General features: G+C 34.8%; 11 protein-coding genes across 11 annotated transcripts; 4 read left to right on the top strand and 7 right to left on the bottom strand.

The window, feature by feature from the left end:
• Positions 1 to 14,159: 14,159 nt before the first annotated feature.
• On the bottom strand, positions 14,160 to 15,611 carry LOC140882758 (protein JINGUBANG). Its single transcript, XM_073288943.1, has one exon. It carries the CDS (start codon positions 15,549 to 15,551, stop codon positions 14,298 to 14,300), a length of 1,254 nt encoding a protein of 417 aa, XP_073145044.1. The 5' UTR covers positions 15,552 to 15,611; the 3' UTR covers positions 14,160 to 14,297.
• A 42,819-nt stretch (positions 15,612 to 58,430) lies between these two features.
• On the bottom strand, positions 58,431 to 59,429 carry LOC140879036 (outer envelope pore protein 16-3, chloroplastic/mitochondrial-like). The gene is made up of 2 exons (XM_073282670.1): positions 59,132 to 59,429; positions 58,431 to 58,543 (listed from the first exon to the last, which is right to left on the bottom strand). The coding sequence occupies exons 1-2, from the start codon at positions 59,427 to 59,429 to the stop codon at positions 58,431 to 58,433; spliced, it is 411 nt and encodes a 136-aa protein (XP_073138771.1).
• Positions 59,430 to 64,180: 4,751 nt separating this feature from the next.
• Positions 64,181 to 65,935, bottom strand: LOC140879035 (uncharacterized). The gene has a single exon (XM_073282669.1). It carries the CDS (start codon positions 65,933 to 65,935, stop codon positions 64,181 to 64,183), a length of 1,755 nt encoding a protein of 584 aa, XP_073138770.1.
• Positions 65,936 to 67,154: 1,219 nt separating this feature from the next.
• LOC140879034 (putative late blight resistance protein homolog R1A-10) lies at positions 67,155 to 67,943 on the top strand. The gene has a single exon (XM_073282667.1). The coding sequence runs from the start codon at positions 67,155 to 67,157 to the stop codon at positions 67,941 to 67,943; it is 789 nt and encodes a 262-aa protein (XP_073138768.1).
• Positions 67,944 to 89,130: 21,187 nt separating this feature from the next.
• LOC140879033 (putative multidrug resistance protein) lies at positions 89,131 to 93,459 on the bottom strand. Its single transcript, XM_073282666.1, has 7 exons — positions 93,277 to 93,459; positions 93,126 to 93,180; positions 92,869 to 93,053; positions 92,299 to 92,756; positions 91,665 to 92,205; positions 89,592 to 91,546; positions 89,131 to 89,509 (listed from the first exon to the last, which is right to left on the bottom strand). The coding sequence occupies exons 1-7, from the start codon at positions 93,457 to 93,459 to the stop codon at positions 89,131 to 89,133; spliced, it is 3,756 nt and encodes a 1,251-aa protein (XP_073138767.1).
• Positions 93,460 to 95,575: 2,116 nt separating this feature from the next.
• On the top strand, positions 95,576 to 96,589 carry LOC140884759 (uncharacterized). The gene is made up of 2 exons (XM_073291605.1): positions 95,576 to 95,824; positions 96,331 to 96,589. The coding sequence occupies exons 1-2, from the start codon at positions 95,720 to 95,722 to the stop codon at positions 96,427 to 96,429; spliced, it is 204 nt and encodes a 67-aa protein (XP_073147706.1). The 5' UTR covers positions 95,576 to 95,719; the 3' UTR covers positions 96,430 to 96,589.
• Positions 96,590 to 100,196: 3,607 nt separating this feature from the next.
• On the top strand, positions 100,197 to 105,490 carry LOC140880915 (uncharacterized). The gene is made up of 16 exons (XM_073285781.1): positions 100,197 to 100,328; positions 100,644 to 101,050; positions 101,474 to 101,650; positions 101,738 to 101,862; positions 101,956 to 102,094; positions 102,372 to 102,521; positions 102,600 to 102,653; positions 102,765 to 102,860; positions 102,984 to 103,043; positions 103,184 to 103,258; positions 103,326 to 103,379; positions 103,477 to 103,578; positions 103,657 to 104,316; positions 104,456 to 104,554; positions 104,698 to 104,805; positions 105,091 to 105,490. The coding sequence occupies exons 2-16, from the start codon at positions 100,646 to 100,648 to the stop codon at positions 105,238 to 105,240; spliced, it is 2,454 nt and encodes an 817-aa protein (XP_073141882.1). The 5' UTR covers positions 100,197 to 100,328; positions 100,644 to 100,645; the 3' UTR covers positions 105,241 to 105,490.
• Positions 105,491 to 106,152: 662 nt separating this feature from the next.
• Positions 106,153 to 111,620, bottom strand: LOC140879383 (oxysterol-binding protein-related protein 1D). The gene is made up of 8 exons (XM_073283071.1): positions 110,626 to 111,620; positions 109,719 to 110,075; positions 109,344 to 109,431; positions 108,751 to 109,214; positions 108,109 to 108,264; positions 107,501 to 107,809; positions 106,804 to 107,148; positions 106,153 to 106,642 (listed from the first exon to the last, which is right to left on the bottom strand). The coding sequence occupies exons 1-8, from the start codon at positions 111,163 to 111,165 to the stop codon at positions 106,469 to 106,471; spliced, it is 2,433 nt and encodes an 810-aa protein (XP_073139172.1). The 5' UTR covers positions 111,166 to 111,620; the 3' UTR covers positions 106,153 to 106,468.
• Positions 111,621 to 123,836: 12,216 nt separating this feature from the next.
• Positions 123,837 to 124,571, top strand: LOC140883753 (photosystem II reaction center proteins PsbY, chloroplastic). Its single transcript, XM_073290339.1, has one exon. It carries the CDS (start codon positions 123,906 to 123,908, stop codon positions 124,482 to 124,484), a length of 579 nt encoding a protein of 192 aa, XP_073146440.1. The 5' UTR covers positions 123,837 to 123,905; the 3' UTR covers positions 124,485 to 124,571.
• Positions 124,572 to 125,544: 973 nt separating this feature from the next.
• Positions 125,545 to 129,031, bottom strand: LOC140879031 (E3 ubiquitin-protein ligase AIRP2-like). The gene is made up of 5 exons (XM_073282665.1): positions 128,381 to 129,031; positions 126,390 to 126,552; positions 126,163 to 126,229; positions 125,839 to 126,073; positions 125,545 to 125,755 (listed from the first exon to the last, which is right to left on the bottom strand). The coding sequence occupies exons 1-5, from the start codon at positions 128,467 to 128,469 to the stop codon at positions 125,545 to 125,547; spliced, it is 765 nt and encodes a 254-aa protein (XP_073138766.1). The 5' UTR covers positions 128,470 to 129,031.
• Positions 129,032 to 136,106: 7,075 nt separating this feature from the next.
• Positions 136,107 to 137,120, bottom strand: LOC140879030 (transcription factor MYB20-like). Its single transcript, XM_073282664.1, has 3 exons — positions 136,988 to 137,120; positions 136,618 to 136,747; positions 136,107 to 136,521 (listed from the first exon to the last, which is right to left on the bottom strand). The coding sequence occupies exons 1-3, from the start codon at positions 137,118 to 137,120 to the stop codon at positions 136,107 to 136,109; spliced, it is 678 nt and encodes a 225-aa protein (XP_073138765.1).
• Between the last annotated feature and the right edge of the window lie 7,059 nt (positions 137,121 to 144,179).

The following is a 144,179-nucleotide window of genomic DNA, read 5'->3' as shown; positions in this document are numbered from 1 at the left end:
CAAGAAAGACAAAAGATATTAAATAAATTCTTTTCAAATAGGATGATTTTAAGGAATAAAATATTCCTTTCAAAATCGATGGACATGATCTGGCCGACCGGACGAGATCGACGGGCATTGATGCTGGCAGTCTGGCTTTAGTCATATGGCGACATCGATTAAGAGAGGTTCAGTCTATGCTACACCATATGTGTTACATTCTTTGTGATTTTATGAAAATCAATTTGGAACATCGATTGATGTTCTTGTATAAAATCATATATAGAATATAACACACTCGTCGTGGCACATAGACTGAGCCACTAGGAGGTGCTAGTCCCCTTTGTTCTTGATCGGATTAATTTAATATCTTGATGAGTTGGTCTTTTACAAGCTACTCTTAGGCATGCTAGGTCCTATTTGATATTTTTTAGGCTCGAGGTGAATTGAAAAACAAGAGGTCTCTCAACGAATAACATATTATCAACTTTTTTTATTAATGATTTTTTTTTTCTAAAACAGTGCATGTTGATGAAAATATAAATTAAAATATCAAATAACATAAAATGTTGACTAAACTTTTTAAATGAAACCGATTAAGCAACAGGGTAATCTAATCTTCATTGGACACAATTTACAAACAAAGGGAAAAATTAATATATACTATACTATCAAATCAAGCAACAAAAAGATTATATTTTGAAAAAATTACAAGACTAAAACACAAGTTAAAAACAAACTTTTCTGAAGACAAAAAACTGATCAAAGAAAGCAAATCTCAATTCTCTGCCAAAATTAAATAAAACTTGCGATAGATACTTCTCAAGTCTTCAATATCAATACAATGAAGGAGACGTGATGGGAAATAGTTGAAGCAGATTGATGTATTTTACACATATATATATATATGTGTTTGTATTGTTGAAAATATATATAAATATATATTATTATTTATTGTTGAATGTTGAAGGTTGAAAGTTGAAAATTGAGTTGTAAAATATTGAAAATTAGTGTGTGATGATGTAATTAATGATGTATTAATTTTTGACTAATCTCCAATTGAGATCTATAAATAGGTCTCTCCATTTGTGTAGAAAAACACAATTGTGAAGAGAGAAAAATTTTATAAAGTGTAGAATTTGATAAATTTTGAGTTTTTGAGTTTTTACTTTTTACCGTAAATTTTTACTTTTTCACAACACGTTATCAGCACGATCGCTCGAAGGTTCTCTATATTTTCCGACGCTCCAAAATACAAGAAGAAGTCAAAAATATTCAACAAGTAAGAATTTTTATTTTACTGTTTATATATTTTTATTGTGTATATATTAATATATAATATCATGTTATGAAAAAAATAAGTTTTTTTCAAAACTTGTTATAAATCCTGGGAGGATGTTAAGACGACATCCCACACTCCCGGTAAGGGATACGACAAGTATAAAAGCCTCTAAGGTTTTTAAACAATAACGTGATATATATTTATTATGTATATATATTAACTATATTAATATATAATTTCATGTTATTATATAAAAGGTTGTCTATGACACTGACCTTATAATAACGTGATATGATATATATTATTGTGTATTTATATACTAACCATATTTGTATAATCTCATGTTATTATATAAAAGGTTGTCTACGACACCGATCTTATAATAATGTGATATGATATACTATACCTGACTTTATACTAACTATATTGGTATAATTTCACAACATTATATAAAAGGCTGTCTACGACACCGATCTTATAATAATGTGATATGATATACTATATCTGACTTTATACTAACTATATTGGTATAATTTCACAACATTATATAAAAGGCTGTCTACGACACTGACCTTACAATAATGTGATATGATATACATAATTATTTAATTATGATTATCATTATATGCATTACATGATTATCACGAATTTTTATTCAACACATACTCAATTTTTTCTTTACCCCCAACGGTCACAAACGGTAACAAAACGGCTAGTTTTTGCCCTATAAATATGTTCACTCAAACTCATTTTCAATCACACCAAATTCATTCTTTCTCTCAAAATATTTTATCCTCGGTTTTTTTTTCGAAGATGGAGATGATGACATTTATAAGGATATTTTTCATAACGACTATGATCATCATGCTCACGAGTCTTTTACTCACCAGCGATTTTCCAACACATATTTTTTCTCTATTTGTATACGCACTTGTAATTTACGTTCTTCCATTATTTTGTATTGTCATATTTATGGAAATTAACTAATAAAATGCATTGTTATTTTCTAGTACCACCATGTCGAACTTGGCGAAACTCGAATTCATTGCACTTGATATAACCGAAAAGAATTATATGCCATGGACCCTCGATGTAGAAATGCATCTCGAGTCATTGGGTCTTAACGAAACTATCAAAGAAAATAACATATCATCCTCACAAGATAAAGCAAAAGCGATGATATTTTTACGCAGACATCTTGATGAGGGGTTGAAATGTGAATATTTGACCGAAAAAGACCCAATGATTTTGTGGAAAGGGTTAAAAGAACGTTTTGAGCATATACGGGAAGTTATACTTCCGACCGCACGAGATGAATGGAATACTTTAAGATTCCAAGATTTTAAAAAGGTGAGTGATTATAATTCTGCGATGTATCGAATTGTCTCACAGCTGAAATTTTGTGGGCATAATATTACTGAGATGGAAATGCTTGAAAAGACATTTTCCACATTCCACGCATCAAATATAACTCTACAACAGCAATATAGAGTGCGTGGATTTTCAAGATACTCAGAACTCATCGCATGTTTACTCGTGGCGGAAAAGAATAATGAATTGCTCATGAGAAATCATCAGTCCAGACCTACTGGTTCAACGGCATTTCCTGAAGCAAATGTCGTAAGTAAAAATGAAAACCAAAATCAAAGATATAGACAAGATTTTGGTCGAGGTCGTGGACGAGGACGTGGGCGTGGACGTGGGCGTAGAAATGATCGCGGTCGTGGTCGAGGCCGTGGATTTGAAAATAAAAGAGATAGTTATTTCAATAACTCATCTCAAAGGAACGTCACGAACCACCCACAAAAGAGGCATCATGATAATACGGGTGAAAATGAAAATCATCCAAAAAGAACTGAGAGTGTTTGTTATAGATGTGGCACTCCAGGACATTGGTCAAGAACTTGTCGAGCCCCTGAGCATCTGTGTAAGCTCTATAAAGATTCAATAAAGGGGAAAGAAAAAGAGACCAATTTTACTGAAAACATTGACCATGCAAGTGGTTCAATGAATTTAGATGCTGCCTACTTTTTGAATGATTTCGAAGATATTGATTAAATATACTGGTGGGAAAAGAATGTAACAATGTAATTTTTATTTTATAAAACATATTATATTTTGCATGTATTATTTGCATGTATCTTTCTTAATTCATTTTATTGCATATTGTTTTTGAAGATCATTATGGAAAATGCTATGATCAAAGATGGAAATAATGCACTGGAAGTTTGCATACCAGATAGTGGTACAACGCACACTATCCTCAGAAATGAAAAATATTTCTTGGAATTAAAACCAACAAAAACAATGGTGAATACAATATCAGGTCCTGTAGACTTGATTGAAGGATGTGGCAAAGCACAATTTTTGTTACCTAATGGTACAAAATTTTTGATAAATAGTGCTTTATATTCACCACGATCACAAAGAAATTTGTTGAGTTTTAATGATATATATTCTCATGGTTATGATACGGAAACAATAACCGAAGGAAATGAGAAATATATGTGTCTTACTACATATAAATCAGGAAAGAAATATGTAGTTGAGAAATTATCAATGCTCCCTACTGGATTGCATTATACACATATAAGTCCAATCGAATCAAATATGGTTATTGGAAATTCTTCAATACTAACAAATTGGCATGATCGATTGGGACATCCTGGTTCAATAATGATGCGAAGGATTATAGAAAATACAAGTGGTCATCCACTGAAAGACCAGAAGATCTTTCAGAATAATAAGTTTCAGTGTAAAGCATGTTCTCTGGGGAAACTTATTATAAGACCATCACCAGCTAAAATCCAAAAGGAATCACCCATATTTCTTGAACGTATTCAAGGTGATATTTGTGGGCCAATTCATCCACCATGTGGACCATTTCGATACTTTATGGTATTGATCGATGCCTCTAGCAGATGGTCACATGTATGTTTATTGTCCACTCGGAATGTGGCATTTGCAAAATTGATGGCTCAAATAATAAAATTGCGGAATCAATTTCCCGAATATACGATCAAGAAAATAAGACTTGATAATGCTGGAGAATTTACTTCCCAGACTTTTAACGACTATTGTATGTCGATGGGAATTACTGTTGAACATCCTGTAGCTCATGTTCATACACAAAATGGATTAGCTGAATCATTGATTAAACGTCTGCAGTTGATTGCTAGACCAATGATTATGAGAACGAAACTCCCTATTTCTATATGGGGACATGCAATTTTACATGCTGCTGCATTGATTCGCATCAGGCCAAGTGCATATCATAAACACTCCCTATTGCAGCTTGTATTTGGCAAAGAACCAGATATTTCTCATTTGAGAATTTTTGGATGTATGGTGTATGTGCCTATTGCACCACCTCAAAGAACAAAAATGGGACCTCAAAGAAAGAATGGTATTTATATCGGCTATGATAGTCCATCAATCATTAGATATCTTGAGGCTCAGACAGGCGATGTGTTTACAGCACGGTTTGCTGATTGTCATTTTGATGAAAATAACTTCCCAATGTTAGGGGGAGAAAAGAAACACATCGAAAAAGAAATCACATGGTATGTACCATCATTATTACATTTGGATCCTAGAACTAAACAATGTGATAAAGATGTACAGCAAATTGTGCATTTGCAAAGAATAGCAAATCAAATGCCAGATGCATTTGCAGACACAAAAGGGGTAACAAAATCATATATACCTGCTGTAAATGCCCCTGCTCGAGTTGAAATTCCAAAGAAACAAAATGAAGACATTCATGATGTCATAAAACGCCTGAAGCGTGGAAGGCCAATCGGTTCAAAGGATAAAAATCCTCGGAAAAGAAAATACATAGAGAAAAATGATGATCAGAAAATAGAAAATGGTGTTCCAGAAGAAACACACGATGATGAAAATATTTTGTCAGAACCACAAACTGACGAGAATCATGAAATCTCTATCAATTATATTAATACTGGAAAAATATGGAACCGAAAGAATGTACAAGATATTGATGAGATATTTTCGTACAATGTGGCATGTGACATCGTAAATGAAGATAATGAACCAAAATCTTTTGGTGAATGCAAAACTCGAAAGGATTGGTCAAAATGGAAAGATGCCATCCAGGTTGAATTAAATTCGCTAAATAAACGTAGTGTTTTTGGACCTATAGTCCTTACACCTAAAGGTGTTAAACCTGTTGGGTACAAATGGGTTTTTATTCGAAAGAGAAATGAGAAAAATGAAATAGTGAGATATAAAGCTCGACTTGTTGCACAAGGTTTTTCTCAAAGACCTGGAATTGATTATGAAGAAACATATTCTCCTGTTATGGATGCAATTACGTTTCGGTATTTGATCAGTTTAGCAGTGTCTGAAAACTTGGACATGCGTCTAATGGATGTTGTTACAGCTTATTTATACGGATCACTTGATAGTGATATATACATGAAAATCCCTGAAGGATTTAAGATGCCTGAAGCACAAAGTTCAAAACCAGAGAATTTTATTCTGTAAAATTGCAAAGATCATTATATGGGTTAAAGCAATCTGGCCGAATGTGGTATAATCGGCTAAGTGAGCACTTGATGAAAAAGGGATATGTAAATGATCCAATATGCCCTTGTGTTTTCATCAAAAAAAACAACATCCGGATGTGTAATTATTGCTGTATATGTTGATGATTTAAACATCATTGGAACGAATAAAGAAATTCAAGAAGTTATGATGTACTTGAAGGAAGAATTTGAAATGAAAGACCTTGGAAAAACCAAGTATTGTCTTGGTTTACAAATTGAACAAAAAGAATGTGGAATTTTTGTTCACCAGTCTAATTATACAGAGAAGGTCCTTAAACGTTTCAATATGGATCAATCAAATCCTTTAAGTACTCCAATGGCTGTCAGATCATTGAATATAGAAAAGGATCCATTTCGTCCATGTGAAGATGATGAAGTTGTTCTTGGTCCTGAAGTACCATATCTAAGTGCCATTGGTGCCCTTATGTATCTTGCAAATTGCACTAGACCAGACATATCTTTTGCAGTAAATTTATTGGCAAGATTCAGTTCATGTCCAACGAAGAGGCACTGGAACGGAATTAAACATATATTCCGTTATTTACGAGGAACGACGGATTTGGGACTTTTGTATCCAAAAGATACAAATCAGAGAATAATTGGTTATGCTGATGCTGGATACTTATCTGATCCACATAAGGCACGTTCCCAAACCGGATATGTATTTACTCGTGGAGGCACTGCAATCTCTTGGCGATCACAGAAACAAACACTTGTTACAACTTCATCAAATCATGCCGAGATTATTGCACTACATGAAGCAAGCCGTGAATGTGTCTGGCTTAAATCAATGACTCGGCATATCCAAACTTCTTGCGGATTATCAGTGGACAAGAATCCAATCACACTGTATGAAGATAATGCCGCATGTATTGCCCAAATGAAAGAAGGATACATCAAAAGTGACAGAACTAAACATATTCCTCCTAAATTCTTTGCATACACTCAAGAGCTGGAGAAGAATAAAGATATTGATATCTGTTACATTCAATCAAGTGAGAACTCATCCGATCTCTTCACAAAGGCACTTCCCACGGCGATATTCAGAAAACACATTTATAATATTGGGATGCGCAATCTACGAAATATGTGAAGAATCATTCATGTTGACATCAGGGGGAGTTTACGTGGCTGCACTCTTTTTTCCTTACTATGGTTTTTGTCCCAATGAGTTTTTCCTAGTAAGGTTTTTAACGAGGCAGTATACAACACGTAATGGAGATAGTCATTCTATCATGATCATCATCACAAGGGGGAGTGTTGAAAATATATATAAATATATATTATTATTTATTGTTGAATGTTGAAGGTTGAAAGTTGAAAATTGAGTTGTAAAATATTGAAAATTAGTGTGTGATGATGTAATTAATGATGTATTAATTTTTGACTAATCTCCAATTGAGATCTATAAATAGGTCTCTCCATTTGTGTAGAAAAACACAATTGTGAAGAGAGAAAAATTTTATAAAGTGTAGAATTTGATAAATTTTGAGTTTTTGAGTTTTTACTTTTTACCGTAAATTTTTACTTTTTCACAACATGTATTACATTATTTTTTAACATATTTTTCATTTTTCCTACATATTTGATTTAAAACTGATTTTGGGCATGATAACCATTTGGGCCTGATGTGGAGGTAGGTCTCAGATCCTCTTGGACTCATCATAGGTGCGGCTATTTTCCTAGCCTCCTAGCTGCGAGCTGTCAAAATGAGTTGGTGTTCTCGGGTCGACTGTCGACCTACCTCATCACACAAAATAAACGGATTGAGTTAATCAATTCCCACCCCGCCTTATCCCTCCAAATAGGTAGGTCGGGATGTCAATTTCTCAACCTGCTCAAATGACAGACAGCTGCCCTCCCTCACCCATAAAATGACGGGTTTTGCAGGTTGCGGGTTGCGAACCAATCCGTCTCGCTGACTTATTTTGACAGCTCTACCAACAGGCAGCAGCAACCCATATATATCTGATAATTAATTTCTTGCAACATAATAGCATGGGCAACAAACACAAACAAGCATTATCCCTTTCATCATTTAATATCATGTTTGATACAAAAGCAAAGGAAAATGACCATTCCCACTTGTTATCTAGTTGATTGGTCGTGTATTACAAGAGAGAGTTTCTTGGTTATTATTGTGAAACACGAGCAGCGAGCTACTCGTATCTCAGATTTCATTTGGGCAAGTACTTTATAATTTTTTATTATTATTTTATAAGTAAAAAAATATATGTTTGGATAAAAAAAATTTAATTAGTTTTTGAAATTTTTTTAAAATATTTTTAAAAAAATGTTCTCAAAATATAGTTTTAAAATAATAATTGAAAGATTTTTTATGGTTTTAGAATTAAAAAAATACGATTTAAACCCAAATTAAAAGATTTTTATTGAATACTTTTCCAAAAACTTTCTTATTTTTTAACTCTAGAATTATTTTTTTAAAAAAATAGATATCCGAACATATTTTCAAATTTAAAAACTCTTTTATAGAACAGTTGTTCACACACATATTTATTTTTCAAACAACTTTTAAATATTTTATAAAAATTTCGTAAAAACAATTTTATAAAATATTTTATAAATGATTATCCAAATGGAGCATCGATCTTGATCGTCCGTCCAGAATATTACTTTATTCCCAAACTTTTTAATTTCTTTATAGAAAAGTTAAATGTCATTCAATTCCGTTAAAAAATCCGAGCAATAAATTAATATATCGGTAGAGGCAGAATAAAATTAGATCTTGAAAAGTGGTGCAACAAATTATATCCAATTCTATTAATTGGTATTTGACTAAATTTCTGGTGTAGAACTTTCATCAAGCTGTTCTCCACAATTTGGCAAAGGATATATATAACTATTCACTCCCCTTTTTCAGTTTTGTTTCTTTTTGGCAACTTGAGGTATTCATTGAAGTTTCCTGCTAAGAAGATTCAAGAAGTCAAAAGAAGATAACAAATAAATATGAAATGGATATGCTTGCTTCATAACTAGGTATATAAATAAAAAGCATACTTGCATATACTTAAATTTAGGGATATAAAAGGATTTTTTTTTTAAAAAAAAAATAGTTTTGTAAGTTGTAACTTGCTAAAATTTTATTTCATTTAGTAACTTAACAACAAGCTTTTTTCAGAAAGTTTTAAAACATTGCGGGTTGTTTTGTTTAATTTTTGTTGAAATAGATTTTAGTGTGTGTAAATTGTAATATAAGTTTCATGAGTCACATAGAAGAATGTTTATGTGAAATAAGATATATTCGATGTGTTAAATGATTTTAAATGGAAAAAAAAAAGCCAAAAAAAAAAATACAAGTTACCAAATGAAAACCAGATTTGACAAATTATAGGTCTAAAGTCTAAAACAAAATATTCCCATAAAGTCGGTATGAGTTCGTGGAGTAGGTAAATATTTGATCTATCAGAATTTCGACTCTCCCTACAGTACTTTTGTGACGCCTGAAGCTGATAAGAGGGTGTGGAGTGATCGTCGATACCGAGACAATGAACGACTCTTGGCAGGATTCTAGGCGAAAGAAGACATGAATGAACCGATTCTATATCAGAATGAGAGAGATTATAAGACTGTGTAGGTATGAGACTGCACTGTTGAGAAGACCTTAAAAGATTATATAGGTACTACTCATATCAAGAAGGTGCATCTTCTTTTCGATCGGAAGCTCATCACACAAGAATTTCAAAGTTAAACAAGCTTGAATTGGGATAATTATTGGATGGGTGACCCCTCCTGATAAGTTTTTCAATGTGCTTGTGGCGAGTTTTTCACACAAAATTTGTTTAGTGTGATTTAGCTAGGTAGCTTGATTTACAAACTATATATTGTGTTCTTGATTTGCAAACCATATAGTGTGTTAGCCAAAAGATTTACCCGCATCGAGGGTAACGGCTAGGTTTTATTCCATAAAAAAAATCCAAAACAATATATATATATTAAAAATCAGTATATATAATTTATCAAAAAAAAAATCAGTATATATAAAAAAATGTGGCTCGAGAAAGTTCTAATTGAGAAACAAAATAAAATAACTCAAATATCCGAAACCGTGCATGCGGGCCAGATATCGTACACTTTCCCAGCCATTGCTTTAATTTTATATTTTGAAGAAAAAAAATAAAATATTTCGAATTTGATATTATTTTTCTAAAAAAAAGATCTAACCAATGGGTGGCTACTGAACACCAACTTTAAAATAAAATATCGCATTTTGTACTTCAACTTGCCAATGCAAGTTGAACTAAAAGAAACATGCGGCTCTTCGTTTCCATGCAATGAGGTTTTGGTCCTTTACAGCTTTTCTCCACCAAATTTGGCACTTGTCATCTTTTGTGGCATACCACATCATTAATTAGCCGGGCTCTTGCATCCTACCATTTCCCTATAGCGATAATTTCATCTATAAAAATATTATCGTTAATTACAAAAAACATTTATTTATAAATAAAGGGTAAAGTTGATAATTCATAATAGAAAACATACACATCACATGTATGTGTTTGTGTGTCAGTGTGTATACATGCATATGATAGACGTTGCGGTGGTGGTGGTTCTAAATCTATAGGGATTATGGCCGAGGGTGTTGATATTGTATATTTGTATTAAAATTCTTATTTTTGTCCTCTTTTTTTATGTAACTATTTCATAAATTAAAATTTTGATTTTTTTATTTTAATAATACTTTCAAGAATAATTAAAATAATAATTAAAAATAAAACGAAAGCACCAAACAAATTAAATCAGATCAATTTTAACCCAATTATCTCCTATCTTTATTTTCCGAATTCTCAAATCTCAAATCAGAGCCAAGTTAAGATTATGCACCTCTGACTCAACTCGATTATGAACTTACACCTAAAACCTCAAAAATTAGTTCAAGGGGATGATTGTCCACACATATATTATATATATATATATATATATATATATATATATATATATATATATATATCTCCCAAGAATGAAAAAAATTATATCATGATATTAGATATCAAACGACTAGAACGTGATGAAATTAACATGTGACTCAACGAAGTACTCACATGAATGAAATGAACTTTATACAATCGATGTAAAACATTCATCAACACTTCGCTTTTCTCCAAGACAATATATATCTTAATTCATTAATTTAATCATTTGTTCCAATTTTTAAGGTGAAAATGTTTTTCAAAAAATTTCAATATCTTACCTGACCTATTATTGAGATAATTAGTCCTTTGAATAAATATTTAGCTTTATACTAAATAAATAATGAGAAAGATATTGCTTAAACTTTCAATACATTTAACTAACAATGATTATTATTTTATACATACATGTTAATTTCTGTATTAATTTTTATAATTATTTGTTTTGAAACATTATTTTGGCTTTTAATGGAAATTTCTGACTCCGTCTCAACGAACTACATTACAAAGGAATCTCATTCAAGTTGTGTTTGTGCAGGGAATATTTGGGACGGGAGCACAAAATCAACCCCAATATGGTTCACATCATGGACGTTTCTATCTAGAATATTAATCAGTTTTGTTTCCTAGTGGCGTGGCTAGACTCGGAATTTTAATAAATTATTATTTTTAAAATATTAAAGTGTGAGAATTCTGTTTTTGTTTTATCGTAATTTTGGTTATTTACGTTATCAAATTATAATCTTAATTTTGTTTTTTTTTCATGATTTTGATTATTTATGTTATTAAATTTCAGTATTAACCTCGTATTTTTTTTTATTTTTTTAAAACATTTTTAGTCATTTTTCATCGAGAGTGTTAATGTGACACTACACAATCCAGTACTGCATTTAGTATTACATCGACGCTACGTCGAGAAAATGACTAGAACTATCAGAAAATAAACGATGGCCGGTTAAAATTGAAATTGAAGCATAATTTTAAAAACAAATATACAGAACCAAATTTACAACTATAATTTTTAAAATTTATAGAAGTCTAATTTTTTATTAAAAAAAACCGAAAAAGGTCGAACACAAGAATATAAGTGTTAGAATAAAACCAAGAATACGTTTATTTAAAAATAATAATAAAATTAGCGAGGTAAAGTACAAGTAATTGAATGTGATTGACAAAGCTCTGATTTGTCCTTGTATTATTTTTAAATCGATTTTTCTTCGATAATCATCCATTTTTCAGGGTCAAAAAAGGTGCAACACGACATTAATTATCTGATAATTAATTGCACATTATCACATGATAATGACTCGTGCTTTGGAATTTAACGTTGTCTCGTAGGTAATTAACAGCCGATTGACAACGAAATCCACGTTAATTGGATTGTCCTATTGATTAAATCAATTGTAATTTAGTGACAATTTTTTATTCTTTGACATATATAAGTTTGCCGTTTTCAATCTCCATCTTATTAGTTTATAGTTAGGTTTGTGGTTTTTTAAATAGGTTAGTCACAAGCGTTGTTTAGACAAAACATAAATAATAAGTATTCTAGCATCATATTATGCGAATAACAATAGCAAACTCTTTTATATAACTTATTAATTTGATTTTGGAAAAAACGGAAACTTCACTCGATAGTTAAAAAAAAAGAAAATATTTTTTGATCCGTTTTTTTTTTGTCTATTAAATTTTCAAAGAATTATATAAATAATAATATTGTAATTTTAATTTAAAGATTTGATTAACTTGAGATAAATTATCTAATCACATAGTAAGATACACGAATTGTTACCTGTTTTAATTTGATTGGATTACTAATGCCAACCAAACATAACCTATAAGAAAAATAAGATACAACCAACAACTAACAATCTCATATATCAATGTTTATATCTATGCTATACTATATTATCAAAAGCTTCATATGTTAACTTGTGTTGGTTTGGTCCAATTATTTTTCCTAATACCACAAATAACCTTATCTTATCTAATGTTAATTAATTATGAAAAAAACTATGTCTTTGTAAATTCATTTGCACACAAAACTATCGAAATTTTATTCAAGTTTTAAATAACCATATAATTGTCATCGAAAAAATTATTATAAAAGTAATAAAACATCGTGAATTTTTATCGAAAATCTTAGAATATATAATTTTACGTAGTTTTCAATTTTAATATAATTTCTGTTTTTTGTAAAAACAAAGAATTAATAAATTTGTATGCTTCATGTGCGCGCATTTGACACAAGATGTTCAACATCAGAATTGAGGGAAAAAAAAGTATGGTTGAGCATCATACTGTTAATTTATTTTATACGAGTTGTTCTAAACATCTTATATAATAATATATGGAAATAGCATTTCTAATGTAACATAGAATGGAGCGTGTGTCGACAAGCATTGATATAATATAAAATAGGAAAAAAGAACAAGATATAACATTGGGAAAAGATAACAATACTTTATTAAAAGAAAAAAAAAAAGGAAGATAAAAAAGAAAGAAAGATGGATTAAAAAAAAAAAAGAAGAAAGAAAGAAAGAAAGATTGTGCTTGAAACAAATGGGACATGTCTCTTGATTTTCCCGTCGGCTAGTTTTTGACAGGCTTTGACCGGCATCCATTCGTTTTTTATGCGCTCAACTTGTATTATTTTTACCCTACTCACAAAAATAAAACCACATATTAACATTATATTGTATATAACAAATTGTAATTTTTAAAATAAATAATTGTCAACAAATCAGTTAAGATAATAATAATAAAGGAAATAAAATTAGATTTCAAATTTTTTATATAACTCATTGATTTGATCCTTATCATGTAGATTAGAAATAGTAGATTATAAGTTACTTAAAAAAAAAAAGGAAATAGACAAATAGCAGATAATAAATGATTTTGATTAGAAAAAAATTTCTAGAATGATCATTAAGTTATACCTTTTTTTTTTTGACAGATTAAGTTATACCTATTTTGAGTTTCTGTTTACTGTGACAAATTTGGATTTCAATCTTGTAAAAAAAATTTGTTTTTGGTATTATTTCAAGGAAGTGTAAACGTGGCGTTGAACGCATTAATATTTTTTGATGTCATATTAATATATTTTTTTATATAACATCAATATTTTTAATCGTGTCATTGTTCCAACAAAACAGGAAACTTTTATGTTGCAAAACCAAACATTGACTACTTTAAATACCAAAACACAATTATAGACACACTTTGTAACGAATTGATTATATAATAGCAACAATTATAAATGATTTTTACATGACAAAATTTAAAACACCTCTGATATGGAAAAAAAAAAAAAAAAAACTTCAATCCTCATAACTTAATATATTGCAATAATTTTTTTTTTGAAAAGTTAATATTTAATCTGCCAATATTATAATTATAAAATTGAAAATTAGTGTATGATATTGAACCATAATTTTATAATTTCCACAATAAATCGAAAATAACTTTGCTTCAATCAACAATATAAAAATTAATATATTCAAGGGATTTATAAAAATTCACATCCCATAATTTCATTGATTAACTATTTACATTCGACACTTCAACTTGCCACACTTTAATCTCCCCATCGAAGCTTCCGCTGAACACCTTCACCGCCCCCGCCCCCGCCGCCACCGCCGACAGAGACCTCACCGGAGTCTGGTGTCCTTCCAGAACCGCCAAACAGCAGTACTTCCCGTCGTAACCCCGCCGCCATATCCTCACCGTCCGATCAGCGGAGCCACTCAACAGCAAATCCCGAACATTCATCAGACACAGTATGGCCTTCCGATGACCCCTCAGAGCTCCGGTCACCGCCATGTGATCGGCGCTGTGCTCTCTTTCCCACACCAAAATGGACCTGTCGCACGACCCGGAGAAAAGAACCGACCCGTCGAGGCTCAACGCCAATGCATTCACGGCGGATTTGTGCTTCTCCAAAGTAGCTATCAGCCCATGTTTCTTCTCCCCCGTCGCCTTTCCCCATACTTTTATCCGCTTATCCGCCGAACCCGTGTAGATCAAACCTTCGTTCGATACAGCGACGGCGTTAATGGCGTCGTCGTGGGCTTTGTTGATCGATTCCAGGCATCGGAAGTTGTGGGGTTGCCAGATTTTCAAGCTTTTATCCCAAGAAATGGATAAAACTTTGTTTGCATTTTCCGCCAACCCCGATACGGCGTCGTGGTGTTCGATCCAGAGGCATTTCTTGTGCCGCCGCACTTTGAGATGATTCCGCGGCAGGATGAAGCTCCGGAGACGATCTTCCACCGTCGGAAGAGTCGCGATAAGCTTGTGCTGTTTGTGCATATTCATCTTCCAGACTCGGATTCTGCAGTCTTGGTGGGCGGTGAACACTTTCCCGTTCGAAAAGGCGATGGATTTCACGGCACCGGACGAGTTCTTTTCGCCGTTGAAAGTATCCACGAGTGTGTTGTTTAAGATTTCGAAGACGTTAATCTCGTTCCCCGAGGCGGCGTAGAGGAGATTATTGTGGAGCGTTATGAAATTGATGTGTGCGCGGCTGGGCTGCAGCGAGAACAGGAAGCGGGCGGCGGCGGAGGGAGGTGAGTCCTCCGGCGAGAGGCCGAGTATTTGCAGGGATGGAACGGAGGGGAGTGTTAGCAGGGAGAGGTTGCTCTGAAGGCTGGTGGCTGATGAGAAAGAGGACTGTGTTAGAACATCGGAACAGCTAGTACTGCTTGCTGTATTGTCGGAGAATGGAGTCCTCGGCGGCGCAGGGGCGGTGGAGGTGGCGGAGGAGCATGACGACAGCCATGATCGGAGCTTCATGCCGCCGGCCGGAGGGAGAAAGAGAGAATTTTAAAAAAACGAGTGGGTACAGAAGAAGGTGTGGAAAGAATGGGTCGCTTTATATAGAAGAAGACTGTTTATGGAATATTTTTCAGATTGAAAGGGGTTTTTTTATTTTATTATTTTTTTTTTTTTCATGCTTCATTGGAGCAAGTTGCTATATATTAATATGTTTCTTGATGCGCTATTAATGTTTAGCCCATACCCTTTTCAAAATTAGTAAAAAAAAATGGACTATAATAAATTAATTGTTGAGGAATTCATCTAGATAAGTATTTGGGAGAGCTTATACGCATTTATCAGCGTTTTTTTAACAAAATTTTGTTAAGAAAAATTGAAAAATATTTTCTAAAAGCTCTCTTAAACACTGTCATATACTTATTTTTTGAGTGCGTATTTAATTTGGTAATATATCTACTAGTATGTAAATCAAATCAGATAATGATGCATGCAGACTCGAGTAAAAAAAACTTAATTTGCTCAAATTCAAATGTGAGATTTTGACCTAACTCATGAATGTCGATCTATCTTGTATCATCATAGTTTTTACGTCCATGTATCTTGATGAAAATGGAAATTATAACACCTATGTATTCTTTTTTTCCTAGTTATTTTTTTTTCTTATAATGCAAATAATTAAAGTGACAAAAGTGAAAAAGAAATTAAATGAATATAGCTATTAAGGAAGATTTATATTTGCATGAGCGTTAGTTATGTGTCTCAATTTGCATGTTTGATAATATCGATTTCGGACAAATACGGAATCAAGATAGATATATGTACAAAGACAAAGAGACCCTTGTATTAATACATTATTTAGAAGTGAAGAAAACTAGAATTTCGAGTGAAGGCTGGTGGAGGTTAATAACGTAATTTCGTGCTTAGCGCTTGCAAGTATTTTCCTTTTCCTTTTCTTTTTTTGACCATCGGAATTTGTGTGTGTGCATGGGACCAATCGCCCGAGTCGAAACAAGATACCCAGTTGGTTCTTACTAAGCTACTAGCATTCATCGTTTCTTACCAGTCATATACGCGTTTTCGCCATAAAGTAGTTTTCGTGTTGAATATTTAACAATTGGTTCGTATATGCATCGAATAACAATATTTTTGACATTTTTTTTATGGATTGAGTTGAGTCAGATATCTATCTCACTAAATTAATTCGTGTGATATATTGTTTCACAAGAGTTTTTGCGATAAATAAATTAAATACAAGTTTCTTCTTAAAAGAAATTTCGACACCTACTAGAATGGACGAGTCAGGGCGTGAGGCATCGCATCTGCTCAGAGAAGGATGCAGAAATTAGAGTTAGGATGAGCTTGAACTTAATCAATAAATTAAATTATATGTTATAACAAAAAAGTCTTTACATTTGAAAGGATAATTGATATCCCTTACAACATTGTACTACTCACAAGAAATAAAAAAATTGTATTTTTGGTCATATATGTTTGTTTTAAAATCTTGATCCTCTATATTGTCAGAATTTCAATTTTAGTCCGTTATTTTTGTTTTTTTTGCAGTGTTCTAAAAACCTCGCTTTGTTTGGATGACCAAATAAGTGCTTAAAAAGCACTTTTAAAATAAAAAAGAGCTTTTTCAAAAGCAAAAAATTATAGCTTAAAAAAGCACTTATTTTAAAAAAATCTCTACAAAATCCAAACGTACTCTTAATACGCTTAAGCTCGATTAAACAACCACTTTTTAGAACGGAAGATTTCATTTATTTTTTAAAATGAAAGCATTTTTATAAATATGTATATTTATAGTTTAGATCTTGAATTATCTATTCAATCATATATTTATGGTTAATCTAACATTTTAGAATTTTGTTTTTTTTGGCAACTTTGATATTTTTTCCGATTTGGCGTAGTGGTGTCAAATGGGTTAGGCCTGTCGGGCTGGCCCGCCCCCATCATAAAAAATAGGTGAGTTGGGTTGGGTTGGTAATTTCTCAACTCGCCTAAAAGGTGGCCACCCTGCACCGCCTAATGGTGAGTTGTGGTGCGTGTGGGTTGACCCGCCAAATTACACATAAATTCGTCGAATTGGCCCGCCATACCGCCTAAAATAAGTGGGTTGAGTTGGTGTTTGTCCAATCCTCCTAAAAGGTGGGTCGCCCTGCCTAATGATGAGTTGCGTCGGGTTGTGGCTGGCCCGTCCTGCTAGCCTGTTTTTACACCTCTAGTTTTGACATCGAAACAATACAGACTAGAATTACCAAAAAAATTGCACGACTAAAACTAAAATTTGATAACATAGATAACAAATTAAAATCATAAAATGACAAATTTACAAGACCAAAAAATGCAGTTTTCCTCCCAAAAATGAAATTGTGCGCTAGAGTTATGAAGATGGGTTGGGCTTCGGGTGTGAAAAAGGTAAGCTTTATTGGACTAAGTAAAAAAACTTACACATATAATTAAAAAAATTGGGGTGGACTATAACCTAGGACTGATTTAAGTTAGATCCGTCCTTATAAGTTATATCTACTGAAGATCAGTTTACGAGTGACGTGTATTGATTTTCATTTTGAATGGTGGAGATCGGATTTAGATCTTTTTATCATATTAAAAATAGATTTTTGACCATAGCTGCTCCGTAATTCATGCTTGCGGCTCTTCTCTTGCTTCAAAAATTATGATCTTTTCAATATTTCTACAAAAATCAACCCGGAGAGTGAAATGCATATGCATGAGATAAATTATAAATAAAATATATAAAAACACACATGAAACCACAACGAGATAATATGAAAGCATGCCAAATAAACCTAAAAATAATACAAAATAATGCACACAAAATGTACTTATCAATACCCCATACTTAAACTTTGCTCGCCCTCGAGCAAGACATATGCCAAACAACCACAAAACACAAACAAAAGTAGGAACGATTCATGGCAAGTAACAACCTCCGAGAAGTTCTATGTCAACTTAAAAACACGAATTCTCTCAATCGTTCATAATACACCTTCGGTTTAGCGTGAACGTGTGTGTGTGTGTGCGATGTCATTCCAGTTACATGCAACTTAGACAGAATCTGTTTCAAGACTGTTTAGCGAACTATAACATATCAGTGCAGGTTTCACTCTCGAGTATACATTTCTTCCAATTACCTCTAACAAACACACCTTCCTTGAGATTATTTTTACGCACCGCCACGCCAGATTTTACACCCAGTTTTCTTAAGCCCAATAATTACCCGCAAACTTAGCTATAACTGTGATAGGATTAGAATTTCAATCCCCTCGTCTATAACCCAGATGGAGCTTCAATCTCATTTCATCCGCGGACTTAGCCTTGGATGTGGTAATTAGGATTTCAATTCCTTCGTCCATGACTCAGATGGAATTGAGTTTTTCAAAACTAAAATTTTTTTATCAATTTTTTTTTTCAAAAATTTTGGTGCGCCCAAGATCATAAGTGCAAAGTTAGAGACTCATCAAATTTCACAAGACACAGTTAAGCTCCACAAAACACCTATTGCCGTGCAATGATCAAACAGACAGAAACTTCATATCGCTACAATTTACTGATCTAACATAAGTGCTTAAAAATATTCACGGGTCAACCTACAGTTTCTCATGTCAAGTCAAGAGTAAAAACAAAAAAAATTTTTTACAAAAATAATGACTTCATATTATCATCGGCTCTCATTCATTATCCCACTTACACCCATGCAAAAAATTAATGAAACGAACCAAATGCAAATAAACTAAACGATTACGAATGCAACACAAACATGACAAACTATGAAATAAACTAGTCTACCAAAAATAAAAAGAAGAAAAAAAATAAAAATAATAAGAAAAAAGATGAAATAAAAATTAAAAAAAAATTAAAAGAAAAAATTTAAAAAAAAAACTTTTTTTTCTCTTTTTTTTTTTAAATCCTACAATCAATAATTTGAAGAAAGATCTAAAATTCCAAATAAACATCCAAATATTCAACATAACATTTTTTGGCCTAATAACATGTTCTTGGTTGAAGAAAAACTAATCAAATAACGAAAATATAATTCAAACAAAAGAAAAAGAAGAAAGAAAAGAAGAACTAAAATGGAGCGTTCTTCAAATCTTCAATCTCCGATGCCCTAGCCGCCTCTGTCTTTGTGTGCGATTCCAACCCCTTCTCACATCTGTTAATCTTCTATTTATATGTCTTTGAAAGCCCATAAAATAAAACCCGGCAAGTTAAGAATTTTAATTTCCAAAAATTTTATTTTTTCTAATTATGCGACATGCACGGACCCTGGTCATGGGTCCGTTCCTAGATCCATGCATTACACTGGAATGCAGATTTGTTTTTACAAAGATGCACAGACCCTTATCAAGACCCATACACGGGGTTCGTGCATACCTCCCTGCCAGCGCGCAACATTTTTTAAAAATTTATATCCCTAGTTTTAGCCGTCGGATCAAGCTACAATTATGACAGCAGCTTCAAAACATCTTGATCTTTATTTTGAACGGTAGAGATCAGATTTGGATCTCTCTATCATTAAAAATAGATTTTTGACCATAGCTGCTTCGTAATTCATGCTTGCGGATCTTCTCTTGCTTCAAAAATCATGATTTCTTCAATATTTCTACAAAATCAACCTGGAGAGTGAAATGCACATGCATGAGATAAATTATAAATAAAATATATAAAAAACACACATGAAACCACAACGAGATCACAATATGAAAGCATGCCAAATAAACCTAAAAATAACACAAAATAATGTACACAAAATGTACTTATCATGTATATATAGACAATTATTTTAGATGCAAATTATAGATTTCAAGACAATATATGATTGATTTTGATAATAAAAAAAAACAAATTTATTGGTCTCTACTTAGTTCGTGGCTAAATATTTTGGAGGTGAGAGCAATGTCTTGAATCTTGATACTAATAATTCTTAAAGAGTTGGAAATGATTTTAGTTCTTGTTTGATTATATCCAATTAAATTTTATAGTAAAAGTGGTAAGACAAATTGACAATTGACGGTGAATACAACCGGATTGGTTAGGGTTTCGATAAAAAAATAAAAAAAGAAAAAAAAGTCGAACCGAATCAACTTTTTAATTGACAATTTATAATAATAACGTTCAAACCAAACAACCCATAGTTAAAAAACAAAATATAAAACCTAATTAAAATTTTATTTTGGATTTGGATAGTCCATCGATTTTAATCTTTGATTTTGTTCGAATGAAATATTTGGAATATTTGGAATATTTTAAAACTAACTATTATAAATAGACAATTTTTTATATATACACAAATATTCAAGCATTTAACAATGTGATATATATATTCTAAAAAGATATTATATATGATATAACATCGTAAATTAAACACCATAAATACAAATCCTAAAAATGAACTATTTCACACCCGCTGAAAAAAAACTAATTGGCTATCATCCGCTATCACTTGAATTTACAAACGAATGAATAGATTTAAGAAGTAAATAAAATCACAACAAATGTATTGCTAAAACGCAAATAAAATATTTCTATAATAAAAAAATTATATATTTGCAAAATCGAATATTCTTCGCACCATATTAAAAAAAATAAAAATAAAAATCACATTGATTGGTAAATCTTGTCGTAAATAATCAAGATTAGATACATACAAGGCAACATCTCCCACCATTTCTATGCCGTCCCTCTACGTCGTCTTCTATGGCCAAATTCTCTGCACGTACATAAAATTTACTTTAAAATATTCAACATAATTTTATAATTTCAAATATAATACGTAACCATCTGCAACTTTCATTGTTTTACATGCAACAATTTTCAATATATATATATTCGGAAACAAGAAAATGCATACGCAAGCTGATATCCTCCCATGGCCGGTAACTACGCAGCACTTCTGCCCCTTGCTCGAACACTACACGAGATTCTTGAACTTGAGCGATGTATCGATCTTCTTACCAAAGAAAAAATTGCTTCCCTCCATGAAAAGGTTGGTTCAATCATCACTTTCCTCGAAGATAATTTGAACATTAAGCATCGTGCCCGGGAACAGCTTGCTCGTGAGAGAGAGGAAATCACAGAAGCTGCAAATCAAGTGCAAGATTTCATGGATTCGTATCTGAATTCGGTGTTAAGAACCAAATATGACTCAACTTCTTTAGAGGCTAAATATTGGGACAAGGTGATGTTAGAATATTGTTACCTCGAGAAAATATTTCAACCCGAGCCCGTTTATAATTGGTTTACCCGATATGACCCAACATGTCAAGGTCCAACCTAGTTTGGACTATGTTGGACTTTGACCAGGGCTGGTCATTATGGGCCGATCTAGGCTGTTTCTAATGGGCCGCAAGTATTCTTTTCGAGTTCAAGTAGGACTCTGATATATATGAGATAAGCCTGGATCTTTTCAAATATTCACGAGATAGAGATAAGCTTACAAAGGGACCAATGGATGAAGAGTCCTAGTCCAAGACATGTTATAATTTTACGAGGTAACTTATTATTCTTTCCCTATAAATACAGGTATTGTTATGGTTGCACTATTCATTATTCATTACTTACTCTTCATTATTCATCACACATTCATTCTCACTTTTACTTTCACGCACTCATATCTCCCAGTTTTCGCATTAATCATACCCTCTGTCTTCAAGACATTGACTTAGGCATCGGAGGGGTCACGCCGAAAACACTTTCGGCGTCCCTTTGACCTTGCTGTTGCTTGTGCAGTTTCGCCATACCCGACCCGACCTACTTTCTAAAGGATTTGGAGGATCCATTCTACCAGACCGAACCCGAGGTAAAAAATCGACCGCATCAATTGGCGCCGTCTGTGGGAATTTGAAAACAAAGGGTTAAGATGGTGAGTACAAGAGAAGAAACAAATTTCGGATTCTCGCATGGCTTGCACATCAGAAACATGCGAAAATCATTGAAATTAATTGAACCGTCGGATCGGGTTCAAATTTTGTATGCATATTCATGAATATGTTTTCTAAGATCTGAACGGTGAAGATCGTGATTGGTGGCTTTAGAATCAGATCTGGACCCCCGAACAGATTCCGCTCTCTCGCACAGCTTCTATGTGTTCTTCGCGGGGTTTGCATATCAGAATCTTGCAAAAATCACAAGAATTAATTGAACCATTGGATCAAGTTCAAATTTTATATACATATTCATGAATATGTTTTCAAAGATTGGAACGGTGGAGATTGTTATTGGTGGCTTTTATAATCAGATCTGGACCGCCGAATAGATTCCGCTCTCTTGCACAGCTTCTATGTGTTCTTCGTGGGGCTTGCATATCAGCATCTTGAAAAAATCACATGAATTAATTGAACCGTCGGATCGAGTTCAAATTTTATATACATATTCACGAATATGTTTTTTAAGATCTGAACGGTGAAGATTGTGATTGGTGGCCTTTAGAATCAGATCTGGACCGCCGAACAGATTCCGCTCTCTTGCACAGCTGCTATGTGTTTTTTGTGGGGCTTGCATATGAGCATCTTGCAAAAATCACATGAATTAATTGAACCGTCGGATCGAGTTCAAATTTTATATACATATTCACGAATATGTTTTCTAAGATCTGAACAGTGGAGATTGTGATTGGTGGCCTTTAGAATCAGATCTGGACCACCGAACAGATTCCGCTCTCTTGCACAGCTGCTATGTGTTCTTCGTGGGGCTTGCATATCAACATCTTGAAAAAATCACATGAATTAATTGAACCGTCGGATCGAGTTCAAATTTTACATACATATTCATGAATATGTTTTCTAAGATCTGAACGGTGGAGATTGTGATTGGTGCCTTTTAGAATTAGATCTGGACCGCCAAACAGATTCCGCTCTCTTGCACAGCTTCTATGTGTTCTTCGTGGGGATTGCATATCAGCATCTTGCAAAAATCACATGAATTAATTTAACCATCGGATCAAGTTCAAATTTTATATAAATATTTACAAATATGTTTTCTAAGATCTGAACGGTGGAGATTGTGATTGGTGGCTTTTAGAATCAGATCTGGACCGCCGAAGAGATTCTGCTCTCTCGCACAGCTTCTATGTGTTCTTCGCGGGGCTTGCATATCAAAATCTTGAAAAAATCACAAGAATTAATTTAACCATCGGATCAAGTTCAAATTTTATATACATATTCAGTAATATGTTTTCTAAGATCTGAACGGTGAAGATTATGATTGGTGGCTTTATAATCAGATCTGGACCGCCGCACAGATGCCGCTCCCTCGCACAAATTCTATGTGTTCTATCAGAATCTTGTAAAAATCATAAGAATTAATTGAACCGTCGGATCGATTTAAAAGTTGAACATCTTGATACTGATTTTGGATGGTGGGGATCAATTTTCGTTGCTACATCAAGTCGGTTCTTTGATCAAAGAATATAAGATTTTATCTTACAATCCAAAGTAATGTCATCGACAACGCATGAATGAGATTTGTTGGACTTCTCTTCCCTTGTATTATTTTATGATATCGGGCGTGCAATCTCGCAGTAAGGCCCAATTATATCATATCGGGCATGCAATCTCACAGTAAGGCCCAATTATATCATATCGGGCATGCAATCTCGCAGTAAGGCCCAATTATATCATATCGAGCATGCTATCTCGCAGTAAGGCCCAATTATATCATATCGGGCATGCCATCTCGCTATAAGGCCCAATTATATCACATCGAGCATGCCATCTCGCTATAAGGCCCAATTATATCACATCGGGCATGTCATCTCGCTATAAAGCCCAATTATATCACATCGGGCATGCCATCTCGCTATAAGACCCAATTATATCACATCGGGCATGCAATCTCGCTATGAGGCCCTATTTTACATCCATGGGCAGACAATCTTGCAGTACGACCCTATTCTACTATATTGGGCTTGCAATCTCGTTGTAAGGCCCAATCTAGGGTTCAACATTTTAAAAAGCCCAGGCAGGTCTGGCATTCAAGGACCACATCAGTGGAACTAAAAAGCCCAGGCAGGTCTGGCATTCAAGGACCACATCAGTGGAACTAAAAAGCACAGGCAGGTCTGGCATTCAAGGACCACATCAGTGGAACTAAAAGCCCAGGCAGGTCTGGCATTCAAGGACCACGTCAGTGGAACTGAAAAGTCCAGGCAGGTCTGGCATTCAAGGACCACATCAGTGGAACTAAAAAGCCCAGACAGGTCTGGCATTCAAGGACCACATCAGTGGAACTAAAAAGCCCAGGCAGGTCTGGCATTCAAGGACCACATCAGTGGAACTAAAAAGCCCAGGCAGGTCTGGCATTCAAGGACCACATCAGTGGAACTAAAAGCCCAGGCAGGTCTGGCATTCAAGGACCACATCAGTGAAACTAAATGGCATTCAAGGACCACATCAGTGAAACTAAAAACCCAGGCAGGTCTGGCACTCAAAGCCCACATCAGTGGCATTAAAAAGTCCACATCAGTGGCATCATAAATCCATGTCAGTGGTATTTCTCCAAAGCTCGACCAAGCTCGGCATCATGTAATCCCACGCAACTCGTGGTTATCTTAAAATCCCGATCCGCTCGGCAACATCAATTGTTATATACAGCTCTTTATTTGAGCTCGGGGTCCGGTCTACAATCTTGGTCTAAACTCATTCTTTTTTTAGACCAGTTAGGGAGGTACTATTGTTACCCCGAGAAAATATTTCAACCCGAGCCCGTTTATAATTGGTTTACCCGATATGACCCAACATGTCAAGGTCCAACCTAGTTTGGACTATGTTGGACTTTGACCAGGGCTGGTCATTATGGGCCGATTAGGCTGTTTCTAATGGGCCGCAAGTATTCTTTTCGAGTTCAAGTAGGACTCTGATATATATGAGATAAGCCTGGATCTTTTCAAATATTCACGAGATAGAGATAAGCTTACAAAGGGACCAATGGATGAAGAGTCATAGTCCAAGACATGTTATAATTCTACTAGGTAACTTATTATTCTTTCCCTATAAATACAGGTATTGTTATGGTTGCACTATTCATTATTCATTACTTATTCTTCATTATTCATCACACATTCATTCTCACTTTTACTTTCACGCACTCATATCTCCCAGTTTTCGCATTAATCATATCCTCTGTCTTCAAGACATTGACTTAGGCATCGGAGGGGTCACGCCGAAAACACTTTCGGCGTCCCTTTGACCTAGCTGTTGCTTGTGCAGTTCCGCCATACCCGACCCGACCTACTTTCTAAAGGATTTGGAGGATCCATTCTACCAGACCGAACCCGAGGTAAAAAATCGACCGCATCAACCATAATATTATTACGTTATCACTTTTTATATTATTGCCAATCAAATCTTGTTGATGTAGCAAGCACTCTTAGTTTAGTTCTTCTTGAACGATCGTAATTGTTTGCACTGACAATAAAAAATCCGAAGTCAACTTTACATTTCTATCTATCTATATATCTATCTGTCTATCTATCTATATACAAACAAAGTTTTTTCCAAAAATAATATTTTCCCATCAAAACATAGTAATAAAAAAAGGAAATAATGATTATTAATCTATATATATATAATAACTGAGTTTTTGCCAAATATAGTAAAATCCCGCCAAAAATTTTTAGCTAAAAAAGGAAAAAAACACTACTTATTTCTATTTATATTTTAAATGCAAAGAAACATATTTCAAATCTTTTCATACCACACACACACACACACACACACATATATATATATATATATATATATATATATGTATATAAAATACATAAAAATATTTCACATATATAATTGACTCAAATTTACATAGTTTATAATATTTTTATTTGCTAAAAAATTTGCACATTAAAAAGTGGATAAATAAATACAAGTATAATAATAAATAAATTATCATTTTAAAATTTGCTTAATCACTCTATACAAATTTATTAATTTTATGAATCTGTATTTATCAAATAAATGCTTTAATATATAAAATATTTAAAATTTTTGTCGATGAATTTTTAAAATGAATTACAATAGAAGATTTAATATACGAAATGAAATAATTACCTAATTTACTTTTAACATTTTAAAAGTCTTTCAATTTTGGAGATTGAATTTTCTTAAATAGAATACAATATTATAATTAATAATATGAAAGATTGAGATCGGATTGAAATAGAGCATTATTAACAGAAATTTTTATTCCTTTGCATATTTACCACATTTATTAGGTTCAAATTTGATTCATTATATATATATATATATATATATATATATATATATATATATATATATACATATATATTTTGATTCATTTTAAATGTTAAAAGTAAATTATGATAAAAAAATGTACAAAATAACTAAATCTTTCGGCCGGAAATTAAAAATAATAAAATAACCAAAATAAATAATATTTCCAATTTTGTTTGATCCCAATTATCTTCTATATTATATATAAAGCTAAGTTTTTGCCATTTTTAATAAAATCTCGCCAAAACTAAATTTGTAAAAATGTCAATTGTTTTGCTAAAAACGGAAATAAGGTATGTTTTGTGGCCATATTTGCATAGCCGAAATTATTGCTTCAATTATTAATCAATTATATCATATTGGCATCACCAAAATTATTGCCGAAATTAAAAGATTTATTTAACATGATGTAACGGAAGTTTTGTGGCCACAAACAGAAATAAAATTTCCTTTAAGAAAATTTATATTTATTCAATTACTGAAATCAATTACTTAATATTTGGATCGTTGAAATTATTTTCGAAATTATAATATTTAAAAATCACCATAATTTTACTCCACTCTTAAAAATCATTTTTTAATATTCGTAAAAAAATCACGATTAGCTATATATATGTGTGTAATATTTGCATATATTAATAGTTAATATATACATATAGATCATTCCGTAATACTCGATAAATGTTACATATACATGATTTGCTTTCCAAAAAATATAAAAATCATCCTTTATTCAATTAACGTAAGTGCACCTTTAAAATTAAAAACATAAATTAATAAACATTCAAAATACCCGATAAATGTTAAATATACATATATATATATATATATATATATTATATATTACAGAATATTGCTAATTTACCATATATGTATGCCTATATTTATATACAATATGTATCATATTTGGATTACCAAGATTAGAATATTTAGCACGATATTTAAAGATATTATATAACTATTTAAATTTAGACCGGAACATTTATAGACAACTCCATGATTTTATCATTTCATCCATGATTTGCTTTCCAAAAAATTTAAGAATCATCCTTTATCCAAAAAATATCACGCTTAAGATACGAGAAATGTTAAATATAATTGTATATATATATAATTTCGGCAAATTTGCAAAAATTTATATACGTATATATCATTTTATAATACGTGCTTTTCAAAAAATTGAAAATTTCACCACTATTCAAAAAACAATGGTGATTTTCCTGCACAATTAAAAATTCTAATTCTAAAACTTAACAAACACACAAAACATTTCCTATATTGATTTTAAAAAGGTACCGTTTGTTTTGACATATTATTAATTTATGTATAACTTATGTTATCTCATCTCACGTTCTTTTTGTCATATTATATATCCATATATCCATTAATTATATATCTTATATCAATCAAATCATTAATTATTTATTCTACATCAATCAAATCATTAAATTTAAATTACTACATTACCCTTTATAAATAATAATATTCATATTTTATTTATTATTAAAAGTCAAAATGGTAATTTACTATTTTTATATAAAATTTAATCAATCAAATCAAACATACTAAAGTCTATCAATCAAATCAAATATTATATTAACTATCATTTCTTATTTACTTTTTATTACAATATATTACTTATCTTTACATTATTTATCTCATCATTAACTTTAAACGGTACCGATGTATAAATAAGGTTCAACATTGTTGCATAACTTTCGAACTAACAGACGACAGATCAACTAAAGGCAAGGGCATGAGTTCAAATATATATTTATTTTAGTATGTAAACTGTAAAGATTTGGAGGTTTAAGATATATATACAAAATCTTATAAAATCTTTGTCATATTAGCGTACGTAACTATACATAAATATATCCATAGATTGGTTACATCTATACAAAAATCTTTTTTCGGCATAGAGATTTTTGTGTGCGCACGTAAACAGGTTATGTAATTGTATTGAAATTTGTTGATGGGTTCTTGAATAATGTAGTTCTTTCTTCATGTTAATAATGTAGTTTTTTATTCATGTTGTTGGCGGAATTTCTTTACTATGGGTTAAGATAATGCTAAAAGTACAAAAAATATCGTGTACAACGATATGTACAACAATTATATCATGAAATTTTATTTTTTATTTTATCGCGAGATTTTGCATTCAATGTAAAGTGAGATTTTGATATATTTAATTTTTGCATTGTGTTGTAAGATTTGTTGTACAAAATTCGTTATACATGTAGCATTGCTCTTAATATTATAGGGTTGACATGATAAATCATGGGTTGTTAGATCTTCTATTATGGTAATACCCTTAAGGTATGTTGAAATAAACCGCAACTGTGAGCTTTCTTAGCGTTTCCTTCCCTAGATCTCTGCACAAATTTTTCATCTTGCCATTTGTTGAACAATCAATGCTTGAAAAAATGTCTAAGAACAGATTGATGGAGCAGGATTTGAGAACCGCAAGATGAAATTTCTTAGGCACGTTTCTTTCGTCGATTGCCCGATAACGTTTTGTGTGGCTATTATTTGAAATATGATATGTTTTTCTGTGTTATCAATTTGTGAACAATTTTTTAAAGATTTCAAGCATGTTTATATTCGCAAAAAATTTGTTATGTTCTGGTGATGCCTCAGGGACATGATATTCTCATGGCTAAGATGATTAAAGGTGGGGCGATTATGTAAAATTTTTATAAATCTATAAATGATGATATATCAATTTTCAGCTCAAAATTTAAAATTTGTTCGAATGTTATCATTTTTGTTTAATTTCACTAAATTTTTGTGTGTTCATATATATATGTATTATAATATTATTTTTTGCAAACATAACCGATATTATGGCTTGACTTACTAAAAATATAAACTATAATTAAATATCTATGTTAATTATATTATTTTATTTAATTTTGATCATAATTTTGTGTTTTTGTATTGTTTTTTTATATTTAGTCATTACTATTTATTATATTAAATAAATATAATTGTTTTTATATAATATTACGTTTTTTTAACTTTTTAAAGAGTATCGTTGTAAATATTTGGTGTACTTAGGGGTGAGCATTCGGTTAATTCGGTCAAAAACCGAACCGAATTAACCGAATTGTGTTTTGGTTAACCAAATCGAATTTATACTAAAACTAATTTAACCGATCGAATTAACCTATTTTTTTAAAAAAAAATTAAATAATTAAAATTTTTATAAAATTAATAATTTAGATATGATATTTTTATCATTATGAAAATATATTAAGATTAAAAAATTAAAATAAGAAAAACTAAGTAAAATATTAAATATAAACACATTAAAAATATATTATAAATTATATATAAGGCATAATAAAAAATTCAAAATTTAATTATTTATAATTCGGTTAACCGAATTGAACAATTTTTTTTTTAAGAAAACCAAAAAACGAACCGATTTAACCAAAATTTTCTAACATAAAAATCGAATTTCTGAATTAACCGAACCAAGTTTCTAAATTCATTCGGTTCAGTCGGTTAATTCGGTGTAACCGAAATTTTGCTCACCCATAGGTGTACTGACATTTCATAAATCGTTGTTATATATATCTTCAATATTATAACCTTGATATATATTTATTTAACATATTCTAAAAATAATAAATATTTTTAATTAAATTTATTCATCGACAATGACAAAAAAAATTGAATTTTTTGAAAACTATTAATTTTTGATAATGTTGATATAAATAAAATAATATATATATTTTTATAGATATTTTTTTGTATTATATTTAAGTAAGAGTTCCATACAATTACGATAAAGAAGTCAATCTATCCACACAAGATTGATATCTCAATTTAAGAATTATCTCAAATGAGACAAATATTTTTGATATAACAATTTTTACAATAATATTTAAAATTTAAATATATTCATTATATCAAATCAATAATTTTATAAATTTTCAAACACAAATTTCCGTGCATCGCACGGGTGAAATACTAGTATTATATATAATAATGATGATGATAATGATGTTTTTTTAATTCAAATTTGAAATTTTATTGGATATTATTACTATTTTTGAACTTCAATTAAATTTTTTTATGCCTAAAAAAATATCCATGAATGCAATATATGATAGTTTTACAAATTTTCAGTTAAAAAATGAAATTTTATTATATTTTATTATTACTTTTTAATTTCAGTTATATTTTTAATCTTAAAAAAATTTAGTTAATTTTATTTATTATCATATATACGTGAAAATATCCATAATTATATATATATATATATATATATATATAATATTTTATCAAATTTCAGTTTAAAATTTTAAATTTGCTCGGATTGTTATCATCATTTTAAATTTCTGTTAATTTTTTGTGTCCAAACATATATGAAAGTTATCATAAATGTTATATACCTATATATATGATAATATTTTAATTTTTAATTTAAAATTTGAAAATAAAACGGATGTTATCACTATTTTTTAATTTTAATTTTTTTAATATTCATACATATATGAAGTTTATTTTCATAAACATGAAAAATAAATTTATATATTGTAATGTACCTCTTTCTATTAAAATTTGAAATTTGGTAGCATGACATTATTACTATTTTGTTCTATATATGTAAAAAGTTTCATAAACATTAAAAATAAATGTTTATGTTCATTTACTAATTTTCAATTCAAAATTTGAAATTTAATTGGATTTCATCACTACTTTTTAATTTTAAGTAATTTTTTATCATCATATATATGTGAAAATATTCATAAATGATATAGATAATAATGTATCAAATTTCGTTTTAAAATTTGAAATTTTATATGCAAATATCACTATTTTTTTTTATTTCAGTCACTTGGCATGGGTTCACATTTATGTGAAATTTTCATAAATTTATTATAAAATAATGTATTAAATTTTGGTTTAAAATTTAAATTTTGATCAGATATCATTACTAAATTTTCAATTCAATTACTTTTTGTGTTTATGTATATGTGAAAATTTTCATAAATTCTATATATGTTAATTTAACTTCAGTTTCAAATTTGAAATTTGATCCGATGCATCATTATTTTTTCATTTGAATTATTTTTTTGTGTACACACAATTGTGAAAATTTCTATAAACATATGAAAGAAAAACTATATATATATATATATATATATTATAATGTATCTATTTCCAGTTAAAAATTGTAAATATTATATATGATCATGTACCAAACTTCAACATAATAATATAATAAAAAGGAAATAGGAAAATATCGACTCTACACGTTTTTTATGAAGCAATAAACGCTTGAAAGTTTGATTCTGTTCAATATTTTTTAGATTTATGATGTTTTTTACTTTTTTTATTTAAAATTTAAAATTTAATCGGATATTATCAATATTTTGAATTTCAATTAGTTTTTTATATAAAAATATCCATAAATACTATATATGATAATATATCAATTTTTTTAGTTCAAAATTTTATAAAATTTTTCCAAATAGGGGCGGATCCATGAATTTTTTCGAGGGAGAACAAAAAATCAAAGATAAAAAATGGTTCATATGTTTAAATTATATAGACTTTTTTTTTCAAACTCACAAATTTAGAAAATTAATTGGAAAAAAAAATTACGCACAAAATTCATATTTTATCCTTACTCGATTAATTCTAAAACGATTACACTTTTTTCAGAACTTATTTAATAGGAGTATATTAGTAAAAGAGTAGAAACAAGATTACTAAATATACTGTATAAGCCTATATATTTGAGGAAAAAAAATATGACCTATATAATTGAGACGCAAATGAACTAAGAAATATCTTTGTCAATACACGTAATTGAACTATCATTCAGATATTCATATCCCATTGGATTGATTCTTAAATGACATGCGGATTGGTAAATTTTGACTTCTATACATTGACTTAATTTTATGTGCATAATTTTAATTTTAAAATCTAAAGACATACTAGTACATTGATATCAAAACTCAAGGAGGGGCATATGCCCTCCCTTGCCCCTTAATATATCCGCCCAAGTATCCAAATATATGTGGAAAATAAATTTTATATACATAATATTGTCTCAAATTTCAGTTAATTTTTTTACATCCTTAGTTAAAATTTTCATAAATACAATCTATTAATATATAAAAAGCACAGTTTTTGTAAAATATGAAAAATTTCGGCCCAAATTATTGGCTAAAAAGGAAATAATTGTTGCTATTACCGGATAATAAATTATCATCAATTTAAATAAAGCAATTGTATACTATGTACATTAAATTATCATCAATTTAAACAAAGCTATCGTATATTGTGTACAAATTGTGTACACTGTTTTAAGTCTCTTGAGTTACCTTCTTAATTTTTCTTAAAATTTAAATTAGTTTTTTGGGTTGTATTATTATTTGAATTCAATTAAAGAAGTCGAACATATTGAAATTTAATGATATAACCGAGAAAGAGCTATAAATAATTCAACAATGCACCAATTCGTTACTACACATAAATTAGAAAATGCCTCCACAGTTCACACTAGAACTGCTATTTTCTTTCTTTGGGATCGAGAGTGTGTGTGACTTATAGTGAAGACATAATTGGATTTGAGGGTTGATGAAGAGGATTTTGAAATTATATATATATATATATATATATATATATATATATATATATATATATAAAGTACAAGTACGATCGAACCAGATTCATGGATTTTTTGGCACATATACTATAATGAAATTACGTAAAAATCTTAAAAGACAATCATATTTGGAAAATTTAAAATTAAGTTTTTTCACAACACAATAATTAAATTTTATTTAGAGGTAATGAAATTACGTAAAAATCTTAAAAGACAATCATATTTGGAAAATATAAAATTAAGTTTATTCACAACACAATAATTAAATTTTATTTAGAGTTTTAATACATTGAAGATGCAAAGAATAAACACAATCCAACGTCTATCAGATTTACACAACCCAAACATATTTGCACAACTCAAGTATCAAATATCAATCTTTATCTCAGGTTGGACTTTTTTTGAAAAAAAATCTATTTTTAAGTTATTGTTAGTTTTATGTCGCTGTATCCAAAGTTATAAATCCTAAAGGTTTAAAATTTTTATATGTGATAGTGATAGTAACAAGAAAAATATATTCGACGACATTTGTTGTATTTAAAGAGGTTTTTCAGAATATGTGAAATAAAAAATTTTGTTTGTTGATTAATTGCATGATTTATAATGTTTTTATTTGTATTTTAAATATCTATAAAATTGTTCATATTAATTATTTTTTAATAATATCATCTCGTGCATCGTACATGTTAAATACGAGTTGTTTTAATAAACGAGTTTAACTCCCTCCAAAATTTTATTGTTTTAATTAAAATATTTTCAAATTTAAATTAAATACTACTACATGTATTTTTTAAATTTAAATTATATACGTAATCCAAATCAAAAGGGCAAGAAAATATCATTATCAAAATTAGTACTATCGAACTTGTGAAATTAGATTCTGCTTCAGCCAAATTTAAACCAAGAACGTCATTAAATTTGAAGATATATGAACCTTAAAAGGAAGGAAAATAGTTTAAAGACGTATGCTTGCTTGAAGTCGGACAATCCCTTAAAGTTTAAAAAGATTTATTAAAATCTTTTGCTTTTTTTAGACTAAAAGTTTTGATTTGATTTATTTTCTTATTTAAGTAGATATGAGATAATTGTGCATCTATCATAATATTTTCTTATCTCATAATTTTCAAAACATTTTATAAAAAACTTTAAAAAATACATTTTATAAAAAAAATAATATAAGTAAATATAAAAATGAATCTTAAATTTATTAATACGAACGAAAGCACGCTCGAGCATCTTTCGCCTCTTCCACTGATCCACTGACGAAGAACACACCCAAAACAAACAAATAATGATAATTAAGAATAACAATGGAAAAGCTAATAAATCCTCATTTGGCTTCTTGTTCCTTCACGATTTCTTAACCGTTTGTTAAAGTTTTTCATTTTGAATCTCCCTAATTAATCTCTATATATTAATTAATCTTCTTATATATATCTGCTCTTTTCAAGCAATCCACAAGAATCTGAATCAACTACTTCTGATTCTTCCTCCAATTTGCCTTATAACATTTTTACGAAATCTTGCCACATCATAGTGGATTAATATATATAATGCTTTATGCTGATTCGAACAAAGAATTTATAATATCATGCAAGTTGCAGGTAATTAATGAATTTAAAGAAATTTATAAAATAATTATTTTTAACATCTATACATGTAGAACTCATATATACCAAACGTACACTGCATGATGTAATAAAGAACTGTACGTGTGGGTTTAATTTGAGAAGTAATTTGTTGAAGTATGCTTCTATCAGTTTGAATGGGTATAGAAAAAAGATCGGATCGAATAGTACGGATCAGATGAGCTCGGTGTTCAGATGAGTTCATGGCCCAGATCGTATACTGGGATCAGATCGATGTGATGGTCAGATGAGTCTTCGGATGAGTTCATGCAGATAGATTGCTCGAGTATTGTGACTTGGTTAGAAGTCAGATGAAGTGTCCGAGAAGTTGGAAGCTTGTAGGCAGATCGATGCAGATCGAAATACGAGGGCAGATCAGACTGATGAATGAAGGCTAATCGGGCTGGACCAGGTTGACTTTATATTTGGTCGTAAGTTACTGTTGACCTAAAGCCCAAGATGAAAGTCGGTCTAATTCTCTATATAAGCAGATGGAAGCTGGCCGCAACGAGAATAACAGAAAATCAAAATTTTTCAGAATATATTGAGAGAGAAGAAGGAGAGATTTCGAAGGAGAAAACTAAGCGTAGATTGTGACGAGAAGATTCAAGTATCAATAGCTTGAATCATGTCTGTATCTAGCTTGATAGTTTGTCTGAGTCCATCTCTGTAATAAGCTTTGTTCTTGAGCTTGGGTTGTTCTGTTGGTGATTAATAAAAGTGTTGTGTTGCTCTCCCGTGGACGTAGGCAAATTCATTGCCGAACCATGTAAATACTTGCGTCGTTTAATCGCTTTCGCGTGAGTTGGTTGATTGATCTGTGTGCGTTGGTTTTATCTGCTTTCTGGGATTATTGTTCTTATCTGTGTGTTTCGTTTGCTTGGTGAATTCTCGATAACCAAATTTCGGATTGATTCCTAACAAGTGGAGCCGTCTATGGGAAACTAAGCAAAGATGGTGGGATCAATGAAGTTTGATATTGAGAAGTTTACGGGCAAGAACGATTTATCGCTCTGGAGAATTAAGATGCGTGCAATCCTGATACAACAAGGATTGGTGGAAGCTCTTAAAAAGAAGGAGGAGATGTCCGATGAGATAAAGAACAAGGATGAATTGCTCGAGAAAGCACACAGTGCAATTATTCTCTGTCTGGGTGATAGACCTCTTCGGGAGGTGGCCAGAGAAGAATCTGCAGCGGCGGTGTGGCTTAAACTCGAAAATTTATACATGACGAAATCCCTGGCTAATCGTCTGTACATGAAACAGAGATTGTATTCCTTTGTGATTAAGGATAAGAAGAACCTTGAAGACCAGATCGAAGAATTCACCAAGATATTGGATGACTTGGAGAATATTGAAGTAAAGCTTGAGGATGAAGATCGGGCTTTGATACTTCTGAATGCTCTTATAAAGCATATGAAAATTTCAGGGATGCTTTGCTATATGGAAGAGAACAGACGATAACATTGGAAGAAGTTATGTCTGCTATTCAATCCAAGGAACTTCAGAGAAAATCGAACACAAACACTGAATCACATGGAGAAGGTCTTACGGCGAGGGGCAGAAGTGATAAGAGGACATCCAGTGGGAAATACATGCCAAAGTCCAGATCGAAGAGTCAAGGAAGATACCAGAACAGAAACTTGGGTAATATGAAGTGCTATGCCTGTCAGAAGGTTGGACATCTGCGAAGAGATTGTCCTGAAAGGAAAGGGAAGCAACAGGAAAAACCCAAGGATGATGGTACTCTGGCCGTAGCTACAGATGGATATGACTCAGCAGAAGTATTGGTGGTTTCTAAAGGTGATCAAAACCACGAGTGGATACTGGATTCAGGATGCTCCTTTCACATGTGTCCTATAAGATCTTGGTTTGAAAAATTGGAGGAATCAGATCAAGGCATGGTGCTGTTGGGGAATAATCAATCATGCAGAATAAAGGGCTCTGGAAATATCAGAATAAGGATGCATGATGGGATTGACAGAGTACTCACCAAGGTGAGGTATGTGCCCGAGTTGAAGAGAAACTTGATATCATTGGGAATGCTTGATGCTCAGGGATATTCATTCAAATCAGGAGCAGGCAGTATCTCAGTGTCAAAAGGATCTCTTGTTGTTATGAAAGCTGTCAAGAGGAACCTCCTGTATGTACTACGAGGTGAAACGATTATTGGAAGTACAACAAGTATTCAGGAACAGCAAGACAGGACCAAGCTATGGCATATGAGGCTTGGACATGTAAGTGAGAAGGGATTACATGAGCTGTCTATACAGGGTCTGTTAGGTGGAGATAAGATCGAATCACTTGAGCTGTGTGATAGTTGTGCTCTTGGAAAATCAAAAAGAATATCGTTTGGTCAAGGAAGTCACACAACTAAGCAACCATTGTCCTACATTCATTCAGATCTATGGGGTCCTTCTCGGACAGAAACTCATGGTAGAGGCTAGGGGTGTAAACGAGTCGAGCTACTCGTGAGCAACTCGCGAGTAGCTCGGTCAAAGCTCGACTCGAGCTCGATTTGACCGAGCTCGAGCTCAAGCTCGAGTAGCTCGAGCATACAATCGAGCTCGAGTCGAGCTTTGAAACTATGTGATCGAGTAGCTCGCGAGCTACTCGATAAGCCACATATATATATATTAAAAAATAATATAAATATAATATATATAATATTATATTATATTTATATATTAATTTATTTATAATATTTATATATTTATTTATAATATTTAATTAATTTTATTATATTTATTATATTTATATATTTATTTATTTTATGATATATATAATATAATATTATATTTATTTATTTATTAATATATTTTTAATTTTTATATATATATAATATAAAAGCTCGAGCTCGAGTACTCGAACTACAACCGAGCTCGAGTCGGCTCGATAACACCTCTAGTGGAGGCAGATACTTCATGTCTTTGATAGATGATTACTCAAGGAGAGTATGGATATTCATCTTAAAGACCAAGGATGAAGCATATGATAAGTTCAGAGAATGACTGCTGGCAGTTGAGAACAAGAGTGATCGAAGAGTTAAACACCTGAGAACAGATAATGGGCTGAAATACTTATCAAATAAGTTTGTCAAGCTATGTAAGGAGAAAGGCACTAATAGACACAGAACAGTGGCAGAAACGCCAAAGCAAAATGGTCTGGCAGAGAGAATGAACAGAAATGTAGTAGCCCGTAACCAAAATTAGTAATTAAGGAATTAATCATAATTACTTGGGTAGAGTTCGGAAGCTCCGAAGGTGAGTTTGGAAGCTCCGATCAGGATCGGAAGCTCCGATCGATATTACGTCAGGCATGACGTGTGGCAAGATCGGAAGCTCCGATCAGGACCGGAAGCTCCGATTACCCCTATCCGGAGTCAACAAGTGATATTTTGACATGTGGCCGATCAGGATCTTCGGAAACTCCGATGGCAGGATCGGACGTTCCGATCGAGGTTCGGACGTTCCGATCAAGGATCGGAAGTTCCGATCGTTGTCTATAAATAGAAGGGCGAGACTTCACTTTCATTTGCCAATTCCGAGTTCTCCTTTCCATTCTAGTCCTTTTGGAGCCATTCTAGTCTTCTTAGGCTCGGTCCGGAGGTCGGCAAGGCGTTCGGTAGTCGTAGCGGAGTTGTGCCCAAGTTCTGGAGGCATCGATATCAAAGGGCTAACGACGGACGAAGGTATAGCTTTTGCTTCCTATAAATATTTAGGAGTATGCAATAGCTTAGTTAAGGCTTTTAGAGCACTTTAATGATAGTAGTATCATTTTGCAGTGTAGAGCAGACTATAGGTGTGGACCTAGAGTTGGTAGAGTTTGCACTGTTTTGAGGTACGAAAGTACTGTTCGAGATATCCTGACTGAGTATGCATGTATTATGTGACTGCATGATTTATATGCCATGATATTATGCTGCATTCATTTGCATCTTGCTGTATCTCTTTCGAGATGTCTGTTAGTAGGGTTGTACCCTATCCTGTTAGTGGATGGACTTCCATCGATTTGGGTCCGGCGTATCCACGGTTATCTCGGTATGGGAGCCACCTCCTGAAGCGACGGCACATCGTGCTATATACCAGGGCCCGGTCTGTCTCTGTTATCCGATCCTTGACCTCGAGTCTATAGGGAGTTCACTTTGCATGCATGTATACTCATACTCTCGTACTGAGCGTTTTATGCTCACGTCTCGTACTCTGTATTTTCTGGACACCCTATTCCATGGGACAGGTTTGCGATTGGACGAGGAGAGTGGATCTAGGAGGGGCTAGTCAGTGGTTGACCAGCTGGAGCTTCGTCTAGGTTTTATTACTGTTGTATGGGTTTATACAGCTATTCGATTTGGTTGTATATTATTGGATAAATTACAGATTCCTTTTCTTGGGATTGTTTATTGTTTATGGTTTCCGCAGTTTTATTCTGATATCTGTTTAACTTAAGTTAATTGCATGCCTAAGTTCTGTTTAGTAGGTGATCCGGGTTAGGGTCACTACATTTATGGTATCAGAGCATGCAAAAGAATTCTTGGGATTTAGTCTCATCACGAGGTATTTTTGTAGATGTCAAATCGTGACGACCGGAGTTCTCATGGCAGTGTTGGTGGGCGTTGGGGTGATGCCGACTGGGAGCCTCGTAGAGAACGGCGTCATCGTCATCATGACGACGAGCGTTTCACTGTGCATCGATTCTTAGCTATGGGTCCTAAGCCCTTAGTTGGAGGTGAGTCTCCGGAGGATGCGGAGAACTGGTTAGACCGCATGGAGACGACTTTTCAGACTTTCCAATGCACCGAGGAGCAGAAGCTGGAGACCCTTGGCTATCTTCTGGATGGGCGTGCGCGCAGGTGGTGGAGGTTTACTTCTGCACCTTTTGTTGCGGCGAGAGGAGTGGCCACCTGGGCCGAGTTCCGCACAGCTTTCCAAAAGCGGTATTTTCCTCCTGCACTCCGTCAGTCAAAGGCAGGCGAGCTACTTAGTCTGCGACAGGGAGTCATGTCTATCGATAAGTATCAGCAGAGGTTCTTTGATCTGCTATCCTATTGCCCCGAGATTGCTGATAGCTCAGAGATGAAGTATAATCTGTTTCTTCAGGGCCTTAACCCTGAGATCCATGACCGTGTGGCGGTTGGCGACGACATGTCCTACGAGGGTTTGGTGAGCCATTGTCACCAGGCAGAGGACAGCATTCGGCGGAACAGATCTTTCCCTCAGTCGAGGCCTGCTAGTTCTTTGGGTCCCCGTGCCCAAACTTTCAAGAAGTCTGGATCTTCTTCTTCCTCTGGTTCTGGAGGTGTTGTTCGTTACGGTAAGAAGGACAAGTGTGATCACTGTGGGAAGAACCATCCATCCGACAAGTGCCGTAGAGCTTCTGGAGCTTGTTTCCGTTGTGGAGAGACTGGTCATATCTGGAGGGATTGTCCACTGTCTGGGGGAGGCGGTTCTGGATCTGGTTCAGGATCGGGTTCTCAGGCCACCGTACAGCAGAGGTCGCAGGGACAGTCTGCTTGGAGTTCTCATTTGAGGCCACGAGCTTCTGGCCAGGTGTTTGCCTTGAGACATGATCAGGCTGTGGAGGAGAATGAGAAAGTCATCGCAGGTACATTTCTGCTTTATGGTATACCTGCTCTTGTACTTATTGACACTGGTGCATCTCATTCCTTCATTTCTGCACGTTTTGTTAAGAGGCATAAGTTACCATGCATTGCACTAGACGTAGTGATGTCTGTTTCTACTCCGACGGGCCAATCTGCTTTGGCTAAACGTCTAGTGATGGGTTGCCCCTTAGAGTTTGAGAGTAACATTTTGATTGCGAATCTCATGGTCCTGGCGATGGACGACTTTGATTGCATTATGGGAATAGATATGTTGACTACCTATCGAGCTTCAGTGGACTGCTATCAGAGATTAGTACGCTTTCATCCGGAGGGAAGTGAGAGCTGGTTTTTCTATGGTGAGGGAGCGCGACCCCCGATGCCTTTGGTATCAGCTTTAAGAGCCTGTCGAGCTCTAGAGTCTGGCGGGGAAGGCTACCTTATCTATGCAGTTGATTTGTCCGCTGAGAGTATTGGGTTAGAGAGCATTCTTGTTGTGGATGAATTTCCAGATGTATTTCCTGATGAGATTCCGGGTTTTCCTCCTGCTAGGGAAGTCGAGTTTGGCATAGAGTTGATGCCGGGTACTTCGCCTATTTCTAGAGCACCGTATCGTCTGGTCCCATCAGAGATGCGTGAGTTGAAGAATCAACTACAGGATCTTTTGGACAAGGGGTACATTCGTCCTAGTGTATCTCCTTGGGGAGCTCCTGTTCTCTTCGTGAAGAAGAAGGATGGGTCGATGCGGCTGTGCATTGACTATCGACAGCTGAACCGAGTCACTGTGAAGAACAAGTATCCGTTGCCTCGTATTGATGACTTGTTTGATCAGCTGCAGGGCACGTCAGTTTACTCCAAGATTGACTTGAGATCTGGGTATCATCAGTTGAGAGTCCGTGATCAGGACGTAGCCAAGACTGCATTTCGTACTCGCTATGGGCATTACGAGTTCCTAGTGATGCCATTTGGTTTGACTAATGCGCCGGCTATATTCATGGATCTGATGAACCGTGTCTTCAGGGAGTATTTGGACAAGTTTGTCGTGGTCTTCATTGACGACATCTTGTTGTATTCACGTAATACGGAAGAGCATGTTTCTCACTTGCGGTTGGTACTGCAGACTCTTCGGGATGAGAAGTTGTACGCCAAGCTGAGCAAGTGTGAGTTCTGGATGGATAGAGTGGTCTTTCTTGGCCATATCATATCCAGGGAAGGGATTTCTGTTGATCCAAGCAAGATTGAAGCGGTACTTAATTGGTCGCGTCCGACGACAGTTGCTGAGATCCGTAGTTTTCTGGGTCTAGCAGGATATTATCGTCGCTTCATTCTGAACTTCTCTCAGTTAGCTCGACCGTTGACGCAACTTACCCGCAAGGGTGTGGATTTCGAGTGGTCCTCCGAGTGTGAGGAGAATTTCTGTGAGCTTCGACGGCGGTTGACTTCTACGCCGGTGTTGGCATTACCGTCAGGATCTGGAGGGTATGTGGTATACACTGATGCTTTTCTTCAGGGGTTAGGTTGTGTTCTGACTCAGAATGGGCATGTGATCGCATACGCTTCTAGACAGCTGAAGCTTCACGAGGACAACTACCCAGTCCATGATTTGGTGTTAGCAGCCATTGTGTTCGCTTTGAAGATCTGGCGTCATTATCTATATGGCGAGAAATTTGAGATCTTCACCGACCATAAGAGTCTCAAGTATTTGTTCACTCAGGCGGAGTTGAACATGAGGCAGAGACGTTGGATGGACTTGCTTAAGGACTATGATTGCGAGATTAAGTATCATCCGGAAACTGCTAATCTCACCGCTGATGCTTTGAGTCTCAAGGTGCGACTATCCGCACTTCAGACTAGTTCGATGTCTAGTGCGATCAGTGACTGTTGTACTTCAGGTTATACCTTCAAGCATAAGAAAGGTATGCAGAGTATCCAAATGTTTGCGATATTATCTGAGCCAGCCTTGTATTCGCGGATCCGAGATGCTCAGATGTCTGATTCGAAGACCCAGCGTTTAGCTCGTCTAGCTAACGAGGGTAGCTCGTCTGGATTTTATTATCAGTCAGATGGCTTTCTGTGTTTGTCTGATAGGCTTGTGATTCTGCAGGATGAAGAGTTGCGAGAAGAGATTTTGTCTCAGGCGCATCGCACTAAGTTGAGTATTCATCCTGGAAGCAACAAGATGTACAAGGACCTCCGTACTCGTTTCTGGTGGAAGGGAATGAAACGCAGTGTTTATCAGTTTGTTTCGAGATGTTTGGTGTGTCAACAGGTCAAGGCAGAGCACCGACGACCTGGAGGATTGCTTCACAGTCTGCCTATTCCTGAATGGAAATGGGAGTTTATCACTATGGACTTTGTGACCCATTTGCCGGTATCCCCGAGGAACTGTGATGCTATCTGGGTTGTGGTGGACCGACTCACCAAGTCAGCGCATTTCTTTGCCTATAGCGGAGAGTACTCTGTGGATCGTATGGCACGGATGTACATTCAGGAGATCGTTCGACTTCATGGAGTGCCTGTGAGCATTGTCAGCGATCGGGACCCCAGGTTTACTTCTAGATTCTGGGAGAGTGTTCAGCGTGCGATGAGTACTACTCTCAGTTTGAGTACAGCCTATCATCCAGAGACTGATGGTCAGTCAGAGCGCACTATCCGTACGTTAGAGGATATGCTTAGAGCGTGCGTCATGGATTTTGGTTCAGCCTGGCAAGATCATTTGCCGTTGATCGAGTTCGCGTACAACAATAGCCATCATACTAGTATTGGGATGGCACCTTTTGAAGCGTTGTACGGGCGACGTTGTCGTACTCCACTCTTCTGGGAAGAAGTGGGGGAGAGACAGGCTGAGGGACCGGAGTTTATCCAGCATGCGATAGACATTGTTGATCAAATCAAGAAACGGATTAAGACTGCATAGGATCGTCAGGCCAGCTATGCTAATATCAAGCGTAGGCCCTTGCAGTTCGAGGTCAGGGAGAAAGTGTTTCTGAGAGTGTCACCTTTCCGCAAGATTCTCAAATTTGGCCTTAAGGGCAAGTTGTCTCCCAGATTTATCGGTCCGTTTGAGATCTTGGAGAGCATTGACGATTTGGCTTATCGACTAGCTTTGCCACCGCATCTATCCAGTATTCACGACGTGTTCCACGTATCTCTGTTGCGACGGTATGTGGCAGATGAATCTCATATTCTGCAGTGGTCTGAGGTTCAGGTAGACAAGAATTTGACTTATGTTGAGAAACCTCTTTGTATCCTGGATTATAAGGATAAGGTTTTACGGAACAAAGTCATTCCTTTGGTTTTAGTTCAGTGGCAGCGCCGAGGCACTGAGGAAGCTACTTGGGAGCTTGAGGACAGGATGCGTAAAGACCATCCTGAGTTGTTTTGATTTCATTTTTTTTAAGTTGTATTCAGTTGCAAACTCTGTAAACGTTTGATTTGAATAAAGAATGTTTCCGATTTCTGTATTTGCATTCGGTACTTAAGATCTGATTTCGAGGACGAAATATCTTAAGTGGGGGAGAATGTAGTAGCCCGTAACCAAAATCAGTAATTAAGAAATTAATCATAATTACTTGGGTAGAGTTCGGAAGCTTCGAAGGTGAGTTCGGAAGCTCCGATCAGGATCGGAAGCTCCGAACAGGATCGGAAGCTCCGATCGATATTACGTCAGGCATGACGTGTGGCAAGATCGGAAGCTCCGATCAGGACCGGAAGCTCCGATTACCCCTATCCGGAGTCAACAAGTGATATTTTGACACGTGGCCGATCAGGATCTTCGGAAACTCCGATGGCAGGATCGGACGTTCCGATCAAGGATCGGAAGTTCCGATCGTTGTCTATAAATAGAAGGGCGAGACTTCACTTTCATTTGCCAATTCCGAGTTCTCCTTTCCATTCTAGTCCTTTTGGAGCCGTTCTAGTCTTCTTAGGCTCGGTCCGGAGGTCGGCAAGGCGTTCGGTAGTCGTAGCGGAGTTGTGCCCAAGTTCTGGAGGCATCGACATCAAAGGGCTAACGACGGACGAAGGTATAGCTTTTGCTTCCTATAAATATTTAGGAGTATGCAATAGCTTAGTTAAGGCTTTTAGAGCACTTTAATGATAGTAGTATCATTTGGCAGTGTAGAGCAGACTATAGGCGTGGACCTAGAGTTGGTAGAGCTTGCACTGTTTTGAGGTACGAAATTACTGTTCGAGATATCCTGACTGAGTATGCATGTATTATGTGACTGCATGATTTATATGCCATGATATTATGCTGCATTCATTTGCATCTTGCTGTATCTCTTTCGAGATGTCTGTTAGTAGGGTTGTACCCTATCCTGTTAGTGGATGGACTTCCATCGATTTGGGTCCGGCGTATCCACGGTTATCTCGGTATGGGAGCCACCTCCTGAAGTGACGGCACATCGTGCTACATACCAGGGCCCGGTCTGTCTCTGTTATCCGATCCTTGACCTCGAGTCTATAGGGAGTTCACTTTGCATGCATGTATACTCATACTCTCGTACTGAGCGTTTTATGCTCACGTCTCGTACTCTGTATTTTCTGGACACCCTATTCCATGGGGCAGGTTTGCGATTGGACGAGGAGGGTGGATCCAGGAGGGGCTAGTCAGTGGTTGACCAGCTGGAGCTTCGTCTAGGTTTTATTACTGTTGTATGGGTTTATACAGCTATTCGATTTGGTTGTATATTATTGGATAAATTACAGATTCCTTTTCTTGGGATTGTTTATTGTTTATGGTTTCCGCAATTTTATTCTGATATCTGTTTAACTTAAGTTAATTGCATGCCTAAGTTCTGTTTAGTAGGTGATCCGGGTTAGGGTCACTACAAGAACTCTTCTGGAAAGGGTCAGATGTATGTTGGTCAATGCTTCTCTTCCTAAGTCCTTCTGGGGAGAAGCATTATCTACTGCGTGCTATTTGGTCAATAGGTGTCCATCCAGTGCGATTGGTTTCAAGACACCAATGGAGAAGTGGAGTGGAACACCTGCAGACTACTCAAACTTGAGGGTATTCGGATGTCTTGCATATGCTCATCTGAAACAGGACAAGTTGGAAGCAAGGACAGTCAGATGTATATTCATTGGGTATCCGGATGGTGTGAAGGGTTATAAAGTTTGGAACTTGGAGTCAAGAGGTCCAAAGTTCTTCAACACCAGAGATGTGAAGTTTGATGAATCCAAACTGAGATATAAAATGAATACAGATGGAAATGACAGTCAGATCAGTGATAAACTACCGATTGAGGTGGAGTCTTCTGTGCCAGATGAAGGGTCAGAAGAGATGCAAGATGAGAATGTGACAGCAAGAGATCAAACAGTGGATTTGAGCACTTACAATCTTACAAGGGACAGAACCAAAAGGGAGATCAGAGCTCCTAAGAGGTTTGGTGAAGCTGATCTGGCTTGGTATGCACTTACAGTAGCTGAGGAGGTGGAGTATTCAGAGCCAAATACTTATGATGAAGCTATGGCGAGTAAACAGTAAAATAAGTGGATTGAAGCTATGAATGAAGAGATGAACTCACTCGAGAAGAATCAAACCTGGAAGCTAGTAGACAGACCGAAGCATCAAAAGACATTGGGATGCAAGTGGATCTATAAACAGAAGGAAGGAACTCTTGGTACAGATCAGATCAAGTATAAAGCAAGATTGGTTGCAAATAGTTTTGGTCAAGTAGAAGAGATAGATTTTAACGAGGTCTATTCTCCAGTGGTCAAACATTGTCATCCAGATTATGTTAGCACTGGTGAACCAGCTCAACTTGGAGCTTGAGCAGATGGATGTGAAAACTGTGTTTCTACACGGTGACCTGGAAGAAACCATTTACATGGAACAACCAAAGGGCTTCATACATCAGAAAACCCAGAACAAAGTCTGCTTACTGAGAAAATCATTGTATGGGCTGAAGCAGAGTCCGAGGCAGTGGAACAAAAGGTTTGATGAGTTCTTGATTGATATTGGTTTGTGAGAAGCCAATATGACAGATGTGTCTATCTGAAGAAGGATGAAAGATAGGTTATCTTTACCTACTGATTTACGTTGATGATATATTGATTGCAAGTAAAAGTAGGACAGAGATATCATCCTTGAAACAACAGCTTAACACAGAGTTTGAGATAAAAGATCTGGGTGAAGCGAAGAGAATTCTGGGCATGGATATAGTAAGAAACAGGAAAAGATAGGAGATTCATCTGAGTCAGAAGAACTACTTGAAGAAGGTTGTTCTGAGGCATAACATGAATCAAGCAAAATCTGTCTTGATCCCTCTGGGACAGCATTTGAAGCTATCTGCGAATCAGTCACCTGAAAGTGAGGAAGACAAGATGAAGATGGCTGGTATTCCATATGGTAGTGGAGTGGAGAGTCTCATATATGAAATGGTGTGTAGTAGGCCTGATCTAGCATATGCAATCAGTGTAGTGTCAAGATTTATGGCTAATCCGGGAACATATCATTGGGAAGCACTTAAGTGGATTCTCCGATATCTCATAAACACAACTGGGTTGGGATTGAAGTTTGAGAAACAGCAAGATGGAATTGATCCGGTAGTTGGATATGTGGATTCGGATTTTGCTGGGAACTTAGACACGAGAAAGTCATTGACTGGTTATGTGTTCACCTTTTATGGCACAGCGATCACCTGGAAGTCAAATTTACAGTCAGTGGTTGCTCTTTCTACCACTGAGACAGAATTCATAGCTGTTACTGAGGCCATAAAATAAGGATTATGGTTAAAAGGAATGATAGCGAAGTTGGGTGTAAAACAAGATCAAGTTGTAGTACACTGTGACAATCAAAGTGCAATACACTTGACGAAACTCCAAGTCTATCATGAACAATCGAAACATATAGATGTGAAGATGCATTTCGTGAGAGATGTGATTGAAAAAGGAGATGTGATCCTTGTGAAGATAGCATCAGAAAAAAACCATACAGATGCTATGACTAAGTCACTGCCGTATGCTAAGTTCAAGAAATGTTTGGAATTAGTTAATGCGGTGATTAAAAATTAGCCAAGACGGCTAGGATGGAGAGCAACATTCAACCTGAAAGAATCAAGGTGGAGATTGTTGAAGTATACTTCTATCAGTTTGAATGGGTATAGAGAAGAGATCGGATCGAATAGTACAGATCAGATGAGCTCGGTGTTCAGATGAGTTCATGGCCCAGGTCGTATACTGGGATCAGATCGATGTGATGGTCAGATGATTCTTCGGATGAGTTCATGCAGATAGATTGCTCGAGTATTGTGACTTGGTTAGAAGTTAGATGAAGTGTCCGAGAAGCTGGAAGCTTGCAGGCAGATCGATGCAGATCGAAACACGAGGGCAGATCAGACTGATGAATGAAGACTTATCGGGCTGGACCAGGTTGACTTTATATTTGGATCGTAAGTTACTGTTGACCTAAAGCCCAAGATGAAAGTCGGTCTAATTCTCTATATAAGCAGATGAAAGCTGGCCGCAACGAGAATAACAGAAAATCAAAATTCTTCAGAATATATTGAGAGAGAAGAATGAGAGATTTCGGAGGAGAAAACTAAGCGTAGATTGTGACGGGAAGATTCAAGTATCAATAGCTTGAATCGTGTCTGTATCTAGCTTGATAGTTTGTCTGAGTCCATCTCTGTAATAAGCTTTGTTCTTGAGCTTGGGTTGTTCTGTTGGTGATTAATAAAAGTGTTGTGTTGCTCTCCCGTGGACGTAGGCAAATTCATTGCCGAACCACGTAAATACTTGTGTCGTTTAATCGCTTTCGCGTGAGTTGGTTGATTGATCTGTGTGCGTTGATTTTATCTGCTTTCTGGGATTATTGTTCTTATCTGTGTGTTTCATTTGCTTGGTGAATTCTCGATAACCAAATTTCGGATTGATTCCTAACATAATTATTTGAATAAACACACATAAACACGTACAATTATCAGTTCTCCAAAAGTTCAAATTGTTGTTCAAACATAGAATCTTGAAAACAGAACTTTACGGAGGAAGGCAAATTACAAGTTTTGGCGCAGTCAAGAAAATGATTATTTCCTATAAAAAAATGATTATTAGTTTGTTTTTTTAAAAAAAAATTATAAAAGAAAAATAAATTGGTTATAATTACGTATCCAGCAAATTTGTGATGTCAAATAAGCATAATTATCATTATCTTGACAAATTCAATATATGATTATAATTAGGCATCTTCTTTTCATCAACCTTGCTGACATGTAAAAAGTACTCAATTTTTGTTCAGAATGATTAAAACATTTGTATATTATGGATCATATAAATTTTTTCCTAATCAACAAACCAATTAATTCAGCAACAAAATCCAAGTAACATTTGCACTTGCTAGCTAGTAAGAGTATTCCAAAATACAAAAAAAAAATTTGCAGACAAACCAACAAAACGAACGTGTCCATGCAATCAAAAATTCTAGCCAACCGAATTATTAAACAAAAAAAGTAGAGTTGAACAATAAAGTTTTCGACAAAATTGAAGAAATTGGCATCTTGCGCTGGAAGTTATGAACTTCGGAGTTTTCATCAGAGGTGTAGGGGTAAAATTTATCAAGAGTCCCTACTCTTTTGGTTTTTAAAATATGTTGAAAAACGAACAAATAGGAGGCATCATTGCAAAAAGAGTTCCCCCAACGATTGCCATTGGAATGCTCCTCCCTAAAGAGTACAATGTCATATATATCAGCCGATCGAAATATATACAAATTCAGCACCACTTTTAAATAAATCAAAGGAAAAAAAAAATAAGAAAGAAGGGAATTAATGAAGATGAAGTCCGGGCATTGATATTAATCAAGAAATCCTTTGTTGAAAGTACATTTATCGGTAATTAACTATAAATTTGTTCCACATCCTCGCAACACAATCCTTCAAATACTAAATTAACCCCCCGGACATTACTCCTTACGATTATTTTGCCACACACACATTGCACAAATATTGTTGATTTGGAGATTAATTAGCATATAAACGTACACAAGAAATCAAACAATGAACCACATAAATGAACATAGTGATGAGTATTAATTATTATGCGCATGAAAAATAACAAAATAGGCATAAAACACCACATGAAGAAGGAGAGTTAACTAACATTACATGAATGAATGAATCATGCACCATGTCTAATATCTGTCTATACACGTACGTACACAAAGCCTTGATTAGATTAGATTAGATGAGCTAATTAATCAAGCAATATTTATTTAAACGTACTACACTGGAAGACATGCACACACAAGGTCAAAGATATATTATAATAAAATAATGAATCATCAAATAATTATTAAGATAAATCAATAAAAACAAATTAAATTAAGCATCACCTATGCAACCGAAACCTACAGCACCAGCCACAAAACTACCAACTGTGTGATTAATCAGGTCTTCTTTCTTGCGGTATTTCTCGAGCGAAAAATTGACCGCAGCGTAGGTTGCAAAAACTGAAGCACTTGTGAGCCCACAATATAATGTCCAATCAACTTTGCTGAGTGAATCGCATAACTACCAATTCGGGTAGAGTGATCAAAGCAAATGCGGAACCAATATATATCCCTGTAGTTAGACAAGAGGCCCCCCTCTCCATTGTTTTCTTCAAAATACGCCCATCATGACTTCCCATTTAATTGCCGGTTGAATTTTTCTACATATATAAAACATGTATATAAACAACACAACACATTCCTCAAATTCAATTAAAATTAAACTTGGATCGAACATGACAATTAATGTCGTAACAAGCAAAACTACGTGCACATAAAAAATATATATATGTATATTATGTTCAATCGATCGCAAAATTAATTAAAGCAACGTCTATAAGTCCAAAAATTCTGGAAAGCTGAAGCTGTGATTCCATCGACTAGCTACATATCAAAATATGTAATTCGACCCATAAAACTAAAATTTCAAGCAAATACGTACGTACAACAAATCAAATAATTATAGCATTATCAATCAGTATCCAACTTAATTAAAGGAAAATTAGATTCTGCTTCACCCAAATTTAAACCAAAAACGTCATTAAATTTGAAGACGAACCTTAACAGGAAGGAAAATTAGTTGAAATATTACGTACGCTTGCAATGCATGGACTCAAGACTTTCTTCTCTATTTATTTTGAGAGACGTCTGCTTGAAAAACAAGAAAGGGACGTCTGCTTGGAAAATAAAAAAACTTTTTCGTATTACAGGTATTGTTTGCAACTTTTAAAAACAAAAGATTATGAAAATTTTATTAACAATTTAATTTTGATTATGTTAATAAAATCTGAATAATTTTTAAAAGCTACAAACACTACCTTATAAGCTTTTTATTGAGTATATAAACTATTATTATTCACGTTTTATTAATTATAACTATATAATAACTAATATAGGGATAAACAATTTTAGTAATTATTGTATAATTATCATATAATACGATTAAGTTGTTGCCATTTTTTATACTATATCTACAATGTCCCTTTAACGCAATATATTTAATTTATACTTGTATAAATGAACACTAGCTTGTTTTTCCTTTATGAAATTATTTTTTTGGTTTTTTAATATCAAATAATTTTTAAGAAATATGATTTTTTATGATCTTTTTTTTTAAAAAAAAATAATAATAATAAACATAATTTATATCGAAATAATTTAAATTATAAGTATTTTAGGTTGATGTCATATATAATATTCGTTATTAGACACAGCCAGTACTTATAATAATTCTATTATTATATAAAATTTTGATTTTTAAATAATGGTCAAATATCTAATATTAGATGTATATTATTAAAAAAATCAAATCTTATTTGAATTTCTATAGAATCACATGACCATATCCAATTCTAATATTGAAATTATTTGACTTTCAAATAATTATCAAATATCTCAAAATTGTCTAAAATAGTTATGATATCGATCTCTTTCCAAAATAAATTATATTTGTAATCAAATTACAAATATAAAATATACTTTCTTTATTAATTTTTTTTATTATTTAATCAATTTGTGAGAATTAATAATTAATCTATATATTAATTATTTAAGAGTATCAATCTTGATTGCGTGAAGATCGTTTGGGATTTGGATCCTCTGCTCTTCAAGGAAAATAGCACCTCGTGTTGTCTTGTTTTTTTGTTTTTAATTGAGATGTTCGCGTGAACATCTCACAAGATGCTCGCGCGAACATCTCAATTGAAAAAAATAAAAAATAAAGATTGCAATGAAACGACGTCGTTTCACTCCACAGCATGGGATGCTGTTATTTTTTAACAGCAGAGGATCCTGGCCCGATGATTTGGGGACCATGGACTCATAATCTCAAGTTCAAATAAATTTAGACAAAATTAATTAAATATTTTTAATAAATTATCTAATTTATTACACCACTAAAATTGTGGGCTTTAACTTCATCAATATTTACTTCAACATTTATTAATTACGAAGTAATATGTAACAATCAACTTTCGTTATTAATAATATTGGCAAAGTAAACGTGCACATTTTACTTCAGAGTTTACAAAACTCGGGCTTCACTATTAATTTAGTTACTTCTGTATATTATATATTTGATGAAGTAAAAAGATGAACAGTACTAATCTCCCTTTCACCCTTCATTTCTTTCTAACTTTTTATCTGTAAAAAAATCCAGTTCTCTCGTGCCGACATCTTGTGGTCGGATGCCAGGATTTTTCGGAAACGGAAGTCGGCATTCGTCAGTGGAGTCGGAGTTTGATGCCAAGGTGTTCCGCCACAATTACTTGACTAGGAGCAAGAGATTTCGCATTGATTCCTGCTTTTGGAGTATCATTTCACGCGACACCATAAAAAAAATTTAAAGAACAATGTTACTGTGAAGCTTGCTTACGCCTATGGATTTTGCTGGCATGGGGAGTTGAGCGAGCTGTACAGATTGCATATGAAGCTAGAACGAGAATTAATAATGAAATGTAACTATCAATGCTTGAATAGTTTTATATATATATTCGGAGTCCGTTGTTAATTTGATTTGCTTGGTCTCAAGTATGTTTTATATATATATGCGAGCATGATTTTCTTTTTGTGTCGCATAATTACTTGTCCCGTTGTCCTTTACTTGACGTACAAATATTAAGAGAATTAATACGTTCTTTCGTGCGTACTACAATCAATGTGACCATAATGAACTCTATATGATCAATGAGGATAAAAATGGTCATGTTTCTAGCATTTATATATATTATGACCAAGGATGTGGTAGATTATTGGGATCTTATGATGACATGTATGTTCAATATATATCAAGATTAATTGTTTCTCTTACATTTTTATTCCACTTCTGCTGCAACATTGATGCAAAATTAAAGGCCTTTTTCTTCTTTTTTATATTTTATTTGTTATTTTTTATATCTAGATATCATGTGCCGATTATATTGATTTTTTATTATTTGCTTCTTTTTTTTTCAACAGGATTGGTTGCATTTTACTTTCTGTAGGACATGATAAATTTCAAGGAGAAGCATTTCATACTTTGAACTATGTTGTAAACCAGTCAGAGTACACTTAAAATGTTTTTGTCAATGGAAAAAACTGTCAGCAGAGCCCAGATTTTCCTTCTTCAAGATGTCAAGGATGATGATATCGACACCAGTAAATTAATGTGGACTTAAACAGTGAGGCAGATCCTATGTCGGGTGATTCTATGCTATACCGGGTGAGATACACTCTTTTTATGTTTTTTATTAAGATGTTCGCGTGAATATCTTGCTGAAAAAAATCATGTGGATCCCGCCTGTAATTTTTTTGTCATTTAGCATGATATTTTTTTTCATTTAGGGAGATGTTCGCACAAACATCTCAAAAAAATTAGGGGGTGTTTCACCCGATGTAGCATAGAATCACCCATGTGGCGGACAAATTTCATCTTTAACCAGTGAAATCAAATGTTTGTGTGCGAAATTTGCTGGATTACAGAATAGCATTGCAGTAACTTTTTACAAAAATAGTCACTCTTGGAGTGAAATGTCTACTGGTTCTTTAAAAGACGAAAGGTTGACACATTTTCATCATTAGAAATTTATTTTTTAACAGCTTTCCTGGTCCTTTCATGTCTTGAAATTTTTTTTATCACTACAAAATAATTTTGTGTAAATCGAATAAAGGATCTAGTTTAATTACAATAACTTCACAAGTTCTTTTATAACTAAAGATGCAAAATAAACTTGCCTTTTAATCAGGACTTGCCCAATTTGGTTTTAAGGACTAAAAATCTAATATGGAAATTAGAATCAATATCAAAATTCTTTGGACGATTGAATTCTTGTATGCAATCTACTCCTCCGGAATTAAGGTTGCGCTTGGATAGAAATATTTCAAATCAATGGATTGAGATTATTATTTTATTGTTAACAATGAAATATAAAAAAATCTTAAATTCACAACTTAATTATTTACACATTACTTAGGGAGTGTTTGCAATCACTAAAAAAAAGTGATTGTTAGCTTTTGACTTAAAAAAATCATTTTTGTGTGTTTCTTAAACCTAGATTATGTGTTAGCTTATGCTTAACTTAATTGAAATCCAAAAGCTAGTCATGTGGTGATTATGATTCTCCAAAAGTAATTTTAATAAGAAGGTCATTGTTAAAATAACTCTAATCATTTATTTATCAAAAACTACCAAACTTTGATTTTTAGCTTTTCACATTTGTTTCCAAACACCATCAACTTTTGATTTTTCTTAACTTTTTTATAATCTATAAATTAATCACTTCTACAAAATCATAATCTATTGCAAACACTCCCTTAGATTGATTAAAATGGATTTCAAATTACCACTTTATTGGATGAACTTAAAATACATCATAACTATCAAGAATAATCAAACAAACATGAAAGAAGTGAATTTGATGTTTATGGTGTTCCTTCTCTAAACAACAAAATTGCATTTCAAATTCATGGATTTGAAATATTTCAATCCAAGCGCAACCTAGTTCCACGATATTTCTCACCAATCTTTGAATCAATCGACACACAAAAATGTGGGCTACCTTTTTTTAATTTTCTCACAAAATTCTTTACTAAAAGTTTTCACAAAAATTCAAATCTGACAAGAGAGAATGAGACGTGAATGTGTGATAACAAAAAAAAAACATTTTTTTTCTCCGAAAAATTGGATTGATCGAAAAATTTCTAATTTGACTAGAGGGAATGAGCCGTGCATGTGTGAAAAACAATTTTTTTCTCTGAAAAATTTGACCGATCGATTTGCAAGGGAAAAGACCGTATTTATATATCAAATCTTTCAATATTTGAAAAAATGTTTTTTTAAAAAAAAAACAAAAAAAGAAATCCCAACTGATTGTGGATTTATGTGACTTTGAATTTCAAATTTTGTAACCAAATTTAAAAACCCAAAAATGGTTCTCGAGAATCTAGAAACAAAAACTAATTGAAAATTTTTTTTTTTTTTTGGAGAGAAAACTAATTGAAATTTTTTATTTTTAAATAATGGTCAAATATCTAATATTTGACGTATATTATTAAAAAAAATCAAATCTTGTTTGAAGTTCTATATAATCAGATAACCCTATCCAATTTTAATATTGAAATTATTTGACTTTCAATGATAAGATATCTCAAAAGTATCTAAAATAATTATTTTATCTATTTCCAAAATAAACTATATTTTTAATAATCACATTACTAATATAAAATATACAATCTTTATTAAATAATACACAATTTTATTATTTAATCAATTTGTGAGAATTAATAATTAATCATATTAATTATTTAAGAATATCCATCGTGATTGCGCGAAGTTGGTTTGGAGACCATGGACCCATAATCTCAAGCTCCAATAAATTTAGAGAAAATGAATTAAAGCTCTTTAATTAATTATCTAATTTTTTAGTTCCAAGGTTACTCTACTAAAAATTCGAAACTTCACTCTTGAGAAATTTGTAACGTGATTACCCAAAAGATTTAAATAATCCATCGATATAATCATTACATGTTAATCAATCCTTCGTTTATGGTTTACAAATAAATCTGGGTGAAATTATCATTTTACACATCTGTTTGTATCTAAACTTCAAGTATCATTGTTCCACTCGTGAACTGTAAATCCATAATCTAATTATGAATTAGCGCGCTCAAACTGTTCATTGCTAGAATCAATATTCAAGGGAACCCTTTTAGCATCTTTTTGAAAGTTACGAATTCCGTGTCTGTAAATTATATTCACAGCTGAATGTGTTAATGAGTCTCCAAAATGTAATTATTAAGTCTTTTACTAAAATAGATTTTAACGAACAAATCAAGAGACTCCGTTAACACAAACAAGAAGTCTATATTACTCAAGATTTAGATTGATCTACATAAGAGCATCTTAATGATGTTGATTAATGTCTTTATAACAGTACTTAAACAAACTCTAAAATCACATCTGGTTGTTGTCATATATAATCAAATCATATAAAATCATCTGCTTAATGTCATCACACTGACAGTCCGGATAAAACTTTCATATTCAAAATTAATATCAGTGGACTGCATTAATGATTGTCAATTAAACATCCATACTTTAATCAATCATGGACATTTTAAATTTGCTATCTATGATTTTAATCCTCATGTATATAACAATTTTATATACTAAAATCATAGTAACTATAATATATTATGAATTTTATATAGATATATATTTTTAAGCAAAATAGCATAAACAATCAAACAAATAATTCTTTTATTTAAAACTAGTAAAAAATACACACACTTTGTGTGTGTATAAGAGAATTTTTTTTTAAAGCAAATCATGGAGTTAGTGAGAAGTTTTTAGTGAAATATTGGGTAAAAAAGGGTAATTTTGGAATAACTTATTTTGGTGTCCTCAAGGTAGTTTAACATACTCATCTTTTATAATATAGAATAGATTAATTAACAACAAATATATGTTTAATGAGCACATTTTCAACAATATGTTATATATATATATATATATATATATATATATATATATATATATTTGTTTCCCTCCACACTAGTGTGCTGGAAAACCATGGGCGCCGGCTTGATGTTCGCGCGAACATCACGCTCGGGTTTAGTTTTTTAAAAAAATAATAATTTGAGATGTTCGCGTGAAATATCTTTTATATATATATATATATATATATATATATATATATATATATATATATATATATATATATATATATATATATATATAATTTTGATAGAGTGCAGGAAAACTGTGTGCGACCACTAAAACCCGGTGGTAGATTTTAGTGGTGCAAAAAAAAAAACAAAAACCACTAAAACCCACTACCGGGTTTTAGTGGTCGCACTAAAATTTCCAGCACCCAGGGAATCGGATCTGTATATATATATATATATATATATATATATATATATATATATATATATATACCCTATATTTGTTTTTGTCCGTGTCATTTACAATAATTGCCACATCATATGGTTTCATCGTGGATTAATGGTTTATCCTGATTCGAACAAAATCTTCGTGACCTGCTGCAATAAAGAATTTATAATATCATGCAAGTTGGTAATGAATTGAAAGATATTTATAAAATAATTACTTTTGATTTGATTGATAGATTATAGTTGATTTGATATGATTGATTAAATTTTATATAAAAATTATAAATTACTATTTTATCTCTTTAAAAAATAAATAATATTATTTATAGGGTGTAATATAGTAATTTAAATTGAATGATTTGATTGGTGTATGATAAATAAATAATGATTTGATTGATGTAAAATTATAATTAATAGATGGATAAATAATATGATAAATAGAACGTAGGATTAGAAAGGATAAATTTGTACATGGATTATTAATAAGGCTACCAAACATAGCCATAGAACTCAAACCAAACACTGGATGGAATAAAGAACTGTGTGGGATTAATTTGTGAAGTAATTAAGTTCATTATTTGAATAAACACACATAAACACGTACAATGAGCAGTTCTACCAAAGTTCAAATTGTTGTTCAAATATAGAATCTTGAAAACAGAACTTTACGGAGGAAGGCCAATCACAAGTTTTGGCACAGTCAAGAAAATGATTATTAGTTTGTTTTTTAAAAAAAATAAAAAAGAAAAAGAAAAATATAGGTTATAATTACGTATCCAGCAAATTTGTAATGCCAAGAAGCATAATTATCATTATATTGACAAATTCAATATATGATTATAATTAGGCATCTTCTGTTCATCAACATTGCGGATATGTAAAAGGTACTCCCTTTTTGTTAAGATAAAATAAAGTAAACCTTAACTTAATTATAAGGACATTTGTTCATTAACATAAAATAAAGTATTAATAAAATTCTTCACAATTCTTAAAAAGGTTAAAGTCTCATTTCACTTGTATGCTAGCAATTTTAGCACGAATTATGTATAGCTAATGTATTTAGTTATTATAATTAGAAGTATTAAATATTTGTATATTATGGATCAGATAAATTAACTTTTTCCTAATCAACGAACTTGTTAATTCAGCAACAAAATCCAAGGCACATTAATTTGCACTTGCTAGTAAGTGCATTCCAAAATACAAAAGAAAATTTGCAGTTTTCCGTGCATTTTTCCGACTTCAAACCAACAAAACGAACATGTCCATGTAATCAACAATTCTAGCTAACCGAATTAAACAAAAAAGTAGAGATGAACAATCAAGTTTTCGACAAAATTGAAGAAATTTGCATCTTGCGCTGGAACTAATGAACATTGGAGTTTTCGTCGGAGGTGTAGGGATAAAATTTATCCAAAGTGTCTACTCTTTTAGTTTTTGATATTGAAGTACGAATAAATAGGAGGCATCATTGCGTAAAGAGTTCCCCCAGCAATTAACATTGGAATGCTCCTCCCAGCGATTGCCTTTGGAATGATATTCGCTACAGAGTACAATGTTACATATATCAGCCGAAATAAATACAAATTCAGCATCACTTTTAAATAAATCAAAGGAAAAAAAAGAAAAAGAAAAAAGAAAAGAATTAATGAAGATAAAGTCCGGGCATCGATATTCAAGAAATCCTTTGTTGAAGTACATTCGTCGATAAATATAAATTTGTTCCACATCCTCGCAAACAAAGCCTTAAAATTAATACTAAATTGACCCCGGACATTACTCCTTACAAATTACCACCCACACACATACACATTGCACAAATATTGTTGATTTGAAGCTATAGCCATACCCCCTAATTCCTTGCACACTACAATGAACCATATACATAAATGAACATGGAGGACTGGTCACCAGCTAGAAGATCAGTATTAATTATTATTCACATGAAGAAGGAGAGTTAACTAACATGAATGAATGAATGAATCACCATGTCTATACATACACGTACACGAATCCAATATTTATTTAAGCACTCGAATTAAGAATCTCACACACAATTCATTCATATATACAATTAATCATCAACTAATTATTAAGATAAATCAATAAAAACAAATAATTAAAGCATCACCTGCGTAACCGAAACATGCAGCACCAGTCACAAATCCACCAACTGCGGGATTAATCAAGTCATTTTTCTTGCGGTATTTCTCGAGTGACAGACTAACCCCAGCGAAGATTGCAGTTACTGCAGCACCTATCAACCCAAAACGTCCCATCAACTTTGCTGAGTGAATCGCACAACGACCAATTCCTCCCTCAACAAGGGGCAGAGTCATCAAAGCAAATCCGGAACCACAAAATATCCCATTAGCTAGACCCGGGGTCGCCAGCTCCATCGTTGTCTTCAAAATAGGCCGATATTCCATAACCGCAATTTCTACATAAAAACATATAATATAACTACACAACCCACTCCTCAAATTCAATTAAAACTTGGATATATCGATCGAACATGACATATATTAATGTCGTAACAAGCAAACTACCACATCGAAAATATATATGTATATGTGTTCAATCGATCGCAAAATTAATTAAAGCAAAACGTCTATAAGTCAAAAAATACTGGAAAACTGAAGTTGTGATAAACTTTAATTACTACATATCAAAATAATTAATTCGAGCCATAAAACTAAAATTTGAAGCAGATACGTACACCAAATAAAATAGCATTATCAATCAGTATCCAATGGGAAATTAGATTCTGCTTCACCCAAATTTAAACCTAATCAAAGTGTCATTAAATTTGAAGACGAACCTTAAAAAAAAAGGAAGGAAAGTAGTTGAAAGGCGCTTGCTTGGACTCCTGAGACTTTCTTCTCCTTTTATTTGAGGGACTTGCTTGGAAAACAAGAAAGGTTTTCCGCCGCCCACTTACAAGCTTTTCTTGTTTTCAATTGGAAGCTTTTATTGATTATTAAACTAATATTATTTATTAATTATTATTAGAACTATATAATTAGTGGTAGATAATTTTAGTAAATATTGTATGATTATCATAATACGATTATGTTGTTATCACTTTTTATATTATCTTTACGATATTATAATATATCTACGATACCCCTTTAACGCAATATATTTAATTTACTTCTATAAATGAACACTTGTTTTTCATTTATGAAATTATTGTTTTGGTTTTTTAATATCAAATAATTTTTTAGAAAAATGATTTTTTTATGTTCCTTTTTTTTAAAATAATAATAATAAACATAATTTATATCGAAATAATTTAAAATATAAGTATTTTAGGTTGATGTCATATATAATATTCGTGTATGTTATTAGACACAGCCAGTACTAATAAGATTATATAAAATTTTGATTTTTAAAGAGACATTTTTTTTAAAAGGCCTCTCATAAAATGCCATAATCAATTTTTCTCTTACCTCTACTTATTTTATCAAACTAGGCTTTTAATTGTGTTAAGTTTCAAATACATCCTTAATTTATTTTCCCATCACTCTTTTCTTATTAGATTTTCTCACAATCTTATAGGATTTCCCTCTCAAAGTATTTTTCTTTTCTGCCTTGTTTTTTTTAAAAAAAATTCAGTTCTCCCACATTTTCTCATTCCTTTTTTTTTTTCCGAAATTTTCTTCTTTTAAATTAAACTTGTTCTTCTTCTTTTACGTTAATTATATATATATATAGATATATATATATATATATATATATATATATATATATATGTCTCTATATGTATATGCATATATTGTAAATATTTATATTCCAGAAAAATAAAGAAAACAAACGTATAGATAGAGATGTAATTTTATAAATAAATGTTTAATCACATATATTATATAAACTTATTATAGATATTAAATAAACCGAAAATTAAATGTTATATAAAATATAATTATACACTAATTCATATTAAATTCTGATTATCTTATTAAAATTTTATTAATAATTTAAATAGGTATTATTAAAATAAATTAATGTATTATCAGTTTAATAAAAAAATATTATTTAGGGAAAATTAGTATTACTCACACTCCGAAGATATAAAGTTGTAAAAATAATCTCAGTGAAAATTTTGTGATTTTATTATAATCATTTATCAATTTTTACGAGTGTTATAAAAAAAATTTACAAGTCGAACAAAAAAAATATAATTGAGATTTCTGTCAAAAAAAAATATAATTGAGATTGATAAAGGGTATTTTAGTCTTTTAAAATTATCAAAGGCTATATTTTAAAATGTCAAAGAGAGAAGGCTAGTTTTAAAAATATGCTTTAGAAATGGGTTAGAGAAATTAATTTATAATTTTTTTTAAATAATGATCAAATATCTAATATTTGATGTCTATTATTAAAAAATCAAATCTTATTTGAATTTATATAGAATCAGATAACCATATCCAATTATAATATTGAAATTATTTGACTTTCAAATAATTATCAAATATCACAAAATTATCTAAAATAATTATTCTCTCTTTTCAAAATAAATTATATTTGTAATCAAATTACAAATATAAAATATAATTTCTTTATTAAAAATTAAACAATTTTATTATTTAATCAATTTGTGATAATTAATAATTAATCATATATATTAATTATTTAAGAGTATCCATCGTGATTGTGTGAATATGGTTTGGGGACCATAGACCCATATTCTTAAACTCCAATAAAATTAGACAAAATTAATTAAAGTTCTTTAATAAATTATTTAATTTATTGCACTAGTAGAATTGTGGGCTTTTACTTCGTCAATATTTACTTCGGTATTTTTATTAATTATGAAGTAATATATAACAATCAACTTCGGTAATAATGATGGGTTGTGGTAGGTTGCGAGTTAGGTCGGCGATTTAGGTGAGTTAGGTCGACGATTTTCCAACTCGTCGAAAAAATGAGCCGGCCCGCACCGCTCTACCTAATGGTGGGTTGTGATAGGTTGTGGGTAGGCCCGCAAAAATCCGCCAAATTACACGTAAGCCGGTCAGATTGGCCCGTTCCGTCACATAAAATAGGTGGGTTGGGTTAGTGTTTTTCTAACCCGCCTTAAAGGTTGACAATTTATTTGCTCGGCATAGGACGCTTCATTTCAGTACGGGTTGTCATTTCAGAATTTCTCATTTGGCGTATGCGGATGATCTTATTATTTTTGCTAATGACTCTATTTCAGGGATCAAGATACTTCAGAACTTTTTATTTCATTATGAACAGTGTTTTGGTCAGCTCATTAGTAACGCGAAGAGCGTGGTACTCACTGCCATTAATTGTACACCTCAGAAGAAGGGGAAATATCTTGAGATCACTGTCTTTGGAGAGGGTTCTCTTCCTATTAAATATTTAGGTGCTCCTCTCTTTATCGGCCCGAAAAAGAGTTCTTACTTTTCGCATGTTACTGCTAGCGCTACTAAGAAACTAAAAGGATGAGATACGCAGCTTTTGTCCTTTGGTAGTAGGTTGGTTCTTATCAAAAGTGTCCTTTGCTCCATACCTATATATCTTTTCCAGGTTATGCAGCCTCCGGGGACTATTTTGCATAGATTCGAGATGTTGTGTGCAAAGTTCTTATGGGGAGCTAAGGAGGGAAATAGGAAAATACATTGGGTTGCTTGGAAGAATATTTGTCTTCCAGTTTCTGAAGGGGGTTTAGGTATTCGGAGACTAAAGGACTCCTTGACAGCCTTTTTTTTTAAACTATAGTTTCGGTTCAGGTCTGTCGATTCTTTGTGGAGTAAATTCTTGGTGGCTAGATACTGTAAATTTGATCCTCCGGCAGCTGTTCAGACTAAGCCAAATATCTCTCCAACATGGCATCGGATGTTGAAAATTAAGGACAGAGACGAACAGAAGATTGGTTGGAGGATTGGAGAGGGTCTGCTTAGCTTCTGGTTTGACTCTTGATTTCCGAAGGGCCCTATTTCTTCTCTGACTATTATTCAATGGAACTCTTCCATGCTTGTTGAATGATTTTTGGAAGATATCACAAATGGAATTTGGCTCGCTTGCTATTGGTGGTTCCTCCTCATATTGCATATCGGATTATGGATGTACCCATTCATCCTATTTCAAAAGATGTTGCAGTTTGGAAGCCAACTCTTAATGGTAGATTTTTTGCTAAATCTGCTTGAGTTTTGGGCTTAGATTGGACTCGGGTCATCAAATTTTATTGAGTATCAGATATGATGATTATGTGAAATTGAAAAAAGGTGTTATACTTCAATAACGATGAAAAATTGAATAAAAGCGAAAAAGATTTAATTAAAAACGTAATATGTTTTTAAATTTAAAAAAAACATGTAATATGAAATTTTGCCACCATATTAAAAATTAGTTATTCTACGGGATTAACTTTATTTAAATACGCATAGATAAAATCAGTAATTCTATATTTTTATATATATGAGGGAGAACTCATAGCTATTCATGAAGGGGTGTGATTTGCTCATTCAAGGCTACTACGAGGTTTTTAGGTTATTTCTGATTCATTAATCGTCGTGCAAGCAGTCACGGGGATTGATGAGTATCTTCAATGTTCTGGACCACGTATTCGTTTGATTAAAAATATTATGGTTGATGCTCAAGTTCGAGATCTTAAACATGTTCGACGTTCATTTAATTTTGTGGCACATATTATTTCTCGTTTTGCTTCTTTTTTCTCTTCTCCCCTTGTTTGGGAAAGTGGGAATTTTCCTGTTTGGTTGGAAATATTGTAATTCATCGTTTCTAATTAATAAAAATTACAATTTTCCTTTCAATATATATATATATACTTAGGTCTGTGTTTGAATTTGAATGTACTTACTGCTTACTACCGTAAGAGCTTCTCCAATCAGACACCAATTTGGCGTAATACGCCAAATTGGTGCTTGAATTGGAGCTCCAACCCAGCGCTATTTTTGGCGTTGGGTTGGCGTATTGCTACAGTATTGCACCAAATTTGGTGCAACGCTGTAGCTACGCTATCCCTCCCTTTTTTTTTGTTTTTTCTTTCTATTTTTTATTATTATTATTATAATTAAAATACGCATTTCAATGAGATCAGCCCTTGACTTTGCATTGTCTTTCGTACGCCCAGGAACATTCATGACTGTGTTGAAAACATTGTCAAAAACATTCTTCTCGACATGCATCACGTCCAAATTGTGTCTGATCATATTTGTACGCAGTACGGTAACTCCCATAGAATACTACGCCTTCTCCAATCACATTTTGCAAACTTACATATATCTCTGTTTCTATTCTCTGCATCGACATCGTAGGACGGTAGAAAACCATAATTATCTAACTCATTAATCAATTCAGTACTTGTCCTAATGGCAGGAGCTGGATGGTAAACCGTTCTTCCACGTATGAACATGTTTTTCTTGCGCCTTAGTGGGTGATGATCGGGAAAAAACTTCTTGTGGTTGTCAAACCATGAAGTCTTTCCACTGTGAACTAGTGTAAATGCTTCCGACTCAGACATGCAATGAGGACATGCTTGTTTCCCAGCTGTGCTCCATCCTGAAAGCATCGCGTACGCTGGGAAATCACTTACGGTCCATATCAAAGCTGCTCTCAACGTGAAGTTAGACTGCGAGTGTATGTCGTATGTGGCAGCACCATCGTACCAAAGTTTTCGAAGCTCGGCGATCAATGGTTGCAAGAAAACATCAAGCTTATCCTTCGGGTTACTCGGTCCAGGTGCGATGACAAAAAGAAACATTACCTCGTCTTTCATACACATCCAGGGTGGCAGATTATATGGGGTGACAATGATAGGCCACGTTGAGTATTGTTGTCCGGTTTGACCAAATGGTTGGAACCCATCAGTTGAAATTCCTAACCTGACATTCCGGATTTCATCCGCAAACCCTGGGTGGGTTTCATCAAAATGACACCATGCCGGAGAATCTGATGGGTGTGTCATTGTGTCCCCATCGAAATGGTGGTCGTGATGCCATCGCATATGTGAAGCAGTCGCGGTAGATGCATATAACCGTTGGAGACGAGGAGTGATAGGAAAATAGTACATCCTCTTGTATGGAGTTTGTTTACTACGATTATGGTTTTCCCGCCGGCGAGACGGTTTGTAACGAGGATGTTCACATATCTTACATTCAGTTAGGTCGGAATCTGTACCCCAGTAAATCATGCAATTATTTTTACATGAATCAATTTTCTCGACGGGGAGACATAGATCTTTGATAAACTTCTTCGTCGAATTGAAACTGGAAGGCATGTGGTTTTTAGCAGGACATAACTCTGACATTAGTTTGCACATGTCGTCGAAGTTTCGTTCGGACATATTGTGCTCTTGCTTCATCTTTAATAACCTTGCAAGTACGGACAGCAAAGAGTGGCCGTGTGGATTCCCTTCCCAGATTGCTTTCTCCGATGATTTTATGAGGTCATATAGACCTTTGATGTAGGTGTTTGGTGTTTCTACATGTGCGCTATTGGGGTTTACATATTGCGGACCTTCTCCATGATAATGTAATGGTATTTCAAAACCAAAATCATTGGGAGTATTGAAGAAATTTGCTTGATCGTAAATATTAAAATTGTTAGTCAAATGTATGTGCTCTGTGCCCGTACTCCGGTTAGGAGCCCTCGAAGAAGATGGAACATCTTGATTTGTATTTGGAAAATTTGGACGAATATAAACTTCTCCGTGTAGATGCCAATTGTAATAGTTCGGTACAAAACCATTTCGACCTAAGTGAACTTTCACTATGACCGGATCTAAGAACACCTTGTTCTGGCACTTTTTGTCGTTACAAGGACACCGTATTTTACCCGATGATAAACATTCAGCATGTGTAAGAGCAAAGACAATAAAATCTTCTACACCATTAATATAATCATCAGTAACATATCCGTTCTCAAATCTACGATACATCCACCGTCTGTCAGTGTTATCCATGTTCTCCTACAAAATTAAATGAAGGAGTAATTAAATACTTGAAGGATTATTTATATTTAATATTTTGCATATATATGCTCTATATGAAAATATGTATAGAAATATATTTTAATTTGTAGCAATACACGGTTAAAGCAGTTATCATTTAGAATATTTATATATGACATATTTCATATAGATATATTTCAATATATCATTAGATCGGCCCATGAAAAGGTTGGTTCAATCATCACTTTCCTCGAAGATAATTCGAACATTAAGCATCGTGCCCGGGAACAGCTTGCTCGTGAGAGAGAGGAAATCACAGAAGCTGCAAATCAAGTGCAAGATTTCATGGATTCGTATCTGAATTCGGTGTTAAGAACCAAATATGACTCAACTTCTTTAGAGGCTAAATATTGGGACAAGGTGATGTTAGAATATATTTTTTGAATTCATCTAATATTTTTTCACAGAAATTTTGTTGCCCATGTCAGAAATTCTTCAGAAACTTTGTGTCCGTACGTTACAAGTCGACGTCTTGGTTCATAAACAAATGCATGTCAATTCAGAAAAGATACAACTGTTCTGAATCGTCTTTTAATTTGTATATACGTACATGTCGTATCATCAGATTCAAAGCAGTGTCTTTTCCGGTTGTTTTGTCCATTGTATCCTAGCTAGAGACATTTTCTTATAATCCAGAAACATCTATTAAAAGATAACGTTATAAAACGTGCCTTGGAGTTCACTAAAATCTTTTATATTATTTTCGAAATTCTTCAACAGGTGATGTTTGATCGTTGCTTGAACATGAAATTTGATAGGATTCATTTCATCTGGGAAAAGGCGATGAAGTTCATGAAGATCAATATTATTAGGGACACATGCAGCAAAAGATATCCAATCCAGACCATCTGATTCATCGTCGCCAGTCAAAGTCCTTGTGAGTAACATGTTTGTGGGATTTGAAGATGAATTGAACACAATCAAAGAACGCATATACGAAGATTCGCCGAGCCTTCAAATCATCTCCATTGTTGGGATGGGAGGAATCGGAAAGACGACTCTAGCTAAAAAAGCTTTCGACGATTCACTGATTGCTCATTACTTCGACATCTGCGCATGGATCACAGTGTCTCAAGTGTATCAAAGGAAAGAGATTCTTTCTCAGTTGCTTCTTCAATGATTCAATAACATACAAGTACTTTTTGAAGAGAACGAAGCCCAACTGGCTAAAATGGTTTACCAAAACCTCATCCGCAGGAGATACTTAATTGTGATTGATGATATATGGAGTAACGAGGCTTGGGATGATTTGAAGATGATATTTCCTGACGATGGTAACCGAAGTCGGATCTTAATAACTACAAGGTTATCTGATGTTGTTATTCACTCTGGATCTACTTGCGCTAATTCACTTCACCAAATGAAGTTCTTGAATGAAGATCAAAGTTGGAAATTACTCAGAGAGAGGGTTTTCGGACCGAAATCTTGCCCGCCCCAACTGATGAAGATTGGGAAGAAGATTGCGAGAAACTGCGGGGGACTACCACTCACCATTGTGGTCATCGCAGGACTTCTTCTTTCGACAAAAGAAGAATCATGGGAGGCTGTTTCTGAAAACATAAGTTTAGCAGAACCCGCAATCGCAATGCATTGCGCAAAAATACTATATATGAGTTATGATTGGTTACCTCTTCGACTAAAACCATGTTTCCTCTACATCTCAGCTTTTCCGGAGGATTCAAAGATCGATGTTTGCAAGCTGATTAAGTTGTGGATTGCGGAGGGATTTCTTAGTAAACCCGATAATGATCGGTCATCTAAGTGCTTGGAAGATGTGGGGGAGATGTATTTGGAGGAATTTGTGAAAAGACACTTGATCACGATGGGCGAGAAAGGGTTAGATGGGAAGCTAAAAATTGTTGGAGTACATGATTTGTTGAGAGAGATTTGCATAACAAAAGCTGAAGAAGAGAGGTTTCTTCGTCCTATATATATATCCGAAATGAACGTCCAAAAATAAACCTTTGAAAACTCGAGCTCAAATCGTCGCCTCAGTATTCATTGTGATGATCTGTATTTTCAAGAATTGCCTTCACTAGATTCAACCGTACGTTCGGCGTTATTTTTCCCTAAGGTGTTGGAAAAAACTGGCGTTCAGATCAATCACGATTGATACCCGGTGCAGCGGAAGTTTAAAAATTTTATTATGGAACAATTCCATAGTGTGGGTATCAACCGTTCAACGATTAAATTATATGTGTGTGTAAAATTAAATAACAATTATTAAATTTTACCTTCAATCTCGAAGCGAGATTATTGGACACCACACAGATTTCTCTGCGCTTCTTGTATCTCCCAGGAACTGATGAACTCCTTCTATCAGGTCCACGAATAGAGGTTTAATCCCTCTGATAGATTGCACTAGAAAATCTATCAGAAGTTTTCTGCGAAGAGAATAACGAATTTGATTCGCTAATCCTGTCTGCAATTCAAAAATCACAGACCGGAAAATCTCTGACAGAGAGGGAGGGGCGGCCGAATACTGAGAGAGGGAGGCTAGGGTTTTCGATTTTTTTTCTCTCAAAATTATGACCTGTTGTGTGTAATTTCTGTACTGCAATAACTTATTTATAATGCAGGCCACTAACACCTTAGGGCCCATTAGTCATAAGTTGAGGCCCGACAGGCAAAGCCCGCATGTTCAGAAATTAATATAAAATTCATCGTGACTCTGATTGATGAACCGATTTCACCAATGTGCACAGAAACCATTTCTGCATATTTTAAAGTCAAGATAAATTTTCCTGAATCCGAATTCAGTGATTTCCAAAAATGTCCATCCCTATGTCATTTTAGGAAATCCTACTCCCTTACTCTTATTTAAGAAGTCCAACTTCTTTATTCATTAAATTTAACTCTTTAAATTTAACTATCTCAACGGGGATTAAAACTCCATTACACTGTGTGACCCTCAATGGTTCAGGGATACAGCTAGCCGTGGGCTCACAACTCCTTGTGACTCGGAACAACGATTTCCGACTTGCCCAACGAATCATGGTAAAGCGCCTAGCAACATCGCCCCATGATTCCCTAGGTATCACTGATAGTGCCTACAAGAACCAGTAGATTTTGGTTAGCGTACAGTACGGTCCCTTCATCCATATATCCCGATCGAATCAACAACCATTGGTATATCGAGAGTCGCTCAAGATTCGATAACTATGCAATACATCTTGAAGATCAAATTAGTGACATCGCATGTGCTACTAAGAAACCATTTCTTAAATCACATCAAGTACTCTGGCCAGAGATTCGTCACACTAATATCTCCTCAGATCGCATAGGATATCCACACTCGCAAGTATGTGGTGAATCCTTGACAACAATACATCGACTCCTATATGTGTTGTAACTGTACCCAATCCCGACACCTGATGACCCCCATAGAGTCGGTAAACGAGTCAAAGCACAGTACTAGCATATAGAGTCTCCATGATGTTTCAAGTAGTAAGGACTAATGGTGTACAACCAAAACCGCGGACTTTATCCACTCGATAAGTGATAACCACTTGAAAAGTCCGGACAGGGTAGTTCGATTATTCATCCTATGAATATCCATTTGCATGCTTCGAACATCTCCATGTTCCCTACCAATGAAACGTGGTACTCCGCATCGCAAATGCTAGTCTCAAACTCGAGCGATCCTTATCCTTATTCTCGGACGGCTCAATCGACTAGGAACGGTTTTAGAATATACAGTGACTATAAGACATGTTTCATGATAGACATCTCCATGTTCTACCACATCTTACATACACTATAGTACATTCAAGGTCTTTATCAAAACAACAATAGTATATCACAATATAACAATATGAAGAAAGATAAAGTCATTGCCATTAATAAAAGTGTAAATAATATTAAACAAAAGATTGTTTGTACAAAGAGTCATCAAAGCCCATAGCCACAAGTTGGCTCACTGGGCACCCACTCTTTCAATCTCCCACTTGCCCTATAGCCAACTAGTCATACTACGTAGACCCATTGCTTCGCGATGTTTGTCAAACAATGGTCCTGGCAAGGGCTTAGTAAGCGGATCAGCGATATTGTCTGCAGAGGCCACTCGTTCGACAGTGATGTCTCCTCTTTCCACAATCTCCCGGATGATGTGGTATTTCCTCAGTACGTGTTTGGATCTTTGATGAGACCTTGGTTCCTTTGCTTGAGCAACGGCACCCGTGTTGTCACAGTACACCGGGACTGGACCAACAAATTCAGGAATGACGCCCAACTCTTGGACGAACTTCCTCATCCAAACGGCCTCTTTAGCAGCAGCTGATGCTGCAATGTATTCAGCCTCAGTGGTGGAATCCGCTGTGGTGTCCTGCTTGGAACTTTTCCAAGAGACAGCACCGCCATTGAGCATGAACACAAATCCAGAGGTTGACTTCGAGTCATCCAAGTCACTTTGGAAGCTAGAGTCGGTATAGCCTTCCAATTTCAGATCTCGTCCTCCATATACCATGAACATATTCTTAGTCCTTCGTAAGTACTTAAGAATGTCCTTCACGGCTTTCCAATGCATTTGACCAGGATTAGACTGATATCTGCTCGTGACACTCAGAGCAAATGCTACATCCGGTCTGGTAGATATCATCCCATACATGATACTACCTATAGCTGACGCATATGGTACATGTGTCATATTCTCTATCTCTGCATCAGTCTTGGGACACATAGACTTGGATAGAGAAACTCCATGACACATGGGTAGATGTCCTCTCTTGGACCCATCCATTGAAAACCGTTTCAATATGGTATCGATGTAGGTTGATTGTGTGAGTCCTATCATTCTCTTAGATCTATCCCTATAGATCTGTATCCCAAGAATGTAGGATGCCTCACCCAAATCCTTCATCGAGAATCTACCTGATAACCATATCTTTGTTGACTGCAACATCCCTACGTCATTCCCAATGAGTAGGATGTCATCAACATAAAGTATTAAGAATGTCACAGCATCCTTAACTACTTTCTTGTACATGCATGGTTCCTCCGGGTTCTTGATGAAACCAAAATCTTTTATTGTTTCATCAAATTTCTGGTTCCAACTTCTTGATGCTTGTTTTAGACCATAAATTGATCTCTGAAGCTTGCATACCTTATGCTCGCTTCCCATGGATGTGAACCCCTCAGGCTGCTTCATATAGATTTCTTCCTTAATATCTCCATTAAGAAAGGCAGTCTTCACATCCATTTGCCATATCTCATAGTCATACCATGCAGCTATGGCAATAAGGATTCTTATGGACTTGAACATTGCAACTGGTGAAAAGGTTTCATCATAGTCAACTCCTTGTCTTTGAGTATAACCTTTTGTCACCAATCGTGCCTTGTAGGTCAATACCTTACCATCAGGCCCAAGCTTTCTCTTGTAGATCCATTTACACCCTATTGGAACAATTCCATCAGGAGGATCTACTAAAGACCAAACTTGGTTTGTATGCATCGAATCCAATTCAGACTGCATAGCTTCAAGCCATAAATTTGAATCCGCATCAGAAATTGCTTCCTTGAAGTTTCTTGGATCACATCCAATGTCGGGTTCATCTTGATCCCCTTCAAGAAGAAGACCATATCGAACAGGAGGTCTAGAAGTCCTCTCGGATCTTCTAGGTTCAGGCGTGTCCGGTAATGGTTCCTGAGGCGTAGGATCGTTATTTTGTATTTCGGGTTCTTCTCGAACTTCTTTGAGTTCCATCATCTCGCCTTTCTTATCCGATAAGAACTCCTTCTCCAAGAAGGTGGCATTCCTTGAAACAAACACTTTTGTTTCAGCAGGATAATAGAAATAATATCCGATTGAATTCTTCGGATACCCTACAAAATAACATAAGTTGGATCGACTATCCAACTTATCTCCCACTGTCCGCTTCACGTAAGCAGGACATCCCCAAATCCTCAAGTACGAATACTTAGGAGCTTTGCCATTCCATAACTCGTATGGTGTTTTGTCCACTGCTTTAGTGTGGACGTTGTTCAACAACAATACCGCCGTTTCAAGCGCATAGCCCCAAAACGAAGGTGGAAGCTCAGTGAAGCTCATCATAGATCGAACCATGTCCAACAGAGTTCGATTACGATGCTCCGATACACCATTAAGCTGTGGTGTCATAGGAGGAGTCCACTGAGAGAGAATCCCATTCTCTTTTAGATAGTCCAAAAACTCGGTACTCAAGTATTCTCCACCTCGATCCGATCGAAGTGCTTTAATACTTTTACCTAGCTTGTTTTCTACTTCAGCCTTGAATTCTTTGAACTTTTCAAATGCTTCAGACTTATATTTCATTAAATATAAATACCCATACCTTGAATAATCGTCAGTAAAGGTAATGAAGTAGGTGTGGCCATATTGAGTCCCAACTCTAAATGGTCCACAAACATCTGTATGGATCAAATCCAACAGATTTTGACTACGCTCAGGTTTCCCCTTAAAAGGAGATTTAGTCATTTTTCCTTTTAGGCAGGATTCACAAGTAGGTAGAGAGTTAATATCAGACATATCAAACATGCCCTCTCCTACTAGCTTGTTCATCCTCCTTGAGGAAATATGACCTAGTCTAGCGTGCCAAAGGTTTGCTGGGTTTTGACTATCGATTTTCCTTTTGTTCGTTGTCGCCGGTTTATCAATATAATTTATTGGAACGTCTTTTAGTTTTAAGTTGTATAGATCGTTTTCAAGTTGTCCATTTCCAATCAAACATTCATTTTTGTAAATATTGCAAATCTCATTCACAAAATTGCAAGAATAACCATCTCTATCTAGCATAGAAACAGAAATAATGTTTTTAATTAAATCCGGAACAAATAAAACATCTCTTAAAAATAACTTAAAACCATTCTGCAAAGTTAAACAAACATCTCCAATGGCCGTAGCTTCAACTCTGGAACCATTCCCGAGCCTCAGCTGGGTCTCACCCATTCTAAGCCTGCGACTTCTTGTCATCACCTGCAAATCATTGCAAATGTGAGATCCACATCCGGTATCCAATACCCAAGAAGTTGTATTAAGTGAAATGTTTATTTCAATATAGAACATACCCTTTGCAGTTCCCAACTGCTCTAGATATTCCTTGCAGTTGCGCTTCCAATGACCCGGCTTCTTGCAGTAATGGCAAACATCCTTGGATTTTGCATTGTTTGAAGCCTTTGTCTTGTACTTCTTCTCGGGCTCGACTTTCTTGGGTGGGGCAGAACGTTTCTTGCCCTTCATACTTGGCCCCTTCTTAGCAGAAGATGAGGAGCCCACCAAGAAAGCTGGCTTATCCTTCTTAAGTGTGGATTCATATGTAACGAGCATATTGACCATCTCTTCAAGGGTGGCCTCTATCTTGTTCATATTAAAATTTATCACAAATCCATCAAACGAAGAAGGAAGAGACAGAAGCAGTAAATCCACGTTGAGTTCATGCTCCAACACCAAATCAAGGGTCGCTAACTTTTGTATGAGCCAAATCACTCGTACCCCATGATCACGGACCGAAGTCCCTTCACGCATGCGACACGTCATTAGCTCCTTAACAGTAGCGAACCTTTCAGCCCTAGATTGAGCCCCAAAAAGTTCCTTGAGTTGAGCGTGAATGTCAGCAGCATTCACGGTGTCCTCAAATCGCCTCTGGAGTTCATCAGACATCGAGGCTTGCATATAGCATTTGGTCTTGATGTCATGGTCCCACCATGCATCAAGTTTGGCCAATTCCTCCGGACTTACATCAGCTGGTGCTTCCTTCGGAGGTGCTTTCTCTAACACGTAGAGCATTTTCTCCGAAGTCAAGACAATCTTCAACTTCCGGAACCATTCCGTATAGTTGGCGCCAGTCAACTTGTTTTGTTCGAGGATCGAGAATAATGGATTTCGCGAATTCATTGTATGAAATACTGAAATGAAAAACAGACATATATCAATGATTGTTTAAGTAATTTACTAAGACATAAAATAGGCGAATTTAATTTTATGAATCTCACTCCCACTATTTTAACGATTTCACCACCCTCTAGTGAAAACGGGAAACTTTTCCTTAGTGAGAACATGGAGTCCAATTGACAAACTTATGGTCCCGAATAATATCAGCCAACCATAATTCTCAAAAGGTAGAGCTCAATTGCTTCCAAAGCAACCCCCATGTATTTACCTCATGTCCAATAAGGGCCCAATAATATGACGCCGTTTAAAGTGACATGTCAAGATGACCCATCAATATTAAGTTGTGATGGACGGTCGCCATGTGGATCCCCCAATAATATGAGCCGATCCCATGGGAGTTCCACCCAACTTACAACATTTGTCGATCCAATGTACAGCTTTCCGACGGACGGGCCCCCCCAATAATATGAGCCGGACCGTATCCGCGGGTAGCATCACATACATTGACCGTTGATGGAAGGTAGGAACATTTAAACAAATTTAAATTTCCTTTATTTATCTTGATATCAATTTTAAATCATATTTAAAATCAGGGATTTTTAATTATAAAAATTTGTCTCATCATAATCATTTTATTGCATGCTTGCCGAATTCACGCAATTATGTCTAAAACATGCATACAATCATAATATCATATATTATATAGGATGATCGATTCCATTTCTAATTGACCCGTGGTTGCCAATCACGAGTCTTAGTCCAATCCTAGGTAATATGCAGTATGCAATGCAATCCTATTACATTAGCTTCCAATTTACATTTCTTCGTCTTTATTGTCTGCTGGGCCCACCATCTTCAAATCTTGATCTCCCACTAAATCTAATGTATTTACAATAAATAACAATGACAAGTAGGGGATACATTTTTAGGGGGTGGGAACGGGCCATAAACCAAGCCCACTTTTATTACATATGACATTCATATCGGGCCATAAACCAGGCCCATTAATAAAACCAACAACAATAAAAACAAATGTAAATTCCTAACATACACCTACAAAATTGGTCATGGCAATCGATCATCCTTATCCAATAATATTTAATTCAAAATTAATTTATTGGATAACATGCAGTGGCATTTCAAATTTAAACAGGATAAAATCATATTTTATATATAAAATCTCATTTTACATATAAAATCATATTTTATCTCTTTATCAAATAAAATCATATTTTATCTACAAAATCCAATTTTATAGATAAAATCATATTTTACTTAATATATTCATAAGATCAAATCTTATCATCAATTGTACCAAAAATAATTGATTTCAAAATTCAATTTAAGGATAAAATATTAAAATTTTCCAAAAATTCAAATTTATCCAAAAATCAATTTTAAAGTTTACGGACTCGAACAATTCGATCCGAAATCTCGTGAACCAATCAAAAACAATTTTTGACCGGACCAAAAATAAAATTTTAACACATTAAAATTAATTTTAAAATAAAAATAAAAAATTTAATTTTTCCCGCGGGCCGCCCGGGACACTCCCGGGCCGGCCCGCACCCGTGGGCGCGGGCCGGGGCAGCCCGGCTGCCCCTTTAGGGCAGCAACGGTTGCTGCCCTGGCGGCGCCGAGCGTCGCCCCTGGGCGGCGCCGTGCGCTGCCCTGGCGGCGCTGAGCGCCGCCCCTTGGGCGACGCCGTGCGCCGCCGTGGGCGGCGCCGTGCGCCGCCCGGGGCACCAACAATTGCTGCCCCACCGGGCAGCGATCCAATCGCTGCCCGGGTTTTGTCCCGAAAATTTTTTTTTTTTATTTAAAAATATTTATTTTGTTTCAAAAACCGAGACTCAAAAATTTTTGTACAATCGATTAATTTAATCGTTTGATCTGAGCAACCTGGCTCTGATACCACTGTTGGAAAAAACTGGCGTTCAGATCAATCACGATTGATACCCGGTGCAGCGGAAGTTTAAAAATTTTATTATGGAACAATTCCATAGTGTGGGTATCAACCGTTCAACGATTAAATTATATGTGTGTGTAAAATTAAATAACAATTATTAAATTTTACCTTCAATCTCGAAGCGAGATTATTGGACACCACACAGATTTCTCTGCGCTTCTTGTATCTCCCAGGAACTGATGAACTCCTTCTATCAGGTCCACGAATAGAGGTTTAATCCCTCTGATAGATTGCACTAGAAAATCTATCAGAAGTTTTCTGCGAAGAGAATAACGAATTTGATTCGCTAATCCTGTCTGCAATTCAAAAATCACAGACCGGAAAATCTCTGACAGAGAGGGAGGGGCGGCCGAATACTGAGAGAGGGAGGCTAGGGTTTTCGATTTTTTTTCTCTCAAAATTATGACCTGTTGTGTGTAATTTCTGTACTGCAATAACTTATTTATAATGCAGGCCACTAACACCTTAGGGCCCATTAGTCATAAGTTGAGGCCCGACAGGCAAAGCCCGCATGTTCAGAAATTAATATAAAATTCATCGTGACTCTGATTGATGAACCGATTTCACCAATGTGCACAGAAACCATTTCTGCATATTTTAAAGTCAAGATAAATTTTCCTGAATCCGAATTCAGTGATTTCCAAAAATGTCCATCCCTATGTCATTTTAGGAAATCCTACTCCCTTACTCTTATTTAAGAAGTCCAACTTCTTTATTCATTAAATTTAACTCTTTAAATTTAACTATCTCAACGGGGATTAAAACTCCATTACACTGTGTGACCCTCAATGGTTCAGGGATACAGCTAGCCGTGGGCTCACAACTCCTTGTGACTCGGAACAACGATTTCCGACTTGCCCAACGAATCATGGTAAAGCGCCTAGCAACATCGCCCCATGATTCCCTAGGTATCACTGATAGTGCCTACAAGAACCAGTAGATTTTGGTTAGCGTACAGTACGGTCCCTTCATCCATATATCCCGATCGAATCAACAACCATTGGTATATCGAGAGTCGCTCAAGATTCGATAACTATGCAATACATCTTGAAGATCAAATTAGTGACATCGCATGTGCTACTAAGAAATCATTTCTTAAATCACATCAAGTACTCTGGCCAGAGATTCGTCACACTAATATCTCCTCAGATCGCATAGGATATCCACACTCGCAAGTATGTGGTGAATCCTTGACAACAATACATCGACTCCTATATGTGTTGTAACTGTACCCAATCCCGACACCTGATGACCCCCATAGAGTCGGTAAACGAGTCAAAGCACAGTACTAGCATATAGAGTCTCCATGATGTTTCAAGTAGTAAGGACTAATGGTGTACAACCAAAACCGCGGACTTTATCCACTCGATAAGTGATAACCACTTGGAAAGTCCGGACAGGGTAGTTCGATTATTCATCCTATGAATATCCATTTGCATGCTTCGAACATCTCCATGTTCCCTACCAATGAAACGTGGTACTCCGCATCGCAAATGCTAGTCTCAAACTCGAGCGATCCTTATCCTTATTCTCGGACGGCTCAATCGACTAGGAACGGTTTTAGAATATACAGTGACTATAAGACATGTTTCATGATAGACATCTCCATGTTCTACCACATCTTACATACACTATAGTACATTCAAGGTCTTTATCAAAACAACAATAGTATATCACAATATAACAATATGAAGAAAGATAAAGTCATTGCCATTAATAAAAGTGTAAATAATATTAAACAAAAGATTGTTTGTACAAAGAGTCATCAAAGCCCATAGCCACAAGTTGGCTCACTGGGCATCCACTCTTTCATAAGGGACATCTAACATCTGAATTATCTTTAGGTTGTTGGCGCCTCAATATCTTGGATGCACCAAATATAAGTTGGCTGAATTTGTCAGATGTAATCTCAGCATTTGTCAATTTAAGGTACATTGCTTTTCCCTTGAGGTATTCATTACACTTTCATGGATTTCCTACCTCAATAACTAAACTTTTCAATCTCCAGACCATAATTGTTAACACATATTTCACCAAACACCTCCAAGTACCCTTTGAAATTTTGGAGATGCCAAAGTTAAGACATTTTAGCGTAGACTCCTCTTTTGTTTTATCTCATCCGACCTCTAGCACGAGAGTCGTCGTTCAAGAAAGTGATCTACAAACACTCGAGACAGTGAAGGATTTCCAATTTACTGAAGAGGCCCTCAAACTAGTTGTGAACATAAAGAAATTGAGCCTTATTTCTGAACTTGAATGGGATTGGCTTATTCTTGAATTGACAACATTTTTCATCTACAAAACCTTGAAGAATTATGCGTAGATGTGTATAATATTTATAGTCCTCCAAGGATATGGAACTACGCCTTTCCAATCAGTCTTAGGATATTATCTCTAAAAGATGTTTGTTTGCCTTGGAATAACATGACCATAATTGGGTCACTCCCAAATCTTCAAGTGCTCACTTGTTGGAATTCAATCACATTTTGGATTCAAAAATTCAAAGTTCAACCATGGTGGCTACCAAACTTGATGTCATTCACACCATGGTTTCACACTTCAACAACCCCCAAAATTTGCCTATAAATAGATCACAATCCTTTGCTTCAAAAATCATCCCAAGAAATCCCAAAAACACAAGCAATAAATAGTGTTTTTGTAGCCTAGTCATTTAGATAAATTTTAGTATTCTCTGTGGTTGCGGCGATGTCCGATCTTCCACATCAGAAAGAATTTTTTATGTGATTAGATTTGTGTGAGTTCTACTTGTAAAGTGAGATTGAGTGTGTCATCCAAGAATTATTATTCTTGAAGTTCTTGGTATCCCCTAAGTTGTTCTAGGGAGCGTTGTTGTTATATCCTGTTATTCTAGGAATGTGTTGTATCCATTATTGATATAGTGAAAATTTTCTTGGTGGACTTAGGTCCCGTGGTTTTTCCCTAATTTGGGTTTTCCACGTAAAAATCCTTGTGTTGTTTTCTTCGTGCTTATTATCTTGATTGATATTGATATCATGGAAACACTTTGATCCGATAGTATCACTGAAGGGGAAAAGAATCAAAAGCTTCCGCTATATAAAAATCAATTAATTTTGGCTATCTTTCCCAACAAGTGGTATCAGAGCCACGTCCAATGGAGGAGCCCCTTGGAGGGATGTTCAAACTGAACGGGTCAAACTATTCCATATGGAAGGCAAGCATGCTGGATCTGCTATATTGCAAAGATTTGTACTTGCCCTTGAGTGGTGATGAAGCCAAGCCAGAAAATCAATCAAATGAAGAATGGATTATACTACATCGAAAAACTGTCGGCTACATACGACGTTTTATCGAACATAGTATCTTCCATCACTTTGCAAACGAAGATAAAGCTGATTCTCTGTGGAGAAAAATTGAAGCTATGTTTGAGAGGAAGAATGCCTTAAACAAAGCCTCAATTATCAGAAGTATCGCACGACTCAGATACAAAGAAGGTGCAAATATGATGGAGCACCTAAATACTTATCAGGGTTTAATCAACAAATCTACCACCATGAAGATTGCCCTAGATGATGAAGTTACAGCCTTGTTACTACTGAGCTCTTTGCCAGATAGTTGGGATACTCTTGTGGTATCGCTCAGTAATTCTGCTCTTGATGGAAAAATGACATTACAAACAGTCAAAAATTGCCTTCTCATTGAAGAGTCTAGAAGAAAAGAGCAAGAATATAACTCTGAAACCAAGGCATTGGTCACAGAAACGGCTGATAATCGAGGACGAAGTTACACCAGAGGTCTTCAGAAAGGAAGAGACAAATCCAGGGGGAAGTCTAAGACCAGAAAAGAATTCAAGTGTCATTATTGTGGAGGTCCTAACCATTACGAAAGAGAATGCAGAAAAAAGAAGAGAGATCAAAGAAATGGTACAAAGTCAGAAGAGAAAGACACAGCTGCAGTTACATCTGATGGAGATATTATCATTCTTGGCGATGAAGCATGTTTCAACGTATCATACCAACAAACTGATTGGATTATTGATTCTGGAGCTTCATATCATATCACTCCACACAGAGATATGTTTGCGTCCTACTCAAGTGGAAACTTTGGAAAAGTTAGAATGGCCAATCAAGGTATGACAGAAGTCATTGGTATGGGGAGCATTGTCTTGGAGACAGATACAGGATTTCGTCTCACTCTCAAAGAAGTTCGTCATGTTCCAGATATTCGACTTAATATCATTTCCGCTGGAAAGCTTGATGATGAAGGCTGTGCCAGTCACTTTGGAGAAGGAAAATGGAAACTCAACAAAGGTTCTCTCATTATTGCTAGAGGTGTGAAGCAGAACTCTCTCTACCTGATGCAGGCTAAGGTATCCAGTGGAGAGGTTAATGTATCTACAAAGAATTCCACCATTGAATTATGGCACAGGAGACTTGGCCATATAAGCCAAAAGGGAATGGAAATTTTGGCTAGAAAGAAACTCCTACCTGAAGTATCTGGTATGCACTTGGAAACCTGTGTTGATTGTTTAGTTGGAAAACAACACAGAGTTGCATTTCAAATTTTTTCTCCAACTAGAAAAACTCAACGCTTGGATTTAGTGCACACAGATTTGTGTTACATGAAAGACAGAACTCTCGGCGGTGCTCTTTATTTTGTGACCTTTATCGATGATTTCTCCCGAAAGGTCTGGTGCTTTGCGTTAAAATCTAAAGATCATGTTCTTGAGATCTTTAAGAATTTTCACGCAAAAGTTGAAAGAGAAACTGGAATGAAGTTGAAATGTGTTCGCGCAGACAATGGTGGCGAATACAGGGGTCCATTTGAGCAATATTGCTCAACTCATGGAATCAGGCTTGAGAAAAGTGTTCCAAAAATACCTCAGCACAATGGTGTGGCTGAAAGAATGAACAGAACAATTTGTGAGAGGATAAAGTGCAAGTTATCTCAGTCCAGATTGCCCAATTCCTTTTGGGGTGAAGCTATGAGAACTGCAATTGATTTGATCAACCTTTCTCCATCAGCTCCGTTAGATGGTGATGTTCCTGACAGAGTTTGGTTTGGGAAAGATGTCTCCTACAAACACTTAAGAGTGTTTGGATGCAGAGCCTTTGTTCATATTCCAAAAGATGAAAGATTCAAGATTGATGATAAATCCAAAAAGTGCATATTTTTGGGTTATGGCCATGAAGAGTTCGGATATTGACTATGGGATCCAGTAAATCAAAAGATTGTTAGAAGTCGAGATGTTGTATTTCTTGAAGATGAGATTGGTTGTGATGTTGAACACAATAAAGAATCACAACAATCTAATTCAGAAATCCCAGTCAATCTTGATCCAGTTCGTTCACCCATAGTTCGTGATCATGGGGGAGATATACAGAGTGATCATGAAGAGTTAGTTGAACCAGATGATGCTCAAGACAACACTTTAGATTCACCTTTCGAGACAGAGATTAGAAGGTCAACCAGACAAAGAATACCTTCTACAAGATACAGTCCACATGAATATGTGATGCTCACTGATGGCAGAGAACCAAAAAGTTTTAAAGAAGCTGTATCAAGTGCCCAAAAAGATAAGTGGATCGAAGCGATGAAAGATGAGATGCAGTCGCTTCATGACAATCATACCTATGGATTGGTAAATCTACCAAAAGGTAAGAGATCACTTAAAAATAAATAGGTTTACAGGTTGAAGACTGAAGAAAATGGATCACGACTGAGGTACAAAGCAAGGCTGGTCGTAAAAGGTTTCAACAAAAAAAAAAGGTGTTGATTTTGATGAAATTTTCTCACCAGTGGTGAAGATGTCCTCTATCAGAGTTGTTCTTGGACTTGCTGCTAGTCTGGATTTGGAGATAGAACAACTTGATGTCAAGACCGCATTTCTTCATGGTGATCTAGATGAAGAAATATATATGGATCAGCCAGAAGGATTTAAAGTCAAAGGCAAAGAAAACATGGTCTGTCGGTTGAACAAAAGCTTGTATGGATTGAAGCAAGCCCCAAGGCAGTGGTACAAAAAGTTCGATTCATTCATGATGAGTCACGGGTACAGGAGAACCAGTTCTGATCACTGCGTATTTCTTAAGAAACATGATGACAATGATATCATCATACTATTATTGTATGTTGATGATATGTTGATCATTGGTCACGATTCAACCAAGATAGACAAGCTTAAGGGGGAGCTTGACAAGTCTTTTGCAATGAAAGACTTAGGACCAACGAAACAGATTCTTGGAATGAAGATCTCCAGGGACAGGACAAATAAAAAGTTGTGGCTATCTCAAGAACAATACATTGAGAAAGTTCTTGAAAGATTCAAAATGGATAAGGCAAAGACCGTTGGCACTCCACTTGCAGGGCATTTCAAACTAAGTTCAGGCCAATGTCCTACAAGTGATGAAGAAAAGAAAGAAATGGAAAGTGTTCCTTATGCTTCAGCAGTTGGCAGTTTGATGTATGCAATGGTGCGTACGAGACCTGACCTCGCTCATGCAGTTGGCGTGGTAAGCCGATTTCTCTCAAATTCTGGCAAAGATCATTGGTCAGCAGTGAAATGGATATTCCGATATCTGAGAGGTACTTCTAGATTTTGTTTGAGATTTGGAACTAACCTACCTGTGTTAGAAGGATACACTGATGCAGATATGGCTGGTGATGTTGATTCTAGAAAGTCCACATCCGGATACTTGATGATATTTGCAGGGGTAGCAGTCTCATGGCAATCAAAACTTCAAAAGTGTGTGGCATTATCCACAACAGAAGCAGAGTACATAGCCACAACCGAAGCATGTAAAGAACTTCTATGGTTGAAGAAGTTTCTACAAGAGTTAGGTCTAAGGCAAGACAAGTTTACGCTCTACTGTGATAGTCAGAGCGCAATCCATCTGAGTAAAAACTCCAGTTTACACTCAAGATCGAAGCATATTGATGTGAGGTATCATTGGATCCGAGATGCGTTAAATAAAAAGCTGTTACATCTTGAGAAGATACATACTGATGAAAATGGTTCCGATATGTTCACAAAGTCATTGCCAAAAGAAAAGCTGGAAAACTGTAGAAGTGCAGCGGGTCTGATTGAATCTACAAAATGAGTTTGAGGGGGAGAATTGTTGGAATTCAATCACATTTTGGATTCAACAATTCAAAGTTCAACCATGGTGGCTACCAAACTTGATGTCATTCACACAATGGTTTCACACTTCAACAACCCCCAAAATTTGCCTATAAATAGATCACAATCCTTTGCTTCAAAAATCATCCCAAGAAATCCCAAAAACACAAGCAATAAATAGTGTTTTTTGTAGCCTAATCATTTAGATAAATTTTAGTATGCTCTGTGGTTGCGGCGATGTCCGATCTTCCACATCAGAAAGAATTTTCTATGTGATTAGATTTGTGTGAGTTTCACTTGTAAAGTGAGATTGAGTGTGTCATCCAAGAATTATTATTTTTGAAGTTCTTGGTATCCCCTAAGTTGTTATAGGGAGCGTTGTTGTTATCTCCTGTTATTCTAGGAATGTGTTGTATCCATTATTGATATAGTGAAAATTTTCTTGGTGGACTTAGGTCCCATGGTTTTTTCCTAATTTGGATTTTCCACGTAAAAATCCTTGTGTCGTTTTCTTCGTGCTTATTTTCTTGATTGATATTGATATCATGGAAACACTTTGATCCGATAGTATCACTGAAGGAGAAAAGAATCAAAAGCTTCCGCTATATAAAAGTCAATTAATTTTGGCTATCTTTCCCAACATCACTATACTGCATAATTGTGGCACCGAGTGTTTCGAGTGGATGCCAATAGAAGGCCAATTCCTCCAACTCAAGTACCTTTGTTCTACGTTAGATGATTTGGTGAATTGGGAAGTGGAAAAGGAGCACTTTCCAAGCCTTGAAAGTTTAAGACTCGTGTTTGTTGAGTCCATTGATGAGATACCTTATGGCATAGGAGAAATTGATACGCTTCGATTTATCGAGTGTTGTGGCTGTAAGGAATCAGTAGTGAATTCCGCAAAGCGAATTGAGGAGCAGCAGCATGAAAATGGAAACAATGGTTTTCACGTTCTTGTTATCCCAATTGGAAGAATTGAAACACCCGGTAATATTTTTTTTAAGCTAGTTCCATACATTATCCTGTGAAATCACTAAATTGCTGAAAATCTCATTTAATTGTTAACTCCCCTGTATTTTCACATTTTGAGCAAAAACATGCACGGACAAGGAGACGATTTGAAAAAATGAAGATGTATGTGCTCAAGATTTGAAAACGTATGAAGTTAGTAGATCATTCTTTTTTTATATAAGGTTTTTAGCAATCTCAAGATTCACAAGAGTGATGAATATAATTATTTTCAATTGTTCGCAAATGTTTATATATGTCTTGTTTTACTATATTTAACTAGTTGTTTGTCACCCTTGGTATCTAAAGATGCAACCGACATAGGACCTGATGACATGTCTCAAGTTCTAGCCGAGGAGGAGAATGACAGACGGGAGTCACGGGACCATATGGACCGAGGTAGATTTTGATATGCTGCGAGAGGCGATTTGGTCAAGTCAGGATAGACCCCTAGAAGGAAAGGGGTAGAGAAGAGCTGGATAGGGAAGAGCTGGATTGCTTCGCAGGTGTCATCTTGTCCCGAGGAGACGAGCCAAGAAGTGTGTAGGCTCAATGATACAATCACAGATGAGCCGATAAAATTGCCGCAGCCAACGATACTTAGGTAGTGTTTGAGAGAGCTTCTAGAAGCACTTCTTAGATTTTTCTTAACAAAATTTTAAAATTTTGTTAAAAGAAAAAGTTAAGTGCTTTCTAGATACTCGTCCAAACACTACCTTAATAACCTTAATAGTTGTAACAAAAATTGTAAAGTTACTTTGAGATGATATAAAAGAAAGAAATGAGAGAAAATTGTTGGACATTTTGTATTTTATGACTTCTTTTCAATTTATATTTATATTTTTCTAATTCCACTCTCATTCTTCTATTAAATCTTTCTATATTTATCCGGTAGCCCTATTCTTGCTTATAAATACGAGGTTTAATTTTGTCCGCACTTTTTATCATGACGCAACATATTTCAATTTTTGCTCAACCTTCCAACCACCATCTTACGATGTTGTTATTGGTTGTGAGTGAATGCACGCAAGGGCTGGAGAGATGCACAAAAAATCTATCCCCCGTAGGGTGTAACACCCAGTGGGATAATAGTAATTAATAGATGCATCGTCGCAAATGAAATTCGATCACGTGGGACCTATACGTAACAATGACAATTGTATCAAGAGTTTTTACTCTTTTTGTACATAATCTAGCACTTGGATAAAGTAAGCCCGACTAGCTCGTCACAATATAAGTCCATAAATGTGGCATTCAACGAAAGTCTGACCAGCCACCAATATGGCATTCAACAAAATCCCAAACAGCTTGGCACAATTTATATGTACGGCCACGAATGTGACATTAAAAAAAAAACCGAACAACTCGGTGCAATGTAAGTCCACGAATATGGCATTCACTAAAAGCTTGACCAACTCACCACATTAATGTAAGCTCACGAATGGCATTCAACAAAATCCGGAACAACTCGACACAATGTAAGCCCACAAATATGGCATACACCAAAAGCTCGACCAACTTGCGCGACACAATGTAAACCCACAAATCACAAATGTGTCATTCAATAAAAGTCCGACCAACTCGACACAATATAAGCCCACGAATATTGTGTGCATCGAAGTTGTGTGCATGGGACCAATCGCTCGAGTTGAAACAAAATACCCACTTGGTTCTTTCTAAATCTACTCACTATTTCTTTAAACCAGCTAGTCATCTGTGTTCACGATAAATTTTTCGATTATAATTAATATTCAAACCACTTTTATTCGGTTTTCGCGTTGAATCCTTGACTAATAAACAGTAATAAATAAAGGGTGATGCTACATGTACACGGAAGATTACACGTTGGGTTACACGTAGCATTTGAAATTACATAAATGTATTTTGGAAAGAGTTTTTTGAAATAAAGTGGAGGGATACTTTTGTAATTTCATGTGTAGTGTGTAACCCAACATGTAACTCTCCATGTACACATAGTATTTCCCATAAATAAAATACAAGTATCGTCTTAAATGAAAATTTGAAAACTACCGAGAATTTATGAGTCACGGTGTGTATAGCATCTATCTGAGCATCAACTCATGAGTGATATGTATATACATATGATTATTCATATGAAAATTATATATTTTTAAGACAACTAATTAAAGACATGTGCGATGCACGTGAGTACATACTTTCATTATCGATAAGCACTGTTAAGTAAAACAGTTGAGATGATGTGTAGTTAATTAATGATTTTCATGGTATTTTATTCAATAGTAAAATTCATGTAATATAATATGCGCAACATTTATTATAAAATGAGTGAAAACAATTTTTGTTCAAAAATTTTATGTGTTACAATTCTAATTGAATCTGTATTTATTGAAAACAAATAGTTTTAATAAATTAAATTTCATAATTTTGTATCAATTAGACACTGAAAAAAATATAAGATTTGACATCATGACATATTTAATAAAATAAAATTTGAGAAAAATAAATAAGAATACATAATGTTGAAAAATTATTTTATCACTACTGATTATGAGAAAAAAAATAGATAATGCATTCTAAACCTTGAATTAAATTAATTACTACGTCAAATGTTTTGTTTCTTTATATTTTTGGACTTTTCTTTCATTCCCCAGTTTTTCGTTTCTCATCCGTTTTTTATTTTTTGTAAAGAAATAATTGTCTCATGATCTTCAATAGGAATTCTTTTTCTTTAAAAAAAAAAAACACTGCATGTTATGATGGGAGGTTTGGCGGACCCCTACCTGTTTTCTTCAATAAAAATTCTTGTGGTGTTGTTTTCATCAGTTATGTGCATTTTTATATTTTTATTATTATTTGCTTATTTGTTGAACAACCTCTTTTTTATGCTGAAAATATTTATTTGCAAAAGTAGATATCATTTCATTGTTTTTGATCTTCATTCTTGTATATTTTGAGAATAAATATATATTCTTTTTTATTTAGTGTATCTAAATTCTTGTTGAAGGACGGAGCGCTTGTCGCTTTACCAAAAGCTATAGCTAGTGGTAATGGTGCAAATCAAATCTTTTAAATTGCACAGCAGCTCAAGCGTCTTGGTTCGATCGATCTACTCATCAGGGACAATTGTTGTACCCCACCAATCCCTCTCCCAATAATTGTACTCTTTGTAATCAATGGGAATCGAACCCATGACCTTGGCTCTGATACCAATTGTAGGACCGAGCACTTGCCAGTTTTACCAAAAGCTATAGCTGGTGGTAATGGTGCAACTCAAATCTTTTAAAACTCACAACAGCTCAAGCGATATGGTTCGATCGCTCTACCCAGAAGAAACAATTATTTTAACCTAACACTTGTGGTATATTGAATTGTTGTCATCCTATATATAAATTAGATTTTATTAATAATTGCTAATAATTATATAATCTTTGTAAGAAAAAAATTATTTACATACTTCAGTAATAGATCGAATCGATATAATCTTCAATACTGCAACTAATAAAGTATTTGTAACATTTTTTAACGATGTAACTCTTGCAATTTCAGTGTCATTATTTATGATCATCGTTAGCGTTAAATCAAATTAAATTCTGATTATGTGATAATATTTTTCAGGATATTTAATTTGATATGTCATCCATAATTCTCATAGACTTCTTTTTTCGAAGTTATTACCTAGCCTGTAGTAGCTTGATTAACATAGATATATTTACAAACTTTAATAATTAAAGAAAATAATATAAATCTTATAGTTTTGTTAAAAACAGTTGAAAATATTCATATCATATATTTGTTGTTTTTTTCTATGCAAGACGGGTTTGCAAACGTCGTTGTTGTTTTAAGGTAAACATTTCCTACTAACAGTCATATGAAAAAGTGATGAGTAATGTTAATAAATCATTTTTTTAAATTAAGATTTATTTACAAAAATCTAAAAAATTTACATTCAAAACATGTATCTTTAAGTTACAGAAAGTTATAGCCAGTTTATCCATATCTATGATTTTATCTCTTGTAAAATATTCATCCGTTAATTGCAAAATCATCTCATAAAATAATGTTGTAGCTTTTAGCTTTTATGTAGAGGAAAAATTGTTAATTTTTAAAATTTCAACGTTTATATATATGGTATTTCCGTATTTGTTAGTGTGTTATTTATTTATTATTTTTTATTAAAACTTGATTTCATTTGAATTGATATATTTCATTGCCAATATATAATGTAATTCATATATATATTACATCATAAGCTTAGAACCCCTAGTTATTGGTTTTTTTTTTTTTGAAGCAAAGTTATTTGTTTTTTTAAAAAAAAATGGCATCCATCAAATTTTTTTTTTTACTCACAACATTCGTCGACCAAAAACACGTAATACAACCTGTTAGACAATGTTATTTTTGGCAGATGGATGTCAATAAAAAGAAAAAGAAAAAAAGAAAAGAAAAAGGAAAAAGATTTTTTGATCAAGATAATTTTTTTTAAAATATTTCCTTATTATTGTGAGCTTCAAAGTTTAAAACCAAATGAAATTTATCGTCTATTTATTCTTTGGATGAAAATTACATTAATTTTTGGTCTCGTATGTATGTATATTAGCATAAAAAAAGTAGTTATCAAATATTAGTTTTAATATTGCATCTCTCGATTTTTGGCAACTTTGATTCTTTTTCTATTGGAAATGCTGATGTGGTATTACAAACGTCGACGTCACATTAAAAAAAAAAAAAGACTAAAATTACAACAAGAAACTAAAATAGTGGGCTAAAACTGAAATTTGATAAGATAGAATACCAAAATCGCAAATAGACTAACTTATATATAGGAATAAAAATACACTTTTCCTTTTTCTTTTATCACCTTATGCAAATTTCTCAATGATAAAATAAAAATAAAAATAAATGACTAATTATAATTTCTTTCTCAAAGGGTGTCAGCGTCATCACAATGGTATCAATCTCAAACACAATGGAGTCATTAAACAAATGATATGGTTATATTACCTATGCAGGCTTAATCATATGTAGCAATCACTTGTCTTAGTCAAGAAAATGAAATATTAACACTAACAGATCTTGAAATAGACAAATAATAGTAACAAAATTCCACTTTCAACACCATCTCCCTTTGTCTTTTGACAGAAGATGTAAAATGTAAGAGATTTAGTTATGCATTTAGCTCAGCAAAGTATACAAAAACACCAAACATTCGACATATCGAATCGTGGTCATGGCTGGTAAGAGAAATGGCCATGTTGTGACTTGATCAGTGAGTAATATGAACCCTTTTGTCCAATACCAACAAGTTCAGAATGTGATCCTTTCTCCGCGACTCTGCCGTTCTTGATCACAGCTATGCAATCCGCCTTCTGTATCGTGGACAAACGATGAGCCACGACTACGCAAGTCCTGCGTATCATCATTTTCTCCAATGCTTCTTGGACTAGATTCTCTGATATGGTGTCCAGAGCACTGGTTGCCTCATCCAAGAGAAGGATCGACGGATTCTTGAGTATTGCGCGAGCGAGTGCTACGCGTTGTTTCTGTCCTCCTGATAGCTGGACTCCTCTTTCTCCGCAGTAAGTTCCGTATCCATCCTTCAAAGAACTGAAATATATCGAGGATTTTGTCAAAAAAAGACAGACATGAACTGTGTTTTTTCAATGCAATGAATCAAGAAAGGGCATACCTTAAGAATTCATGAGCATTAGCAAGTGTTGCAGCTTTGATAACTTCGGATTCTGTGGCGTTCTCCATGCCGTAGACTATGTTTTCGTACACGGTTCCTGTGAAAAGCACTGGTTCCTGGCTGACCAGTGCTATGTGTGATCTCAAGTCTCTTAAGTTGTACTTTTTGACATCTTGATGATCTATTAGTATTGTTCCCTTTATGGGGTCGTAAAATCTTTCAATCAATCCGATAACCGTAGATTTCCCTGAACCGCTTTGTCCCACGAGCGCCATTGTCTTTCCTGCTTCAATCTTGAGATTAAGACCTTGGAAGATAATTACATCAGGCCTGGAGGGATAGGAAAAATAAACGTTGTTCAACTCTATGCTGCCTTTAAGTCCTTTCTTGACCTTGATACCCTCGGGTGCGTCTGGCTCGATCTCACTTCTCCTGTCTAGTATATTAAAGATAGATTTTACGGCATTGCTCCCTTTCGCAATATCTGATGACATGCTTCCTGCGTCTGCAATGTTCTTGCCAGTGCTCATTAAGATGAAGAAAGCTTGAAACAGATGCTCTGAGCTCACTAGTCCTTTGTTCATTAGCCTTCCTCCATACCAATATGTTAAAGCTATTGAAGCTGTGGTAAGAAATTGTGATGTGAACAAGCCTATCCCCGAAAACCAAGATTGTTTTATGCTCTCTCTTCGTGGCCCTTTAAGCGTTTCCGCAAAGAGAGCGATGATTTTCTTTTGAGAGCAAAAGGCAGTGATTGTTCTGTGGTTAACCACTGCTTCACTTGCTAGCTGGCTACCTTCATTTTGCGCTTTTTGCGCCCTTTCCGACATTCCTTTCATTAGCACACTTTTCGAGTAAAAGCTTGCTATGATCAATGGTTGTATAGCAATCACCACTATAGAAACTCTCCATGTAAGAATTAGCCCAAGTGCGAAAGCCACAAAAGCACTTGTGAATACCTGAACCAATAAAGACATTCGATCTCCGACTAGGGATCGAACTACACTGGCTTCTATGGCCAAACGGGCACAGATCGCAGCACTTGTGTTCTGGTCCTGATCAAACCAGGCGACCTCGAAAGTGAGAATGTTTTCAAGAACTTTTTCACGTATCCTCTTCGTTAGCCGTTCTCCCATGATTGCGAAATTGTAGTGCTGGATTATATTGCCAAAGAAGACGACAACACCTATTGATAAGAAGATCATGCTGTAAAATTTGATATCTGATTTTATTTTTGATCTGTCATCTGAAAAGAATAGAGAGACTACTGATCCCAAGAAACAAGCATTAACAGGCTGGACTGCTCCAAAGGCTGCTGCTCCTAAACATCCAAGAAATGCTCTTCTCCATTCAGGTGCATTCATTTTAAGTAAGCGCCAAGAGGAAACATCTCGAGAATACAAATAGTCTGTCTTTTCGTCGTCACTGTCGTAATATGAAAGCATTTGTATCGAGGGAACCACGCTCAAGGTTAAAGCAGGGCTAAACGGCGAAACAGGACTGGTTTGCCAGCTTGATCTTACACTGTGGTAAGATCTAGGAGTATGATCATGCATCATTCCTTTCTTGTTCCTCTCATTTTTCTCATTTGTCAAACGGTAAGGGCTGGATGCCTCATTCTGCATTGTTGACTGCATTTTCACCATCTTTGAGTAAACTCCATTATCTCCGATTTGCATCAGCTTATCGTGTGAACCTGATTCGACGACTCTCCCTGATTGAACGACCGCGATCATGTCAGAATCATGGATTGTGGTGAGACGATGAGCTATGACAATCGTCGTTCTTCCTCGTGAAGCCTGAGTGATTGCGTCTTGCACTATTCTTTCGGATTGTGAATCTAGAGCACTTGTAGCTTCATCAAGCAAGAGAATTCTTGGATTTTTAAGCAGCGCCCTTGCAATAGCTATCCTTTGTTTCTGTCCCCCTGACAATGAAAATCCATATTGCCCCACCTGATGACATATAAAATCAGAACTTTATGAACATAAATTACACCAGAAGTTGATGTATAACATAATCTTAAATCTTTTATTTTACCTCTCCTAAGAAAAAAAATATCTTTTATTTTACCTGAGTTTCATATCCAAGTGGTAACTTGACAATGAAATCATGTGCATTTGCGGACTTCGCGGCGTTTATAACGAGTTCCATAGACGCGTCATCTTTCCCAAACAGAATGTTTTCTTTTATCGATGTTGCGAAGAGAATAGGCTCCTGATTCACCAATCCCATCTGGGATCTCAACCATTTGAGTTTCAGTCTATTTATCTTGTGTCCATCAAGTAGTATGTCTCCTTTGACAGGATCATAGAACCTTTCGAGCAACGCAATAACTGTCGATTTTCCAGAACCACTCCCTCCTACCAGGCCAACAGTTTTGCCAGCTTTTATTTTAAGGTTAAATCCCTGCAAAACAGGTGTGTCCATTCTTGATGGATAACTGAAGTGAACTTCCTTAAACTCGATTTCTCCATGTACATATCCTAAAACTTTCCCTCTTGAATTCTGAGAGTCTATCTCAGGAACACGGTCTGCCATTTCGAAAATCCGTGTAGCAGCAGCTGATGCTTCGACGATGAACGAAATATTAGGAAGCGCGCTCATACACGACCTGTAGCAACACAAAAATCTGAAATTCAATACAAATACTTGTTATAACTTATAAAAAGTAAAGCTGTGTTGTTAATCAAGAAAATGTGCTCACAGTCCTCCAAGAACAATACAGACTGCTGCTATAAACACGCGCCCCCCGCTTTCTCCTCTCTCAAGGACGAGAACGCTACCGGCCCACGATTCAAACGCCCAAGCGGCAAACATAATCCCCATGCTGCCAATCATCAACCCTTTCAAGAGTCCTTGCTTAATGCCAAGTTTCATGCTTTCCTGAAGTGCTCCTCCGAAACTTTCGAGCGTTTGGCATTCACCAACGTACGAGTAAACAGTTCGGACTGAGGATATTGCCTGTTCCACGATACCACCCGCAACATCATAAGCATCTTTGTTCTTCATCCCAATGTTCATCATTAACTTTCCGAATCCCACTCCTGGAGCTATGAAACACAATGCACATGGGAGAGAAGCCAAGGCAAGTCTCCAAGAAAGTATAAAGGCAACCACTAGGCCGAATATGAACGCGGAGAATTCAGCTAGGCAGTTAGGTATCTAACTCCGCAAAACAAAAGAAACAAAACCAACACAAGTTTTATCATGAAAAAAACAACCAAATTTAAAAGGAAACAAGAAGTGTAACAAAGATCGAGAGGTAAATAAAAACCTTCTCGGCTATAACACCTTGAATCGAATGTGCATCCGCAGAGATGCTTGAAACCACTTTGAAAGTGGAGGATGAAGCACCCTGACTGTCAAAGAAACCAACTTCTTGTCTAAGTACCGATTTCAAGTACTCCGTTCTTATACGCGACGTCTGTCTCTCTGCTGTTCTTGTCCAGCATAATCCCTCTGTAAAAAGCAAACAACATTTTGACAAAGAAACAGTCAAGAATGCATATACAAAAACCATGATCTGCATACCAAGAAATGCTGCCAACCCAACTCCAAGAGCAACATAGAGTAGTCTCAATGCATACTGCACCAAAAACCAGCAAAAAACTACTTACATCTCACGAAACTCGAAAGAAAAATAAAAATAAAATCTCAAAATTTTTCTAAGTAAAACATATACCTTATCCACCACCTCGTTAGCTACAGACTGATTAGCAGTTCCATAGTCATCAATGATACCACTCAGAACAAACATGTTAAGCGGCGACATAAGCCCGTCTCCCAAGCTCCCTAACATGCCGATTAGCATCAGAAACTTGTCGACTCCGTCCGCATACCTGAAAAGGCCACATTTACCTCCCATTTCCTACACTAGAGTTTATGTCAATGATGATATATGTTTTTATACACGGAATTCTTCCAGCGGCTGATCCGTGAATCATGCAAAAGATAGCGAAATCTCAAGCAAATATTGGTGGATGCATGGAATCTGTTAGTTATAAGTTTATGGTTTTGTTCCTTGTAATCCCATTGGACTATCTCAAAGCTCAATCATATGCCAGCCGGCAATCTTAGCTGAAAATTTTGGCCTTATATAATGTCGTTTTTGGATGACTTCAATGAATATTGCCACCATCTTTTGGATCATTCTCTAGTCTCTAGGGTACATTTTGCATCAAATACTGCTGAAATCAGTGGATTTTCACTAAAAGGTTTCTCTTAGGATTCGCAAACGTCGAGTAGTCCGTTTATTCGATGGGGAAATTTTTTTTAACATGTAATTAGTCATTTTTAAGTTTTGTGCTACTAAACTATTCATAGTCAGTGATATAATAAATTTCTCGAGGTGACACAGAGATTTGAGTTCGAACCCACCTTAAAATAAAAAAAATTCCTAACCGAGTGTAATAAAAAAAAATTATATTCAGACCGTATATCTAGTTTTTCATGTATGAATATTCTTCGAGGCTAATTATTTGTCCAAATGTCAGTGAGGTTCTTTGTCGATCGGGGGCATAAAATATGTACTTGTAATTTTGACATAGACAGAAACAGAATTCATTGGTGGATTAAAAATGTATGTATCTTTCGTCAGAATAGCACTAGGGCGGCTTGGATTTTGTGGGGTTATTTTCCCTTTTGGAATATGTATAACATTATAATTAATATTTATAAAAAAAATTAAATTTATCTATGATCATTTTATATGAAATCTGTTGAAGTAAGAGAATTGAAAGGTGGTGATTTGAGTTACTAATTAGAAATTAGTAAACAATATGAAGTAATTAATTTTTTAAATGAATTGAGATATTCTATATATCACTTCAGGGTAAATTATATATTAAAGAAAGTGCAATGTTCACGACATGTAACATTTGAACTATTATATATGATCCTGCGAAATCATAATCATCCATCCTAAAGTATTAGTGTAGAACTATTTAGAAAACGTACGGATTCAACATCAAATGTAAATAAAATGTTTTGATTCGGATAATAAAAGCATGGAAAAAAAAGATCAACGTTACATAAAATTTTAAGCTAATTTGTTTTCTTATTATTAGTTTACTTCTATAGTTATTTTTATAATACAAAAAATCCTAATTTATTTTTAAATTTTGTATGTTTATGTGTTATTTATTCTATTGATCGATTAAATATAATTAAAGTCATACTGAAATTAAAAACGACTTTCATGTTTAATCTTTTACGAAATCCACTTAAGTTTATAAAGCTTAAACTTGACATCGTTATTTCATCAAGCTTCACATTTTTCAGAACCTTTAACTCACATATATGCAAAGATAATTTTGCAAATTTTGAAAAAAAAAAAAAAATTTGCTAAAATTTACTTTACTTTTCAAAACCAAATTTAAGAGGATTTGGGAAAATTCATTATAAACGAGCCAAATAGGTCCCAACTCCTAACCAGTGTTTTAAAATTTTGCTCCTGGAAATCTTATTTAAATTTTAATGTGTTTAAACTCGATTAAACAATTGTTGGTTTTTAAACATAAGATTTAATTTATGTTTTCGAATGAATATGTTTTTATAAATATTAATTAGGAATATAAATATGATATCTTTACTATTTTATTAGTGGTGAGAGCTTTATAAAAACTGTTTTGATATATTATGGACCCTCCAAATATTTCTCCTCATTCTACCCCATGTCATTTTTTTTATTGATTTGGTTACCGTCCCACTTCTATCATCCCACTTTCCCCTCAACTTCTCCACCATTTTTTTCAATTACTTTCATAGTCACTTTAAACATTATCGTTTCAAATCCCTATTTCTTTTCTCTTGCACTTTGTGCTTGTCATTCCAAATCTTTGCACTCTACATAACTAAAAAAAAAAAAACATAAAATTGAATCGTATGTCTAATAAACGTTTTAAAATAATAAAAATAAACAAATATTATACATGCAACGCATGTGCTATAACAATTAATTAATTGTGGCGGGTGCACGACGCCAGTCGAACAACGACGTCGTATTCACAAGTTTTGTCTCGCCAAATAGCCACATCGCCTAAATAATTTACGGAGGATTGCAGCCAATTCGATTCAATCTTCCACCTGAGAGAGGATTTGAGTGTTGAATTAGCCAGATTTCGAAGATGGTGAAAGTGGCGACATTCTTTGGTATGTCATTCGCGGCCTTCGTTTTTTGGCAGACTATGGATAAAGTTCATGTCTATATTGCCCTTCGCCAGGACGAGAAGGTATCTCTGAATCTGTATTCCATTGATTTTTTTGCTCCTTTCTTGCTAGAATTTTGATGGGATTCTGGTTTTATATGCTCTAGCGTGTTGTTTTGATGAAATAAGGATCAATTTTCTGCTTTAGGTTTTGGATTTGGGGGTTTTTTTTTTCCTTGAATGTGCATTTCTGAGTCGCCTTGATCTATTAGAAACAGAATTAGAAGATTTTGTTTTCTCAAGTGTTTTACTGTTCCCAGGGGGAAGCAAAAACTTAGATCACCAATTAATTCTTAATCCATCGCCCAGGCATTTTCGGCCTGTAGGAATTAGGATATCGTCTTTATGTCTTTATGTAATGTTGTTGTAGAATTGGGAAGCGAAAAATCCTACAATTGAGCTGAAAAAGTGAGATTTCACAAATTTTTATATCCATTTATTGAACTTATTGTCAAGAGTCTCAAGACGTTATTGTTGAGTAATTCAGTGATTGAAGTTCATTTCTTCCGTATTTTTTGCTGTAATTTTAGAAGGAGAAAATGGAGAAAGAAGCTGAGATAAGGAGAATGAGAGAGGAGCTATACCAACAGCAAAGAGAAAAGGACTCTCTTGCCTCAACTAAGGGGTGATCTGCTACCGAAGGCACGATAGTCATTTTATGATCTTTGTTTGAATTGTAAAACCATGTTTATTTGCTCAATTCTCATAAAGGATAACTATCTGACGAGACATATTTTGTCGGCATGTACTTTGGTTTTGAATCTTTCAAGGGATTGCTAAGTTTTTGCACTTGACGGCACTATACTTTCAGTTGCCATACTCAGAAGTGGCTTTAAGATGATGAATAAGAAAATTGATGGATACTTTTTGTTGGAAAAGCCAACTGTCTTCTTGTGGTATGTGAATCTGCGTGATTCCAGTTCCCTGGCTATTTCATTGCACGACCACTGGACTATCTTGTTTGCATTTTTTTTTCTGTATATCATTCTTAGCCTATATGTTTGAAGATTAGCAGATATGCATGCCAAAGAGAGTCATTTCATGTAGGAATTCACCTTTGCTTATACTGTTATCCTTAGGTTTAATCTAGTGTACAGTTTAGCCACTCCCATACGAAGGATTAGGGCTAAGAAAAAGAGTAAAGAAAGTGATTCAGATGTTGTCGTTGTAATTGTAGTGCCACACCGTTTTATTTTTTTATGTTTCATCTGTAATATATTCTACTTCAAGGTTCATTTTACAATTGTAAGCTGTGTGTGTTTTATCTTGTGCAAATTATGACCTTTCATCAGAATGTGGGCATATGGGTGCACGCATTTGTGGCAGAGTGAATGCCCTTAACATCACAATCATATTGATGATTAGACATTGTCAAATTTGTTATGCGAGCCCTTGTCCCAAAACCTCATCGTGAATCATGCAGATTGATGCAACACTTGATTCTTGTTACATGCTTATGATTCTAGGTAGCAGTAATCACGATGGACTAAAATTTATAAAACCACATGATACATTACTGAATGTGGAGATCCTGCTGCATCTTTATTGTGCCTCCATTTGATGCTGGTAAAGTTGTTCATTCATGCATATGCTTTTCCAGTGCTCGTATTCCCTGTTCGATGCGATTGGATAATTTGTCGGGTTTGGTTTAAATTTATGAGCTTCCCTCCGCCTCTATTTAATATTCTAGTTGTCTGAGCTAACGATCTGAGTTCGTATATGAACATCAGGATCACAAAATTGGATAATTAATTCCGAAGCAAATGAAATTCAAATTCAAACTTCAAGTATTGCTGAAGTATGGTCTGACATAGATCAATTTCGAGCTTTCAGTATGATAAAACAATGAACTCCAAGCTTGAATATAGAAAAAAAAAATAGCATATTGTGTGACTCGGTCAATTTGCACCCCTATTCTCCAGTATTGTTCGGGTTTTTCGAACGAACGGTACTTTGCACTCCACTCTATGTTATCTACGTTCAGTTGTTCAGTTTAACACATCATTAATATATGTAAAATTATCAATTAAAGAATTTATTCGGCAACAAATTTATGCATAAATATGTTTTTAAACATACCTAGAACAAAAATTTGGAAAAATTGCATTTTTTTCCCGTCTGTTTCATGTTGTTATGTTAATTTCAATTTTTAGTATTTTTTTTTATCTCGTTTCAGAGTGTTGATATGACAATACACGAGAGTCATCTCAATATCAAGTTAGTGTCATATCGGTACTAAACTAATATCACGTTATAAAAATTAAACATTGCAAATATTGTGGGGTATGCTCTAGGAGTTGGTCATGTTGTTCCCTCCTTCAGGTCTCTGTCGCTCGTGCACATCCTTCAATTTAACCTTCGCATGAGCCAATTAGCTTCCGACTTATGTAAAATGGGTCTCCTTCGAGGTCAACACTTTTAAAAAAATTAAACACTGCAAAATTCCATTATAGAAAAAATATCAATCAATAGTAAAAAGATATATCAAGCTCCAATAGGAAAGAAAAAATCGACAGCTTAATATCAACCGCTGATTTTTATCAATTTGCATCCTGTTTCTCCATCATTGTTTTGCGTTTTATTAATTTAATCATAATTTATTGAAATTATATTAATTACTGGTATGTTGAAACAGTGGGACCCACCCCTTTATTAACTATCATTCTTATAAATCCCCCGTTTGTGCCATAAATACCCTTTGCCCGATGAAAATACAAGAGAGAAAAATAAACGTTGTTTGGATTTGTAACGGTAGGCTGTTAGAAGGGTAATTATTAGATAAAGTAGAAATATTTTTTATTCATCTCACCTACAAACATCATAATAAACATGAGAATTATTGTATCAACATATATTACATTTTCGTATCATCATTATATTTATTATTGATTTACTAATCACAATAATCACATAAGACCAAAATATTGATTGTCCACACTAGTAATGTCTATACTACATGGGAGCCTGGGGCTAGACTAAAAAATCAAAATCACCATCTTCCGCCTTCGTTTGCAAAAAAAAAGGTAGATGGGCTCTTTAGAAAGAAAAAAGGAAAGAAAGAAGGAAATCACATAATATGATGATATCCGATAAGTATTTTAAAAATATTTTAAGTGTTTTATGTATGGAAAAAAACTTAAATGATTTGTTTAGATAAAATTTTAATAAAACAATTTTTAGAAATATTTAAAAAAATTTATTTTCCAAATATGGTTTTTAAATAAAGATTGAATTTGTTTTTTCACGATTGTAGTTTAAAAAATGCTGCTAGACGAGAATTAAGTGGTTTTTATATTATAATTGTCCAAACCTTCGTGATTAGGGTATCCGCAGTCCTGAACCTAAAAACTCAACTTTATCGTGGGACCTATCATTAAATATATTTATCATCTCAAAACAAAATTTTTATAACTTTTCTCCACAATCCTAAACCCAAAAAATAACTTTTTTACGGGTCCCACTAATCATTTCTACACATATTATTAAATACATATTATTAAAAAATTATTATTATTATTTTTTAATATTAAAGAAATGTAATAGCTGGCTCCCTTTTTCGAAAGCCAGCTACAAGTTCTTCCCATGAACCTGCAGGCTGCAACGCTGCAGGCTGCAGCCCGCTGGTTCAGCTTTTTCCCAAAGCCACCGTTGCAAGCACCCATACATTTAACTATAAAATGTTTTTTTTAAAAATATTTTTACATAACAGTAGTCTAAAATAAATGTTTATTTTTAAAATATTATAATTTCTTGAGGCGCTTAGCTGGATTAAGAAACTTCAATTATCTAATGTCATTTTGGAATCAGATTCACAAATGACCATCTTAGCATTCCAAAATAAGGAGCATGATATATCATACTTTGGTTTGGTTGTGGACGATTGTAGGTTCCTAGCTTCGGAACTATACTTTTGTTTTTTTTTCTTTTGTTAGTAAGTCAGCGAATCGAACGGCTCATACCTTAGCTAGATCGATTGGTTCTATGTCTGACAGTGATAGGCGTATTGTCATGTTTTTCTCGTTTATGTAATTATTTTTGTTAATAATAAAATTTAAATTTCAAAAAAAAATCATAAAAATTTTAGAAAAGACACTTTTAACAAAATATTTTATAAATATTTATCCAATCAGAATTTAAGTTTAGTTTTTCTTTTATTAAAATGTTGGCAAAAACTCATATGAGACGGTCTCAAGGGTCATTTTCTTGAGACGGGTCTCTTATATGAGTTATCCATTAAAAAATATTATATTTTATGTCAAAAATATTACTTATTATTATAAATATGGATAGGATTGACCCGTCTCATTTGTGAGACCGTCTCACAAGAGTATTACTCTAAAATGTTTTGTTATTTTTTTTATTTTTTGAAGGTAATTTTTTTTTTTAATACAACTCGGGGGTTCTTAATTTTCTCCTCTGCCGCAAGACAGCAACTAGGGCAGAGCCTCCGCCTCCGCCTCCGCCTCCGCCTCTTCAGTTTCGTCTTTCTGTAATCACTGAATTTTCACATTGAAGGATTGAGAAAGCGGTATGTATGAAGTGCTTTCTTGTACTACGTTTATTGTTGTTTTTTTTCTGTTGACAGTAATGATCACAATAGGTGTAATATCTAGAAAATTAGGTGATGCGCATTGGGATGTGTAATATCCACAAAACTAGATGATGCTCACTTGGTATTCTAAATGGTTTGTAATATATTTTCAAGTTTTGGATGTTAATTTTCTTTTGTTGGTTTTCATGGTTTTTTTTCCCTAGTTGCTACTGTGAACCTTTTTCCTCTGTAATAACTCTCGACGGGACAGTTTGTTAAAGTTAGCTTGCATTGTTCAAATTGTTGTTTTAGGGATGGATTCGATGTCTGAACACGCCCAGGACTCAATATCGGCTTCAGGACGAGTTTTGGAGAAGCTCAACCTACCTAACCTGCAAAGCAAAATGAAGTCTGACCCAGAAGGATATGGGTCAGAACTAACCTTGATTTACAATCAATTTAAGTCATCGCTTGAGCTCTTTGAGAGACAAGCTGCCATGAATTTCACCTCACTGAGTGGAATCGGCAATGACCCAACAGTGGCGAAGGATTTAGGTGATCGGTCCATGTTTTTGGCCCATGTCGTTCAATTTTACCCGAAACAGCTGTCTGGCTTTCCAAATGAGTTGGCCCAGTTTTTAAAATCGTCTGCTCGATCGCTGCCGTCTGGACTCAGGGTGAATGTGACTCATGCTTTGATTATGTTGATTAATCGCAAGGTACAGTTTGCTGTTTGTGCGTTTTTGGAGTGATTGTCTGTTGAAAATGGTTGCACTTATTGCAAAATTTGATTGTTCTTTTTAATACAAGGGAATTTTGAGTTTTTAAGGGTTTGGGTAGATCTTGATTGTATTTTATTCTGATGTTTATTTTGGGGGAACTTATTGTGTTCATGGGTTGCTATGGCCTTGACAATCATTTGACCTAGAAATGGTCGATCTATTGCTGAATGGAGGATATTAGATTTGTGTGCACCTACAGTATTAGGGCACTATTTCAGAGTCAATGTTTCCTTGTTGTGTACCTTTAAATAACCGTTTGAAACTAATTTCTTTTGTATTAGATGATTGATATTTCAGAGACAATGTTTCCTTGTTGTGGACCTTTAAATAACCGTTTGAAACTAATTTCTTTTGTATTAGATGATTGATATTTCAGAGACCCTTGACTTGTTCATGGAGCTACAAACTGTAGGCGATAGAGCATTAAAAAAACTGGCGTTCTCTCACGTTATTCAGAGTATTAGGCGTATGAACCATAAGCATAAGAATGATCCCAAGAATCGTGCACTTCAGAATATTTTATATGGGATGCTGCAGGTATTTTATCTACTAGGTAAACCTATTATTCACATTTTAGTTTATTCTTTTTGTATGTTTATGGAATGATATCTCATTGCACAACAGCAAGAGGAAGAAACAAAAGCAAAAGTAGCACTCGTTACCCTTTGTGATCTTCATCGGAGGAAAGTTTGGTCAGATGATAGGACAGCGAATGCAATATGTATGGCATGTTTTCATTCTTCGTCAAGGTTAGAATTGATGTGGAATGTGGTCTGATTTTTTTCTGTGCTGCAAATCTCTTATTGACATCCTAAAATAGCCAGTGTATTTTAACATCTCAGGATCATGACAGCTGCCTTGTCATTTCTTCTTGATTTTGAGAAGATTAAAGATGGTGATGATAGTGATGATTCTAGCAGCGAAGATGATGCAGAAACTCAACAGCCGCAAATCATGCTGAATAAAGAGGCTGTTTACAAGGTTGGTTGCTCTTTATGTTTACTTTTAATATGACTCTGCACACAACCTTGGAAACCCACCTTATGTTTAATTATGAGATTGATAAGCATATGATCCGATATGTATATTAGTATTTGCTCCTTATCTCTCTTGTTCCAAGATATTAGAATTGATTATTGAAACATTAATGGCCTTTCCACTTGATTTGGTACAAATTTGAATAAAAAGTGGAAAAACATATATTTGTGTTTGCAATTCATTATTTTGCTGTCGGTTTTCTAATCCTTGAAATATGTAGGCAAGCCATAAAGGCACCTCATCTAGCAAAAAGAAAAAGAAAGCCAAACTGCTGCGAGTTGCTCGTAGCATGAAGAAGAAGCAGCGGCTATCATCTGACAATAATAACTCAAACTACTATTCACCACTGAACCATTTGAAAGATGCACAGGTTTGTTCAATATTTTATTCTTTAATATGTTCTAATATAAAGGGAAAACTAAAGACCTGCCCCATATTTTGCATAAAGGGCTTTGTGGAAAAGCTGCTCTCGCGCCTGCAAAATTGCAATGAGCGGTTTGAGGTAATTGTTTTTCATTATTTGATTGATTTTTAATTATATCCATTCATTCAATTTAACTGCATAAAGTTGTGTAGTTCAGTGATGTTTTCAATTTTCCTGATGTCACTGTAGATTAAGATGATTATGCTCAAAGTAATTGCCCGAACTGTTGGCCTTCATCGTTTGGTTTTGTTAAACTTCTACCCGTATCTTCAGAAATATGTACAGGTATGATAATGCAATACTCTCCGGTGGTAACTGATTATGATTGATTTTCGGTGCTAGGTCTACTTGTGGTGCCTTTAAATTTTGTTTTTGTTTTTATCAAATCTTCTAATGATGCATTTGCAGCCTCATCAACGGGATGTCACAAGTTTACTAGCTGCTGCTGTTCAGGCATGCCATGACATGGTATATTCATTTTGTTGAGTTTAATTATCCTCAACGGAAATTTAATCTCCTCGTACTTTCTTTATTCTCTTGTTTCATGTTTTGTTTTAGCAATAAAGATCAAAGATTCAAGTTCAATAACAATCTTCTTTTTGTGCTAGGTCCCACCAGATGCGGTTGAACCATTATTCAAGCAAGTAGTCAACCAATTTGTGCATGACAAGTCGCGCACAGAGGTACCAATTTGTTTCTCTGTAGTTATTTCTTTCATTGAAATCCTTATTGACACAATTTTTTTTCCAGGCCATCGCTGTTGGGCTGAATGTAGTCCGTGAAATATGTGTACGGATGCCCTTGGTATACTGCTCGACTGTATTGAAGTGTGGTTTTGCCCCTCGTACTACTCATCAATTGCATCTTACATCTTGAATTTGTTTCCTCACTCTATTTTCAGTTGATGACTGAAGATTTGCTGCAAGACCTTGTGCTGTATAGAAACTCGCATGAGAAAGCAGTTTCTTCAGCTGCTCGTTCCCTTCTCTCTTTGTTTAGAGAGGTGCGTTGCACTGACACTCTCTCTCTCCCTCCTGTGCAAACACACATTTTTTTCAGGATGTTTACAGTTTTTTTGCAGGTTTGCCCCTCACTGTTGGCCAAGAAGGATAGAGGAAGGTCCACAAACCCAAAAGCCAGACCTAAAGCATTTGGTGAAGTGGATATCGCTAGTGATATTCCAGATATTGAGTTGTTGGAGCAAGATGATAGTGATGAAAACGTGGACGAGGACACTGAAGCTTGCTCACTTGGTGAGGATTATGAAAATGGCGGTGGTGGTGGCCTTATTGAAAATGATGACCCTGGTGAATGTGAGAGTGGTTCTGAAACTGAATCTGAAAATGAATCTGCTCGTTCCAGTGATTGTGATTCTGAGAAGGATGATAGAAACACTGATAATGATGAACTCGATTCTGAAGTGTCTGATGAAAATGATGATGACATTACTGGTGATGTTGATGATGTTGATGAAGAAAATGAGGAGAATGCTGAAAGGGTGCCTGAGGCTTCCAGTGGATTTTTAGAGACGGATACTAGTGGGAGGGCTGATGGTGTTCATGACAATGGATCAAAAGCACAAAAGAGGAAGTTCTCTGATTTTGAAGAACAATTAAATACTGCTGATAAAAGTTTACGTGCTTTGAAGAAATTGGCTGGATTGAAATCTGGAAATACTCCCTCAGACATAAATGATGGGATTCTATCTAATGAGGACTTCCAAAGAATAAAAGAACTGAAGGTTTGGATCTCATGGCTGAATATAAAATGTATTAATGAAAAATTTAAATATGTTATTTAGGCCTCGGTGTTACTCTGTCAAGTCGTGAACGAATGTCTCCTAGATTTGGTGTAATTTCCTTTTCACCTTTCATTGATAGGCCAAGAAGGAGGCTCAAACTGCTTTGGCCAAGCATGGATTTAAACTTCCTAGCTCCGATCAACTTAGCGCGAAGAGAGTTGATGCTGCCACACTTGAAGTAAGTTTCTTTTTCCCAAGGTTTCTTCTTTCTGTTCGTTATTCTATCTTTGAACTATGTTATTATATGTCAAATTTCTATTTGCTTGTCCCGTACTGATACAAATACAATACATTCCTAATACAACTGTTGTTGGATATCAGGCTAATATAAAGCTGAAATTAACCAAGCAAGAAAGATTGGATTTGATAAGAGCGGGGAGGGAAGAAAGAGGGAAATACCAGGCCCGGACTGCTATAAAACAGAAAAAGGTATGTGACTAATTTTCATTCGACGTTGGATTCTTTTGGCATTTTTTATACGTTGGTTTTTATGCAGTGGACCTTTGATATGTTTTCCTAAATACATTGGATTTATTTTGATTTATATTTGGTTAGGATTGGGTTGTTTTAGTTTCCTTTTGTTTTGCAATTCTAGGATAGATATTGGTTCATTCATGTAGGGATTTTGTTATTTGTCAACCGGGTTTTGAATTTTTATATCGGAAAACTAGAGTTTCTCTCAAAAAAGCTTGGTTATGATTGTATTGTTCACAGACCGGTGGTTTAAGCAATCGGCAGAAGGAACACAAAAAGGCTATGCCCCTCGCGGCAAAGAGAGCCAAGGTAGCCAAATCTCGTATAGAGAAGAAGAAATTAAAACAACGATCCGGCAAACAATTCCGTGGGAGAAAAGCATGGAAATGATCTACGTTTCTTCAATTATCATCCATTTCTTGTCAAGCCTGATACACAATGGATATTCTTTTCTCAGAGAACTTTTATAGTTTTGTTTATGCCTTAATGGTATTAATTCAAACAAATTTTGTTTCTAAACAATGAATTGTTATTTTGGAAATTCTTGTCAACCATCCAAATATGAGCAGTTGCATACACGGACTCGTATACGGTTGTCATCTCGCATTTAGCTATGTAATTTTTGCAAGTTTTCTGCTGATGTAATGTTCTCTTTTTTTTTTTTTTTGAATCTTATTCGATGGTACATCCTTTTTTTTCAAGGCATGTTAAAGTTTTTTCTAAGTTTCTGTTTGTCATTTCTGTTGTTTCTTGTCTGCTTTTTATTTTTTTTACCATTTGTCTGCTTTTGAATTTGATGAAAGAAGTTTCGTGTTTTTTTCTTTATCACCATCAAATGTTTTAGAATTTGGACACTGGAAATATGTAGAAGCACTTTATGCACTCTTTTTGAGGCTTTGCAAGTATTAGTCCAAAGTGAGTATTTATTAATCAACATTGCCTCGTCTCATGCATGCCAGGCAGTCAGCGGGGAGCGAAAAACATTTTTATATTATTTTAATTATTATTATTTTTTAACAAATATATTCGTGGTTCACGAGCTTATTCGAACTTTTATCAAATTTAATAATAAACTTAATCACGAGTTAATGAGCCGAACATCGTAAAGCTCGAGCATGATTTTGTTTATTTTAACAAGTATATCAAGTCTCATTTAATTAAATGAATTCAAACAAGTTTTTATCGAATAAAACTTTGAATAGCTCACAAATATTTGATTTATTTACGTGCCTAGTATTTATTGTGTTTTGTGTACCAAACATTGTTATATACTTGTATAAATTCTCACTTTCAAACCATCAATTCTGGCTCATAAATTAGAACCAAGATTTTTATTATATGGATTCATAATTCATTGATTTGACAAGGGAAGAACATTGTACAAGGTGGTACATGTCCTTGGTTCTAACCCATCCGTTGTGCCATAGATGAAATTAAATTACTGGACATACTAACAAATTCCGACGACAGGCGCCTGTTCTCTTGAACGAGCTCTTCAAAATTTCTGATCTTGATATATTTCCTTGTTTTTTTAATCTTCCTTTTTTACGCTTCCGAATGAGATCACTATTTCTTGAAAACCTTCAAACAATTCAAATGACAGTGGGAACCGGTAGCTTCACTCTTCAGTTACACAAACAGGGAGATCACAGGGCTGCCGGAATATATCAGGGATGCCGTCCCAATTATGGGCTTCTCTCGCTTCCCAGTATCCACCCACATAGCGATAGCAACCATCTTCGTCCCTAACGAACCATTTTGGTTGCCAGCCCCTGTCTTGCATCTTCCTCGCCTACATTTAAAAAAAAAAACATTATAATATAATTTTAATTCGAGCTAAAATGGATGGGCAAGAACTTGGATCTCCAAAATGTCACAAAAGTCAATGGAGTGTATGAACAAAAGACGGAGGCAAGTTTAGGAGGATCTGTATCTTGGTATCTAAGCATGTACCTGTCTCTGCAATTGTTCAAGTCTAAGCTTCTCTGCATTTGCAAGTTCATATTCCCCATTCTCTAAATGTCTTTGGTCGGGTCTCAACCTCGAGTCAGTTGGTGGCAGTAGCTCCCGTAAACCATGTGTCAATTCATTCAAAGATATGGCAAATGGTGTGAGATTATATCTTGTCTTGGTAATAGACTTATCCCTTTCCCATAGCAACACCGTTTCAGTCATTGGATCGTAACCCTTTGGCTTAGTACTTGGATCTCCCATCACATAATACATTGCCTCATCCCACTTACCCAGCAACACGGCAACCTTCTCTCCGGTCCTATTGTCTTGCACGAAACCATGAACCTGCTCAATAAATTAGTTTATAAATCACTGTATCATTAACCAGAAAAAGGCAGATTCAAAGACAGCGGAGTAAGAAATTATCCAACATAAGTTCTCAATAATATAGGGCAACGCATCTGCGAAGTGTGCATTCACTGATGACACGGGCTTTTCTACTACTGGTTTGATGTGCTTGGTTAGTACAGTTTAGGATAGAGCAAAAAAATAAAGGGAAAGAGTCATTCCCATTGAAAGAGCGTCTTCCACTGGTTTTATAATTTGATGTGCAAGGGGATATTAAAAGGAAATGCAAAGTGGAGAATCGGCCAGAACATTAGCTTCATTTCTTTATGCTTGACATTAGAAATATTACCTGATGTGGATTTCGGTCTATGATAGACTGCTCCTTGAATTTAAGCTTGCAAGAATAATTTCCACTGCCTTTGATGCGCATGGTGCCATAGTGGTCACAATAGATTTTACCGATTATGATGTTGTAAATAGAAGTAGTGACTTTGCTCCACTGAAATGTCTCACCATCTTCAAACTGCAGAGTCAATGTCCCCACAGGATCAAGCTGGATGGAACGACCCCAGAACTTTCCTTTAAGATTAGAATCTCCCCAAAACTTCCAACCTCTGCCTTCACAATGACAAGCCACAATCATTGGATGATGACTCACCTGAAACACATCACACAATGCAGATGACAAGACTTTCTTAAATCTAGATTGTTGAAATCTTTTATGTCAATGGACAGTTAGAGAGCAGCCCTTTCCTCCATTCGACATTTAAAGTTGATCATGACAGCCAGAACAGGCATACAGAAAACCAGCAACGACAATGTTAAGGTAGTGTTTGGAAATGCTTAAAACAAAGTGATTATGAGCTTTTCTTTACAAAATTTTGGGCATTTTCAGATGCTATCTAAATAACAGAACAATCACTGATTAGAGGAAGTTTTGTTGGAACCAGGAGCAACCTTTTCAGAGAAGAATTTTAAGCCCTTATCAGGATAGTCAGCCTCATAGGTTTCGCCAAGGAGAGGATTGAAAGGTTTGCATTGCCGGCCTTCAGTTGAGGCATAACCCGACACTGCAAAAGCTGCTACATTTAAAATTCTCATCAAATCATTTCCCTGCAGAAGGAAAAAGTTTTCTCTTATACATAAAGTTGACAAACCAATAGCAGTATGAAATAAATATTGGATTTCAAAACTACACACATTCAGGCCATATCTTAAAATACATTGCTTTATAATTCTTAAACTATTAATAGCGTATCAGTATTAATTTGTTGTTACCTGTAACCTACTCACTGAATCAAGCCTATTCGATTAGGCAACTTACTTAGTAAAGAAAAGGCAGGATTTCATGTTGACGGGCATGGTAACAATTTACGGTCACAAACCACACGTACCACAAAGAGTGACAATTTTATATGACCATTTCAGATGCAAAAGGCTAAAATATGGACAGATGAGTTGAATTTCTTTCGGCAGAAAATACTTCAGAAATCAAAATATTAGACCAAAATCAACAAAAACAAACTACACGTAAATAGGAGTAAATAATCATGTAAGAAAATTCCTTCTCCAAAAACATATGCGCAAGTCAGAACTAACCTGTTTTCCCCATTCCAGTGCCCGGTCAACAAGATATGAATGCTCCAAATCTTCAAAACATTTTTGCAACGAGGATAGAGGCTCATTGAAGTAAACGGGAAGGCAAACACCAGACAAATCTTTGCCGATGTTATCCTTAATTATTGACCATAATCCAACTGGCTTCTCTTTCTCCTTTGGTTCTGGTAAATTATCCCTTCTCCTGACATATGGAAATTCAATTTCCTTTGTTCCCATTCCAATTTCTCTCAAACGACCAGAAAAGTAAAAGTCTGCTTCACAAGCATAAAGTGAATTATCTCTGCTTCGGTATGAAGCACTTCTTAGAGACTCTGCTGACAGAAAGTCATTTGTGTCGAAAAAGATTCCTTCATCTTCATCTGTTTCAACATCTCCTCCATATCTACTTTCGATGTCTGCATCTGAGTCACTTGCACTGCCCTCTGACAAAACTGAATAGAAATCTGCAACAGTCAAACATAACAATGATCAGCTGATAGTACTTTCGACAAAAACAAATTTGGCATGACAAATCATGTCGCAGTCATTCCAACTCAACCAAACAATCTTGTTAGAATAAAAACTCAACTGACCACTAAACCTTCTATTCCCCTGTCCACTGCAAGAATCTCGTCCCTTCGTCTCATCAACAACAGTTGTTTCCAATTCAATTTTCTCTGTCTACAGAACAAAATAAGAGACACCAAGGTCCTCAAATGATCTAAGAACACAGTATCATTTTCACAAGACACATGCATCAATTGGTAACAACCAAAAAATGAATAGGCATTAAAGCCCTACAAAAATTCATTTAGTAATAAAATTCCAAATCCATAATGTGTCTCATTAGAGTAATATTAGGTGAATTATAATAATAATAATAATATATTCAATAACCATTCTAGATGAAAAGAGGAAAAATAATTTCTTAAAAGAATGAATCAAGAATCTCAGGGTAAAGTATACACCTCCAGTCGCCTCAACGTATCCAGCAGCAATATATGTTTGAGTTGAAGGGTCCTTAACTGATTCTGAATCTCAGAAAGCTCACCCAGCATTATAGACTCGCAATCTTTAACTACTGTCTCACTAATGCCATCCTGCACTAACCGTGCTCGCAGCTTTTCTGTTGAAACAATGAATTCTTCTGAACTTGCTAGGTCGTTACTTGTTAATAGTCTAGGGAATTTATCTTTAGCAACCAGAAGTGCTTCAATCCATGAGGCTCTGTCTTCTTTTGATTCACATCGCAGATGAAGAGTTCTTGTCCCTGAGAATATGGAAAGCCTTTTATCATCTGACTTGCTGGCCCGAACTGAAGAAACCTGCTCAAGATGATGGTTAGTGTAAGTTTATGGAATCATCAAGCTAAAATAATAACTTATAAAGTTGAAACAGATTCAAATTAAGTTTTATCAACTTCGAACACATTTTTTTATCTTCAGTTTCATGTTTACCCTCATACACACTAACAGGTAAGAACCACATAGTCCATAACCATAAGAGACCAGATATAAAAATTTATGTTGCCCACACAGTCATAGAGACTAGATTATATCTCTGGGTTTTAGCATTAATCCACGAATTGCAAATTGGCACTTCTGGACCATAACTTCTGGGGAAGAAAATCTCCTGTAAAACTACATCCCACAAATTGGCACTTCAAATTTTTGAAGGCCGTATTATCAAATAAGTTTTCACTTTTCCACAGTTCATCAACTGGTTCAGCGCGACAGTGCCTTCTATACACCATTTCATCATAAAAATACAATTGCACCACAAATCACAAATCACAAATCAAAACATATCAACAATGAAAGACTAACAAACAAATACAAAAACTGCAACAAATCCAAACAAAAGAAATCAACGGACCTTCAAGTGTACTTCCCCGAATGGCTTCCACTGCTTCCCTGACCCAAACCCATTTCCCAAATGACCATTAACACTCACACTTCCAAGATTACACTTCCTAATGTACCTCAAACTCTCCGCACCAATCACTTTTACGCCATTCTCTCTTCCGTTACCAACCACGATTTTATCCGGGCCATGAACTTTGTAATACGACAGAACACCATCTTCCAACACAAACCACCTAGCCCTCCACCCTTTCCCGTAATTCACCCACTTATACAAAACCCCGACACAGCTCTTCGTTTCAACATTCTCATCGCATCTTTCCTTAGCCAAATCCACTCCTCCGCCACCGCCAACCGCCGCCAGAACATCATTTCCGATCGACAAACTCCGCCTCGAGCTGTACCTCACCGGATTGGCACCCGCATTGTTGCTACTATCATAAACAACAACATCATCGGAGACCAACTCCTGACTTAGGGTTTGAGGTCTCAACCCAGCTCGATCCTTCTCAACTGACACCGGAGCGATGCAGCAAAGCGGATTCATGCTCATCGCCAATCAAAAGTGAAAAAACCAGCTCATAATCGACAATGCGATATAAGCACCGATCTCGCGAACCACAGCGAGTCAGCTCTAGAAAATGCGCGCTCCGGAAACGAATTTACTCACCCGATCGTAGATCGATCGGGCGAAGATTCCCAAGCTTCGAAGCAAAAATTGCATAAGATTCCCAGTGAAGCAATTGCAAGCGCAGCGAAAAATGAGAATGCCGTACAACTGTACATGTGCGAGCGAATGAAACTATAGATACAGAACGGTGTATGTATAGGCGGATTACGAGCTGCAGTTGAATTCGCAGATCGATTCAGTGGCGAAATTCAGTGACAGTGGACTGTGCTAGCTGGAGAGGAGGAGGGCGCAGGTTAAGCGGAGGGGTGCGTTGTTTTGTGGGGTTTAAATGCATGGCTAAATGGCTCTGGTAAGGCGTAATGATTGCGGAGACAGCTAACGTGCGCAGGGTGTGGGGGGGAGGGGGGGGATGCGAACGCAATTCGCAAAGGTAGTGATTGGGAATTATGCTGGGTGGTGGGGGTGAAACGGTAATTACGAAAATGGTCTGGGGAAAATGACAGAAATGGGTTTGCAGCCTCTACAGGGCTCGTTTTCGTGAAAGTTGACTTATGACCAAGAACAGGGGTAGTTTGGGGATTATGTAGGTGTGATTTTGGAGAAATTTAGGCTCAATTATTATGGATGTATGTATTATTATTGTTGTTGTTTTTGAGAAATATTATAGAGAATTATTGGATTGGCATTGCATGTTAAAAAATTATTACATATGGATGAGATGTGCTTCCATACATCATGGTTGTGGGGACCTCGGGTTGCTATCTCGTTTTAGGGCAGCTAATGATTAATTAAACAATTAATCAAACAATTAAAGAATAATAAATCAAGAGCATAAATTTTATTTTTTAAAAAAAAATTTCAGAGCCTCGCTCGATCGGGCAAAGTCAGCCGATCGAGCGAGCAAAAATATCAAATTATCGGGTCTGCACAAACATTGGCCTCGCTCGATCGGGAAAAATCTACCGATCGAGCGGACAATAAAAATCACATTTTTTGCCCAAGAATCACAAGCCTCGCTCGATCGGTAACTTTCACCCGATCGAGCGAGCTAACTTTTGCTCGAAATCTGCTGCTGATTTTTGCTGTCAAAACTTAGAACCATCTCAAATAACCTCAATAAAAATCGATCAAAAGCATGCTACAATATCTAGGAACATGCATATATCATTTACAACAACTTGAGCATCTAATCATGCGATTCTTACATCAAACAGATAATGTAAAAGGCATTAAATCATAAGCTACACTAAAGTCATAAGTGAGCTTCAAATCTCAATTCTTCTACTAGGTTTGATGTACTCTAATACATATTCGTTCAGCTATAAACCCGAGTCCTCACGTGCTAAGTCTCGCTCCCAAGCTGTCAATGTCATCTCAGACCAGCTCCTGCCCCATCTGTTGTGATGCACACATACAAAACAAAACAACAGCCGGATAAACTCCGGTGAGAAATTATTCTCAGTATAATCGACATATAAATGCGTTAAATAAATGCATATCAACTCTAAACATGTCAACTCAAAAATAGAGTAAACATAACGCATATATCGACTCAAAACTTCAAATCAATACTTCAATTTATATAGCGCGCTTATCTCAAGAATTGATTCATCTCACTTCATTGCCATCAAGATTCGTAAACCATCTTGACATGGATATCCATCTAACGAGTTCGTAAACGACTTGCAAATAAGGTTAACCGCAACCTTGGCATAGAATTAACTTAATATACAATCATATCAAAAGCAATAAAGATCCACTACCTGTGATGGATCGACAATAACATAAGTTCTACCTCAAGAACAAGTACTTAAACAAGTATGTGATTTGTTCGGGATAACTCAAGAATAGTCATTCTTGAGTTTCACAGTCCCTGACTCACGATGTCGTCATTATACCTTTCATTCTCGAGTTGACGATGTTCCACATCTGGATAGGAAGTACAACAACTCCTACAAGAATCTGATTATTCAAACCTCAATCCATCTTCAATCAAATTCACTTCAATCTTGATCACTTCTTCTTCGGTTTTAAGTTGAGGTTCTTGAGTCAATAGTCTCCTATTAAACTCTGAAACATATCATCAAAACATACATATCAAACTTCATTCTATTCAATCATTTCAGAACTGAATCAAAATCATCAATGTAGATTCAATCAACATCATTTCAAACTTCAACTTCTTCTTATTTGGTATAACTCGGAGTCTTGCATCGTTCGTCTTTCAAACGTGACTGAAACTGAGAAATAAAAATGCTATATCATTGCTAACATTTCACTAACATCTCAATTCAATCTTTGGTTATCAAAACTGATCCTAAAACATCAACCGGTGTTGTAGCGATTGAAAATCGGGAACCGACTCAGTATCGAATTCCTTTCTAATCAATTCAGTCATTCGTATCACTTATATCAGCTGAATTCATCATTCAATTCATCATATCAGCAGCTAAATATATCAAATGTAAGCTGGACATCATAACAAGTTCATTCCTTAGTTCATTTTCATTCCAGCTTCGATATCTAACGGCATACGAACTCAAGAACACAAACATCAAGTCATAATCTGATCTTTGCCAAATTTCGTTCTTCAAAACATGCCGAGATAACAAAATACTTACATCAAATCGAAGCCCTCGTCACAAGGATTCCAGAACATCTTTTGGAATTGAAATCGGACGAGCGGATCAAAAATCACGGTGATTTGAAAATCAAAACGCAAAAGGAATAAGAAGGGTTAGGCTTCCTCTGTTTCAACTTTCTGAATGTAATTTGAAATTACACGTTGCAAGCTGATTCATATAATTAAAATCAGATAAATTCAGATAAAATTGCAATTTAGTCCCTCAAATCTTCAATAATTGTAATTCAGTCCTCGACCTTCGTTTTAATTCAATTTCAATCCAAAATAATTTAAGAATATTAGAATTAAAATCGAAACTCTAAATATTCTCAAATTAAATATACTCGAATTAAAATTAAATAAATTCGGATTAAGTCAATAATCCCGGCCTTTTGCACTTTAGCCCTCGAATCTTCGATATTCTCCAATCAACCCCTGATCGGGTTTCATCTTCAAAATACATCTTCTTTAATTTCCGAAATATGGAATTTAATCTCAAATTCCATAAATATTCAAATCGAATATTTATTCTTTTAATTTAAGAATTCTCGAAATTTAATTCTCAAAATCCGTAAATTATCAAATTAAATATTTTCGACTCGGAAATTAAATCTATCATTTTCATAAATGCTCAAATCAATATTAGCCCATAATATGGAATTTAATTTTTAAATTCCATAATTAATAATTTTATATTTTCGGGCCTTACAATGGTAGTTGAAATCCCTCATTAAAAATATCATACGAGGATATTTGAGTACTTTTAGGAACAAATATTTGTAATATTTTTTGTATATTTTAAAACTTCCTTTGTATAATTATAAAAGGTAAGTTTTATGAAAAACGTTCTTACGTATCTATATCTGTGAGATGAGTAACTCGATTCATACATAGAGTGAAATGTGTTATTTTGTTCTGAGCTGGGTCGAAAGGAGATTCGTCTCACAAAACTAAACCGTGTGATGATCTCATGAGAATTTTTCTATATAATATTTTATCTCTTTAGGAAAAAAAATTATGCCTCCTACCGGTCAGTCCGATCCTACCCTGAAAATGGTCATTTGTAGTTAGGTATTGGACAACGTGAAAAATCAGATATGATTTATTATATATAATTTAATGAACACAATATCATGTAAAATGGAATAAATCCTATTTACCTTCCCACTTTTGAGTATTATTTTTTAATGACTTTCAAAACTTTATCAAGCAAATGAAATATTTTACTAGTACTTAACTAGTTTGTGCAATAATTAACCATGGGCCTTCAGCCCCCATTAAATTTTCTGGTATAATTAGGCTATTATGTTGAATTCTTGATAGAAACTCATTAACAGGGACGGACTCATAAAATTTTATTAGAGTGAGTATAATTTAATTATTGTTACTTTTCAAAATACTATTAAAATAAATATAAAAATTAGTTCTTATAACTTTTATCGAACAATTGTATCTTTAGATCAGCAGGTGGATTAGTAGTTTTTATAAAAATAAATTTAATTATTAAATTAAAGAAATCCATGTTTAAGAATCAGTGAGATTGTGAGAGGTTTGGACTAAATTAAAATGAGACATAATGTTAAAATTACTATTAAAAAACATTAGCTCCGTCTCAGCTTCCTAATTGTTCAAACAAAGAGTCAAATGTCCTCGAGGTGAACATGACGAGTGATGTCAAGCCATCAAGCTCGAGCGAGGTATGTATATAGTACAATATTATTTTTTAAGCATGAATGATGATGTGTGTACGTATATGACAGTGACGGACCTATATGGTTTCAAAAGGGTGCGACCGTCCCCCTGAAATTTTAAAAAAATTTAGTACTATATACATAATATTCATTTTTAAATATAAATTTAATCATGCAACTGCCTCCTTTAATTTTTATTTTTTAAAAAAAAACTTAGTACTATGCTTATAATATATATCTAAAATATTAATTTAATTTTATATTGATTACGATGAACTTTTATATTGAATAAGATAAGAATAACTTTATTTTAGACTTTAATAAATTTGACATTATGCTTTGTATTTTGTTCCATATATTTTTAAAGAAAGGGAAAAGCCTTTTGATGTGAACGTGATAAGGGAAAATTGCTTCATTTTGCTAAGGTATATCCATCAGACTTCTCTTTCGGTGCATTCCTCATTCCTGAGAAGCGTAGGCTCGGGCCGATGTTTATGGATGTAAGTCTATAGTTAATGCATCTTAGCACCAATTTCATAACTTTACATGTGAAACGACAATTAGTTCTATAAAGTTGCGCGGATTAGCGAGCTTGCTAAAAAAATAATTCAATCAAAGAAAATCAATTATATCATTTGGTAACATATTTACTTTTAAATCTAACAGTATTATTACCCGTTGCAACTGTAGAGAGTGTGTTTTCAACCATGAAAATTATAAAAACATCACTTTGTATTAGGTTGTGAGATGATATATTGTTAAATTAAATGATTGTTTGCTACCATGTATTGGGCGCGATGTTTGTTTGAGACATACAAATGATAATGAAGGGATTATTCAGCATTTTTGAAGTATGAAATTTCGGTGTGTGTTATTGTAAAAACATATGAAGTTAATATATGACATTTATTATATATATAGTTTGTGTAGTATTAATTTTATAAATTTATTAAATTCGTCCCTCTTGATTGAAAATCCTAGGTACGCCACTGCTGTATATGTATGCCTACGAACATTTATGTGAATTACATATCGTTTTTTTAAAAAATGAATTACATATCTTTTATTACATGCTATGTTTTCGATATATATCACGAATTCACGATATGATCGATTTACATGTTATGTATTTGATATTTGTTTGATTTGTATGTCATGATATGACCTATCGTTATTAATTTGGACTTTTTAAAAATTTTGCGATATGATTAAATATTCACATAAAATCATTTCATCACATCGATCACAAAAAAAACTGGAATATATATAATATATTATAAAAAAATACTAGAAGTACAACAAATCGTGTACAACGATATTTACAACAATAATATGGTGAGATTTTGCTATTTTATTGCAAGATTTTGTATTTAATGTATCGTGAGATTTTGATAAATTAAATTTTTGTATTGAATTTTTTGTGTTGTAAGATTTGTTGTACAAATTTCATTGTACATGTAGCATCACTCTAAATTATATAAGGATATTAATAATAATTAGAGGCCTTAATTATTTTGATTTCTTTAGTTTATTTATATTTAGTTACCTAGTTAAGAAAAATTGTGACTACAAATTCCTTTGTTATATTTGTGGTTTCATAGAGAATATAGCAATGTCAAAGGCTTCGAAGAGTACATTGCATGACCACCCCATATTCAAACACCACCCATTCTCCCTATATTAACCCTTCCTTCACACCAAATAGAAAACCAACCCCAAGAAAACGTACATTCATTCAAAAAATAAAAAAAAAATGGCACGACAAGCACTTTTCGTCATTGCTCTGATCTTCTTCACCGCCGTGGGGACGGCCTCGGCCTCCTCCGGCGCAGCTGCACCAGCCGCCAATACCGGGGATGCACCCGACCCATTTGACGAGACCGTGGTTGGTAACAGTGCTGGCGGCGTTGATGCAGCACCCGTTGGCGGGCCTGTTCCCGATGGTGCCTTCCCCGACGTCCCAACTGCCACCACCCCTGCCCCCTCGCCTACTAGCGGTGTCGTTGCGCTAGAATCCGCCACTGTTTTCGGCGTTGCGGCCGCAGTTGCTGGCTCGTTCTTCTTTTGAATCGATTCATAGGGAGGACATCGTGGGTTATTAATTATATTCGTGGTCTTGTTGTGTTCAATATATTGAGTTATTAGTTAAAAGTATTTTTGAATAAATTAATGAATATTATCAAATATATATCTTTTTGTTTTGTTTTTTTTTATTAAGAATACATATTTTTTTTCTTTTACCATTCTAATGTATGTTTTTTTTTAACTTTGCAATTCAATTCGAAAATTGGATACCCGTAATTTATACTGGGCCAAAATGGCTCTTTGGGCCAAATAAAATTGCAACTCGTGGCTTGTAAAAAAAGGGTTGACCCCGAAGGGACCCTATTTCACATGAGTCAGAGACCCATTGACTCATACGGAGGGTAAATCGAGGGATGTGCACGAGCGGCAGGGACCTGAAGGAGGGAGCACATGGCCCAATCCCCAGAGCATATCCCCACAATATTTCAGCAGGGAATATGCTCCACACGAGGATCGAACCCGCAACGCTGGGAAATTTTTTTCCACGTCACCTCAGGCCTTACCAACTCGCCTATGCCCTTGTGGGCGCAACTCGTGGCTTGTAGTTTTATATTGCTATGAGACTTATATTGTCATGTTCATCGTGACATCATATATACACCAGTAATATATACGCACACAAAAATTTTAATTTGGTGGAGTAGGTGAACTTTTGGCCAAAAGTTAGGAGTTCGATTCCCCTATCAATGCCTTGGACTAGCCAGTCGCACAGGGCTTGCCTAGTGCGGTTTACCTGGCTAGCGTAGTTTGCAGGTTTTTGTGTTAGTCCAGGGGTTTATCCAGTGCGTACTGAAAAATAGCGGCCGCCCACGTAATAAAAAAATTCATGTTTATGTGCATAAATAATCTATGTTACATTCAAATATAAATTAATATTTTTGTTATTTTTAAATTAGAAAAAATAAATATGAACGAGGATATTTATAAGTGGTAAATAAAAAATTTATTGAAATATGAAATTGTTGGGTTGTGAAACAAAAATTGTTATTGTGTATCTAATATATTTACTCTAGTGTGAAGTTAATTCAAGATGGAAGCCAACTGAAATTTGGCCAAACTGGATTTCTGGTGAGCTCTAGTATTTCGATGATATTTTACAGCTCAATGATGAAAATGATTAATCGCCAAGATGACTGCATAGAAGACTCACTTTGGAACATATTATATTTCACGTCAGTTGGAAAAAAATGGATGTTATCTAGATCAAACTGACGTCTCAAGACCAAAATGAATTGGATCAGTCGAGCAAGAAAACAAAAGCAGTTGACCTCTAGCAATTCTGGTATTTAGGCCATATCTTGTAGCTCGGTTATCCAAAAAGAACTATTCATCATGCGTTAGAAATCTAAGACAATGATCTACAAATCATATTCACAAGTCGAAGTCTGAATCGAAGTATAAGGAGCTGCTAAACTGCATTGATATTTTTGGTTCAGAACTGAAATTCCGCATAGCAGAATTTATGACATAGTCTGGTATTTTGAGCATATCTCTCTTCTATCAACTTGAAATGGAGTGATTCTTGATTTCATGGAAAGCTAAGATAAATGATACAACCTTCATGTTTATCACTTTGCCCAGAATCAACGAATCAAGAGATATAACACTCAACTGAAGCATATTCACTCGACTGTTTTTGTGTTCAACTGTTTTAGAGCAGGTCTGGTATTTTGAACTTAACTCTCTCATTTAAAATTCAAATTGAGTGATTCTTGATGTTATGGAAAGCCAAGACAAGGGGATACAACTTTTATGTTCGTCATTATGCCCAGGTATCAACGGATCATGCCAAACTACATCTAATTTAGCAATTTAGTTTAACTTGCTCAACTACTACCAAACTGAAGCTTGTTCAACTGCTATCAAACTGAGGTTTGCTCAAATGCTACAGTACCTAAAGTACTACAATACTTTAGTTTTAGTTTCGCACCTAAGTTCAGTTGAGCTCCAAGTTCAATTTCGCACCAAAAGTCAGTTACGCTCCAAAGTTCAGTTGCACTCGAACAGTACAAAAATCTTCTAACAACTCTATATCTGTGTTTAACGGATATATCATTATTGGAGTCTATAAATACAACATCTTGAGATCAAATAAAAGCATTTGAATGGGGATTCAAATGTAGAGGACAGCTAAGCAGCTTATCAGCTAAGTTAAGAGCAAAGCTCAAGGTGTGAAGAACAAGAAGAAAGATGAGCATTCACAGCCAACTCCTTCACACCTAGGGATGGGAAAAAAATATCGAAATGTCGAAATACCGAAGATATCGTACCGAAAAAATACCGAATTTACCGAATTTTTGGTATACCAAAAATTTCGGTACGGTACGGTATCGATACCGAATTTTTCGGTATGGTAACGGTATGACATTTCAAAATTTCGGTATATAAAGGTATACCGAAATACCGAAAATTATTTTTAAAAAATAAAAATATATAATATTTATAAACAATAAATTTAATTTTTTTAAAAAAAATATATGATTTTTTTATGTATAAAATGGTATATCGGTATACCGTAAAATTTCGATATAATCGATATGCTATTTATATGTACCAAAAATTTCGGTATACCAATTTTTGGTATATCAAAAATTTCGGTACGATATCGGTATACATTTTTTTATACCGTAATTTTCGGTACGGTATATGGTATGAGATTTTTGGTACGGTACGGTACGGTATGCCATCCCTATTCACACCAAACTCAGTTTACAGAACACTCTTCTATGTTCAATATTTTTGTATATCAGTTGAAGAGAGCTCACTTTCACACATACAAGAGATGTGTTTTGAATGATTAATTGAGTGAGAGTCTTAACACAAAGACATTAAAGATTGTGTTTTTATTCTTGACATAAAAGACGCTAAATATTATGCGAATTGTGAGGTTGCGACCTACAATCGAGTGACTAGGAGTTCTAAGATAGACAGTAGGTAAGTTCTTGGAGTAGGTTTGTACAAATGAGTTATATAAATCAAAGTCTTCTAGTACTATCCTTCCGAGGAGGAAGAAAGGGTGTCGTAGGAGATTGAGATCCGAACATCAATAAACAAATGAGTGTCTCTTTATTAATTATCACATTTACTTTACTTTTGCTACTGTTTTTAAGATGCGTTGTTGAAGTATTTTATGTGTTCTTCATATACCAAAATATTGCATTTAAAGTGTTTGATAAAATGTTTCAACTAAACTGTTGTCATCATTTCAACTTGCATCTTCTTCAAATGATTTACAAAATGTTAATAGGTTTCTACGAATGAGTTTTGAGTATCTTCCGCTTGGTTTAAAAATAAAACTCGATTTAATTCATCGATGTTCAATATTTCAAGAACCGAGCTATTGTAGCTCAAATTATTTTTAAACTTGTGTATTTTTCCCCAACCCGATCCTAACAGAAATTAGAGACATTTTTGTCTATCTATTAAAGTTATAAAATTAATTACTTTGAACGATTGACGCATTATTATATATAGTAAGACATAAAATATTTTTAGGTTAACTGAGATAGTTGAATGTGTGAAACTTGAGGTCAATGTCTGAAGCTTATAAAAATCATTCTATGTTTGATCTTGCTTGCAGTCCTCTACATGTTTATCTGATGTGTGTGAGTGATTTGTGATGGGCTGTTATCGAGCTACCAAAACTTAAATTTCTACTCCCAAATAAAATGAGTGTAATGATGAGCAGAATCGAATCCATAGAAAATGGGGATTTATCTCTTTCGAGGAGTTAAAAAAGGGGGATTTTTAGTATTTTATAATAATGATAAATAAATAAAATATCAAATGAGAAATAAATAATTGATGAATTATAAAATTCAATTTTACCAAACTCTGATTCAAGAGATTCCAATATTCAATTGTATCACTATTTATCCGCCAACAAATAATTTATTCATGCAGTTTCTAGCAATTAAGATAATAGGGATAGCTACTAAAATTCTTATGTTTTTCTAATTTAATTGACCAAACCCAACATCCAATCAAAACTTATCAATAATCAACTGGCACGATAGTGTTTCATATATTGATTAAAAATAGCTTTTTTGCTTTGAGAAAACAGTTAATCCTGAAAATCTAACAATCGAGATAATTGCAATTGATAAATTCATTTTCATTGATTTATCTAGATCAAATATGTTATGATAGCACAACACACCTAATATATCGCTACTTAAGTACCAATCGTTCATTACAATTACGGATCACTGAATTCATGGATAGCAATAGAAAGACACAAATCAAATTAATTAATCACTCTAATTGGCATGCATCTTTTATAACAATAAAACATAAATCAATAAATACTTAAAAAAATGAGAATATTATTGTAAACACAAAATCTCACAGTGATAAAATTGAAATAAAATAAAATATCTCTTGAATCAGAAATAGAATCTTAACCAACATAGTTGGCTTCATAATCTCCATGAAAATTCAAAAGATGAAAAATAAGGTTATGGAGTAGAAAAAGACTCTGGCGGCTTTTTTATGTGTTTCACGTTTAAGCATGAGATTAAAGTCCAAAAAAGAGCCCCAAAATAAAATAAAAATATAATCAAAGATAAAGTCTATCACTAAGGAAATCTAGAGTTTTTTTGGAATAAAACTCCTTATCCCAATAATATTATCTTATTTTCAAAAGTTTTCCAAAGATTGAATACCATAATTAGGGCTCCTAAAATATGATATTTTTTCTAAATTTTCGAGCTCTTATTAATGCAATTTTAGCTGGTGCAGTTGTCATAATTCGTGTCCACGCCATGTGCGAAATCCTCTTCTGGTTTCACTGCTTCAATTTCCGGTGTGTCCACGCCTTGTTTCATGACTTCTTCTTTATTGGTCTTTCTTTCAAAATTCCATCTTAGCAATTTCAAATGTGATAAAAATTAGCATTTTTAGCCCGATTTTTTTTCCAAGGTAATAAAACTTGCTCTTAGTACAAAATAACACAAAAATAATAAATTAAGAACATTAAAGGGCGCTCTTTTATGTAATGAGCTGGGTGCGTCCCACTGCTTCTGGCCCATCTGGCCTTCTGCTCTAGGACAGGACCATACTCATGGCCTTCTCCAAGTGGTACCAGATCAAGTGGTACCAGGGATCAAAAGAATTTTTACTTAAGCCTGGTGGTATAAGTTCGATCCCTAGGAGGGAAAAAAACTCTCCCAGCCAGATGAGGAGAAGGGCCTGAGCCCCCAGAACAGAAGGTCAGATGAGTCAGAAGCAGTGAGACACACCTAACCCATTACAAAGACAGTCTTATAAGATTTTTTTTTTATTATACATGCATGAGTAAATAGTAATAGCCACTTACTTATATTCACCCTCCATTTACATGAATGAATGACAAAAAATAATTGAAAATAATCATATTCAAACAATCAATTCACCCTCAATTCCTCCATTTACATGAATGAATGACAAAAATAATTGAAAATAATCATATTCAAACAATCAATTCACCCTCAATTTACAAAAATGCTACATCTCGACTTGAGATGTTATCCTCCAATACCAAGTATCTCGATGAAATACGTTCAATTTTTTTATTTTTCACATGAATAACACTATAAGTCATATAAAAATAAATCTCATATTTTTATTGTGTCATATAATTATATTTTAAATCGGCTAAATATCAACCTTAGGAGACATTTTTTCGGATTGAAATTTTTGGTAAACCAATTGAACTACTATGTTCTCACGATCAATTTTATTTATCATCATGTGATTGATAATTAACTACTATCACTGTTAAATTTTTTTATAATTACGAGATTATGAAAATTACCTCGTGATATGCACGAGTGTTTAACAACATAACTTTAAAAACTCGACAATGATATCAGTTCTTAATTTATTAATTACATGATTTACACGATAATGACTAACATTAATCGTAACGCAGTTAAATATAAAAAGTTACGTGACTAAAAACATTCGACCCTAATACACCCCGGAGTAAAATTATCATTTTGCCATGAACAAAATATCAAGATATTTTTTAGAAGAAAACATATGAAGATGAGAAAGAATTGTTTGTGATAAGAAAACAATAGTGGGATAATCTAATATGAGGTATATATTTTAGGGCTCCCAACCTTTGGATAAGAGTTAGAATCCAGCTGTCACACTCTCATTGGTCCTCAAATTTCCTCCCTTTGGCTTCATCCGGCCACAAAAATTCTCAAAGAACTGCAAAATCTTGAGCATTCCACTATTCCAATCTTTGGCCAAAAGAGCAGAAGAATCACTCGACAATGGCGGCAGCTACAATGGCTACAACAATGGCGATGCTCGGCGCCAAATGCCACACCACTAAGGCCTTCAACCCCTTCTGCAAGCCCGCGAAGCCGGCCGTCTCTCTTCTCTCCCTGCAGAAGCTCCCCAAGCTGCCGGAGAACACCGCGGCGCTCACCGGGACCGCCCTCGCCGGAGCCATATTCTCCTCCCTCTCCGCCGTGGAGCCGGCCCTCGCTGTCCAGCAGCTGGCGGAGATAGCCGACGGGGACAACCGTGGCTTGGCCCTTTTGATCCCGATCATCCCTGCTATACTCTGGGTTCTCTACAACATCTTGCAGCCGGCGCTCAATCAGCTCAACAAGATGAACAGCTCCAAAGTGGTGATCTTCGGGATCGGGCTTGGAGGGCTTGCCGCGACCGGGCTCTTCCACCCGGCGGACGCCTCCGCCGCATCCGGCGAGATGACCGTGATTGGAGAAGCCGTGTCCGACAGCAGGGGCCAGCTGCTGTTGTTCGTCATCACACCTGCGATTCTTTGGGTGCTGTACAATATCTTGCAACCAGCTCTGAACCAGATCAACAAGATGAGATCTTGAGAAAAAGTGTATAAAAATAGTTTGTATGAGTATGGATTGCCTGTAATTGTACTCTTTTTCTTGAATCAAAGCTTTTCTTGAACATAATATCTTGTTGATTAATTTGATAAATGATGCTGAATTTTGCAAGTGAAGTGAAGTTTTCGTTCATTGATGGAAATATATATTTAGTAGATTTGAATTTATGAAGTTATCTGAACGATGAACGATCTATACATCGATTTGTGTGACACTTTGGTGACTTTGCATGGGTAAACATCAAGAACTTGAGAGGTTCCGAGGGAGAAGGTGTAAGGTTGAGCCGAGCCTCCTATAGAGAGGCATTTGGTATCAAACTTTTGTCAAATCTTTATTGGGGCTTTTGGTTTATCTAATCTCGATCAAATCTTAGACCAACTCGGTTTGAATGACCCAAGAGTTGCTAGAGTGCTTTGGGCATTAATACAGTTTGATCAAGCTTGCCAACACCACGAGCATTGTCACCCTCGAATCCAGGATTTTAGGTTTGAAATGTTTCTCCTCTTCAGCTACATCGAAGGTGGAGCCACGGGATGGTCCTCTATAACAGGCTTACAGCACGCGAGCGCCAAGCACAAAGGCAAGGGAACGCCCCGGGCGATCTGCCACAGTGCATGCACATCGCCCCTGCCATTTATTCACTGCTTCGGACTACAAGAACAATACCTATATAAAATATAACACACAGGCTTATTGCAGGTAAGTTTTGCAGTCAAAGAGTCTACAGTCACCAAAAAAACACCGTGCATGTGATTCGTGAACTGCGGAAAGGCAGCTATCTAAGCATCTAAAGATCAATGGCAACTTACAGGCCTAATAGCAAACACACTGGCAAGAGCATTTCAAATTACATTCAAAATATAGGTGCAACTTAGATAATATAATTGTTTTATAGTTAGATACATTGATATGTTTGTTTACGAACACTGCACAGACTATGCGTGGTTATTACAACATTAGAGATACCTTTCTTTACCAGACAGTACTCTATGTATAGTACATTAAAGGTCGGCTTCCTATACATCCTTCATCGCATTCAGAGTCATATCAAGTATTCATAATACTTCTGGAACATAATCTCAGGCACAACTTTAGGGAGGTTCTTGATATAAAGAAAGAAATTCTGCAAGTCTTCCGTGAAAATAGCCGCAGGGTCTGCAACTTCATCCTTGCTAGTCAGGTACCATAAATCTGTTGGCTCGAGCCCTTCTAGGTTGTCACGGCAAAAGGGGCAGGATTCTGATCTCGAGATCCTGAAAAGTATGGAGGATATAGGCAGAGAAAAGAGATGCCATTTATCAACATCAGGAATATGTACAGAGATCGTGTTATTTACCATTTATAGTAGCAGTTCGAGCACATCGAATGGTAGCAATCAGGCAAGACGATTTCGGCCTGAGCAACTAAGCATATTCCACATTCCCCGTCTTTCAGAGGATCTGAGCTCGAAGATTCACCTCGCTTTTCCTGTCTCTTCTTGTTGGTGCTTTCCGAGACAAGATTAGCAGCATTAGTGCCATCCAGTTTCGCCATGTCAGAATGTAGTTGCTCGAGTAACGGTAATATAATACCTACAGTTTGTTTTTCAAGAAACTTGTAAATATCTGCATACTTGAAACTGAATATTTTTCCGAGGTAAGCAAACAGATAAGTTGGCAACCGTAGAAGTCACTGATGGATGCTTTCCTCGCACATGTTGAAATTTTTGGAGTTCCATCTTCGAACACCTACAAGCGCATGCAAGAGGCTTGCAAATCAAACAGTGTTCTACATAAAACGGAAAATGAACCGACTCGAAACAAATTTGCTTACGTTTTTACGTGCTTTAACCAACCAGTGACACATAATGTTGGAAAATGGAAGAACGTCAAATAACGTCTGTCTTACCTTACAAATAAGGATGTAACTAAGATTCAGATATCGTGGCGAGATACACGAGCAAGAACATTCCATCCATTGTATTAAATGCAAAAGGAGGGGTGCAATGTCATTGTAGACCAGTTTCATCTCCAGACGAGTACCACTCCTAGCTCTCGGAATTGCAGCAGCCCTGTGAATATTCATGGCATTATTTCTACTTCAACGTCATACCATCGAAACAAAAAGAGATAGCGTTAAGCCGCTAACGTAACAAAACATGGAATGAACATTGACAAATTCTGACAGCTAACATCTAAGCCAGTAATCGTCATAATTCACCCAAGTACAGCGCCGACAAAACAAGATTCGCTTCTAACGGATTTAAATTCAGCAGACAAATCAATCACATTAATTACGACAATTCGACTACCATCCATTTCACGAATATGGGGGTGACACAATAGGAAGAATTCATGCTACTATATCGAAACAAAAATAACGGTGCTGACGAAACAGAACACGGAATGAGCACTACAAAATTTTTGACAGCTAGTGTCTAAGCCAGTAATCGTCATGATTCATCCAAGTACGGCGCCGACGAAAGTAGATTCGCTATTATCATATTTCAGCTGACAAAGCAACCACATTAATTGCCACAATTCGACTCCCGTCCATTTCACAAATATGAAGTAGACATGAAAAGGAATAATTTATACTGTTATATCGAAACATAAACAAAAAAAGATGACACCGATGTAACAAAACATGTAATGAGCATAAACAAATTTTGACTGCTAGTGTCGACGCCAGTAATCGTCACCATTCACCCAAGAATGGTTCCGACAAAACTAGATTCGCAATTAACGGATACTTGCGCCGACAAAACTAGATTCGCAATTAACGGATTTAAATTCAGCAGACAAAGCAAACACATTAATTGTGATAGTTCAAATCCCATCCATTTCACAAATATGAATTTGACACCAAAGGAAGACTCGATGTAAAGCATCCAACCCTACGACATAGATCCTCACCCAAAGACAATCCTAGACATAAGCTATGTTCATAATGTTATGGTACATAAAGCTTTTTTTTTTTTTCTCATGCATTTTTCAGAACTCCATGCATGTTCCTCAAACCTAATATTATGATTATTGTTGGAATGCCTGTGTCAATTTTACCACTTTATATTTAGGCTGTATCATTTTTCTGAAGCCAACGCCGACCAAAAAAGGAAGGGCATTTACTGAGAAGGTAAGAGGAAAGTCGTTCCTCGAAATATTGCGGCTATTAGGAATGACAGGTCTCAATCACCGATCCGCATTTTGACCAGGCGTAAATAAAAATGCTGATCTACAATACAAACGAGAGGAGAAGCAAGGCAGGAGAGGCAATGAGTACTTAGTAAACAGAATAATTTGTGGGAACTGAAGGAAGCTATAGCTGCTTGAATACTAATACAGAATTGGACAAAATTTTATTTCTTACACCCTCTTTCCTTTAAAGATTTAGCAACACATGCCTCTAAGGATGTGTCCTAATCAGATGATCAAAGCTCGAAACAAGAGAAAAGAGAGCTTTCATCAATAATTTTGCATTCAACTAAGTAACTTACCAAATAATAAAACTGTAAACTCACATTCCAACTAGCGGTGCCAATGTGAAATTGTAGATCAAGAAATTGGAAAAATAAACAAAATCAGATGAGTCAAAACACATATCAAACTAAATACAAACATAGTTAAACTTCACTTGGGCTCATATACCCCACCAGCTTGAAAAACAACAATTTCTAAAATTTTAACCCAAGATTTGCCATCAGAAGAGAACAGAACAAAAATCCCCAAGTTCAATCACTGTGTCATTAACCCCTCGGCTCATTACCACACTATATTCAGCAACATAATAAAGATACAGCAACACATCAAGTACAAACGTGCATGCCAAGAAAAGAAGGGTCACCATCAAAACCAAAATAGTCAAAATCCCAGATCAAAGTAGCCGAAATGTAGACTCACAGAGCATTTGCATGTTCAACGTTTGCCTCAATATCGTCCAACGCTTGCCTGAAAGACTTCCTCGGTTCTTGGCAGCAAATGTTCTCCATTTTCTTCTTCTTCTTCTTCTTCTTCTTCTTCTTCTTCTTCTTCTTCTTCTTCTACACTCACTCAATCATAATTCTTTAGTAAGATTCTAGCTCAGTTCTCACCCTCGAAATGCCTCCTCTTTCTGCACTATAAAAACACCAGAAAAGACCCGAAAATCGCCCTTTTAAAGGCAACCCTCCAAGCTGCGAGAAGCACAATACCTCGTATTTTTTCAAGAGACGTAATGCCATAAATTCTTCCATACAAGACAACCGAATGCTGAGAAAGGAAAGAGAAACCGATCAAAAATAATTTCTTTTTCTCTTTTTTCTCTCAGGGGTGTCTTTTTATTTCAAGCTTCTGACTTTATTCGCGCCATCTTTCAACCAAAAATCGTGGCTTTTTCCTCAACAAAAACTCGGGTTTTGGTTTGGTGAGACAGAAGAATTTATTACGGTGGAGGAAGAGGTTGAGGGTCCTCGGATTGAAGATGGAGTGGTTTGTTTCTAGTTACAAATGGTAATGCATCACCCGATGTTTTCATCACTCTCTCTGTTTCTTTCTTACCAAAGCCTCAATAAATGTGCGATCGGAGCGGTGCTGTGTTTCTTGCGAGGTAGCCGAGATATTTGGTTGAAATTTAACCATAGATGAATATGAGAGGCTTAAACAAATATTTGTTAATCGAGTTCCAAAAGTATTATTTAAAGAATTCGAGTAGTCGTTGAGTTCTTGAAGCATTTTTCTTTGCTGTTTTTTTTGAGTTTTTTCATCATTACTATATATTTAATAGCATTTTTTTTTATGAAAATGGAAAGTGTGGTTTTAGTAATACAAGATTAGTTACTCTAAGACTTGAAAAAAATTATATATTTGGATAAGATATGGAAGGCTAACTAATCGAATCGAGTCGAGTCGAGTCGAATAATAGTAAAAAATAAAGGCTTAAATTCAGCTTGAATTGAGTATATTCGAGTTCGATATCGATTTGGAGCTCGAAGATTTCAAATAGTTTAGATCGAGCTCGGCTCAAAATTAAGTTGGAGTTCGGTTCAAAATATTCGCATCTATTCATGAACTATTCGAATTATTGCTCGGATATTAAGGTTCGAAAGTAAAAGTTCGAAATGTATGTATATTTATTATATCATTATATTATATTATCGCGAACTATCAAACAAAATAATTTTGACTCGAAAAAAGTTTGAACATTTTCATATTCGACTCAAGTGCGATAAGTTCGAATACTACTCAATTATTTAGAGCTCGCAAATCCTTCAATACAAACACAACTTAAAACTTAAAAAGAATATTTGCTCAAAAGAAAAAAAAAACTTAAAAGAATATGTCTCCAGTTACAAATATATAGGATGAATTCATGTATTTTATTTATTGAAGATTAATTTTCAAGTATTTGTCCAACTCCTAGGATCATTAGAGTTCACATAATAGTGTAATGATTTGACTACTTATTTATATTTAAGTTTGACTAATTTGTGGGCATATTAATGCATGTGAGGGTCTCTTATTGAACTAATTACCAATTAATTAATTATTTGAAGTTACAATATAAAAAATTTTAATTTTAATTTTAATCGGTGGTTGCATTAAACTCACTTCCTATTCTTTTCTTTTCTTTTTCTGATCTTACGTACCTTTTTCCGAGGGAAAAAAGGCTAGCAATCTCGTTAAAAAATAACTGTTGTGCAACACTACAGCTTTTTATATATGAAATTCTTAAAATATCTAATTTTACGATGAATTATTTAATTATATAATGGAATACTTATTATCAAGAGGAATATTTGGATTCATGTTGTCACATCTTAGACAACAAGCCCTTCCCATACTTTATTATAATTCAAAAAATATATATTATATAATAAATTACGAAATATATTATAAAAATCTCGTCGTTTTAAAAAATTATATTAATTAAACAACAACAATAATAAAACTCAAATATTTTAAGCGTTTAATGGTGTGTTGTGTATCAAGTCGAACGATAGTCCTATTTGGGATGCTAAAATAAAACTTGATACTATGTAAAATTTTTATGACAACAGAAAACAGTCGAATAAAAAGTCTTATATATAATATAGTACTTATGAGCGAGCTCTTATATAATTAATACTAGCTAGCAACTTGACACACATATTGTGTGTGAAACATAATATGTTTGCATATTTTATTTTTTTTGAAAATTTCAATTTAATTATCATATTATACAAAAATAAATATGATATAAAATTTAGTAATATAATTTTTTATATAAAATATGAGAAATTAAGCATCTCTACAAAATTAAATATGTTTAGGAGTTAATTTATGAAAGGGTAAGTTTGGAATTAAGAAAAAAGGATTCACCAAAAAAACAGTTACTATTCACCCTTCTTGCTTTATTAATAGTTAGATAAAATATGAGAAATTAAGCATATCTACGAAATTAAATATGTTTAGGAGTTAATTTATGAAAGGGTAGGTTTGAATTTAAGGAAAAAAAAACTTTACCAAAAAACAGTTACTATTCACCCCTCTTGCTTTATTAATAGTATAGATAGGTGGGTTTTGTGGGATTTGTAATTACTTTGTTATGGTTCGTAATTATTATTTGTGAGATTATAAGATAACGTTTGTAACCTCTAAAAATAAATGATTATGGATTTTTTCATCACAAATTTGTTAAGGAAAATCACTTGTTTTTAGAACTTTTAAACACGCTTCAAGTATTATTATAATTAATAATAATCAGATAATTATCATTATCATTATATAATAATTATTATATTAATAAAAATATAAACATAGAATTTCAAAGTGAATTTTAAATCCATTAATTTGAAATATCTTGTTTGGCTAAAAAATTTAAGAATTTCAAATCTTAGAAAAGCATACTATATTATTCTTTATATATTTTGAAATTAAAACAAGTATTATTATTACAAAATAATCATGTTTAATTTAAAACAATATAAATTTAAACTTTATTTATTTTTATTGGATTAAATACTAAATTTACATAATAAAATTTAAACAAAATATTTATGTTTTTCAAAAATACAAATATATAACTTATTATAATATTAAACTTCAATTTATTTTTAGTCTTTTTTTGTGGGAAGATATTTATTAATGGTCTCAGCTAGTCACCACATTAGGGATTTATTACCTTTGCTTGTGTCTACTTCATGTTATATGGAACTTGTATGCTGCGACTTGATCATGAAATCAATACCGTGTCGAACGAGATTTCGGAATCGTTTTATGGCTTTTAGTTCATCGTTAAAAACTTGTACAAAATGGCATCTGATAAAGATAATCATATCTTTTTCATCTCTATCTTTTAGTGCAGAACTATTTGGAACTTATTTGAGACCAAAACATTTGAGATGTGTTTGTTTTATAAGTTTCATATCCTGAATTCTAGTCGGTAACCAAAGCAATCAAAATTCTATCACCTTTTTAGGACATGGCAAAGAAGATAGACCAGAACAATTCTATCACAGGAATTCAATACTCAAATTTTTTCGATTCAGATTCAAAAACCATAGCCCGTTACAATTATACAAAAAAAATCATCAAGAAGTGCCCAAGAAAAGAGAATTAAACCTATTTTTCTTGGAGAGCCGCTTGTTCTCGTGGCCAGATCGAAAGCTTCTTCTCACCTGCAGGCAAACACATAAACGATCACAAATCCCCAACCTAAAAAAATCCTAAATCGATTAATCTACAAATCTTGAATATTTGTTTTTGCTTCGAAACAACAGCTGTGGTGAGACTTGAGAGCGCCGCTGGAGGGAAAAATGAAAGAAGAGAGCAAGGAGAATATTTGAAATGAGCCGATGCCAGAAAGGATTCAAGTTCTCTAATTTTTTAACGCATAAATCAATCGGCCAAATAAACAGATTTGAGATATTAAATTCATGGGCTAGCCAGGTGGATGTAGTGGATTTGGGCTGTGGATTTGAAATCCAAATCAGCCCAAATCCATTAATTCAAGCAGGGCCTAAAAGTCAATAAAAATTTATTAAATCCACAAAAATTGATCATTTTAAAAAATTATTAAAACTCTGAATTGAATACACCCTATAATATTTTCATACCTTTTGGCAATTATCTCAACAAAAAGATTTTACAATACTAAACACATCAATAGATTTAACTTCATTGTCATATTTTATCCACACACTATTACAGTTTAATTATTTTTAAAATAAGACTATATAACTTCTAAGCTAATAAAACAACTTATAAGAAATAAGATCGCTTATAAATTGTTTTAAATAAGCTTAATCAAACATCCTCTAAATCTGTATTTTGTAGAAACAATGTGTGAATTTTTAATTTTAGAGAAGTGTAACATGAAATTTATGAGTAATTATAAATTATTTAAAATTTTATGATTTTTTATTAAAAAAATATTAATTTTCTAGGTCGATCGATGGGGGCATTTTCTAAAAATAAAATGTTGTCACCAGGTCGGAGAACTACGGTTAGGCTTTATATATAAATCGATAGTATAGGTATTACTTAAATATTATCCATTTTTCTGTATAACTTAGAAATATAAGTAATTTAAAATTAAAAATGCATATAATAATAATAATAATAATAATAATAATAATAATAATAATAACAACTTAGAAATATAAGTAATTTAAAATTAAAAATGCATATAATAATAATAATAATAATATCATTGTTAAATATAAATAATTATGAGATCAAAATATTCTCTCTTGACATGTAAAGGCATTTAATGATTTAACGATAATATCAATCATTTTATTATATAATTTTGTCCATTACAACCCAATATATAATTTTTGATGATGATGATGCTTGATGATGATGCTGCGAAACTCGATAGAGAGAGCAATATTATATATGGCTGCTATTTTATTAGAATAATTTTGTATTTATTTAGTTGTGGTAGGAAGTTTAATAGAAATAGATGAAGAAAAAGATGAACAAGGTATTTGTAAGATCAGATTATAAGATCAAGTTTTGAATATATAATAATCTATGCTATTATATAAATGTTGAGGGCTTTTGAATAACTGTTTTTTGGTATGTCGACAGACCAAAAATATCTTCCAATTTTGCCCTTTTATCCATTTACTCCACTTTTCTATCTTCTACCTTTTTAAATATAGTAGTATATTAAATTTATATTATCTTTCCAATAACTAATTTTCAAATACTAAATAATATATTATTTCATAAATAAAAAATCATAAAATATCATATATTATATCACACGCAATTGCGTATGCTTCTATCGCTAGTAATAATAAACTTAGAACTAACATTTTATGTGCAATCAAACCAGATCAGAGCAAAGGTAATCAAGCTTATCGGATAAAGACCAGTTTATCACTTTATTTAGATAGCGTTTGAGATAACTTTTAGCAAACATTTTTCAGATTTTTCTTCACAAAATTTCATTGAAGGAGAAGTTAATAAGTGTTTTCTATCTTAATAATGTTATTACTCTCATGAAGTGATAATCCGGCATGCGCACCTCAATGACTAATTTTGCAATGATGGTATGATGAATTAGATTAAGGGAGTGTTTGTAAAATCTAAAAAATAAGTGATTGTATATTTTATATTGGTGTTTCAATGTTTTATATAATTGAGATTCGGCCATCTCTAAGTTCAAACATAAGTTATGAATTATGATTCAATCTTTGTGCTAAAAAAACTTTATTTCTGACCCTCTAATATGAATTTTTTTTTTTCATTTCAACTCCCTTAAATTAAAAATCCGAAAATTATAATACATATACTTAATTTAAATTGATTGATGCTCAATTTAAGTCAATTAGTTTTTTTTTTTGGTCTTACTTATGATATAAATAATGCACACAATTAGAATTCATTGATACTCAAAACTCGTAAATTTATGTTACGATTTCAACGATAATGTACCTATTTGGACGAAAAATAAAAAATATAAAAAAATAATGAATCTGAAATAATAAAAACATGTGAGACCATAGGGTATAAACTAAATTTTCTAACAAGAGATTGAATTCTATGTTATACTAGATATCAGAATTCAGAGACTGAATCATAAATTGCCCCGATCTTATTATGTATGATTTCATTATTTTATTTTATTAACAAAATCAGTAGAATAAGAAAAGGTTTTTTTCCATAAAAAAATTTCAAAGAGTGTTTCATATGAGACCATCTCACGAATATAATTTATGAGATAGGTCGACTTAATCTAAATTTATAATAATAAAAAAATAACACATATAAAGTCAAAATAAAAACCCATCTCAAAAAATTGATCGCGAGATCGTGAACTGGGAAATTTCAAATTGAAAAATTCTATTTTCCAACACGATCTATGTTCTCTCCTCACAGATGACACGTCGTTTGGCCCCACATAGATCCCCAAAAGCCCTTTTCTTCTACGGGTCTCAGTAATTGCCTTTACTTCTGTTTTTGACATTTATTTGCTAATTTAATTAATTAATATTTCATATTATTCTCCTTGCGTACTATTTTAAAAATAAATATAAGATTAAAAAATGGAGGGAAATTATTTTTTTAATGACTAAAAATTATAATTATATTGCTCGATGATGATAGGTTTTGATGTGTTGCATTTTCATAAACATTTCCAAATTCCAATAATTAATTAATTATATTTAATTTAAAATTATTATTTTTTGAATCAAATTTAAAATTATTTTAAGTTTGAAAAGTGAGTTCCCTTTGTCTTCCTTCCGCACGTCTTTTAATTTTTCAGATCCAGTGGGCCTTCTTTTGAAGGCTGTTGGCAGTAGCCCAGCCCAAAAAGTCAACTACGGATTTCTCATATCATGGATGAGTAATTAACGTCCAAGAATTATTGCAACACACTCGAGTATTAATTGATGGATCAAAATTGGTAAACTCTAATCATGTCTCACAGATCAATTTTATGAAATAGATTGTGTATTTAGATTATTCATGAAAAATATTATTTTTCATTGTAAATATGTACAGTATTAACCGTCTCACGAATTAATACTTATGAAACCATCTCACAAGAGACTCTTCTTTTTCACATGAAGTTCGATGTCACATCAACATTACGATAAATAATTAAAATATACAGAACTAAAACTAAAATTTATCAATATAAAACACCAAAACTGAAAGGAAAAAAAATCATCATTGCATTTTATTCGTTATTAAAATTGGAAGTATCCTACCTACGTACATGTCTTCGTTAATTATTCATCCCATGTAATAAAGAGGGGCTACATTACATGACCCTATTCTAATGGTCACATTTTCTTGCACAACACCTTATGCCATTGATTCTAATTGAGAGAACAATGTCAGACCAAAGATTCAATTAGTGAGCCCAAGTTCAAGAAAACAATATATTAGGTAAAAAAAAATTATGATTTTTATTATCAATCATGCAAGTTTTTGAAGAACCGAACGTACGATATGGATGTAACACGTGATTAGATAAGAAGCATGAAATTCTATGTGTGTGATTAAATTTGATAGAAGATAATTGACTTTTTTTGTATTCTCTAAAAAAAAAAAAATGATTACAGTTATCACCACTTGGACGAAGTGACAAAATTTCTCCCCCGCACCCCAACATTGTCGTGTCTCATTTAACAAAAACGACGTGGGGCATCTAACAAAAACGATAATCAAAATGGTTGAAACTATCCCATAAAAAGGGATTATCAATCCAATTCTGGAAAGGATCCATTGGCCAAGTCCCCAAAGATTCAGTATTTTGAGCCATAGCAGAACCTCCCATCATCAAATTCTTGATGCAAGACTCATCATAATCATCATATGTGCAAGAAACCATTCCCCCTTCTGCTTTTTGCCACATCTGACCATCTTTAGAAGATGAAACAGTTTCTTGATCTTCCAACCCATGTTGATTTTCTTTGCTCTCCGAATCCGGAGTCGCCTCCATTCGCTTATGAGTCAAGGGGTCTAATCCCAACAGCTTCATCTTCTTCTTGATCCTTGTGTTCCAGTGGTTCTTTATTTCATTATCCGTCCTGCCCGGAAAATGCGCAGCTATCTTGGACCACCTGCTACAAATCCCAGATGGGATCATTTACAAAAAAACACCAACTTGTTGCAAAAAAAATCGAATGATCTTTTTGAGTAGAAAGTATTGCTGATACCTGTTTCCTAGTCGCGAATGGAGCTCGATTATCATATCTTCCTCTGGCTCTGTCAATGCACCTCTCTTGAGGTCTGGCCTCAAGTAGTTCATCCACCTCAGTCTGCAGCTTTTCCCACATCTCATCAAACCTTCAATTCCACCAAAACATTTGATTATGAATAGATATATTTAAGGCACCGTTTAATGCGAAAGATGATGCATTAGTTGATTACTCTGTCTTATTTCAAAATTCGACAAAGGGTTAGAGTTTATAAATCTGTTGTGTCATTTTTGAATGGCATCCAACATCATTTGCCATATTTTGTTGATATATAAATCGATCAATTCGCCACCGAAAAACCAGAGAATGAGAGAACATAGTACTATACCTGCAAGTTTTGGAACAAGCCTCCAGCATTGAATGCCATTGTTAAGAATGAAGTTCATAAGCTTCTGATCTTCTTCCCAAGTCCATGGACCACGTTTGAGCCCGATCTTCTCGCAACATGGCTGTCTCCCCATTTTCGCAAAAGGGTTCGATGCAGAATCCAGAATCACAATGTACGTTGCAGTCATGTACAAGAATAAGTTAAATGATCATGAATTTCATGCAGATTAATTTACAGGGAAAAAAGGGTTGCTGCTGGCTTTTATAATGGAGCCAGCCAGGATTCTTCCAGCTAATAAACACAAAAAAATGACTACTTTGTCATACATGATGGAGACAATCTTTAGTACTATAATAATTTTATGTCTCATAATGAATTGCATTTCATGGAATGCACAATCTAATATTAAAGATCGACATATAAACTCGTTCAACATGAACACTGTCATGCATGAATTGTGTTTCCATGGAACTAAATTCAACTCACCGGAAATTTAAATTGTGCAAATTATTGGCCTTGAAATGTGTTACCCCGAGAAAATATTTCAACTCGAGCCCGTTTATAATTGAACTACCCGATATGGCCCCACATGTCAAGGTCCAACCCAGTTTAGACTATGTTGGACTTTGACCAGGGCTGGTCATTATGGACCGATCTAGGCTGTTTCTAATGGGCCGCAAGTATTCTTTTCGAGTTCAAGTAGGACTCTGATATATATGAGATAAGCCTGGATCTTTTCAAATATTCACAAGATAGAGATAAACTTAAAGAGGATCCAATGGATGAAGAGTCCCAGTACATGACTTGTTATAATTCAACTAGGTAACTTACTTTATTTTTCCCCTATAAATACAGGTATTGTTATGGTTGTCATTATTCATTATTCATTATTCATTATTCACTACTCATTATTCATCACACATTCACTCTCACTTTTACATTCACGCACTCATATCTCTCAGTTTTTGTAGTGACCCTGCATGGAATCACCTACTAACTGGCAACTAATAGCATGCATTAAACTTAATACAACAAAATACTTATGGTTGTCATTATTCATTATTCATTATTCATTATTCACTACTCATTATTCATCACACATTCACTCTCACTTTTACATTCACGCACTCATATCTCTCAGTTTTTGTAGTGACCCTGCATGGAATCACCTACTAACTGGCAACTAATAGCATGCATTAAACTTAATACAACAAAATACTTAACAGAGTAAAAACGTGCGAAAACATAACCATAATTTACATATCAGCTTAGTAACATAATCCATGTTTAAATCTGTAGTGATACAACCATATCAAAAACTTAAAAGTAAACATTATACAGCTATATCGAATCCTGCTGTATAATAAACTCCTCAAAAGCTCCGGCTCCCTAGTCTTGCCTCGAACTACCGGCTCCGTCCATCCTACGACCTGCCCCATGGAATAGGGTGTCCAAGATAACAACTAGGACGTGAGCGCTAACGCCCAGTACATAGACATGAGTAAACATATGTATATAATGTATGCAACATGATGACTGGTAAAGGGTCATCTGAAAAGTCATGCTCAGTACCGGCGTCACATGAGTGCTGCCACCGCACGGATCAACCTCTGGGTGCAACCACACTCGTCTAGTACACCAGAGTAGACAGACATAAATGCCCCCGCCGTCGTGGTACTCTCAGTGACAGACTATCGAGTATAGAGTTGAGCGGCTCTATAGTCAGGTATAACAAGGTATAGGCTCAACGTGTATATGCACATGACATATGAATATAGAAAGCGGTAAATCATATATCATGCCATATAATAATGCCAAATAAATGCAACATATAAACATGTATACTCGCTGGCAATCTCAGTCAATGTGTACGTACCTCTAGGCTAGTTCAAGTATAGTAGGATCCTAGGTTCCAAGCCTATATTCAAAAGTTCACCGTATCACTACATAAATTCTATAAGCCTTAACTAAGCTAATAAGTACTCCCAAAACTTAAATAGATTTCCGAACCATACATTCGTCCGTAGATAACCCTTTGGAGTCGCTAGTCTCGGCTGACTATAACCACTCCTTGGTTATTCCAGAACCTCTATTATAACCGATAGGGCCCTCAAGTGTATAACTCACACTATATAACTGAAAAAGGAACCTCAGGAATTCGTATTTCAAATTATGACTCCGAAGAGCCCTATTTATAGCCAAAAATCCGTCGGAGTTCAGAGCCTCCGAACTGGGTTCGGACCCTCCGAACCTGCATGTACGACACTTGTCAAAAATCGCGGATTAGTCATCTAGCATTGCTGTCTGGGGGAGTTCGGAGCCTCCTAAGTGCTGGGTTCGGATCCTCCGAACCCAGGTTCGGATCCTCCGAACTTTGTATTTGAGTTCGGATGGTCCGAACTCATTTCGGTGCCTCCGAACTATCCGAGACCCCCAGGACTCTTCCTACCATTTTCGGACGTTCCGGAGCTGATTTTCCACTTATTTTTACCAAATAAGGACTTCTTATTCATGTTTTGCCACATTTAAAATTATATGTCATATAATAGCAGAGAAAGTGGAACTTGGCTATCACCCTTATATGCAGCGATCCCTCTGGTAATTCTGAAGTCCAATTATGCCCTGGAATTGGTTAATTACTAACCCTTAATCATGTTTAACATATCATTATCTTAAAATAAAATCTGGGTTACTACATTCTCCCCACTTTTAGATATTTCGTCCGTGAAATAAAATCTAAAGACAAATCAAGATAATAATATGAAACATCAAACCATGTTTTATTACAACAATTGTAATTACAACTACATGGTAATCAAAAATACAAAGCAAACAACTCAGGATATTCTGCTTGCATACGACTCTCAGTTTCCCAAGTTGCTTCTTCAACGCCTCGGCGCTGCCACTGTACCATCACAAGTGGTATAGTCTTGTTCCGAAAAACTTTCTCCTTTCTGTTTAAGATACGGATTGGTCGTTCAACAAAAGACAGATCTGGCTCTAGCTGAATATCAGTAGACTGAATCACATGAGATTCATCAGCTATATACTATCGAAGTAACGACACATAAAAAACATTATATATACTGGAAAGATTTGGCGGTAACGCCAAACGATATGCAACATCTCCGATCTTTTCCAGTATCTGGAAAGGTCCAATAAAACGAGAAGACAACTTGCCTTTCACGTCGAATCTCATCACCTTTCTGAAAGGTGATACTCGTAGAAACACATATTCACCAGGCTCAAACTGAAGTGGCCTACGATGAATATTAGCATAACTGGCTTGTCTATCTTGAGCAACTTTGATCCTATGCTTGATCAAATCTATCTTGTCTACAATCTGCTGCACCAATTCAGGACCCTCGACTTGTCGTTCCCCATCTTCATCCCAGAATAACGGAGTACGATACCGTCGACCGTACAATGCCTCGAAAGGTTCCATATCAATACTACGATGATAACTGTTATTGTAGGCAAATTCGATCAAAGGTAACTGATCCTGCCAAGATAAGCCAAAGTTCATGACAGAAGAACGTAGCATATCCTCCAATGTACGAATTGTCCGCTCTGACTGTCCGTCAGTCTCCAGATGATATGTAGTGCTCAAACTCAGAGTGGTACCCAACGCCTCCTGAAAACTACCCCAAAAACGTGAGGTAAATCGCGGGTCTCTATCACTGACTATGCTCACTGGAATCCCATGCAATCGCACTATCTCCTGGATGTATAAACGTGCCATGCGATCATAAGAATACTCCCGGTTATAAGGAATAAAGTGTGCTGATTTTGTCAAACAGTCAACAACGACCCAGATAGCATCACACTGACGTGAAGTTATAGGTAAGTGGGTAACAAAATCCATAATTACGTGCTCCAATTCCATTCGAGAATCTCAAGATTCTACAATAATCCACCTGGTCGTCGGTGTTCAGCCTTGACCTGTTGACAAACCAAATATCGAGAAACAAATTGATACACACTACGCTTCATCCCCTTTCACGCGAATCTAGTTCGCAAGTCCTTATACATTTTCATGCTTCCAGGATGAACTGATAATCGACTCCTATGAGCTTGAGATAGATTATCGTTCCTGAGCTCCGCAACATTAGGTACAACCACTCGATTAGATAAGCACAATAAACCATCTGCCTGAAAATGAAATCCAGATGTATTAACTCCATTGGCTAAACGTGCCAAACGCTGAGTCTTAACATCAGATATCTGAGCATCTCTGATCCGAGAATACAATGCTGACTCAGACAAAATAGTATATAATCGAATCTCATTTCTCCCTTTCTTGTGCTTGAGCGTAAAACTCAATGAACAACACTCTGGAATCATATGAGATACTTCACTAGTCTGAAGTGCAGAAAGTCTCACCTGCCGACTCAAGGCATCAGCAGTAAGATTAACAGAACCTGGATGATATTTGATTTCACAATCATAATCCTTCAGAAGATCCATCCAGCATCTCTGTCGCATATTCAACTCTGCCTGAGTGAATAAATACTTCAAACTCTTGTGATCCGTGAATATCTCAAATTTCTCGCCATAAAGATAATGCCTCCAGATCTTGAGTGCAAATACAATGGCGGCTAACTCGAGATCATGTACTGGATAATTACTCTCATGCATCTTCAACTGTTGAGAAGCATAGGCAATAACATGTCCATGCTGTGTCAGAACACATCCTAACCCCTGACCAGAGGCATCAGTATAGACAACATAACCTCCTGATCCAGAAGGTAGAGCTAGCACAGGTGCAGTAGTAAGACGTCCACGCAGCTCGTGAAATGACTCCTCACAATCCGAGGACCATATGAAGGCAACATCTTTCCGTGTAAGCTGTGTCAAAGATCTGGCCAACTGTGCAAAATTCTCGATGAACCGACGGTAATATCCAGCTAGACCCAAGAAACTACGAATCTCAGCAACCATCGTCGGACGAGACCAGTTCAGCACTGCCTCTATCTTACTAGGATCAACAGATATCCCTTCATTAGAAATCACATGACCGAGAAACACTACCCGATCAAGCCAGAATTCACACTTGCTTAATTTCGCATACAGCTGCTTATCTCGTAACGTTTGTAAAATAATCCTCAAATGCTGTGCATGCTCATCCTTGTCATGAGAATAGACAAGAATATCATCAATGAAGATGATGACAAATCTATCCAGATATTCTCGAAATACCTGATTCATCATATTCATAAAGACTGCCGGTGCATTCGTCAAACCAAATGACATAACCAAAAATTCATAATGCCCGTATCTGGTCCTAAAAGCAGTCGTAGAAATATCTGAGTCTCGTACCCGCATCTGGTGGTATCCAGATCTCATATCTATCTTGGAGTAAACAGAAGTACCCTGTAGTTGATCAAATAGATCATCAATCCGCGGCAAAGGATACTTATTCTTGATGGTGACACGATTCAACTGCCTGTAGTCAATACACAATCGCATCGATCCATATTTCTTCTTGACGAACAAAACAGGTGCTCCCCACGGAGAAACACTCGGACGAATATATCCCTTATCAAGCAGATCCTGTAACTGCTGTTTCAATTCCCTCATCTCTGATGGTGCTAGACGATAAGGCGCTCGGGATATAGGCGTAGTTCCTGGTACTAAATCAATATCAAATTCAACCTCTCGCACCGGAGAAAAACCAGGAATCTCATCAGGGAATACATCAGGAAACTCGCTGACAAACGGTAACTGATCGATACCCGGACTACTCATGGACATATCAACTGAATAGATGAGATAGCCCTCCCCACCTGACTCCAAGACATGACATGCCTTCAGAGCCGATACAAGTGGCATCGGAGGTCGCGCACCCTCACCATAAAAGTACCAGCTGTCACCCTCATCCGGATGAAACTGTACCAGACGCTGATAACAATCCACAGTAGAGTGATACAAAGTCAGTATATCTATTCCCAAAATACAATCAAAATCTGTCATCGCTAATATCATCAAATTAGCCGATAACGTATTACCCTCAAACTCTAGAAGGCAACCCATCACTAGACGCTTAGTCACTACCTCCTGCCCAGCGAAGTAGATACAACTAAATCCATATCTAATGATACATAAGGTAATCTATATCTCTTAACAAAGAGACTAGAAATAAAGGAATGTGATGCTCCAGTATCAATTAAAACAAGTGCAGGAATACCACATAACAAAAAGGTACCTGCCAACATGCGATCGCTTCCCTCAGTAGCCTATTCTTGAGACAGAGCAAATACCTGCCCTTGAGTCTAGGGACGGTAACCAGAAGAACTCTGTGGTGCTAGCTGCTGTCGTGGAAAAGTAGAAGCCTGAGATCCAACCTGTGATCCCGATCCACTAGCAGAACCCATGCGCTGAGGACAATCTCTTCGCAGATGTCCCTGCTGACCGCAAATATAACAAGCACCAGTAGCTCTCCGACATGAAGTTGCAGGATGCTTCCCTCCACAGTGACTACAAAACTCCTCCTTCTTCTTATTCTTCCCAAAACGGAACATACCTCGTGAACCGCGAGATCCAGATAAAGTAGTAGGAGTAGAAGAAGACGTAGGTCCAGGTTGCACAACAGATTGAGCTCTAGGCTCAAATGATCCACTAAGCTGTGCTGGCATCAACAACTGTGCACGACTGTTGCTGGTCTCCACAAGACGGCAACGGTTCACCAAAGTCTCATAAGATACTGGGTCATCACAGACAACAACCTGTGAGTAGATATCTTGGTTCAGGCCTTGTAGAAAGAGATCATACTTCGATGCATCACTCTCATTAATATGAGGACTGAAAGGTAGCAGATCAAGAAATCGTTGCTGATATTGATCAATAGTCATTGATCCTTGCCTCAGAGTAAGCAACTCCATCGATCGTGCTTGGCGAACAGCTGGAGGAAAATACAGTTTCTGAAACTGCTGATAGAAATCTCCCCAAGTCACCTGTCCTCTCTCAGTACGTGCCTGAGCAGCTTTGGCATCCCACCAAAAACGTGCTCGATCCTCTAGAACAAATTCTAGAACTTCCAATTTCTGATCCTCAGTACAATCGAAAGCACGAAAAGTACTCTCGAGTTTAGACATCCAACTTCTTGCTTGTTCAGGATTCTCGCCTCCCACCAAAGGTTTCGGTCCTACTTGCATGAATTTATTGATAGAGTAGCGACGTATACCCTCATGAT

Source organism: Henckelia pumila, chromosome 2 (assembly GCF_033568475.1).
Source record: "Henckelia pumila isolate YLH828 chromosome 2, ASM3356847v2, whole genome shotgun sequence".
Classification (NCBI taxonomy): Eukaryota; Viridiplantae; Streptophyta; class Magnoliopsida; order Lamiales; family Gesneriaceae; genus Henckelia; species Henckelia pumila.
Note: the sequence above shows the minus strand (reverse complement) of the source record. Positions and strands in the feature narration are given on the sequence as shown.

What these genes read in the sequence shown, in the direction of transcription:
- LOC140880915 (XM_073285781.1), top strand. Translation starts at nt 100,646, where the DNA reads ATGGATTCGATGTCTGAACACGCCCAGGACTCAATATCGGCTTCAGGA. An exon ending in ATAAAGAGGCTGTTTACAAG is followed by an intron (nt 102,095 to 102,371) that starts GTTGGTTGCTCT and finishes TGAAATATGTAG; the next exon opens with GCAAGCCATAAAGGCACCTC. An exon ending in ATTGCAATGAGCGGTTTGAG is followed by an intron (nt 102,654 to 102,764) that starts GTAATTGTTTTT and finishes ATGTCACTGTAG; the next exon opens with ATTAAGATGATTATGCTCAA.
- LOC140879031 (XM_073282665.1), bottom strand. Translation starts at nt 128,469, where the DNA reads ATGGAGAACATTTGCTGCCAAGAACCGAGGAAGTCTTTCAGGCAAGCG. An exon ending in GTTGAACATGCAAATGCTCT is followed by an intron (nt 126,553 to 128,380) that starts GTGAGTCTACAT and finishes GAATATTCACAG; the next exon opens with GGCTGCTGCAATTCCGAGAG. An exon ending in ATCCATCAGTGACTTCTACG is followed by an intron (nt 126,074 to 126,162) that starts GTTGCCAACTTA and finishes AACAAACTGTAG; the next exon opens with GTATTATATTACCGTTACTC.
- LOC140884759 (XM_073291605.1), top strand. Translation starts at nt 95,720, where the DNA reads ATGGTGAAAGTGGCGACATTCTTTGGTATGTCATTCGCGGCCTTCGTT. An exon ending in CCCTTCGCCAGGACGAGAAG is followed by an intron (nt 95,825 to 96,330) that starts GTATCTCTGAAT and finishes CTGTAATTTTAG; the next exon opens with AAGGAGAAAATGGAGAAAGA.
- LOC140879034 (XM_073282667.1), top strand. Translation starts at nt 67,155, where the DNA reads ATGGTTTACCAAAACCTCATCCGCAGGAGATACTTAATTGTGATTGAT.
- LOC140879036 (XM_073282670.1), bottom strand. Translation starts at nt 59,429, where the DNA reads ATGGAATATCGGCCTATTTTGAAGACAACGATGGAGCTGGCGACCCCG. An exon ending in TGCATGTTTCGGTTACGCAG is followed by an intron (nt 58,544 to 59,131) that starts GTGATGCTTTAA and finishes TGTACTCTGTAG; the next exon opens with CGAATATCATTCCAAAGGCA.
- LOC140883753 (XM_073290339.1), top strand. Translation starts at nt 123,906, where the DNA reads ATGGCGGCAGCTACAATGGCTACAACAATGGCGATGCTCGGCGCCAAA.
- LOC140879383 (XM_073283071.1), bottom strand. Translation starts at nt 111,165, where the DNA reads ATGAGCATGAATCCGCTTTGCTGCATCGCTCCGGTGTCAGTTGAGAAG. An exon ending in ATACGTTGAGGCGACTGGAG is followed by an intron (nt 109,432 to 109,718) that starts GTGTATACTTTA and finishes TTTGTTCTGTAG; the next exon opens with ACAGAGAAAATTGAATTGGA. An exon ending in GGGGAATAGAAGGTTTAGTG is followed by an intron (nt 109,215 to 109,343) that starts GTCAGTTGAGTT and finishes TGACTGTTGCAG; the next exon opens with ATTTCTATTCAGTTTTGTCA.
- LOC140879030 (XM_073282664.1), bottom strand. Translation starts at nt 137,120, where the DNA reads ATGGGGAGACAGCCATGTTGCGAGAAGATCGGGCTCAAACGTGGTCCA. An exon ending in GCTTGTTCCAAAACTTGCAG is followed by an intron (nt 136,748 to 136,987) that starts GTATAGTACTAT and finishes GTGGAATTGAAG; the next exon opens with GTTTGATGAGATGTGGGAAA. An exon ending in CATTCGCGACTAGGAAACAG is followed by an intron (nt 136,522 to 136,617) that starts GTATCAGCAATA and finishes GATTTGTAGCAG; the next exon opens with GTGGTCCAAGATAGCTGCGC.
- LOC140882758 (XM_073288943.1), bottom strand. Translation starts at nt 15,551, where the DNA reads ATGAAGCTCCGATCATGGCTGTCGTCATGCTCCTCCGCCACCTCCACC.
- LOC140879035 (XM_073282669.1), bottom strand. Translation starts at nt 65,935, where the DNA reads ATGGATAACACTGACAGACGGTGGATGTATCGTAGATTTGAGAACGGA.
- LOC140879033 (XM_073282666.1), bottom strand. Translation starts at nt 93,459, where the DNA reads ATGGGAGGTAAATGTGGCCTTTTCAGGTATGCGGACGGAGTCGACAAG. An exon ending in AAGGTGTTATAGCCGAGAAG is followed by an intron (nt 92,757 to 92,868) that starts GTTTTTATTTAC and finishes TTGCGGAGTTAG; the next exon opens with ATACCTAACTGCCTAGCTGA. An exon ending in CACTTGGATATGAAACTCAG is followed by an intron (nt 91,547 to 91,664) that starts GTAAAATAAAAG and finishes ATATGTCATCAG; the next exon opens with GTGGGGCAATATGGATTTTC.